The 143,337-nt window shown below is 32.8% G+C and overlaps 13 protein-coding genes and 1 non-coding gene across 37 annotated transcripts; 9 read left to right on the top strand and 5 right to left on the bottom strand.

The window, feature by feature from the left end:
- Positions 1-8,244: 8,244 nt before the first annotated feature.
- LOC103491143 (acetylajmalan esterase-like) lies at positions 8,245-9,913 on the top strand. The gene is made up of 5 exons (XM_051086318.1): positions 8,245-8,518; positions 8,618-8,833; positions 8,955-9,103; positions 9,206-9,479; positions 9,587-9,913. The coding sequence occupies exons 1-5, from the start codon at positions 8,263-8,265 to the stop codon at positions 9,802-9,804; spliced, it is 1,113 nt and encodes a 370-aa protein (XP_050942275.1). The 5' UTR covers positions 8,245-8,262; the 3' UTR covers positions 9,805-9,913.
- Positions 9,914-25,920: 16,007 nt separating this feature from the next.
- Positions 25,921-26,963, top strand: LOC103491045 (photosystem I reaction center subunit V, chloroplastic). The gene has a single exon (XM_008450841.3). The coding sequence runs from the start codon at positions 26,233-26,235 to the stop codon at positions 26,704-26,706; it is 474 nt and encodes a 157-aa protein (XP_008449063.1). The 5' UTR covers positions 25,921-26,232; the 3' UTR covers positions 26,707-26,963.
- A 4,641-nt stretch (positions 26,964-31,604) lies between these two features.
- Positions 31,605-38,613, top strand: LOC103491044 (uncharacterized WD repeat-containing protein C2A9.03). Its single transcript, XM_008450840.3, has 10 exons — positions 31,605-31,766; positions 32,513-32,677; positions 32,871-33,038; positions 33,140-33,226; positions 34,417-34,551; positions 34,641-34,751; positions 37,071-37,162; positions 37,249-37,354; positions 37,759-37,845; positions 37,924-38,613. Exons 2-10 carry the CDS (start codon positions 32,540-32,542, stop codon positions 38,335-38,337), a joined length of 1,338 nt encoding a protein of 445 aa, XP_008449062.1. The 5' UTR covers positions 31,605-31,766; positions 32,513-32,539; the 3' UTR covers positions 38,338-38,613.
- Positions 38,614-38,709: 96 nt separating this feature from the next.
- LOC127150117 (small nucleolar RNA snoR99) lies at positions 38,710-38,809 on the top strand. Its single transcript, XR_007822134.1, has one exon. It is a non-coding gene; the product is annotated as a small nucleolar RNA snoR99 (small nucleolar RNA).
- A 1,320-nt stretch (positions 38,810-40,129) lies between these two features.
- Positions 40,130-45,140, top strand: LOC103491040 (uncharacterized). Its single transcript, XM_008450838.3, has 8 exons — positions 40,130-40,292; positions 40,461-40,629; positions 43,759-43,862; positions 43,986-44,027; positions 44,110-44,197; positions 44,382-44,478; positions 44,668-44,771; positions 44,878-45,140. The coding sequence occupies exons 2-8, from the start codon at positions 40,499-40,501 to the stop codon at positions 44,999-45,001; spliced, it is 690 nt and encodes a 229-aa protein (XP_008449060.1). The 5' UTR covers positions 40,130-40,292; positions 40,461-40,498; the 3' UTR covers positions 45,002-45,140.
- Positions 44,947-49,280, bottom strand: LOC103491041 (ABC transporter G family member 26). The gene is made up of 9 exons (XM_008450839.3): positions 49,050-49,280; positions 47,760-48,058; positions 47,520-47,675; positions 47,248-47,431; positions 46,904-47,182; positions 46,542-46,823; positions 46,181-46,465; positions 45,966-46,073; positions 44,947-45,456 (listed from the first exon to the last, which is right to left on the bottom strand). Exons 1-9 carry the CDS (start codon positions 49,257-49,259, stop codon positions 45,187-45,189), a joined length of 2,073 nt encoding a protein of 690 aa, XP_008449061.2. The 5' UTR covers positions 49,260-49,280; the 3' UTR covers positions 44,947-45,186.
- A 7,104-nt stretch (positions 49,281-56,384) lies between these two features.
- Positions 56,385-57,077, bottom strand: LOC103491142 (nuclear transcription factor Y subunit B-9). The gene has a single exon (XM_008450969.2). The coding sequence runs from the start codon at positions 57,075-57,077 to the stop codon at positions 56,445-56,447; it is 633 nt and encodes a 210-aa protein (XP_008449191.1). The 3' UTR covers positions 56,385-56,444.
- A 7,155-nt stretch (positions 57,078-64,232) lies between these two features.
- LOC103491039 (nicotinamide/nicotinic acid mononucleotide adenylyltransferase) lies at positions 64,233-78,896 on the bottom strand. 18 transcript variants are annotated; one of them, XM_051086555.1, is made up of 16 exons: positions 78,577-78,890; positions 78,369-78,444; positions 73,214-73,257; positions 73,025-73,116; positions 72,634-72,686; positions 68,198-68,370; positions 67,957-68,091; positions 67,716-67,789; positions 67,064-67,149; positions 65,569-65,652; positions 65,320-65,404; positions 65,141-65,254; positions 64,928-65,007; positions 64,735-64,836; positions 64,590-64,648; positions 64,233-64,522 (listed from the first exon to the last, which is right to left on the bottom strand). In XM_051086555.1, the coding sequence occupies exons 7-16, from the start codon at positions 68,070-68,072 to the stop codon at positions 64,429-64,431; spliced, it is 894 nt and encodes a 297-aa protein (XP_050942512.1). In that variant the 5' UTR covers positions 68,073-68,091; positions 68,198-68,370; positions 72,634-72,686; positions 73,025-73,116; positions 73,214-73,257; positions 78,369-78,444; positions 78,577-78,890; the 3' UTR covers positions 64,233-64,428. The 18 variants fall into 18 exon arrangements, 17 of the variants coding, with proteins under 17 accessions (XP_050942512.1, XP_050942511.1, XP_050942514.1 ...); XM_051086554.1 differs by having other exon boundaries at positions 73,064-73,116; XM_051086557.1 differs by having other exon boundaries at positions 72,655-72,686; positions 73,064-73,116.
- Positions 78,897-83,715: 4,819 nt separating this feature from the next.
- LOC103491037 (probable L-type lectin-domain containing receptor kinase S.7) lies at positions 83,716-86,124 on the top strand. The gene has a single exon (XM_008450833.3). It carries the CDS (start codon positions 83,969-83,971, stop codon positions 85,982-85,984), a length of 2,016 nt encoding a protein of 671 aa, XP_008449055.2. The 5' UTR covers positions 83,716-83,968; the 3' UTR covers positions 85,985-86,124.
- LOC103491038 (poly(A)-specific ribonuclease PARN) lies at positions 86,100-89,951 on the bottom strand. 2 transcript variants are annotated; one of them, XM_008450834.3, is made up of 7 exons: positions 89,526-89,951; positions 89,251-89,381; positions 88,776-89,104; positions 88,208-88,321; positions 87,779-87,905; positions 87,426-87,693; positions 86,100-87,024 (listed from the first exon to the last, which is right to left on the bottom strand). In XM_008450834.3, exons 1-7 carry the CDS (start codon positions 89,894-89,896, stop codon positions 86,256-86,258), a joined length of 2,109 nt encoding a protein of 702 aa, XP_008449056.2. In that variant the 5' UTR covers positions 89,897-89,951; the 3' UTR covers positions 86,100-86,255. The 2 variants fall into 2 exon arrangements, with proteins under 2 accessions (XP_008449056.2, XP_050942509.1); XM_051086552.1 differs by lacking the exon at positions 89,526-89,951 and having other exon boundaries at positions 88,776-89,085; positions 89,251-89,383.
- Positions 89,952-100,299: 10,348 nt separating this feature from the next.
- Positions 100,300-116,682, top strand: LOC103491036 (E3 ubiquitin-protein ligase UPL1). Of its 6 annotated transcripts, none has more exons than XM_051086548.1 (17): positions 100,304-100,494; positions 100,667-100,770; positions 102,354-102,449; positions 102,536-102,742; positions 102,975-110,981; positions 111,067-111,384; positions 111,951-112,152; positions 112,228-112,508; positions 112,640-112,923; positions 113,157-114,276; positions 114,363-114,509; positions 114,601-114,681; positions 114,807-115,032; positions 115,136-115,275; positions 115,680-115,786; positions 115,946-116,104; positions 116,218-116,682. In XM_051086548.1, the coding sequence occupies exons 2-16, from the start codon at positions 100,738-100,740 to the stop codon at positions 116,046-116,048; spliced, it is 11,352 nt and encodes a 3,783-aa protein (XP_050942505.1). In that variant the 5' UTR covers positions 100,304-100,494; positions 100,667-100,737; the 3' UTR covers positions 116,049-116,104; positions 116,218-116,682. The 6 variants fall into 6 exon arrangements, with proteins under 6 accessions (XP_050942508.1, XP_050942505.1, XP_016900603.1 ...); XM_017045114.2 differs by having other exon boundaries at positions 115,946-116,125; XM_017045113.2 differs by having other exon boundaries at positions 111,951-112,155.
- Positions 116,683-121,183: 4,501 nt separating this feature from the next.
- LOC103491035 (protein NOI4-like) lies at positions 121,184-124,024 on the top strand. The gene is made up of 3 exons (XM_008450825.3): positions 121,184-121,370; positions 122,466-122,645; positions 123,677-124,024. Exons 1-3 carry the CDS (start codon positions 121,365-121,367, stop codon positions 123,719-123,721), a joined length of 231 nt encoding a protein of 76 aa, XP_008449047.1. The 5' UTR covers positions 121,184-121,364; the 3' UTR covers positions 123,722-124,024.
- A 3,042-nt stretch (positions 124,025-127,066) lies between these two features.
- LOC103491034 (WEB family protein At5g55860) lies at positions 127,067-130,809 on the top strand. The gene is made up of 3 exons (XM_008450824.3): positions 127,067-127,772; positions 128,409-128,628; positions 128,771-130,809. The coding sequence occupies exons 2-3, from the start codon at positions 128,446-128,448 to the stop codon at positions 130,550-130,552; spliced, it is 1,965 nt and encodes a 654-aa protein (XP_008449046.1). The 5' UTR covers positions 127,067-127,772; positions 128,409-128,445; the 3' UTR covers positions 130,553-130,809.
- A 478-nt stretch (positions 130,810-131,287) lies between these two features.
- LOC103491033 (phosphatidylinositol/phosphatidylcholine transfer protein SFH2) lies at positions 131,288-136,461 on the bottom strand. The gene is made up of 11 exons (XM_008450822.3): positions 135,714-136,461; positions 135,585-135,613; positions 134,659-134,742; positions 134,500-134,553; positions 134,058-134,135; positions 133,814-133,867; positions 133,411-133,470; positions 133,232-133,327; positions 132,884-132,985; positions 132,674-132,754; positions 131,288-131,806 (listed from the first exon to the last, which is right to left on the bottom strand). Exons 1-11 carry the CDS (start codon positions 135,766-135,768, stop codon positions 131,486-131,488), a joined length of 1,014 nt encoding a protein of 337 aa, XP_008449044.1. The 5' UTR covers positions 135,769-136,461; the 3' UTR covers positions 131,288-131,485.
- Positions 136,462-143,337: the final 6,876 nt, after the last annotated feature.

Genomic DNA, 143,337 nt, shown 5'->3' with positions numbered 1-143,337 from the left:
AAATGGATATTTTTTTTTAAAACGAAAAATAACATTTTACTTATGTCATTACTGTATAAAAAATCGATGTATAAATATTTTCTTCTTTTTTTGTAACGACCCAACTCTTTATACTAAGCTGAAGTCGTTACTAAAAGGAACAATGACAAGAGACACTTTTTGAAACGAGGGAAGAATAAATTTTCATTAAAAACGGAATATTAAAACACTGAAACATAAACGCGGAAGCAAAACTGAGTCCCCATATGGCATGTCACGGATCCTTCTCTGTCGCTCGCCAGCTTTCCTCTACCTTTACCTTCGCCTGAAATGTTAAACATAGAAAGAGTGAGTATAAACATATACTCAGTAAGGGACCTACTACTAGTCCCGCTAGGTGTCTGTTAACTTCCCATTAGAGTCCTGAAAATGGTACACAATCTCTGGCACGTTCCCGAACACGTGCAACATGCGCTCCCGTAGGAACGAAAATCTGGTCTTCGGTGTCCCGGGGGAGAGCACCTAGGACATGCTGGTCTGTAGTGAACCCGGGGGTAACACTAAGACGATCGGGATGCGAGGATCCCGTCGAATCACTCGAATCATATCTATATACATGCTAGACTGGCGTCCCGTCGGACCACACAGTCCTAAATAGGTGGTGATCCCGAAGGACACCCATGCAGGTACGACTCTAATAGACAAAGTTAACAGAACACCCTATCCATAGCATGTAGCATAACATAACATCATAACATGGCATGAATATTAATCTTAACGTCCTTAATCATGTGATTAATATATCATGCATTAACAATCATCAACATCAATCTACCAGTCATTAACATAACATCAGTCATCATCATCAATCATCAACATAATAATCTCAGTCATCATCATCAACATCAATACAATGACAGTCATTATCAGTAGCATCAAGTTATGCATTTTAGCTACCATCAATGCATAGTCATAATTACATGCGGTCTCTTGAATTCAGTTCGAAGGTCTAGTAGGAGAATCTCTTACCTGGAGATTTTAGCCAAACAAGGTACTCCCTAGTTGACAGTAAAAATTCTCCAATTAACTTGATCCTAATCATAAAAGGAAAACTTAGTATCTTAATTAATGAAATTAGCAATTGACTAACATCCAAAAATTCTCCCAAATTAATTAACTTTCTAAAAATTGGGGTTGAAACCAATTCAACCTTGATTGGGAGAAATCCAAGATTTAGATCTTAAAAAGTTTAGCTAATTGAACCTTTAAAGAAACCTCAAATAGATCCAAAATTAAATTAATAAAATATTAATTTAATTTTATTTGCTTACCAAGGTTACTCAAATGGAGGTCGAAAAATCCTCTTAATTCATAACTTTAAATCCTCAAGCTTCCAAAGAGACCAATCTTAACTTTAACTGAGGCGGCGACAGCAGAGGGTTATCTTAGAGAAGAAGATAAAGAACCTTTTTCTTTTTCCTTTAATTCCATCTTAAGCATTCCAATGCTATTTATAGACCCAAATAATAACAATAATAATAATTATTATTATTATTATTTCCTTTTCCTTTTCCTTTTAGGATATATATATATAATACCAAAAAAAAATATACATATATCTTTATTCCCATTATCTTTCCTAAATCAATGCCTTAATCTTAGGCATTTATAACCATTAGTAATAATAATAATACTTCTTTATTATTATTATTTTTCTCTCACCAAAATCTACAATAAATATATATTTATTTAAACCATTATTGTCTCTTATAAATATATATCTTTTTCGTCCAATCAAAATCAATCATTTCTCTCTTCATGAATTATTTTCTTTTCCAAATAAATATAATTATATTCCATAATATAATTAACTACACTTTTCCAAATTATTAATTAAATATATATATCCATATATATATACTCAATTAATTACAATTCCACCAAAACTAACTTTTCCCTCCAAAATCTCAAATTAACTTAAGTCCTCAATTAATTTAATCAATCAAATCTTTTCTAATAAATCACTTATAACTTCCAACATGAATTATCTTAACTCAACCATAACAACTTCACTCCATAAACGATATTTATCTTTCTACAGAATAATTAATTATCATCCACAATAATTAATTATTATTTACCTTTCTTCCAAAATAATTAATTATCTTCCACAATATTTAATTATTATTTATCTTCTCCAAAAATAATTAATTATCTTCCACAATAATTAATTATTATTTATCTTTCTCCAAAAGTAATTATTAATTATCTTCCACAATAATTAATTATTATTTATCTTTCTCCAAAATAATTATTAATTATCTTCCACAATAATTAATTATTATTTATCTTTCTCCAAAATAATTATCCTTTTACAAATAATTATATTTTCCCAAAATATAATTATTTTACTTTTTCTCCCTTACCAAATATCTTTTCTCCAAAATACAATTACCTTTTCCTTAAATAGTTATATTTTAACAAATATAAATATCTTTTCCTTTAACATAATAATTATATATATATAACTTTCAACATGAATTATCTTAACCCAACCATAGCAACTCCACTCCATAATCAAGATTTATCTTTCTACAGAATAATTAATTATTTCCCAAAATAATTAATTATTATTTATCTTTCTCCGAAATAATTAATTATCTTCTACAATAATTAATTATTATTTATCTTTCTCCAAAATAATTAATTATCTTCTACAATAATTAATTATTATTTATCTTTCTCCAAAATAATTAATTATCTTCCACAATAATTAATTACTTTGGAGAAGATAAATAATAATTAATTATCCTTTTACAAATAATTATATTTTCCCAAAATATAATTATTTTACTTTTTCTCCTTTAATAAATATCCTTTCTCCAAAATACAACTATCTTTTCCTTAAATAATTATATTTCAATAAATATAATTATCTTTTCCTTTAACATAATAATTATATATATATTTCCACGTATACATATAATTATCAAATCTCCAACAAACTTCCCACCCTACGATTTAATTAAATAACGTCCATAATTATTTAATTAAATTCAACTTCAACAACACTAAAAATCCACAACTTTACTTAATCCTCTTAACCTACCATTTAATAAAACTCAACAAACACCACGTGTCAAAACCTCTAATTAATTAAATATTCATCCAAGAAATATTTAATTAATTTTAATTCCCACATAAATCAAATAATTCTCATTAAATGGATTCAAAATAACGCCCAATAAATTAAATCTAGATAAACAAAATTAAGATAACTGACTCCAAAATTATCTAAATTTTTGGGGCGTTACATTTTTCTTCGTTATACGACTTTTTTCTCTTTGTTTCTTTTCTTCTTTGTTTTTTTTCTTTCTTTTTACAATTCTTTTCTTTGCATTTTTTTCATTTGTTCTTCCCTTTTTAACTTTTTGTCTTTTGTGTTTTTTTTTTTTTTTTTTTTTTTGCATTTCTACTCTTTTCTATTTATTATTTATTTAGTTAAGTATTAAGTATCAAGGGACAAATATATATAACATAAATAAAACATAGAGCACTGAGTATCAAGTAGATAGTATTTAGTATCTAGTATCTAGCTAGTATATAATGTAGAGCATATAATATAAAGCATGAAGAGCATGGAGCATATAGATAATCAAGTATCGTGCATCAAGTCACGTTCTCAGTTGCAAGAGCACATATGGTTTTCAGGGGCACATCAAGAAATTCACAGCAAGGCTAAAGCAAGCAGGAGACCACTTTTTATTCACTCTTAAAAATAAGTCATTTTTCGTTTGAGCCTTCAAATGAAAACCATTCGTATGAATAACTTTGAAACAAGAAAGCAATTTTTTACCGCCATAGAAAAGGATTAGGGATTTTCTAACTTTGTATCGATAATTCTTCTAGAAAATATTAATTTATATTCTTAATTTTGAGTGTTTGGTACACATATAAATGTCATTTGGATTGATTTTCTAAGTGTTTATGATCAACATTTTGTTTACATTTATAAATACTTGTTTAAACATTTAAAAAATCAATCTAAAAATGTCTTTAGACCATGAATTAATCGTTAAAACCTTACAATTTTATCAATTAATTCAATTCTTTGTAAGTTAATTAACCTTGACTTTTAATTAAGATTCCATTTAAAAAACATAAACGAATTATATAATTCTAATGACTCGATCATTTAAATAATTTAACATTCGTAGAAATATATATAATATACGTATATAAGAAGAATAAATGTATTTATCAATTTTCAAAGGTAACTTTTAATAGACATAGCCTAAATTATTCATTAATTATGACAATTAAGAAGTTAAATTTAAATACATAAAGATTCACATAAATTTTTCGTGGAAATTGAACTTCAAGTTAGTTAACAATAATAAAATCATTAGTTCAAAATCTTAATTGACACGTGTTTAACATTGGCATATTATAAATTGCGCAAAGAAATAATTTTCTTATTTATTAGAAGAAGTGTTGATGATAAGCACATGTTTAACCATTGATGTTGTTTGACGTCACGACGTACAACACAATACACGTAAACAGTGAACATGAATTTATCATTATCAACAACTTAAAGCTCATTTCAACGAATGATCATAAATGCATGTGTACGATTTGTATCGTTTATTATTTTTATTCTTACAATAATAGTACATGCATGTCAATTGTCGTTAACAAGTTAGGGAGAGAAAAATGCGGCTAACAGAAAGGGAAAAAAAAAAAAAAAGAGAGAGGGAGAGAGGCTGCTAACATTGTAGTGATGCAAAAGAGGCTGCTAACATTGTTTAGGTGAATTTTCATGGTGCCAAATATATCCCATCATTGTCATATGAACTAATACTTTTGTCCAATTTTCATGATTAATTGCATTATATCAAACTTAATAATACACCATTTGATTATATTAATGATGGTAGGACCAAAAAAAAGTGCTTCAAAGTTGACTAAAAATTACAATTTTCTATTCAACATGAATTAATACGTTAATTAATAGATCAATAACTATCATTCTTCTATTTTAATAAATCTATAAGTAGAATTACTTTGTTTTTAACGTAAAATGTTCGATTAGAAAATATTCAGATTCAATTTTCCAACGTATCAATTATCATTAAAATTATTTTTACTTTAACGTAAAATAAATTATTCAAACGACACATCCAAGAAAATATCATGATATATTTAAGGATATTTAATTTGGAATATATATATATATATATATATATATATATATAATTGAGTTACATTATTTAATAACTTAGGCTTAGTCACGTTATAAAGACATAAAATTTAAATTATTGGGGTAATACACTTTCATATAGATGGTTTGTTTCTTATGAAACCAAATATTTATATATATATATATATATATGATGTGCAGTTTATATTTAATAGAAAAAGTTAGTATAATTTGTTGAAGGTTAGATATATACTTTTCAAATTTGTTATGATGTATACCTAACAAAACAAATTTTGATATTAAATTATTTAAGAAGAACTTTAATGTTAAATTAATACAACTGACCATTGGATTACATCAATTAAAATAATTTGAAATTCAAGTGAGACTTTTGTAATATTAAATTATTAATTTTACAAAGTTCAAGTTAAGTGACTTGATTGAACTTCTATTGTGATTCTTCTATTAAATATACTATTTTGAACATAATTGTAACGTTTTCGGTAGAAACCTGTTTGTTTGTCTCAAAGGTTTATCAGAGTAAAAGTTGATTTTGCAAATGAAATTTTTTCAGATCATCTGACATAGAATTTCTCCAAACTAAACACGCTTTACTTTGGAGTTTCTATGATTGAGCTACCAAAAATGAATATACGTCTTGTTAATTGGTGTAGATAGTGACTTTCAATTCTTTTAAATCTTTTTTAATTTTACTTTTATGGTTTCAGGATCTCTTTCGTTTAGATATGATTTTGGTTCATTAATAACGTTGTAACAATTGTACACCTTTTTTTTTTCATCTCAAATAATTCTAGTTTGAACACTTATTTCAAAGAATATTCCTCTCTCTAAATCTCAAAGACAATAGAAGTAGTTTTAAATTAAATCACTCGGGTGAATAATTGTTTTAAATGAGAAATTTGCTGAAAATATTTTCGAATGTTACAAAATATCATTGTTTTTTTAGTGATAATAATAGATGTCTATCAATATCTGTTGTAGTCTATCATTGACAAATATAGCAAAATATCACTAATAAGAAAACGACGTTTTGCTATATATATATAAATAATTCAGCAATTCATTTTTCTATATTTAAAAATAACATCATTAATCGAATGCCAAAACTTATGGACATACTAATTTGTGTGCTTTTTGTTGACTAACTTATGGAAAAAAACTTAGGTGCTTTTTTAGGTTGGATCAAAAGACGAGGATTGTCTAAAAAATATTTTGTTATAACATGACAATTATTTATTTGTTTATTTCTATTTAGATCGGTAAAGAAAAGCAAAATATGAAACTACGTACATCCTAGATTGCATCTAATCATTGTTCGAAAAAGCGTAACTGGTTTTTGTAATCATTACTGAGAAACTTATTTGAATTTTTTATGTAATATATTTTAAGAAAAACAAGAAATGAAAGGCAACCACTCATAATACATAACAATATCAAAGTTTAAACATAACTCGATTGAATAAGACAAATATCATCCACAAAAGTCTTAAAATTGATTCATGTATTTTAACATTCATCAAAATCTTGGACACTAATATTGATAGTTTAATATCCACAGTGAGACAACAATAATGATAATATTACATTCCGTTGAAAATCCAACGAAAGTCCAAAGAATTGACTTTGTTTGATGAAAAGTATTTCGTATTTAAACGTAAATAAATTTCATAAAATCCATCATCAAAATGTTATATATGTTCGACCTACATTCCACATGTTATTAAACTAAAAAGAAAACATGTTAATTGCATGTGGTTCGAACTCCAATACTAGCGTGCACTGTGTATGATTATAAAGTGAAAATGCATTATTGATAAACTTTAAAATTTGTTAGAGTGAAACCTTTCGAGTCAAGTTAAAATTCCAAAGCTAATATGAGTATAAATTTTAGAAATAAACTATAACTTCTTAAATTATATTTCTAACCTAAGGATGGTTGCAATTTTTTTTCATTAAGAAAAAAAAAATACAGGAATCAAATGCATTTATTTTAAAAATTGAGTATAAAAAAATTATTATTTTAAAAAAATATATAGCAAATAACACAGTTTAGAAAATAAACTAAAATATAGCATAACGGTAAATACAGTATATGTTGACCAGTTCGACTCTAGTAATTCTTTTTAATGACTGCCATTGATTGAAACTATCATTGATAGTTGATATTAATGATCGTAACTGATAGTACATTTCTCAAATTGAAGCATTTATCAGCGATAACAACTTATAGTAGCTATCAATTACTCCGATAATTACTATCAACAATAACTTTTAATTTTTTTTTTTCAAAATATCAAGTCTGCTTTTTCAGTGACTGCCATTGATAAAAATTATCACTGATAGTTAATATTAATGGAAACAACTGATAACACATTTCTTAAATTGATAACTGCTATCGACGATAACTTTTTAATTTGAGAAAACCAGGAAGAAGCACTTGTAATAGTGATAAATGTGAAAAAAAAAAATTCTCTCTAAAAGTTGCTATCCATTGATAACAACTTATAACACCAATTAATGAAAACAACTGGTATATCATTAATATCAGTGATATCACTAAAAGAAATTATTATCATTGATTGTAATTATCAATTATAAAGTTTAATTTGAAAATTCACGAAAAAAACGTCCAAAATAATAGATATGCATGAGTTTTTTAATCTTTTACTAATTTTTGTACTACATTTTTTTTACTAGATATACAATTATTTTATCTTTGAACTATAAATCTTATTATTTTTGGCCTAAATGTAAAAAATACCATAAAAAGGTTAAAAATGTAATTTCCAACATATTGTTAAATAATATACTCTCACATAAATTTAAACATTTATCGGTTCCATAATTTATAAATTAAAAGAATACGTTTTAAATAATATTTGTTATCGGAGATTTCGGAAATTCCCACTCCTTGAAGGATTAGGAAATTAATTAAACCGAAAATACTACAAATCCGAAAAGGATAGGGAAGAAATAATAATTGAAGCTATAAATAAACCACTCATCATTCCCTCCCTTCATCACTTCTCTCTAACTTCAAACACAATAAGCATTCATCAATGGCGGTTTCTACCAAATCTTCTTTCTCTCTTTTTCTTCTTTTTCTCATTCTTGTTTTGGGATCGTCCAAAGCTCATCCACTTAAGTCTTGTATGTTCGACGCTATATACCAACTCGGCGACTCAATCTCCGACACCGGAAATCTCATTCGTGAAAACCCCAACACTCCCTTTTCTCATCTTCCCTATGGCCAATCTTTCTTCAACAATCCCACCGGTCGATGCTCCAACGGTCTACTTATGCTTGATTTCTTTGGTAAGCATGACCTTCCATGTATATTCTATACATGTTTTCAGCTACTGTTTTCATATGTCGCAAACTAATTATAATAACGATGACTCGATGTATTTGTAGCTTTAGATGCTGGACTTCCTTTGGTGAGTCCTTACTTGAATAAAGATGGTTCGATGGATCATGGAGTCAACTTCGCAGTGGCTGGTTCGACAGCTTTACCTTCTCAATATCTTTTTACAAATTACAAAATTTTATCTCCAGTTACCAACTCTTCTCTCGACCATCAACTTGATTGGATGTTCTCTCATTTCAACTCTATTTGTCACAATCAAAGAGGTGACTGATTAATTAACATACTAGCTACTTACATTTTACATATACTAAGATTAATTTGTGTTTCGATGATGTAATGTTTTGATGTTTTCATATATATATATATATATATATTTATGCGTAGATTGCAACGAGAAATTAAGGAGTGCTTTGTTCTTGGTGGGTGAGATTGGTGGCAATGACTATAACTATGCATTATTCCAAGGCAAAACTATTGAAGAGGCCAAAGACATGGTACCTGATGTTGTTCAAACCATTAAGAGTGCCGTTGAGGTATATGTTCATTTTGTCTAACAATATAACATAGATGATATATATCCCATATATGAATGCATGAGATGATCACTGTCTTTCTTTTGCTTGTAACCTTTGTAGAAAGTAATAAGTTACGGCGCTACTCGAGTTGTTGTTCCTGGAAACTTTCCAATTGGATGCTTCCCTATCTATCTTACTGGATTCCATACTAACGATTCATCCGCTTACGACGAGCTTCACTGTTTAAAGGATTTGAATGGTTTGGCAACTTATCATAACAATCAAATCAAGCAAACCATTGAAGTACTCAAGAAAGAGAATCCACATACCGTTATCGTATATGGTGATTATTACAATGCATTTCTATGGATTATTCGTCATGCTTTCGTTCTAGGTATGTAATTTTTTATCTCTAGCTACTATTCTCTTAATTACAACATTTCTCAATCTAATTTTAATTTTTCTACTTAATTATTTATGTAAATATATAAAAACGTACAGGATTTGATGAAGAATCATTGCAAAAATCATGCTGTGGGATTGGAGGAGAGTACAGGTTTAACCTGATGCAAATGTGTGGAGTAGAGGGAGTTGAAGTTTGCCCAAATCCTAATGAACATATCAGTTGGGATGGAGTCCATTTGACACAAAGCACTTACAAGTTCATGACACATTGGCTCATACATGACATTTTTCCTAAATTGCATTGCATTGTTTAGTCTTTTCCAACTATGTATATGGTGGTGTTTTTATTTTATGTTTTGTAATTGAGTTAGAAAATTACATAAACTTCTGAATTTTATTAATAAAGATTCACTTTTGCTTTCACCTTTTCGTATATTGCATTGTTTAATTTTTATTTTTGTGGTGATGGTGTGGTGCTTTAATGTTCTTTTTTTAATGTAGATTTATTTAGTTGAAAAGAGTTTAACTCAATTTATATATATATATATATATATACATGCTTTAGTACGATTTAAAAATTTTATGGTTTGTATAATTTTGGTTATAGAAAAAATTGACAATGAAGATGATTGTGAAATCAACAATTAAGAAATATGATTTTTGCTAAACCCTAAACTATAAACATTTAAAAAATCAACAAACCTATCTTACACTTTTTCTTCTTCTAAATGTTTTTTTTTAAGAAATAGAACCTGAATAATTAAAAGTAATAAAATCTTCATTCTTCTCTTCTTTATATCACTGTCGATATCATGGTTCAACTTTACATTAAGAAAAATCTTGATAAAAATAATTATTGCAATTTGGTAGCACTTTTAAGATTAATAATTTGTGTATATCAACATTTTTTTAAAAAAAAAAAATCTAGTGATAGACTTTATCATTGATAGGCTCATGATATAATTTATCACTAATGATGATGAATTTGATCTAAATTTTATTATATATGTCAATACGCTTGACTACTACTAAGAAAATGTACAAAATTATCTTGAATCAATTTGTCATCCTAAATTCTAACAAAAAAATTGTCAATCCAAAAAAATTATTGAAATAAAACCAATAATTTATTTCTTTTCATTGATAGATTTAGGGAGCCCAACCAAACTTGTGTAGACATTTTCTTAAAAAAACAAAAAAAAATGTGTACCATAAAAAAAAAAACTAAATTTTTGTAGACCATAGATATATTCGAATGATATAATTGTACTATCTAACAACGTATAAAAAGAAACGTTTACTTATTTTAGGGTTGGTAATAGGATTTTATCCTATGTCATTTCACATTAAAAATTAGACTAGCTTATAGAAAATGTCCTCGAATTGTATAGGTTGTGTTAAAAGTATCTTTTGAACTTTTAAAATTTTTGAAAATGCTCTTAAACTTTTAAAAATGGTTCAAAAAATCTATTCGCAGTGAGTTTGGGACGAAAACAGCTAAAATTTTATTCAAAAATATGTCTGAACTATTGAAAAATTTCATAAATATGCTTTCATCTCTTTTGTTTGCGCCCACACACCCACATTCCGTCTCACATGACTGCCATTCAACCGACAATGTCGCCGTAGTTGTCTCTGTCCAATCGTCAAAGACAGCCAATGGAGTCTTGAAAATTTTATCTACTCGTTGGTATTGTTGCATTGATTAAAGTTATCAACTGAAGTAACCGAGTTTTGTTGGATAGTGGCATTTGATATAAGTTTTATTGAGATCAGGAAACGAGATAATTTTCTGGAACATTGTTAATGCTGATTGTGTATCACACAGGGATGACTCTGATGGCTTCACTGTGCTTCAACTTTGATTTAGTTGAAAGCCATCCTATTTATGCTGTAGAATCTTCCAATTGTTTCTGTTCATTTGGGATGAAACCGCTCATTGTTTTGTTTGTTACCTGCCTAACATTCACATGTACTTGGAAGATGATTGCACTAAGAGATGATATTTTGTCCTTTATATCTTGTTCTGCAATCAATGTTAGTATTGGGTATTAATTGAGCCATCATTTTTTTTCGTACTTCTTACAAGTAGTGTAGATCAGTAGAGATTGCCAAGAGCTAGAGCCCTTTATTGGTGAGCACCTGGCTTCTTCGCTTTATCTTGAGTCAGATGGGGAATTCATGGTATGCTTATTTAATTTGTTCATCTTGTTTGAAACAGAAAACTTTGAAATAAATTCCCCATAAGACAAAATAAGGATTACATAGGGAAATGGAATTTTAGGAAATGAATTGATTTATTATTGTGTAATGCTCTTGCTGGATTTTTCAAAGTGTGTTTTCTTATTTTTCTGATCTGGCTGTATCAGTAGCAGCAGAATCGAAACGGGAGGAGGAGAAAGCAAAGGGAGTTGGTTCTGATATTTTCAACATCACCGTTATTGGTATCTACAAAATCATATATCGATATATGTTTTATAAATTTACGTAGGTCAATGAAAAGTATTTTACTAGAGGTAAAAAGAGAACTAACGATGACAGTACCTCATACCTAAAATTTGGAATGATTTTAAAATTTTTAAATATTAAAATTTAATTAGTTATGTAATTTTATTTTGATATATTCAAATATATTTAAAATGAAATAAAATAAAATATCTAATTCTAGATAATTAAGCATATTAAATATTTCAAAATTTAGATTTTATCTCCATTTATCTCAAATTTAAATTGGAGTTATAAATCTAGCTTTATATCAAGATTGAGGTGTTGTATTTATCTCAAAATTAAATTTGGTCGTTCTATTCAACATTAAAATTGGTCGTTCCAATTTTTTGTGCGTATAAACATAATCCTTATCTCAAATTAAAAAATGGTTTGAAATTTTATAAAAAAAAATCATTATCAAATTTAAGTTTTTATTCTTGAATGAAAGTAAGCCGAGAATAAAAACTTGAACTTTTCTCAAATTAAGGATTGACCATATTCCAACCTTTATTTCAAATTTAAATCAAACTCGGGTATTAAATTCATAGTTTGATTAATTTGATATGTCAAATTGAGCAAAAAAAAAAGTTATCTTTGAGATTAACGCACTCATACACGTGCATAAATGTCGAAAGGGGTATTGGTTGAATAAGAAATTTTGAATCAATTACAAATTGGCAGGTTATTTACTAAAATAATTGTATTTGGAATTAACTAAAACTTAATTAACATGGGTCCCAAATTAAATTTAAAGACAAATTGGACAATTTTAACAACGTGGATCAAATTAATTATTTTGGTTCAATTAAATATTATTTACTTGGTTAAAATTCAATTGAGCCTAAAAACAAATTTAATTTAACCCAAAATTAAATATGACTCAAATCCATGTGATTGAGGCCATTGATATGCTCCATGTACCAGACCCAAATTCATAAAACATCAAATCCAGGTGGGTTAGTAAATTTTTGACTCCAAAAGGCCTATGAGAGAATTTTTAGCTTTTTGGAAGAATTGTCTAATCTAACATGTGTCAAGCAACCTTAAATCACTTAAAACAATAGTAAAATTGATTTTGGGTTATATTGAGATACTGAGAATCTTACATCTAAAAAATCAAGAAGACTCACACACCTTATAAGGGTTATATTGAGATGGTGAGAATCTTACATCAGAAAAATCAGGAAGATTCACACAACTTATAAGATAGTTATACATAAAACGTTGGAAATAATTGTCTTTATTTTATGATTAATTATACTAAATAAGATGTTTTATAATAAATTAATTAAAAAAATTGATTTAAAAGAGAATTTTCTTTTAAAAAATCTCTAGTCGAATTCATTTTCGCACCCTTCAATATAAGTTTAGATAAAACATTGATTTTTTTTTTCCAAAACCTAAAAGGATTTTAAAATTCAAAACTATTTTCGGAAACGTATTTGGAAAAAGAAAAATAAACTTATAAATACCTTTGTTGCCATTATTGTTATTCCCTTTCATATCCTAATTCTCAACACTTGGAAGATTCATTTCTCTTATTCCATCATTAATGGCGCCTTCAATAACAATCAAATCTTCATTCCTCACTCTTTCTCTTCTTCTTTATGTTTTTGGTCCATCCAAAGCTCATAATTCATTACATATCGACAACTCTATTTACCAATTCGACGACAACGACTCAATCTCTTACATTGAACATCTCACTTACGAAGATCCAAATGGTGAAACTTCCTTCCACGATTCCCTTGATGAATACCCTGACGATCAATTCACGACCGATTACTTTGGTAAACATTATTTCTAACCGTTTATATAATAGTTTCACAATCTATGTAATGCATATTCGACTAAGAGAATATATATATACATGTTTGTAATATATTTTCAAGTATTTAATTTAAAAAAATTAATTTTAGAATGGTGATTTTGATTTGTAGATTTACTTGGGCTTCCCGTGACGAGTCCTTATATCGATGAAGATGCATTGATAAAGTATGGGATGAGTATTGTATTGGTTAGTTTTGCATTTGTATTATTATATAATGAAGGATTATTATTAGACGAAGGTGTTAGAATTATATGGGTAGTGGAGACTTTCTTTGATAAGGTCTTGAAAAGTTTTATGAGAATTGCTTGAGAAAATTACATTTTGTGTAATGAGAAAAAGTGAAAGCTTTTACCATTTTGAAAATAATTGTTCAAAATTTATTAAGGAATATATTATTATTATTATTATTATTATTATTATTATTATTATTATTATTATTATGGTTATTTTATTATTTAAATTCTATGGTTCAAAATCAAACTTTGACCCAATAAATTGTAGGGAATCAATCGATTATTTGACATTTTAGATAAATTTGACCTTTTTAAGTATCGGCGTATTTTTCAATTATGTTTTAGTCAATACACTCTTGACGTTATTTTAAAAAACATCAAATCGAATACAATTTGACATTTCATAAATGTCGAATAGGGTAAAATTGAAATAAGTAGGTATCGGTCTTTCCCATGTGGGAATCTCTGAAAGCAAGCTTCGAACCCAGCTTGCTTCTTCACTAGCAGCAGCTAGTGCTATCATCTCTGACTCCATCATTGACTGGGCTAAGATTGTCTTTTTCTTGGATTTCAAAGCCACAGCTCCTCTTGCTATATTAAAAATATAGCCACTTATAGCCTTTGAGTCATCTAAGAAGGAGTTCCAATCAGCATCGTTGTAACCTTCAAGTACATCGGAAAATTTGTTATAATGTAATCCTAGGTTTTGAGTTTTCTTAAGGTATCTCATTACTCTCTTTATTGCATTCTAGTGTTCTAAACTAGGTCTGTTGGTAAACCTACATAGTAATCCTATGGCGTAAGCTATGTTTGGTCTAATGCAATCAGCAGCATACCTCAAACTACCTATGGTACTAGCATACTCGAATTGGTTAACACTGTCACCAGTGTTCTTGAATAATTTCGCACTAGAGTCATAAGGTGTACAAGCTAGTTTACTATTGAAGTAGTTGTACTTCTTTAGAATCTTTTCTATGTAATGAGATTGATCTAAGGAAATTCCATTTTCAGTTCTTGTAATTTTGATGCCTAAGATTACATCAGCTTCACCCAGGTCTTTCATGTCAAAATTTGCACTTAACATAGATTTTACATCATTTATGACGTGCAAGTTTGATCCAAAGATTAACATGTCATCTACGTATAAGCATATGATAATACATAGCCTACCTTCAGTCTTATAGTAGATACATTTGTCACTTTCATTTACTTTAAATCCTTTTGACATGAGTAAATTTGTCAAACTTTTCATGTTATTGCTTGGGAGCTTGTTTTAGGCCATAGAGGGATTTATCTAGTTTACAGACTTTGGTTTCTTGGTCGTAAACTATGAAACCTTCAAGTTGTTCCATGTAAATCTCTTCTTCTAAATCACCATTTAGGAAAGCAGTTTTAACATCCATTTGATGGATTAAGAGATTGTTCAGGGCAACTATAGATATCAACACTCTAATAGAAGTGATTTTAGTGATTGGGAAAAAAGTATCAAAGAAGTCTATGTTTTCCCTATACCTAAATCCTTTTGCTACTAATCTAGCCTTATACTTTCTACTAATCCATCAGGTTTGAGTTTCTTCCTTAAAACCCATTTGCAGCCTATAGCTTTACATCCAGAGGTAAGTCAACTAGCTGTCAAGTTCTATTAGATTCAAGAGAGTCCATTTCATCATTGATAGCTTCTTGCCATAAATTGGCATCTACTGAGGATAATACTTCTGTTAGATCTTTTGGATCTTCTACGTTGTACATTTCGAAGTCTTCTCCCAAGTCTTTTACTGTTCTAACTCTCTTGCTTCTTCTAGGATCAGAATCTACTTCCTTGTCTAGGGTTTGGATCCTAATTGAAGGTAGATTACTGGAACTTGAGCCCCCACTAGTTTGACTATATAGGTCCCCACTATTTCTAGATTTAAATGGAAATCTATCCTTAAGAAAATCTATGTCATTCGATTCTATGATTACTTTGTTTTCTAAGTCATAGAATCTATAGGCTTTACTATTTTCAGTGTATCCTATGAAGACACGTTCATAGGCTCTACTTGCTAATTTTCTTTTTTTTTTTATCAGATATTCTAACATAAGCTAGACAACCTCAAGTTCTAATATAAGACAAATTTGTTGTTTTACGTTTAAAGACTTCATATGGTGAAGTTTTATTGTTTGATTTAGGAATCCTATTGAGGACATAATTAACAGTTTTAATTATTTCACCCCACCAAGATGGTGCTGCTCCTGACCCAAGTAAGATAGCAACTACTAACTCAGTTAGAGTTCTATTATTTCTTTCTGCTTTTCCATTCATTTCAGGAGAGTAAGGTACAGTAGTTTCAAGTATTATTCCTTTTGAGTTATAAAACTCATTGAAGGAAACTGAATCATATTCAGTTCCTCTATCACTACGAAATCTCTTAATTCTTTTGATAAACTGATTCTTTATTTCAGTAATAAAAACTTTGAATATGTCATAGGCATCACTTTATTTTTAAGTAGATAAATAAAAGTGTAGTTAAAACAATCGTCTATAAAAGTAACTACATACCTTTTACTATTCCTAGTTAAAGTGTCATCAAATTCACATAGGTCATTATATTTTCTAAAAAAAACTAAGGTCGTGGCAGACATGGCGGGATGCACCGGTGTCTAGCCACCAACCTTCAGACCCCCTAATCACATTAACTTCAGATATCATAGCTACTAATAATTCATCTTCTATCAGGTTCGCCTGCGTAGTGTCAAGGGCATAATTGTCCAAGGTATTATTTACCGATGGCCGTATGCCCGAATACCCCCAAATCACTTTATCTTTATGTCTTAAAAGTAGTTTAGGTTAATTCTTTCGTTTAGGTGTCGACGAGTCACAGTGTGACATTTCGGCTTTTTCATATGCAAGCCTGCCAAGGCCAAAATTCTCAATATGTACTATAGGGGTACATAAGTAGACCGACCCCCGCCCAAGCCTTGTTGCACTCTTTGCATGTTAAGCTATTTTCCTTGCAATTGACAGTCTTCAATGCTTTCTTTATGACGTTTTCAACTATTTACTTTCTCTCTCCCGTTTTATAAAAATATTTTCCCAAGAACGGGGAGAGAGGCTACGTCATACCGCGAGTTTGTCCGTGGATTCCGACTTTCGAACGACTGACTTGCTGATCGAGCTAAGCAAGTGCCGCACAATCGTGTTGAGAAGTTACGATTGTGACAAGTGGTATCAAAGCCAAATTGGCTAATTGACGATAAGATCGAAACATGTCGTCGTCGAATCCATCGGGCAAGGCCCAGAAAGACCGACTAGTAGAGCTAGAAGAGTAGATGCTCTACCTAGTCGAAGTTCCCGACTCCATCCGCTACTTGGAGTCTCGTCTCGATGAAATTTTTGAGAAAACTGATATGATCGATGCGGTAGCTGGCCGTGTCGAAGGATTACCGATACAAGAGTTGTTGGCAAGAGTCGACACTCTAGAAGCAAATGTTGGAAGAACTGTTAACTTTGAATATGGGGACAGTTCGTCGGACGTTGTCGCCCACATGGAAGGACGTGTCAACGAGCTAGATAGCTCCCAAAAGACACTCTTAGAGATGATAAACGGCATGTCAGAGGATTTTCGAGCTACCCTAGATGTCGTTAGGAGCGAAATCGCAGATGTGAACACAAGACTGAGTCTCACAATGCGAGCAATGGCAAACCAAGCTTCGCTTGAAGGAGCAGTTTCCGTTACTAAGGTGAAGGTTCCAGAACCCAAACCCTTCTATGGGGTGAGGGATGCAAAGGCCTTAGAGAACTTCACGTTTAATCTCGAACAGTACTTCAAAGCCACAAACACAGTCACTGAAGAAGCCAAAGTGACATTGGCGACGATGTATCTGTGCGAGGATGCCAAGTTGTGGTGGAGGTCCCGATACATGGACATACAGGAAGGGCGTTGCACAATAGATACTTGGGACGTCCTAAAGAAAGAACTTCGCTCGCAATTCTTCCCCAAGAACGTAGAAATTCTAGCTCGGCGAAAATTGCGTGACCTGAAACACACTGGCACCATTCGAGAGTACGTGAAACAGTTTGTCGGCTTGATGTTATACATTCGCGATATGTCAGAGAAAGACAAAGTTTTATGTTTTGTCGAAGGGTTGAAACCGTGGGCCAAGACCAAGTTATACGAACAAAGGGTCCAAGACCTCACGTCAGCATATGCAGCAACCGAACGGTTGTTTGATTTGATCGGTGACTCTCAAGATGTGAAACGTCACCAAAGTTCCTCACCTGGAAGGAATAGGAATAGTCGCCCAAGTTCTCCCAAAACTGCCGGGGGAGACGAACGTTCTGGTAAAAATCGCAAACCTTACGAGTCAACCACCGAAAATACATGGCGAAGGCCGAATGATCGAAGCCCAACCAAGCGTCCCCTCAGTTGTTTTATATGCCAGGGGCCACATCTGGCAAGGGAATGCCCGAATAAAGTCGACTTCCATGCGTTTCAGGCCTCACTAATTGCGGATTCAGACGATAAGTCAAATCGTATTGAGGATGAAGCGGGCCTGATAGATGGAGGCGAAAAGACTCGAATAGGGGCCATAAAGTACATGTCATCTGTCCAGAAAAATTCAGGGGAGAGACACGTACCAACAAAAGGGGGCTTACTGTATGTTGACACCTGGATCAACCAAAAGCAGACTAAGAGCACAATGGTTGATTCTGGTGCAACCCACAACTTCATAACCGAGGCAGAAGCTAGACGTCTAAGGCTCCGTTGGGAGAGGAATTCAGAAAGGATGAAGGTCGTGAGTTCCATTGCCCTACCTATCGTCGGATTGGTGAAGCAAACGACGATAAAGTTAGGAGGATGGAAAGGCCTTGTAGACTTTGTGGTTGTAAAGATGGACGACTTTGAGGTAGTACTAGGAATGGAGTTCCTCCTTGAACATCAAGTCATACCAATGCCCTCAGCCAAATGTCTAGCAATTACCAGATCTTTCCCCACGGTAGTACAAGCAGATATTCGTCAGCCTAATGGGTTCAAAATGATATCGGCCATGCAACTAAACGAGAGTCGCGCCCAAGAGGAACCACCATCTGTGGAGATTCTGCTTGGGGCGTTAGAAAAGCTGGGGAGACAGTCCCCAAGGACACTCTGTGCGTCCCAGAGAAGTGCCATGGTGTGATGCCAAGTAGTTGGCCCAAGTCCTCGTCGATGCGAAGGAGAACCGACCATGGGGTAGAGTTGCCATCAGAGGCAAAAGCGCATGCGAAGAATGCTTATCACATGGCACCGCCGGAGTTAGCCAGACTTCGGAAACCATCAAAGATGTTGTTGAATACAGGATTTAGTAGACCTGTACAAGCTTCGTATGGAGCCCACGTCCTTTTCCTGAAGAAGAAGGACAGAAGCCCACGACAGTGTACTGACCGTCGTATCTAGAGTAAGCTTACAGTTCGGTGCAAATATCCACTCCTCATGCTCACGAGGCAGGTGGACCGTCCACGTGGGGTGAAGTATCTCCCGAATTCAAACATCCGACCGAGGTACTGTCGAGTAAGAACAACGAAGGCAAGGGAACTTAAGAAAAATTGTGCCACTGGGCACGAAGCATACATGTTCCCCGTGGTGCCATTGAGTCTTGCCAATGTCAAGGGAGGAGAGTGTTGTTCTGTACAAAGCCAGATGAACGTGCTGGGTCATGTGGGGGAGTGCCACCAAAGTGGGTTGTTGAGAGAAGGAGACGCTCAGTGGAGTGAGAACCTCGAGTGTCAGACCGCCTTCAATGGTTCAAAGCAAGTCATGATCGAGGGGCCAAGTCTTGGGGTCGTCGATGCGACCAAGACTCCTGAAGTTGAAGCTGAACAACCCAGTTGTGTGCTCGGAGAATACCTGCATCATTGTGTTGATGGCAGACAAAAGAATTGGGTTCAACTACTGAAGGTACCCCAATTCGGTCATAGTGCTCAGACAGACTCGCTGATCAAGAGAAGTCCGTTTGAGATTAAAGGTAAGAGACATTTTATATTTCCGCCCCTCGCTGATGACCCTGATGTAGGGGACCGCCCTCAAGTCAACCGAGTTGGAGAAGAATGTGAACAGATGGCCAACATCGCTCGAGTGTGCCTAGAAGAAGCTTCAAGGTCGATGGAGGAGAGGGGAGATCAAAAGCGATGTCCTCTCGAGTTCGAGGGGATGACCAAGCTTCCAATTGACGGTGCAACAACACCGTATGATTATCTATCAACCTGGACCTGGAGGAAGACAGAGAAGTCGAGGAAGCCCTTGCTGACAGAGTAAGGACTGGTAGAAGGCCCACGAGGGAGATACATAAATTCCTGGTGAAGCGGAAGAAGCCCCTCGTGGAGGTAACCAGTGGAGAACCTGTCGAAGACCTTGAAGCGTGGACGCAGAAGACCGAAGAGCTCCAGCTTCGCCAATTGACGAGGACGTCAACCGTTTAAGTGGGAGAGAATGTCAAGGGCATAATTGTCCAAGGTATTATTTACCGATGGTCGTATGCCCGAATACCTCCAAATCACTTTATCTTTATGTCTTGAAAGTAGTTTAGGTGTCGCCGAGTCACAGTGTGACATTTCGGCTTTTTCATATGCAAGCCTGCCGAGGCCAAAATTCTCAATATGTACTATAGGAGGTACATGACTAGTCCGTCCCCCACCCAAGCCTTGTCGCACTCTTTGCATGTTAAGCTATTTTCCTTGCAATTGACAGTCTTCAATACTTTCTTTATGACGTTTTCAACTATTTACTTTCTCTCTCCCATTTTATAAAAACATTTTCTCAAGAACGGGGAGGGAGGCTACGTCATACCGCGAGTTTGTCTGCGGATTCCGACTTTCGAACGACTGACTTGCTGATCGAGCTAAGTAAGTGCCGCACAATCGTGTTGAGAAGTTTCGATTGTGACACGTAGCAAAACGACTCCTGTTTCTAAAATTTCTAGCTAAATGACCAGGCTTATTAGAATTATAACAAACAATTTATATCGTACTTCTGGACTGTATGTTGTTTTGTTTGTTGGATTCTCGTTTCATCTTGTTTTCTTTTGACTTCATGTCTGTTTTTAGAAATGCAGTGGGCTTCTTTCTGAGGATAGCATTCACCTCTTCTTTTTTATCATGCTTCCTTGCTTCCTCTTATATCCTTAGCCTCATAATTAGACTTTCCAGTGAGAACTCCTTGGTTTTGTGCCTTAGGATGTTCTTGAAATCTTTCCACAATAGAGGTAATTTATCAATAATAGCAGCAACTTGAAATTAATCATCGAGTGGCATACCTTCACTGATAATCTCGTGGGCTATTTTCTGGATTTCATGTGACAGTGCCTCCACGGATTTGTCATCAGTCATTTGATATCTCAGGTATCGGCTAACAGCGTACTTCTTCAACCCCGCTTCCTCAGTATCGTACTTCTTTTGTAGCTTATCCCACACTTCTTTTGCAGTAGTCATGGTACTATAATAATCATATAGTTCATTAGTAAGACCATTAATAATTAGGTTCTTACAGATGAATTCAGTTTTTGTCCAGGTGGCGAGGTTCTTTAGTTGTTCTTCTGTAGAATCTTTTTCTGAGACATTCGGTTTTTCAGTAGTACACGCAGTAGCCACCTTCTTCAACGTGAGGAAAAATAACATCTTTTATTTCCACCTTTTGAAATGTGCTCCTTCAAATCGAAATGGACGGTTGAGATCGAAAGACATCAAATCAGATTGGAATTGTCCGGCCATCACAACATAGAAGAACGTCTTAAAATTGTTGTTGTGCTTCGGTCTTTTATGCAAAAAATCAATCCAAGTCCGACAAATAATGATGAAAGAAACGAGGCAACAGCTGAATTGATTGTTAAAAGAAACAAAGACTGCAAAACAGAAACTGGATTAGTGAAAGGCTGAGTTGCAGAACACGCTTTCTTTAAGACGTTTCGCGGCTCTGCTTTAAATCGTGCAAACAGAATTATGTCTCATCGTCTCCAGGATAAAACAACCATTTTTCATCAATTAGTTTTGCACAAAAACCAATTGGAACCGAAACACTAAAAAACAGCTCGAAAAACTTTTAAGAGAATGAGAATTTGAGAGAAGACTGTTTATTGGGTCTAAAAATGAAAACTAAGAAATGTATATATAGTGGTGGAGGATCAGTAACGGTCAAAAGAATTTAATTGTGAAACGTCACAAATTTATTATAATAAAACTTTTAATGGTCAAAAAAATTAATTTTGTAACGTTTAACGGTCAATAAATTAATTTTGTAACGTTTAGCGATCAATAAATTTTTCATCCTATAAAATTTTTACGAGGATGACAAAAATAAACAAAGAAACTAAAGGAAGATCGACACAAATATAACATGGTTCATGAACAATGTGCTAGCTAGTTTATGAGTGAGCCTCTGTACTTGGTTGTTCATTGCGTTAGATAATAAATTAAGACATTCCAACAAAACAACCATACACATTTGACAACTATTCATAACGGATTTGTTAACAAAAATCTTTAATTGATTTGTTACAGATTTTGCCGTCTCTTAGTCTTTTGGTTTTCTTAAAAGTTTAATACTTTGATGTTAATTATTTCTTCTAAAAATAATACTAATCTAATTTTTATCTTTGAATAATTCCATTACATATATACCTGCTTAATTCACCAACAATTCTCACCACATTGAAAGCTCATTACAACATGAACAATGTAATAATAATATATTTACTATATATATGTGTGTATATGTATATGTATGTATATATGTATTTATATATAAAAGCTAACTTCTTTTTAATTATTCAATAAAAATGAGTTATCACCCATGAGTATAGATCGAGGTAAAATTAGACAAATAAAAATAAAAATAGTAATTTTAAATTAGACAAATAAAAACGTCTTTTTGTTTTTATTTGTGAACAAACGTTGTAATTTTCAGCTAAGCATAAGCTTCATTCTTTTGAACTGGACTCTGTTATACTTCATAATCTTAACCTCTCAACTAATATCTTGCTCGTACGTGTCCCATATATATTTTTCAAATTTTTTTTATGAAAGCTTGGTTTCTTATCGAAAACCTAATTTTGAAGTTGTACTAGTCGCATTTAGGCTTACGATATTGATCTAAAATAGTGTTCTATATACACTCTCAAAGCCTATAAGTGCATCTAAGATGTATTTTGAGTGAATTGTTTTGATTCTCTATTGCCATACATCTTGTGTTTTCGTGTGTTGAAATTGTGCGTTTGTTTGTGATTTTTTGTGTGTCGGGTTTGTGAAGAAACTTGGTGAACTATAAAGGATGGAAATGGAGTGTGTGTACTGTGTCTTCCGTTTTATTCGAAACAATTTTTTTTTTTTTTTTTGCTAAGAATGGCTTTCGGGAAGGAGAAAATAATTGAAAATAAAAAAAAAATGAGGAAGAGATAGAAGGGGAGGAGGCGGAGGAGGTAGAGAATGAGGAGGAAGAGGACCAGGAGGATGAGATGGATGAGGAAGGGGAAGAGGTAGATAAAACTGCTTTATAAGCCTTTTTTTATTGTTTTGGTGTTCGTGAATATGAAGAAGATGATGAAGAATAGAAAGAAGAAATTGATGAAAAGATGATGAAGAAAATGAAGAAGAAGATGAGGAGGACAATGAAGATGAAAAGACAAAAGAGAATACGCATGTCTGCAACTGCCTCCCTTCTATATACATGTCGCCCAATTGTTGTTGTAGATGCTTTAAGCAAGCTTGTATGAAAAATGCTACTATCAATATATGAAACTTCGTTACAATAATCCATATTCATGTATGTAATCATTTGATTTATAAACCTCCTTATATCGTTTTGGTCTTTTTATCGTTTTGGGTTCATGAAGATGAAGAAGAAGATGATGAAAAAGATGATGAAGATGACAAAGATGATGAAGATGACAAAGATGATAAATAAGAAGATGGTGAATAAGATGAAAAAGAAGATGAAGAAGAAGATTTACATCATGAAAAAGAAGATATGGTGATGAAGATGAAAAATATGAAAAAGAAGAAGATGAGAAATATGAAAAAGAAGATGATGAGAAATATGAAAAAGGAGATGATGAGAAATATGAAAAAGGAGATGAATAACATGAAGAAGTAGATGATGAAGAATATGAAGAAAAAGATGATGAAGAGGACGAGGAGGATGATGAAGACGAGGAAACATAAGAGAATAAGCATGTATGCAAATGCCTCAATTCTATATGCATGTTGCATATGAGACTTCATTGCAATTAAAGAGTTTTGAAAAATGAAATATAAAGTAGCAGTAAATACTCATTTAAAATTTAATAAAAATAGGAACACTAAATCCAACCGTCACGTTCCTAACATGCAAACAATTTTTAAGTGTGTGGGGTATTGCGATAGGTGAGTAGACTTCCGTATAATAGTCTTCATTTTTACTCTTCCAATATTCTCTGCATTTCAATTTTTCAATTTATTTGTTTTTTTTAAGCTTTGTATCTCAGAATAACTTCCTACGTTTAAAAGAGAAAGTAGATGAAGAACAAAAAAATGAGGATGAGGAGATAAAAAGAAGATAAAAGAGAAGGAGATGGAAAAAGAAGGAGAAGGAGAAAAGGAAGGATAAGAAAAAAAACGAAAAAAATGATGAGGTTGAATATAAGGGAGAGGATAAAAGAGAAGGAGATGAAGAAAAATAATAAGAAGAAAAAACCGAGAAAGGGGATGAGGTGAAAGAGGAGAGGGAGATCAAGAAGCAGATGGAGGAGAGAAGGAAGATGTGATAATGAAGAGGGGCGGGGATGTGGAGGAGGAGGATGAAGAAGATGAGAAGGAGGAAGAAGAAGAACATGAAGATGAGGAGGAGGAAGTTGAAGAAGAAAATGAAGATGAGTAGGAGATGACATAACAATTGCATAAGCACGTCAGCACCTACTATGAGACCATATGTCAATCGCCCAATTGTGGAAAAGTCTGTTACGATTTATCTCGTTTCATTCAATTGTCCATGTATGTAATCATTGTTAACATTTCTTTTTCTTCTTCCTCTAGCTTTGGAAAATGGGATCCTGGGAAATATAACTTGCCTATTGGGTTTGTGTGTTAAGAAAATGAGACAAACTTGGAATTGTTGAAGCTTCTAAACAAAACATGAGAAGAGTGCAATATTGTATTGTTGAATTCTAATCAATTAGGGAATAAGTACTAATTTTATTGTTTTATTGAGGAACTTAGTTGTTCAAAGTCCCAAATTTAGAACGTTTAAAGTATTCTAACCAAAAAAATAGTGGAATGAGTTTATTTATTTTAAACTTAGGTTGACGATATAATAATCTATTTGATATTCATAACAATCTACAATTTCGAGTTGCTCAACTAAATTTAACTTAACAAGATATTGAAATTTGTTACAATTGAAAAAGGTTAAAGATTTAATTTTTATAATCAGAAGGATTATTATGACCCAATTTTATAATTTGAATTTTGAGTGTTAATTACAATATAACAAAAGTTAAGTTAATTTTTATAAATATAAACAAACTGTCAAAATATTTACGGCTTGTGTAATAACATGAAAACTAAATTTAAGATTTAATAAAATAACATTGACTAAAACTAGACAATTTAAAATAGAACAACTAAAATAGAATGAAATTTAAAATGATATTTCAATTCTCTTAACTTTCGATCAAAAGTCATGAACAAATATTAAAAAAGTCAATGTTGATATCAATACTAAAATATCAATTTTACATACATATATCAATGGAATATCTACATATACTTTTACAAATAAAAAATTATAAAATTTATTTATATTAATAATTAAATTTATTCCGTCAAAATATTAACTCACTAAGACTTTCTTTCTATCTTAAGAGCGAAAGGACCAATCTATCATATCGTGTGGTTATAGTATTCAACTAAGTTATAGTTATAGGTTCTCGTACAAAATTACAATATATTACATATGTATATATAATATATATTACATTCATATTATTATCCATGAAAAGAAAAACAATAGAAAAAGAATTTGGACGGAAGAATCTCTAATCTAGAAGTAGCCAATCAAATTCATCCACCGCACCTCCCAAAATCTCCCTTCCTTCAATTCTCATCCTCACAATCTATATCTCTCTTCTCGACCAAATTATATGATCCTCTCGTATCCTCCCCTCAATTATCCACTCCAAATCTCCCACACAACAATTTCACACCTCCAATGGCCGCCGCCTCCTCCTCCGCCGTCTTCGTCGCCCCAACCTTCTCGGCTACCGCCACGAGGCAGCAGCCCAGCCCCACCACCATATCGTTCCAAGGCCTCCGTGCGCTCCCCAGCGTGAAATCGAGCCGGTCGATTGTTGCGACAAAGACCCGGAGATCGATGACGGTGAAGGCGGAACTGAATCCATCTCTAGTGATAAGCCTAAGCACAGGGCTGTCCTTGTTCTTAGGGAGGTTTGTGTTCTTCAATTTCCAAAGGGAGAATGTGAGCAAGCAAGTGCCAGAGCAAAATGGGTTAACCCATTTTGAGGCTGGTGATGTTAGGGCTAAAGAATATGTTAGCCTCTTGAAATCTAATGATCCTGTTGGGTTTAATATTGTCGATGTTCTTGCTTGGGGTTCAATTGGTCATATTGTTGCTTATTATATCTTGGCTACTTCTAGCAATGGATATGATCCTAAGTTCTTCTAGTTGTTGTTGTTATTACTGTGGCTTTGTATAGCTAAATCCATCATTTATTGCTTTTGAAAAACTTTGTTTTTGTATCTTTCTCTAATGGGGTTTTTGTGGAATGATATTGGGAAAATGGGAAGATGGGGTTGTGAGTTATGTTGTCTACTGATTATTATTGCAAATGTAACTTTTTTGTTTTGGATGATGAACTCACAATATGCCTGTAGAATTGTTACATGGATGTATTAATTAATTACATGAACTCTTTACAATAATTCGTATTATTTTTCGAACCTTAAATATAATTAGCATATTAAGTAACACATACTACTTAACATTACTTTGGCCAAAGTTTAGATGAAGTATCAAACAAAGTAAATTCATGGTTTTATAAAATGAACACAGCAATAGAATTCATCGTAAGCTTTAAGTTTCCCTATAAGGTTGCAGAAGAGAGAGAGAGAGAGAGAGAGAGAGAGAGAGGAGGTTTCTAGTAAAATCATCGAATTTGAAAATCTCAAACCGAGTCATTGGCAGCGTCATCGGAATTGCGAGACATATCAGAGAGGTTGGAGCCGATGGAGCCACCACGAGTCATGGCAGAGCTCCGGTAGAAAAGAACCAATGTGAGTGGTAGGAGAACACAAACAATTGGATTTTGACAAGCGAGATAAAGCTATTGGTGAGAGCAATAAATTTGGGGTTTTCTTTAGCTCTTCCATGTCGTATTCCGGCAATGCTCCCATTTTTGAACTCTCTGTTTTCCCTTCTGCTCATCCCTCCATTTATCTAAGAAGAATTTCAAATATAACGATTAGATTCAAATTATTATTATATACGACAACATCTTTTAATAAAAACAATTGTAAACTTTATAGTAAGATCGCATATATCAATACATCAGACTCTTACCATAGAAGTCTATCACTATATTTATAATTTTTTAAAATGTTGTTATACACTTAGTAATTATCCTTAAAATTGCTATTCATCATGATTACTCAACGAAAAAACACATTAATTTGTTTTTTTTTTTAGAATTGTAAATTTGTTTCGAAAGTTAGAATTTAATCTCTACCGTTTGATAATATTTTATAAATAGTCTCCACGCTAATACTATAAGAAAATATGTATTTCCCGACGCACAACATGGACGTCGGGATAAGTGACATCGGGAGAAAAAGCTTCTCCCAATGCCATTAGAAGCTCCGTCGGGAATGGTTGACAATCCTGATGCGACATAAGGCGACGTCGATATAAGATAATTTAATCAAAAAATTACAAACTTCTCATTATGCCGTTATGGCGTCAAGAGAAGTTTATAATTTTTTTAACATATTTAACTTCTCATGATGTCGTTCTACATGGTGTCAGGAGAAGTTTATAATTTTTTTAAATATATTTAACTTCTCCCCGACACCGTTATGCATGGCGTCGTGAGAAGTTTATATATTTTTAAATATATTTAACTTACACAGACGTTGTTATGCATGACGTCTGGAGAAGTTTATAAATTTTTTAATATATTTAACTTCTCCCAACGCCATGCGTAATAACGTCGGAAATGTCCAACACATTTCTGACGTGTTTAGACATGCGTCGGGCTTTCTCCTTTAAGTACCTTTTTTAAATTTGTAAACTAGATATGTGTTAGTTGAAAATGAGGGAAAGGGAGATTGAAAATAAGGGAGATGAATGAAGGGCTTGAAGGCCGAAAGAGGAAGAAGAAGGCCCACCGCAGCTCGCCGTCTACCGTCTGTTGCTTGTCGTTGCCAGCGTGAGCCGCCGTCTGTCCCTCACCGGTAAGTGTTTTTTTTTATAATTTTTTCTTTGTTTTGGTTTGAGTTTGAGAAGAAAAAAATACTAAATATGTATGTTTTGTGATTGTCAAAGCCTTCTCTTGTGTGTGTTTTTCCTTGTCGTCGTTGTCGGTCACTGCCCGTCCATCGTTGTCATAGTCCGCCCCTCGCCGGTAAGTCTTTATGTTTTAAATTTTTTTACTTTGGTTTGAGGTTGAGAAAAAATATTAAATATGTGTTAGTTTTTGTTATCATTGTTATCATTAGATCTGTACTAGGTTTCTTCTAACTTTGTTATTTTCCTTTCATTTTCTTCTAATTTTCCATTCGTTTTCCATTATGAGTTTCTTCTGGATTGCAGAACTTTTTTTTCTAAATAGAGGATTTCTCGACGCACAAAATGTAGCTTCAGGAGATTCTCTCCCAACTTATTTTTTCCAACTTCAATCTTGATGTCGTTTCATATATCTCCTGACGCTAAAGCGTCAGTAGATCCCTATTTTCATTCTCTTGTAGTGTAACAACATGTATAGAAATGATTTTATAATTTTTTTTCATTTTCAAGATCAATATAAAATTATTTTTTTTTAAATAATGATATGATGGGTTTATATAGATTGATTAGAGAAAGAAACGATTTTTATTTAGTTTCTTTTGTTAGAAAACGTTTATAATAAATTTTGAGGGGGTTCACCAAGCTATTTTGAGTGGCTATCAAACAATTTAATTTTTATAAAATGACTTATTTTCAAAATTAAAAAAAAAAGTTTAAATTGAACGCAACTAAAAACTTAAAATTTAAAAAATATATATAAGGTGTATTTTGAAATGATTTGAATAATTTCAAAATAACCCACCAACATAACTGCATTAATTTTGAAATTTTTACCAAATGATATAAACTATTTATGAGACTTTATTAAACTATAAAACTAAAGTCTAACTGCTTAAAACTATAAAAACTAAAATTTAACTTTCTATGATCTATGAGGATCAAATCTATAATTAATTTACTTTTAACTTTCAAAGAATAGAAAGGAACGAAAATTAACACATGTATTGAGAACTAAGATGTTCCAACTTCAAATCCCCTCCCCTCGACTTGTACTAAAAAAAAAAAAAAGAAAATTAAAGGGCGTGTGTCTTTAAACGAATCGATACAAACATACCGAATAAAAAAACAAATCCAAAGAACACTCTAAATGGTTAGTTAACCTATCTTTAAAAGAACATTTGAAAACATTTAAAACAACAAGATCAACCACAATAAAGTAGACGAAAAATCGTCAGTAATGTGATCAAAAGTTGATCTCTAGACAACAGTCGATATCTCCCTACAAAGTAAAACACAAATCAATTACATCAAACCTACGAAAACGAATATCTTGATTTTATGGAGGAACTGTAAATTAAACCTGCCTCTTTACCAGATGAGAGAGATGAATGAGATGGAGGAAAATGCAATGGAAAGCAATAAATTCTTAATTTTTGTTCATATTTTTGAAACCAACTTGGTGAAGAAGAAGAAGAAGAAAAAAAACAAGTTTTTGGTCTTGAATTAAGATGATTATCAACCTCTAATTATTTTGATTTTTCTTTCTAAAGATGCATGTTGTTGTAAGTTATGAATATGTGGTGAATTTTTAACTTACCATTTCTAATTACCATTAGTTAATTATATGCATCTTTCTTTGTAAAAGAGAGAGTCATAAAACTCTCAACAACATGTGCTTAAGGCCCTAAATAGATGAATGATTCAAAAATGTTAAGATTATAATAAATGTTGTCTCCTACACTTTGCTATTCGTTTAAACTACTACTTTCCTGCTTTCAAAAGTTGCAATGTTAATATTTTTAAATTTTCAAAAGCGTTATAAAGATATCTTTCAAAACAAACATTTTTTTAGAATTTTGGATAGAACAATGACAACGATTTAGAATGAAAATTTAATTTAGATCAACACGTCATTTTAGGTTATCATTACGTACATAGTTCTAAGCCTCGATTTTTTGTTTTATATTTAGAGAGATTTTTATTCGAAAAGTACTTAATTAATTTACAATGTTTATGATAATTTTTGTTGGTAATATAATTGTGTTGTAATTGATGCTCATTACAATTGACCCATCAATAAATTTTTATTTGTGATTATACCAATTTTAATCTCGACAGTTTGTCTAGTAATATTACATTTGCATGACTGATTGTGTATGAACCAATTGTTTCAAACATATTTACGTTGATATCATGCTTTTTTTAGGATACATTAACATGTTCTTGATGGATCGTGGGTGAGTTTTAACCCATGCTTTTGGAATTAGTTTTAAAACATCATTCATTTGTTTTGCAAAAAGTTGAGTTTGAAATTAAAATTTTATTTTGTCACATAGTGTGATAAATTAAAAAGTCGAATATTGTGAATATGATCTCTATTATATATATATTCATATATTTCAAAATTCACATTTGGTAGTTGTCATAAGTTAAATAAGTTAATTGTAGTTAATGAGAAAAACAAAATTTACATAGTTTACATAGCTTTGTAATTTTAAGTTGATTAAATTAAAAACAAAACACACTTTTTTCGAAAAAAAATATTATTCTAAAATGACTTAAGTTTGAAATAAAATCAACCAAATATTTATCCTTTTAACCTAATATCCAATTTTCGTTGATTTAAATCAATAATTAATTAATTAATTAGCTTTCCTTAGTAAAATTAAAATTTCGGTTCATAAATATTTTAAATTAATTAAAAATTCAGATTCTAGCGAAAAATTTCGAACAAAATTTTAATTTTCAATTCACTCACTAAATTTTGTTTCTTTTATCATCTAAAATTTTATTTTTTAAATTTATAATCTTACATTGACATTGATACAAATATTTAATATATACATCACAATCTGATTAAAAATGATTGAACTATAATTTAATTAAGCTACAATCAAAATTTGGTTAACCAACTTCAATAATTTCTATAAAAAGATTTAAAATTTTCATGAATATATTTATTCCGTTGAAAAAGGAAAAAGAAAATAAAGTTAATATTTACCATCCAAAATTGTGATAAAAATACTAAAATTGACGGCCGGTCCGCCGCCCTTAGAGCCGACATTGGGCAATTGGATTTAGAGTCTATGGACCCGATTTGTAAGATTGTCAGCCTCGCCCCACGACCATTTTTTTTTTCTTTTTCTTTTTCTCTTCGTTTCGTTCTTCTTTCCTTCTCAATTTCTCAAACAGATCGTCAATCAATTTGCAACGCCACTTCTGAGGTAAATCTCCTTCTATTCATTCCTCTTTGATTTTCTTAATTCAATCATCTCAATTCCTCCCCTTTTTCTTCATTTAATTCCATTCATCATGCTTATCCACCTAGGGTTTTCTCTTCTTTTTCATATTAAGGATACTTTGTTTTTGTGTGCTGAATCTGAACTACCTTTCTTTTATTTTATCCTCAATGCTCACGTATCGCATATCTTCTCACTGTCCTGGTCAAACCCCTTCTTTAGGTCCCATCATTTGGCTCAATTTTTAGTTAAAAACTGAATGACGCCTCATGAATGTTGCTTATTCAATCCGTTGTCCCCAAACTTGCGTTGAAATTCGCTCAAATGCATATGGGCAGGCAGAATTTTGGCATTTTAAACGAATTTTCTAGTTTGGGGTTGGGTTAGCACGACCAACCTAACCTCTAAGGTCCAATGAAGGGAATTCCTCGGCAGCGCATTATCCTTCTCTCACACGCCCTATTCGATCTCAACTTCCCAAGGCTTTGTGGACAAATTTTATGGGTTCTAATTTCTTTTCTTATGTCTTGGGATAGGATTTACATAGCCAAGTCCCGGACTAGTTTCCTTGTCAACCATGTATTAGCCACTGAGATACGGGTCATCATTCTAGGGGCTATCACTTGATGTTGATCTTGTTTTCCGCACCCCACAATGATCTACAAATCTCATAGATTATGTTTTGGTACCATTTTCAATTGATGTTGGAGTAATTTCTTGAACTTTTGTAGATACGTGTGTGAACTTTTGAACCTAATATGTCCCATTATCATGAGGATGATACTGATTACATGGCTGATGAGTACGAAATGGAAGACATTGACGACGATATGGATGATGAGTGTCATGATAGAGAAGAGGAAGGCTCAGATTCTGATGCTGATGAATTCAATTCGGTTTGTGATATATTGATTAACTATTGGATTTAGATTTACTCATACAGATCACTATATAATCTACAAACTTTTGCGTTTATGTGTTATATGTTTTGTATATGATATGTTGAAGTTACGTTGCCTTTTTTTATTGTACCGAGTTTTAATGTTGGGCTTTATTGAATGTTTGAATTCTGAATGACATTATATACAGAGTAGTAGGATAGTTGATACCACTGCAGCTCAAGCAAGAAGGGGAATAGACATTCAAGGGATTCCTTGGGAGAGACTTAGCATTACTAGAGAAAAGTACAGGAAGACTAGGCTTGAGCAGTACAAGAACTATGAAAATATCCCTAATTCAGGAGAAGGGTCAGAGAAGGTAACCGATCCCTCAAACCTATGCGCCCCCCTCTCACTCTTCAAGTTGTCATTGGTAATTCCAATGTTTTATTTATGGATTTTCCAATATGATGTCAATAGGATTGCAAGGTGACTGATAAAGCATGCTCATACTATGAGTTTTGCCGAAATTCAAGATCTGTGAAATCCACCATTCTTCATTTTCAGGTATGCTTAATCAAGTCTTCTATGAAATTGACCTGATTCTTGTTAGTCTTTGTTGGTGTAAATCTTGTGCTCTTTTCCATATTTCAAGCTTGTCCTTTCTTTGTGTCAATTGGAAGACCTTTTAGTAACATTTTTAATTGTTCTTCTGTTTGTACCATGAGATCATATCTATTTTTATTATTTTTCTTTAGTGTTCTTAGCCTCCCGTAGAAGTGACTACTTTTGTTTTTATCCATCACATTTGGTTGTTATATCTTCGTTCCATCTTGTCTGCTTTTAATTTTTTTCGGTTCTAATAAAAAATGTGATTAATGAGATTTTCCAGCTATATGAAGATAGAATTTGTCCGATTCTGAACATCATCTATTAGTTCCATTGACTCGATGCCAATTTTGACCACCTTGCGAGGAGAAGGTAAAGCTGTGAATACTAGAGCAGTGAAACAATAGCTACTAAAGCGTAAACAGCTCGTTTTTCCTTCCCTGTGAGTATAGCATGATGAGCCCAAGTTATGGCTGCTCCGGATGAAAGGAGAATAGGAGTATTAAGAAAAGGGACTTTTCCATTTCATTTAGGCTTCTATTTTTGGTGTTTCTCCATATTGTACTCTTTGGATTAATTCATTCATCAATGAAATATTTCTTCTACCAAAAAGAAGCCTCTCGTAGAAGTGGAATTCACTTCCCTTTTGTTTGTACTTTGCATAGTATCCATTGACACCGAGATCGATGTTCATCATTTATGTTTGGAATGTTTAATACATTTGATTACTTGGAAGCTCATATATATGAAATCGAGGTTTGATTGTAAAAAGTGATAGAATGTAGAAGGGCATTAAGAAAAAGCAAACCCTACAAAAGGAATCTTCAATGATGGAAATGACTCAAATTCTAAAGAATACAAGCAAGTTGATAATTAAAAAATCTGACTGACATACTATAGAAACTTGTCAAAAGGATCTCCCACGTCTCCTTTAAAGATTGCTCCACCTCTTTAGAAATTCTACTATTTCTAATAGCAAAACAACAAGCTACGAAACTAATTTATCATGAGCTCCTCTATCATTTTAGCTTGGAATAATTCATTGGCTATGCCATGGCTAATCTTCTACATTTGTATGTCATGCATTGTATTGTTTATTTGCATTTGATGCACGTGGCTGAATCAAACTTTTTATTGTTTGATAATAGTTGAGGAACTTAGTATGGGCCACATCAAAGCATGATGCATACCTTTTATCAAATTTTTCTGTAATTCATTGGTCATCGTTATCGTACACGAAGTCTGACGTACTCAATGTTGCGGGACATGTGGCACCTACAGAGGTTAGTGTATTGACTGCATGGTTAGCTTTCCATATTATTATTGTTCTCTCGTGTTTCTAAAGTTTAAACAATTGAGTGATGTAATACAGAAGCACCCTGGAAGCTTATTAGAGGGATTTACACAGACACAAGTCAGTACACTTGCAGTGAAAGATAAGCTACTTGTTGCTGGGGGATTTCAGGGAGAGCTTATTTGCAAGGTAAGTTGTTCGTTTATTTTTATTTTTGACAAGGACAGTTTATTTCATTGCTATCAGTATCAAAAGGTTCAAAAAGATGGGTGGGATATGGGCATCTTCCTAGCCTTGTGAAGGGGATTGATGAGTAACATCCCCCATCTACATTGATGAGAAAGGTTGGACATACAAAGTTGTCAAAAACCTGAAGAATCTTGTTGCTCCTTTCTATCCAAGTATATGATAAAATGGTTTTAGAAAAAATCTCCATAGCATTGTTTCTAAGTCGACCAAAAGCGTACACGATAAGTTTTAGCACCTTGTCTATTAAAATGAATGAAGGCATCACAGCACATTTACACAAAGCACATCATTGCAAGCCCTTTAGCATAGTGGAGGAAATGGAAGTCCTCTGGATGCTATCGATAATGTTGCCCTGCACTTGTCCCTAAGACAGGAGCTAAAGGAGCAAGAAGGCTTTTGAGGGGGAGAAATACACAAGAGGGAAAGAGAAAAAAGAAATAGAAAGAAAATTTCACATGGTTTTTCTTACTTGCTGAAAAGGAAAAAAAAAATTTTTTTGAAACACATTTGAAAGTTTGGTTTCATATAAAATTAATTAAATTAAAAAGATTAAAAGAAGAAGAAATCTTGTGACATTTGAAAACTGCATCTGACTGACTCATAGCTTACCCAAATTTCTGATCCATTTTGATCTTGGTTTTGTGTAGTTAGTTTTAGTCCTTTTGTTCTATGATAGGCATCCTATATCCAAAGGGTGAAACAAAAGTGCCAATAATGAAGAGGAGACCTCAAGCAAGCGGTCAAACTAAAATAGTGAGAAACAAAATCCTTGGAAGGGGGAGAACAATGGTTTATAGGAGAAAATTCGAAGAAGATTGGAAATAAAGGTGAAGGAAAAATAGATAGAGAGAGGGAAACCTTTGACTTACAATCCATTCTCCCAGCAATATTATTAATAATAAGCAACCAAGCCACCCCAATTGAAAACTTGACATATTGAGAAACTGGTTGGCAGATTGAGAGAAGGAATGATTACTAGAGGAGGTAGTTTCAGAAGGGCTACTGCACATGTTTGTAGCCCCACCACTAGACCCGCTTTGAGTCAAGCCCTCAACTTTTCCACGATGATCCTATACCACAATATTTTACTCTAAAGAGGAATGCCATGCCATAACCATTTTGAGCAAAGGGTTCAATACACAACTGGTCTTGAATTCCATTTAATCAAATGCAAATCCTTGGCTTCCTCTTGATTATTTCCTTCAATCAAAAGTCTCCCATGATTCAATCTGCATCTAATAGAAGAGAGGAGCTTAAAAAGGTACTTGATAGGGATCTTACATTACACTAGCTGAATAATCGGTGACATCCCATCCTTAATAAGTGATGCTTTTTTCTCCAGTATTCTGAACAATGGCCATGAGTATGCCCTGAGTGACAGCTTCATACCCAACAGACACTCATGTAACCGACTTAGATAAGATGCAACTGGTGCCAATCATTGAACCCTTTAATTTTGGAGCTTGAATATGAGTTTAAACACAACTAAAATGTTCTTCAAGTTCAGCCACTAAATAAACTTCAATTACTTCAGCTTTGCACCCCCTTCAAGAAGTCATATTGACAGATTGTTACCGCAAAGAAAGCTGAAACTGTCCTGTGAGGTTAGTTCTGTTCCGTAAGCTGGCTTTGGGATTCACATACATCATTTTTTTCCTTTTGGAGTGAAAGAGCTATATGTTCATCACTATCCATTTTGCAGACAGATTTTAGGAGTAACTTTTTCCTTTAGCTGGTCCACCACTCTATCTAATGGGATTAACAGCCTCCTTATATTCACTCTCAATGGACATCTGTTTTCAATTATTTGGATGCACTCTTTACAGGCTTTCTTATAGACCACTTAGAATGAATAGAACGACTGTCTCTTTAAGGATAGGGAATATCTTCTGAGAGTTTTTCTTTATATTTATTATACTCACTCCACCCTTTTGACCAATTGAGAAATCTTTTGCAACTGTTTTTCGTTTGGGCTCTTGCCCTTATTTTGTAAATTTTATACATCAAGGAATTTTGTTTCCCATAAAAAATGATAATTTTGCTAATGATCTCACAATTATTTTGAAAAAATACTAGAGTAAATCAAAACTGAACTGTTTTCTTAATCACGTTGATAGAGAGGAGGGCTTCCAACCTTCATATCTCTTCCTAATATTACTGTAAAGAAAGAACTCTCAGTTGATGAAAAGTTTTTCATTGAGTTTTGTGATTATAATTATTATTATGGCTAATTTTTGTTTTTACCATGCTTTATTGCAGCATCTAGACCGCCCAGGCGTTAGCTTTTGTTTCAGAACAACTTATGATGATAATGCTATAACTAATGCTGTTGAGATATATACTAGCGCTAGGTATAGTTTCATGCTCTATTGGATAAGCTGGTATCCGTACATCTTTCCTTCTACAATCATTATTGAACATATTCCATAATTTTCAGTGGTGCAGTTCATTTCACTGCTTCTAATAATGATTCTGGAGTCCGAGATTTTGATATGGAGAAATTTCAGCTTTCTAAGCACTTCTGTTTTCCTTGGCCAGTTAATGTAAGTCCTCTGAATTCTACTTCTCCGTTTTATAAACAACTATACGGAACACCCTTTTGTTCTCCCGTTTTCAATTAGTTGATCAATGTTTACCTATCTTGACTTTCTCACGTGATATTTTATTCTCAATTGTTTCAATAAAAAAGTTTAGTGAGTAGAAAGATAATGTGTTGCAACTTTTGGTTGTCAATGCTTGCATGACCCATCTTGATCGACAGTTACATTATTCATGTACATTAAGTGTGTGCCTATATTTAAATTTTACGTAGGAAGCATGTTCAAGGTCATGTTCCAGACCTTGGGGTGTTGAAATGTTCATTTTAACTTGTATATTATCACACACTTGAGGCTCATATCCTGATCTTAATGGGTCATATTGGTGCTTTGTTGTATAAATATTTCAGCATGCTGCTTTGAATCCAGATGGTAAACTTCTTGTGATTGTTGGTGACAATCCTGAAGGCTTATTGGTGGACTCACAAACTGGAAAGGTACTCAGTAATATCGTCTACAGGATCGTTGTTTTGGTAAATCATCTTCTGACTTATTAAAGTACATGCTCCTTGCAGACAGTTGCATCTCTATGTGGACACTTGGATTTTTCATTTGCATCAGCATGGCATTCCGATGGCATTACTTTTGCCACTGGGAACCAGGACAAAACTTGTAGGATTTGGGATGTAAGAAATTTATCAAAGTCAGTTGCTGCTCTGAAAGGCAACCTCGGAGCCATTCGGTCTATCCGCTATTCCTCTGATGGTCGGTACATGGCAATGGCAGAACCTGCAGACTTTGTGCACGTGTTTGACGTTAAAAGTGGGTATGAGAAAGAGCAAGAAATTGACTTTTTCGGAGAAGTCTCCGGTGTATCATTTAGTCCGGACACAGAATCGCTTTTCATTGGAGTATGGGATCGAACATATGGTAGCCTTCTCGAGTACCACAGACGCAGAAATTACAGTTACCTAGATTCGTTGTACTAAGCAAGTATAAAAAAGAAACAAACTTGGGAATAAGATGGGTGGTGAAAATGAACATTGTTTTAATTATTAACATAGTAACATGTAGTGGATATGTTGTTGTAATTTGTAAGTGTATATTTAGTGTGTTGTGGAAACAATAGTCTTATGTATTATTATATGATTTGATGACACTTTGGTTTTGAAGAGACAGTTTGAGTAAATGCTGAAGGGAGTGTAAAGAAAGGCTTTGTGGGAGATGATGATGAATATATGGCCAGGGTGTCACCTCTTTGCAAATCACTTTGTTCACAATTTCTCTTCTTCATCTTCTTTTGGTACAATGACCGCATGAACCTCGGTTCGAACCAAATGACAAGTCAATTATTGTCGAGAGTGCTTCAAGGATGAACGAAGTCTCCCACATTGGTGTCCATCCTTTTCACTGTCAGCTTTGTCTTTCATGTCTTGCTGATCACTGTTGGATGGAAGATCTTGTTGAGCTAAATCTACCTTGGTGTGGACTAACTTTTTGTTTCTTTGTCAATGGTACAAACAAAAAAAAGTTTCATTTCTTGGAGATTACTGTTCAATCGGTGATTTTAGTGTTGATTCAAGAAAAGTTTGGGACTAACCATCATTATAGGGGTAGATGTAAATTCGTACTTAAACCAAAGTTTTTGGCCATTTATGTTTTTGTGGTTTTGAATGTCATTTTCTTTGTAACGCAAAATTGATAGGTTTCAAAGAAAATGACATTCAAAACTTGGAAAAATTCTACAATTCCTAGTTTATGCTTGTAGAAACTTTGATATTATTGAAATCGTGAGTTATGGGGATTTAAATACCCCATTTCTGCCAAAACTTGAATAGATGATAGGTCTAATTTGATAAAAATAATGTGAAAATTAATGGGACGACTTCAAAGGTAGCTTTTCCTTTAAATAATAAATTACAAAAATATTTGGCACTTTTTTTTTTAATAAAAAAATACCTCTATTGTTTGTAGTTGCAAAATTTCTTTCTGGAACAAAAATAAGAATCCAAACACCAATACATTGTTTTAGGTTACTATTTCATCGTAAGTCCCAAAGCCAATGCATTGTTTTAGGTCACTGTCTCGTCCAAATTCTCATTTAACTCTACGGTAGATTTTTATTTCAAGGGTTCTAAATATTCACAAAAAGTTCGAAGTAATATTATAATAAAAATGTAACTTCTGAAAAACTTAGAATAGTTTTTAAGCTAATAACAAAATTTAGAGGCATTTTTTAATAACACTTTTGATTTTTAAGTTTTTGAGATTAGTTTTAATTTAGTTTATAGGTTTCAAAGTGCTAATTTTTTTTTTTTTATGATTTGAGTTAATTTAACATTTTGAAACATAATGATTAAATTGAATCCAAAATTTTAATACTGAGTATATAACATTTTAAAACCAAGAAGCCAAATAAAAACAAAAAAAAATTTACATTTTCAAGAAAATAGGAAACCTTTTAGCCCTTATTTGTTTTTTTCTTTTCAATACCAAACGAATATGAGGATTGGAGGATTGAAACACATACGTGGTGATTAGTAGTACACTCAGATACTAATTGAGTTAAGTTGTTGTTGGTCAAGTTAGTTAAGCTCTTGTTACTTTCTAATTTGGAACAAGTGTATTTCAATATCTATTATAGATAAAATCTGAAAAAACTTAGTTCAATTGATATCATGTGCGGACGTTCTTTTACCGTTTTCAATAAATTTTCTTTAATTTTGTATTTTTTTAATAAAAGAACCATCGCAATTTTTCTAAATAGACCGCCGGTTCGCCGCCGAGGAACCGCCATCGGGCGTTTGGAATTTTTTAGAATCAGTGACCCGTTTTGTAAGATAGTCTTAAGACAATCTTCCTCACCCACCGACGATTTTTCTCTTCCTTCGGCCTTCCAAATTCGCACACAGATCATCAATCAGTTTGAAATTAAACTTCTGAGGTACATCTCTTACCATTCCTCTTCAATTTTCTGTAATTCAAGCATCAAGATTCGTTTTTTCTTCATTCAATTCGATTCCAATCAAGTTTATCGAGCTAGGGTTTTCTCTACTTCCTTTCTTATCTTACGAATATGTTGAATCTCAAGTTCTTTCTTCCATTTTCTTAGTATTTGAAGGGTCGAGGCGACGAGGAAACAATTTAGAGATGACTACTGCAGCTCGACCCACATGGGCACCCGCTAAAGGTGGAAACGAGCAAGGTGGTACTCGAATTTTCGGCCCATCGCAGAAATATTCGTCCAGAGACATCGCTTCTCATACGACCTTGAAACCCAGGTGCGTGTATTTAAGAGATGTTGTTACTTCTATTGAGAAGATGGGGGGCAGTGGGGGTATTTATTATAGCTTGATGATCATGTTTGTTCATTGACTTCCCCTTTGGTTGTGTTCTTTGACCGAGTTCTTATTTCTTAGTTGTTTATAATCGTCTGTGCGTTGTGACTTCTGAGGGATAATAATCGCACGTCCATACAGGAATTCATTGTGGTGGTGGTAGGGGGTTGTCTTTGATGTGCGTTGGGTTTTCTAGTGGGTGTAGAGTTCTTAACTGGGATTCTAAAAACTGAATTGGATTACGGGTAGGCCGGAATCTTCATTGTAATAGCTGAGTTGGTTTTTAATGTGGATGCGTGATCTGTTGGACTGAATCTTCATTCAGCTCTCCTTGTTCTTAGCTTAGGTGAACTTGGTTTTGATAATCTGGTATAGAAGGCTCAACTTCTTGCATTATGTAAATGGTCCATACCCACTAATTCTCGAGAAACTTTGCTCACTCTCAGAAAAACAAAGTTCTTATTACGTTAACCCTTCCACTTCATGCTTGAACTGATGTAGCCTAAGTAAACTCAAGGAGAAATCCTCCAAGAACTAAGTTGATTTCTCCTTGAAGAACCAAGATTGTGGATCTTTTATTAGAATGAATAACGTGTTTCATACAAGAGGAGAAGACTCCTATTTATAGAGTTCTATTACATTTGGGGGTAAAAAGGGAATTAACCTAGAATATTACCTAATTACCCAATTAACCCTTAGCCTTCTTACCTCATGAACTCAAAACTTTGGACAATGTCTTGAACGTACCAAGTCCTTAGCTCCATAACTTCGATTACTGTGTGTGTTTAGCATGTGTGGAACTTAGAACGACTTTAATTAATTGGGCTTTCACTGCAGCTCATCCTCGTTTTTTTTTTATTCACAAGAATAATGATCATTTAATATCTAATTAATTTGCCTAGTCATACACCTTGTGGGTTAAGAAGATTAACTCATGAAAAGTCATGGGCTGCATTTTCTTTCTGTATTGATCTGGCTCTAAAAGAATCGAACTGTTCCTACCACTTTTTTTTGGATAAAAAATAGACTTATTGATGAAAGAAATATCCAAATGGGATGCAAAAAGGACAAATAGGGAGTAGGAATACAAAAGATGTTTCCATTTTGCAACTAATAAATTTAAGTTGTGATCTTTTAGAGGGTGTAGCTTTTAACACCAACAAAGAGAAATATTTCATTCACCACACACCTTGTGGTGGAAGCTAGGGATTTTAACTCATTAAAAGTCATTGGCTATGCCTTCTTGCTGTATTGATCTGGCTCCAAAAGAATTGGACTGTTCCTACAACTTTTTGAATGAAATATCCGAATGGAATACAAAAAGGGCCTTTCATTGGGAGTAGTAATACAAAAGATGTTTCCAATTTGCGACTAAGAAATTTAAGTTGTGATCTTTTGGAGGGTGTAGCTGGTTACACCAATAAAGAGAAAAATAGATTTGTCAGTGATTTTATTAGTTCTCTGTGAAATTGTCTCTTTTTGACTTCTGGAGCTGTGTTGATTTGTAAAAGTGGATGTTCAATATTTGAGGAGGTGCTCTTGAATCCTCCTTTCCATGAAAAAGGAAGAGTTCTTCAACGATATTTCTTTTTTGCCATTTGTGCAACATTTGGCTTAATTGGATCTTTAGAATTTTTTATGGGGTAAGGAGGTTGCCGGAGGAGCTTTGGGAGTTGAGGTTTAATTTCTCTTTGTGGGAGTGTTTGTAGGACTTTTTGTAATTATTAGCTTGGCCTTATTCTTTTCGATTGTACCTCTTTTTGTAATTGGGCATGGGGTTGTTTGTTTTTTGAACTTGGTTTTTGTATGTCCTTGTCCTTTTATCATTCTTAATGGAAGCTTGGTTTTTTTTACAAAAGAACAATATTTCAATGAGAGTTGGCTAAGGAAAAAAAAGGCGAAGTTGTCCAATAGCCACGTTTTGGATTCTCCACCTACTAATACTTCATAGTGAAACAATTTTTTCTATGTAAAAATGAAACCTGGAATGTCATCTAGAAATTGGAACCAATTACCCTATTCTATATCCAACGAGTTGGTGAAGCACTCAAAGTGAATGATTTTTTGCATCAATATGCTTAAAAATCATTTTGATGTATTTTGCTCTGAAAATTTATTACTTTTGTTAAACTTGTGTCTACTTAGTATACTTAACTAGTGTTGGATGCATGTAAGTCTAACTATAGAATCCAAATATATTGAAATATAAACAAAATAGAATTACAAAATACAGTAAGTGTTTAAGGTACTTGAACTCTCCCTTTCTTGACATCTCTCTCAAGCCCTAAATTACTCACCAAAATATAGCTTCCCTTCCTCATTCCCCTTCTATCCATTTGTAACAGAACTTCATAGAAAAAACTCTAGCAAATTACTAACATACCCTTACTACCTATTAATATCCCTGTTTTTTAACCTAATATTGTTTTTATCAAAATATTGGACCTACTTTCTCTTTGTAGTAGTGTCTAACACATCTATTGTGCTAACTAATGTTTGATGTGTCCACCAACCAACACATGGACACATGCCGCCACATGACGCTACCCAAACTAACGTGTTGCTTCCCTTCCTCATTCCCCTTCTATCTATTTATAACCAAATTTCACAGTATCCCTATTTCTTATCCTAATATCATTTCTATCGAAGTGCTGGACTTAACTTTGTAAATATGGTGTCTTAACGCATTTATTGCACTAACTAGTATTTGATGTGTGTCCATGGCCAACATGTCACGCTATCCAAACTAAAGTGCCCCTGGTTTCTTAATTTATAATTGGGGGCTCATAATTTTTATTTAAGAATTCAGTAAACCGTCCAGAAACATCATGAATGACTAAGTCTCTATATACGAGAAGAGAGTGCCATCAACAAGTTCCTACAATTGTAGTTACTGAGTACTTTAACCTAGAATTACACGTGGGCTATATCAGCCCTGTTCTTCTTTCAAAACAAGCATCCACTACCCTATTTGTTGTTGGCAAGTGGCTATTTTTCTTTCTTTTATGTTTCCTTCGATATATTCTTCCAAGATTCAGATCTCTAAACACTTGTCATTAATGGTGTATGTAGAAAGGAAGGACAAGATACCCATGACGAATTGCAGAGGAGGAATCTCAGGGATGAGTTAGAAGATCGTGAAAGGAGGCATTTTTCATCAAAAAGCAAGTCATATGGTAAAGACAACCATTATTTGTTGGTTTTCATGTCAGTTATGGTTTTGTCAATTGCCTTCTCCATGCTGTGTTTGATGATGTTTTTGCAATGAGGATATCATGTTTCACTTGCATAATTTGCAGATGATAGAGATCATAGAAAAGGAAGCCAACTTCTGTTAGAAGGTGAACATATCATCTCCTTTATGCTTACATTCACTGACACATCCATAAATTGTTTGTAACCAGTTATTATTTATTCTTTTAGGTGGAAAGAGAGATATTGAAGATCGTATTATACCACGAAGTTTAGACGCTGATGATTCTGATGTGGATGTCAAAAGTGATGATGAGAGGTTTATTATCTGACTTTCTGTTTTATGAATTTTAATCATACTAGTTTTCTATCCTTTTCTCTTTATACTTATTAGAGAAAGTCTTAGTTTCTCTGGCTTTTTACAATTCAAATCCTTGGTTGAAGACCTGTTAATCTAGTTTGTTTTTGGGTTTAGTATTGAAGTACATAATGTTTTATGGTAGTGATGATGACGACGATGATGATGAGGATGATACTGAAGCTCTTTTGGCTGAGCTGGAACAAATAAAGAAGGAAAGAGCAGAGGAAAAGCTTCGGAAGGTGAGTCTTTAATCTATCCAGATAGCTATGATCTGAAATTGTGCTTGCATTACCCTTTTTATTCTCCAAGATTATACGCCATGAGTTGAGTGATTAGTGACTAGGATCTCTTGAATGATGAGTCCTGTGAATCTTTCTGATTTTGAATTTTGCTTCATCAGTTGCTTAAATATGTGTTATGATGTATAGGAAAGACAAGAGCGGGAGGAAGAGCTTAAAGTCAAGGAAGCAGAATTACTCCGAGGAAATCCACTGCTTAATGAGCAGCCCTCCTCTTTTAGCGTCAAAAGAAGGTTAGTGGGCCTGATTTTTTCCCATTTTCTATAACTAGTTTGTTTCGTGTATATAACATGTGAACTTCTATCTGATGATTCAATTTCCTTTGAACTTTTGGGTCAGATGGGATGATGATGTTGTGTTCAAGAATCAGGCTCGTGGCGAATCAAAGACACCTAAGCGCTTCATAAATGATACAATTAGGAATGACTTCCACCGAAAATTCTTGCAGAAGTACATGAAGTAACATGGTCATCAAAGATGAACACATATGTATGATAATGCATTGAACAGACTAAATATCACTTGAATGTTTTAGTTTGTCTTCTGAATTGGATGAAGTACAAGGGATTGGACGAATGAATATTAAAACGGTTTCATAAGAACCTGTCTTATCTCATATTTTACATGGTTGTAACGATGTTTTTGTGTTCAAATATTAGATTGGCTGATTCTTTTGTGCAAGCAGAAGTAGGCACATATTCTGTAGGCAAGGACCATGGCTAGGAGAATCCAGATCTCTTGTAAGCCACCATTGAGGTCGACTGTGTCAAAGGAAGTAGAAGACTGCAGAGTTCTGCAGCCTTGTTTGGTTTGACATTCATATAACTGATCTCCTGAGTATTGCACTTTTAGAAGTAGTCTGAACCCATAATACATGAATGATAGATATTTCATCCACCGCATGAACTTGGGTATATGCTGCCATATGAAGAAGAAAACAGAAAAGATTCATATAAATCATTCAGTGGCGGCCTTTTCTTCTTTTCCCCTTTCTTTAAACTATAATTAGGTTTTTAAATTTCTAACGTGTCAGATGTATTCAAATGGTCATGGGATCGATTGAATCGTTATTTTGTTGCTATGTTTTAAATAAGTTTTTTAACAGTGAACTGCAACACAAAAAAAAAAAAAACTTCAAGAAGTTGTCATTATACAATTATGTTTTCAGTTGTAAAAGTTAGCCATAAAATTGAACTATCAACTGGACAATAGTAGTAAAAATTGAACTCTTAAATAATACAGTTATTGTAGTTTCTATATTTGTACAAAACAGCTATGAGAGCTCAATTTTAAAATTTTGAATAGAGTAGCTTTTGCAATTTATCTTTGTTTTTTATATATAATATTTATTAATTTTATGGTTTCTAAGATTTAGAAAAGAAAATTAAAAAAAAAATGTAGGTATAAGAGTAGATGGAACTAATTACCTGAACATAGTAGCCTCCTGTTAAAAGAAACAACATAAGTATCAAAGAGGCAACCATCCCAGCTCTTTTAATACTCAAAACAGCAGCTCCAAACAATTCTCCTGCCCCCTAATCACACAAAATTTCAAAATTTAAACAAATCTGATCTCCTTTTTCTTCAGAAATCATCATTCATAAAAACAAAGGCAGTCTTTGATTAGTTTCAATCCAAACACCTGGCTTGTCACTGCTACCAATAATATTGCAAACAATGTTAGCAAGAAACACGGAACTGTTCTCTTGAAATCAACCATGAAGTATAGAATCAGCATGAACAACGTTGGATAGAGCACATGTGCAACCATGTCACACAACGTGCTGCTCACATAGTACACGCTTAGTCGGTACATATCTGCCTTTTGTTCTTTAACCAAATAGAGCTTTTCAAATGGGAACACGTATACTGCTCCAAAGAGTGATGATGATGTCCAAAATATGCAAATGTAGAACAATAAACCAATCTGCAAACAACAGTTGTTTGCTTAAACTTTTGGATTCAATGGTAGTTAACTGATGTAGAAAAACTGAAACAGATACCTGGTCTCTTAGTTGAGGTTCGGTGTCAATCTTGGATTTCCACCAAAGAAGCCCTAACAATAATGCAACCCCAACTGCTTGAAGTAGCCTTAGCTTATCAAAATAATCCTTACTCCTTTCTTTGAATGTTCTCTTTGAAACAATTTTAAATTGCTCCCACCAGCTTATTGTCCAATCTTTCTCAACTTTTACAGCTAGTTGTAGATGTTCTGGTGCCTTTTCAGCTTGATTCTTTGTTCTTTCTTGAACCTCCAATTGAGTTTTGTACTTGAGTTGGAGATACTGTAATCACACATTGAGAAAAATGGATCAGAAAAACAAAGGCTTTGAAAGTAATATGATAGTAGCTAAGAGATTCCCACCTTGATGATTGATTTGTCTGTGTCCAGAGAGCCTCGGGATGTCGGTAGATCTTCGGGAAGACTTATGTCACTGACTTGTCCTGTTGCTAGATCAAGCAAGAACTCTGCAGGGTTCATGGGAATTTGTGGGGTAAATCTCAAAGATGAGAAGTATTCCATTGATTCTTTAGTTTTCCCATAGTATATAGGATAGCCATCTGCTATCAGCAAAAGTTTGTCAAACATGTGAAACATTCTGCTTGATGGCTGGTGTATGGTTGTGATTATTGTCCGTCCTGCCTGCGAACGATCGAGTTTAATCTCAAGATAAAAACATGTTGTACTTCGACAATTCCTAATTGTACCTTGGCTAGTCCTTTGAGAACAAGAAGAAGCCTATTCGCCGAGTTCGAGTCAAGACCTGAAGTTGGTTCGTCTAGTAATAGAAGTGAAGGATCAATAAGAACTTCATAGCCTATACTTGTTCTTTTTCTTTCTCCTCCTGATATTCCTTTACCAAAACCACCACCGATCCTCGTGTTCCGACATCTATAGTTCAAAGAGAGAGATTGTCATTTAATATAGGCAAAATTGAAGCTAAGATCATCACTTTCTACCTGAACACACACACACGCACCTTTCAAGTCCTAGCTCCTTCACTATCACATCAACTCTCTCATGCTTTTGCTGTCGATTCATATTGCTTGGTAGCCGAAGAAACGCGGAGACAAGTAAGGTCTCTTCAACCGTCAATTGCGGGAACAAAACGTCATCTTGAGTCACAAAACCAATTCTGTTTACCATTACAAAAGAGTGGTTAAGAGGTTGAATAGTTGAGGAAGACATTTGTTTGGTTTTGAAAATCAGAGAAAGTGACCTTCTTTTAAGAGCAGGAGTATATGAAATGTCATTGTAAGTAATATTTCCTTTGACATTTTCAAGTACTCTTCCTCCTATCACTTTCAATAGTGTTGTTTTGCCACTGCCTGAAGCACCCATTAAAGCAAGTATTTCCCCTGGCCCAACCCTTCCTGTTATGCCCTTTAATATCTTCTTGTAGCTTTCTTGTTGGTCCATGTTGACTTGTGAGCTAATTACCTTTGATATAACTGCCTTCAATGGGCTGTTCTTGGTAGATCCTTGCTTATTCCTCACCTTGTATTCAATATCCTCAAACTACAAGTGAAAATGGATGATTCTTTCAATGAATGGTTTATTGTTACTACAAGGAATTTTTGATTCATTCGCACCAACGACATGCGATTTTATTCGATGTCCTCAATCTCTATACGATTTTATACATCCTCACCTTGTATTCAGTATCCTCAAACTACAATCGCATGTCGTTGGTGCGAATGATCGTTGGTAAAACATTTAAGAAATGTTACTAAATGAAATGAGATAATGTACAGCTGTTCAATGACAAAAAATCATGAATTTTAGTGTTATATCAACAAATAAAGGTGAGGAGAAAAAGTTGAACAATAGGCATTGACATAGAGATTTACATGATTCACCAACAGTGTGCTAGCTACGTCCACGAGTAGAGGTGGTGCGAAGGTTATTATTAAAGAGAATAATTCAGATTATAAATTATAGACGTTTCTAAGGTTAAAAATTTTATATATTGCATGCATTTCTCTAAGTCTTCGGGTTAGAATCATAAATAATTTAGATCACAACAAGACTCCTATACTTTGTTGCTAAAAACCTCAAATAACATATTCAAAATATTCCAACACTCATAAGAAAAACAAAAAATTCTGAACTTTCATACCTATTTCGTTCCATCTTCTTTTCATTTATAGACTACAATTATTTTAAGGACGTTGTCAATATTTTTCTTTTAAAAAAAATTGAACTAAGCAGTTACTTTTGTAATAATTTGTTTTCTTACCTAAATTGATTTAACATATATTTTGTTCGTTTAGCTCATTCGTATCAACAAGGTGGGTTTGACTCAATGATAATCATGACTCTCCACTTTCGTAGAGAATGAAAATTCCTCATTTCTATCATTGTTATAATTGAACACGAGAAAAAAAAAAGACTCATTGATATCTAAAGTTCTACAAAGACAAACATTTGAAGTTTGTTTAAACATAAAAAACGAAGATTATATACTATATTCACTCGACTGTTAATTTAATTGCGACAAAACATTTACCTTGAGAAAGATTGGAAGTGGGGAAGCTCTAATATTGGTATCACATGTCTGAATTTGAATGTTAAGATCAGAGTGGTTATTTCTGATAGAAGAAGAAGGTTGAGAAATGAAATCAATAATGTTATGACCTAAGGCATTGGTGCCTGTATTTGGCATTGTTGAAGCAGATAATGAAATGTCTTCAACTTCATCCTCTCTCCTAATTTCCATATTGTAATTTAAGAGGATCAGAGAATGATTTTAAGTTTGGGTTTTGGAATATAAATGTGATCTCAAATTATAAGTTGGAAACAAAATGATTAAAGGGGGGTGGGGGGAGAGATATTACAACTATATCAAACCCAAAACTCTCCTAACAGATGATCAAATTGTGACAGGATGTTGCTTGGTGAACCACAGGCTTTCCATGCTTATTAGTCCTTGAGATTATGTTTTAATTTCACACTTAAATTGCTACCTCTCTATGAGGCTCTTTTTCAAAGCCTACATGTCATGGATATGACTCAATAATTAAAAAAGAAAATTTGAAGATGATGTTACAAAATGATGAACAATTGAATGTGCTATTTAGTCTTTTTAATATTGTGCTATTTCAATTCTTCTTATAATTTCTTATTTTGAGCTTTCATATACTTTCTAAGTAATATAGGAATAGTGGCCTATTGCATATATACTTTGAATAAATCCTTAATTAATTTTTTTCTTATGATTTAAATTAAAAATAGAACACTTAACTACATTATATATAGATTAACTAGATATTTCTAGATAATCACCTATATTATTCTATATGATTTAAATGGGTAAACATTTTACTTTTCTTCAACATTGAATGAAACGTCCATTTATAGAATACAATCTCTCTAAAGATCAACATAATTGACATTGTATATATTCAAATTTTATATATCTTTATGTATTCATCCTAAGTATAGAGAAAGATTGTGTTTTATAAAAGATAAAGAAAATGAAATACCAAATTCTAACAAATATCCTTACAGCCCTTTCTGGTATGAGAATTTAGCGTTGCAAAGCAAAGAAACCACCAATGGTAGATTTGGTGTTGGACAAAGAAGATAAGTAAATGTAATCCATCCTTTTCAATTGAAATTTTATATTTTTATGAAATTATACACACATACATACACATATATGTATAGAATGGAGGAAAAGAGAAAATCAAAAGAAATCATACATGATCACAAAACATAGAAGAATGAGTTATTTGAATTCTGTATGTATTTTTAATTAAATAAACTAAAAACAAACTCTAACTACATTTCTAATAACTAATTATTTATATATCTAGATTGTTGAACTGTCTGATTCACTTTTAGGTGAAAGATAGACACACATTTTGCATATCAACCACTTGTTTTTTTTTTTTTTTTTGTTTAGTATTACATTTTATATGATCTATATTGACATAATAGTGTCTTTTAATATAAGTATATATAAGACTGTAATATTTGATTATTATCATGAAATAACATCAATGAAACATCAATATTTTATATACAAACTAACAATTTGTATATGTAAACATTTTAGTTTCTTCAATCCCATTTTCTTAGTCCTTCTCGTGACTGGCAACACACAATAAGATCTTGGAGCTTAACCATCAATTACTTTCTATTAGAATCACTTTTGTATCCATTCAAATATTATATATCAATAGGTATTTATTTTAAAGATTATATATATATATATATATATAAAGAAAATAAGAGAGAAACAAAGAGATTTGTTCTATAAAAGAAAAAAAAAAATCCATACCCACATTCTCAAGTCTCTCTTCAATTCATACTTTGATGTCTATACATAGAAAATTTTCTCATTGTTCAACAAATTTTCTTGGCCCTTGTCATCAACACACAAAGTATAAGAATTGCAAAAGAAGAAAAGGAGTTATTGTAATCCAATTTGTCAATTGAGAATTTTAATCTATATTATGTTTATGAAATCAAAATCCAAACTACTAAAATGGAACGAAATAGAAAGAGCAGCTAATTGGCACATTGAGAGGCATTAAGCTCTGCATATGTGTTTTTCATAAAATAGCTCATAAGAAGAGATTATCTCTTTGGTCGGGTTGATACAATAATCATACACATCAGTCTTAGTACACAATCTCAACTACACTATTGATCTTCTCTTTTCAAGCATACACAAAATATATCTAACTATGTCAAAAGGTCTTTAATAATTAACCACATGATCATGAATTCCAACACCTTTCATGATTGATGATTCCATCTCTCCTACGAACAAATTTTGTTCTTTAGTTTTTACTTCACCCATGCCATATATACTTTTGAATAAATCCAATACTATGAGAAACTGGTTTAGACTTCAATTAATATTAAATACCCACCTTTGGAGGCATCTCAATCTCTTCAATCTCAACTTCAATAGAAATATTTTCTAACTTAATTCTAACAATTATAATTTCCCTTAGAGACCTTTTTGGTCAATAAAAAAAAAATTAAACTATGAGAAATTAGAGTTACAAAGCAAAGAAAGCACCAATGGTAGATGTTGGACAAAGAAGATAGGAGAAGATTGGTTTTAAAGAATGAAGAAGGAAAAGAGAAAATCAAAAGAAATCATATATGTATATATGATCGCAGAATAGAAGAAGGAATGAGTTATGTGAATTTTTGTATATATTTTTAATTAAAATAAACTAAAAACAAAATCTTAGTTACACATGTCAAATCTCTGATCTAAAGTGACAGACACCACTTATTTTTGCATATCAACCACTTGTCCCTATTTTTAGTATTGCATTCTATATGATCTACATGTGTATTCATTTTACTTTTCTCCAATCCCTTTTTCTTAATCTTTCTCATGACAACACACAAAATAAGATCTTTTGAGCTTAAAAGTGAATCAAATCAACACAACAATTAATCACTTTTAATTACAATGAAAAGTTTGTTTATTATATATCAATAGGTATTTGCTTAATTATTTGAAAAACATAAACATAAACACAATTTCTTCCCAACTTAATTTTCAAAATACAACCACTTTATCTCCTAATTAATTTCTTTATAAAAAATTTAAAGGAAAAAGAAAAGGTGAATCCAACTTAAAATTTGATATTTTATACCTTAGAAAAATCATCCTAAATTATAAAGAACAAGAAAAAAAAAAACCCATGTGGGAGAAGAAAATAGAGAATAAAAGAGCAAAAGAGCAAAAAAAAAAAAAAAAAAAAAAAAAAAAAAAAAAAAAAAAAAAGAAGAAGAAGAAGAATGTGATAGAAAAATCTTAGACCATTTGAATTTTTAGATTTTCAATTGAATAAATTAAAAGTAAACCACTTAATTACACATGTCTACATAGTAGAGTCAATTACATACGTAAACATTATGCTTTGTTTTATAAAAGAAAAGAAAATTAACATTATATTATATTATACCCACCTTTCAAGCTATCTCTTCTCCTCAATCTCAACTACGATGTCCATAAATAGAAATTAATTCAACAAATTTCCATAGAACCCTTTTTGTCAACCAAAACAAAAAAAAAAAGACTGATTTAGATCGTTCCAAAGCAAAGATTAAACCACCAATTGTAAATATTCAACAAAGAAGATAGGAATTGTAATCCTAAGTTTGTCGATTTGAAATTATCTATCCAACAAAGAAGATAAGAGAATATTGTTTGTTTTTATAAAGAATGGAGGAGTAAAAGAGAAACTCAAAGGAAATCACATGTATTGATCATAAAAGAGAATGAAGAATAATGAGAGAATATATATATGTTGATTATTATTTGAATTTTGTATTTTTAATTAAATAAACTAAAAATAAACACTTAATTACACATGTCTTATTCACTTTTTTAAGAGACAGACTGACTCATTCCTTTTTGCATATCAGCCATTTGTCCCTTTTTCTAGTATAGGTATTTCATATGATCTAACATGTGTGAACATTTTACTTTTCTCAAATCCCCACTTATGATAACACAAACAATATGATCTTGGTTGGAGCTTAAAAATGAAGAACACAACAGTCACTTTTAATCCTATAGGTAAACTTTGTTTCCATGTTCAAATCTTATACATAATCTATTTATCCTAAACACTATTTGTTTTGTTTTCTATAAAATAGAAAATAAGAGAGAAATGGGGAGAAAGAAAGAGATTTGTTTTATAAAAGAAAAAAAAAAAAATCAATACCCACCTTTTAATTAAGTCTCTCTTGATCAATGCCTACCTTGATGTCTATACATAGAATTTCTTCATCATTATTCAACAAATTTCCTTGGCCCTTTTCGTCAACATAAACTATAAGAAATTACAAAAGAAGATAGTATTTGTAATCCAATTTGTGAATTGAAATTTAAAAAAATTTAAAAAAAAGTGACTTTAAAAAAAAAATTAGAGCTTAAAAATTTTAAAAAAAGAAAAAAAAAACACTCACCAGCCACTTTCCTTTTCTCTAGTATATACATTTTATATGATCTAAGTATAAACATTTTACTTTTCTCCCATTCCAATTTCTTATCCCTCCTCATGACAACACAAAGGATAAGATCTTAGAGCTTAAAAGTGAAGAACACAACAATCACTTTTAATTAGATAGGTAAACTTTGTTTTCATGTTCAAATCTTATATATATATATATATATATATATATATATATATATATATATATATATATATATATATATATATATATACATACATACATACATAATGTATCTATACTAGAGGCTATTGGTTTTCTATAAAATAGAAAATAAGAGAGAAATGGGAAGAAAGAAAGAGATTTGTTTTATAAAAGAAAAAGAAAATCAATACCCACCTTTTAACTCTCTCTTGATCAATTCCTACCTTGATGTCTACACATAGAATTTCTTCTTCATTATTCAACAAATTTCCTTGGTCCTTTTCATCAACACAAACTATAAGAGGATAAAGAGAAGATTGGTTTTAAAGAATGAAGGAGGAAAAGAGAAATCATATACATGATCACACAAGATATCTAAAGATTGAGTTATTTGAATTTTGTATATATGTTTAACTAAATAAACTAAAAAACAAATCCTTACTTACACATGTCAAACAACTAATTATATATTAGATTGTGTAGTTATATGTGGCTGATTCACTCTTAAGTGACAGACACCTTTTGCATATTAACCACTTGTCCCTTTTCAAGGTATTGCATTCTATATCATCTACATGTGTATTCATTTTCCATTTTTTTAGCCTTTCTCATGAAAACACACAATAAGATCTTTGGAGCTTAGAAGTGAAAAAGATAACATAACAATTAATCACTTTTACTTCACACACACAAGATTTTTTTTATAGAAGAAAAAAAGAATCCATACCCACCTTTTCAAGTCTCTCTTCGATTCATACTTTGATGTCTACACATAGAAAATTTTCTCATTGTTCAACAAACTTCCTTGGCCCTTTTCATCATCAATACACAAACTATAAGAATTAAAAATAGAAGAAGGGAGTTATTGTAATCCAATTTGTCAATTGAAATTTAATCTATATATGTTTATGAAATCAATATCCTAACTACTAAAATGGAACGAAATAGGACTAGTTTGTTTAAACTTTATTTTACTTAATTAATTAATTGAAGACATAAACATAAACACAATTTCTTAACAACTTAATTTTCAAATCACAACGAATTTATCTCTTAATTAATTTCTTTATACAAAAATTTAAAAGAAAAAGATTTGTTTTATATAAAAGAAAAAAGAAAATTAAAATTATACCCACCTTTCAAGCTCTCTTCTCTTCAATCTCAACTACAATGTCCACATATATAGAAATTAATTCAACAAATTTTCGATAGAGGACGACCCTTTTTGTCAACCGAAAAAAAAACAGACTATAACTTAGATCGTTACAAAGCAAACAAACCACCAATTGTAGATATTCAACAAAGAAGATAGGGTCGATCCTAAGTTTGTCGATTTGAAATTATATATATATATATATTTGAAATTACATATCCTAGATAAGAGAAGATTGGTTTTAAGATAAGAGAAGATTGGTTTTAAAGAATGGAAGGAGTAAAAGAGAAACTCAAAGGAAATCACATGTATGATCATAAAAGAGAATGAAGAATAATGAGAGAATATATATATGTTGATTATTATTTGAATTTTGAATTTTGAATTTTGAATTTTGTATTTTCAATTAAATAAACTAAAAATAAACACTTAATTACACATGTATTCACTTTACTGATTCACCTTTTTTTTTTTTTTTGCATATAAGCCATTTGTCCTTTTTTCTAGTATAGGCATTTCATATGATCTAACATGTGTGAACATTTTACTTTTCTATAATTCCACTTATGATGGAGCTTAAAAGTGAAACACACCAGTTTCCATGTTCAAATCTTATATATAATGTATCTATCCTAAACACTATTTGTTTTCCATAAAATAGAAAATAAGAGAGAAATGGGGAGAAAGAAAGTGATTTGTTTTATAAAAGAAAAAAAATAAATAAATACCCACTTTTTAAGTCTCTCTTGATCAATGCCTACCTTGATGTCTACACATAGAATTTCGTCAACATAAACTATAAGAAATACAAAAGAAGATGGTATTTGTAATCCAATTTGTCAATTGAAATTTAATTTATATTCATCTTTATGGAAATCATCCTAAATAAGAGGAGATTAGTTTTATAGAAAAGAGAAATATCCCAACTACTATCAACAACTTTCTCTATTAATACATAGAAATTTTTTCCAAAATCATCAACACTCTTCCACTCCAAATTTTTTTTCCCCTCTCAAATTTTCTCTTTTGATTTACTTTCTATTCCAAACGTCCAAAATGACAGCAATAATCCAAAACTTTAGCTTACACAAACGACGATCAAAAGAAAGAGAATGGTAATTCAATTTGACTGAAACATTTTATATCTGTATGCAATCATTAATTTCTAAATGAAGGCAATCATTAATTTCTAAATGAAGAAAATACTGGTTTTATACAAAAAGAGAGAAATTACAACAATAAAAGTAGCTTTTTCTCTAAATTAGTTTGTCTTTTTTTTTTTATCATACACATATGTTTTATATATTCTTAATCGTTTATCTGAGTTCATTATGAGATGATTATTTCTTGGTTAGGTTGATATTAGAGATAAAGTATATAACAATGGAGGTAAAAGAAAGTTAAGACATTGCATTTTCCTAAATAAAATTTACATGTTCTCACCATGCAAGAGAGTTTTTGGAAATTACAAAAATTTAAAAAGTGAGTGAAAGAAGTTAGCAAAGACTACCTTGCAGCCACACAAACCATCATCAAACCTTTTGATCATCATATTTATTCATTATATGTAGCCTTTCATTTCAAATTAGTACGACCCTCTACTTCAAACTCATATCAAAGCTGGCTGCCGTTCCCTGCGCTCGGCCCACCGCCTCCGCCTCCACCATAGTATCCACCCATTGCATCGAACATCCCCGCTGGGACGTGCCCTATCTGAAACGCCTGCCCGTATGGCGATATCATCCCCACTTGTGGCCCATAATCCACATTGCGCCTCAAGATTGGTTCAGTGCGAATTCGGTCACTCTCTGACTCCCGATAGCGGTTAAGGAAAACAGTTAGCGGTTCTATGTAGTCGTCGAAACCTAACTTCCCCATAGCCCAAAGGACATCCTCCGCTGTCACGGTCTTGCGTTGCTCCCGCTGGCATCGTTCGTTCGCCTCGCCAGTGATGAAGCTAATGTACTCCGACACACATTCTTGGATGGTCTCTTTGGCGTCGTCGGATATCTTTGCATGGGAGGGTAAAATCCGCCTCATGATTCGTATCACATTAGCAATGGGCATGTATTGGTCTTGTTCTCGCACAACGCATTGTTGGTTTTGCTCATTATTGTTTGCAGTGGCGGCGACCGAGAGGGGGCTGGTAGCTGAGGAGTTGCCAGTGGCGGTTCCTCCGTTCGAGAGATGGTGATTGCTGTTCGGAGTGTTGTTGATGGAGGTTGCCTTGTTTGGGGTCACCATCATGTTCAGTGCTAAATAATAAGACAAATACTTCAAATTCAGATTCATCAACAGAATATAATTAAATAAAACTAAGGTTAAATTTAGGGTTTATGATTTAGGGCAATTTTTTTAAAAAAAAAAAAAATCATCCCCAACTCCAATAATTATTTTTATGTTATACAATGTTTAAGAGATTAAATCAAGAATAAAAAAATGATAACTGCCAAAATAGGATATAAATAGGTATGTAGAAATTTCAATTTATTAACATTAACATGAATTAAAAAAAAATGTTTTTCTTTTTTTTTTCTATTTATTATTTTGTAATACATCATTAACTTTAAGTAATTAAAATAAGAAGGAAAAATATTAGGATCTCTAGCAAAATGTTACACTTTTACCCCTAATTTTTTTAGTTTAATTTCTCTGTGGTCATTAGATTTCAAAATATTAGATTTCTCAATAATTTACACTTTTAATATGGATTCTTTCTCACTTCGTTGGTTTGAATTTTTAATTAATTTCAACAATGATAAAAGAATCATAAAAACTAATTTACTTTGTTCTAAATTTATTAATAGATATTAACACAAATAATTGAGATTGAGTAATAATTAAGTGAAAAATAAAGGTAACCTAAAAGGATGAAATTGAAAGGAGAAAAAAAACTAAAAATTTAAGATAAAAATGCAGCATTTTAAAATTGAATAGGTAAATAATAATAAAAATAAAAATTGAAGAGAAGAAGAAAATAACAAATTGACATAAAAAAAAAATATATTGGGAAAAATGAATTATCTAGAAAAAAGAGAAGGGAAGAAGCGAAAAAGCGACAGCGAATAGGAAAGAGGAGTGACACGCACACGCAGCGAGGAAAGCGAGTGAAGAAAGTTGGTAGTTAGTTTCGGTTTCGGCAAAAATTTTATTTTTAATTTATTCCTTTTACTGTTGGATTGGCCACGTCGTCCACACTGCCAACTCACTCATTTCTACTAATAATAATAATAATAATTAAAATTTCTTACTCCTAAGTGTAATTTAGGGTTTTGAATACAAATGATGTTTTAATTTGGAAATCTAACTATATATTAATTAACCTTTCCTTACTCTCAAAAACAAAAGCAGTACTCATCATCGAATTAACAAGCCAAAATAAATCTGTATAGAAGGAAGATCTACAACAATTTTGTATAGCTCGACACAAACAAATTATTTCTCTAATACAATGAAAAATGATATCCATCGATTGGGACAGTCTCATGTTAATAAATAATCTTTCTTCATGCAACGACACACACTGTGTGTGGGCTCCACACCACCATACACTCATAAGGAGAAAAACACAAAGTAACCCTTCATCTTCCTCTCTCTCTCTCTCTCTCTCTCTCTCTTTCTTCCACAAAATTAAACCACCAACCCCATTCTCCTCTCTCTAGCTCTCTCCCTCTAGAATCAACCAAAAAAGTAAAACCCTTTAAAACTAAAACTATGGGCATGACCTAATGAGAGAGAGAAGAAGAGGAAGAGGAAGAAGAGGAAGAAGAAACAGAAAATGATCCCATTTTCATTTAAACTTTTTCTTCTGTTTTCTCTAAACCAAAAACTCAAACTTTTACATATACATGCACCACATCAAACACACCTAAAAACCCTTTAAAATTCTCAAGATTTACACACTAATGAAATGATCCAAATGAAGAGATCTATATATGTTTTGATACATGCAAACAAAAAATAAATAAATAAAACAAAAAAAGGCATATAATTAATTTCTATATATAAAGAATAATATTTGCATGCAAATAAGAAAAAGAGGAGAAGGCTAAAATGGGGATATTAATGAGAAAAAAAAAATACCAGAAGTTGGTTTGGGATGTTGTCTTTTATAACTATGGAAGCCATCTCCTCCTCCTCCTCCTTGTGCAGTTCCTCCACATTCCATAATTGCCCCTTCTTCTTCTTCTTCTTCTTCTTCTTCTTCTTCTTTGTTAATGTTCTTTTCTTTAAAAAAGATTTCCTCTCTCTCTCTCTCTCTCTCTCTCTCTCTCTCTCTCTCTCTCTCTAAAAGAATGAAAGAAATTAGCAACGGAGAGATTTATAGAGGAAAAAGAAAGAGAAGCTAAGTGTGTTTTTTTGAATATTTATTGCCGGTTGAAATTACCTGTTGTAGGCGGTGTCCGGTCAAATCCCTGGCGTTTTACTTTTACAACAGATGAGAAGGGCATTGGTAATCACGACACCAATTCAATTGGTCTCTCTCTTTTTTATTTCTTTCCTTACATTTTTATTATTACTAATGTTATAATATTATTTTTTAGTTCCTTTTTTTAACATTGTGAGTTTGTACCATTTTAGTTTATATATTTAAGAGCCATTCGTACTTGATATAAGTTTGTACTATTCAAGTATATAAAAGTTATAAGATTGATTTTTCCAAATAATTAATTATTCTACTAATTAACTTTTGCAATCAAATTTGAAATTTTAGTTATTATTACTGCATTTTCAATACATTTTAAATTTAGTGTGTTTTGACAGAAAAAAAAAAAATAACCCTTCTAACTCAATTACTCAAATATAATATTCTCTCCCAAACGCATTCAACCTTAGCTAAATCATATTTGGCCTATGGTACTGTTTAATTCCTATGTCTGCCGGTAAGAAAAGAATAATAATACATCTTAAATTTAGTAGAAAAGATATTCAAATTTGTTATAAAATAATAATTTTCATGTTAATATATATTTTTCATGAAAATTCTAATCAACAATCTTTTTCTAAAAACTTTTTTAAATAATTAACAGTAAAATAATTAAACAATAGGAACTAACGAAAGCGAACATAATTTAATTGACATATGAGATCTCGTTTGTATTTGAAAAAATACAAGCTAGATCGGAACAAAGTTGATGGACGAAAATGTTAGTTTAAGGAAATTGTTGTCAGTTAGTTTTTATATTATTGTGTGTTTTAATTTGCATTTGGAAGCTTTATTTTTTGGTGTTTGCATGCACAATGGCAGAGCCTCGATTCGCTGTTCCTCTTCTATGCTTACTATTTTACTACCAACCAATCACATTATTCCTTTTCTTTTCTATTATTGTTTATTTTCTTCTTTTCGTTTTTTTCTAAAAAATCTATTTTGATGTTTATTACATATACAATCGTTGGCTTGAGGAGGTTTAATTATTTTATTTGAGGGAATGTTCAACTTTGTATCTTCTTCAATTTTGATTTTTAAACTTTTAGAAACGTACGTTTTAGAGTTAAAGAGAACATCTTTTGTCATTGTCATTATGATTCTAGTAACTTTCTAATGGAATGATGAAGTTACTTCTATTTGTAGATTATCATTCTTAAAAATCTTTAAGATTTTAACTTTTAATTAGAGATCGATCCATATGGTAAATTGATTGTTTATAATTGGATAATTCAAAATGCCACTTTACCTACTTTACCTTCTAAGATTTTGATCGTCGCTATTTTGAAGAATTGTCATTCTACTAATATAAGTCGTTGTAGTTGATTTTTTATTATTATTATTATTATTATTATTTTTCCTTGATATGGATATGTTAACAACAATATGGCCGTTATTTTATTTTATTTTATTATACTTAATGTTCTTCCGATCTACTTCAAGATTCTATTATGAAAAAAAAATAGTAAAGGGTGGAAAAGCCGAGGAGGGAATGAGAGAGATTTGAGTTTTTGAGAACAAAGAAAAACAAACTTAATTTTTAGGTTTATTTGATAATTATATTTCTATGCCGAAATATAATGAATTAGCAAGATTTCTTAGTTATTTATCAATTTAAGTAATACGTCGAATTTAAATCCTAATCATCTTATAATTATTTGGCGTTAAAATTTTGTTTACTAAATAGATGACACATGGATTACAAATAATAACAAAGAAGTAGTTCACTAATGTTAAAACAAAACAATGTGTTTCCAAAAACCATACATACATATAATTAGTGCTTTTCGAACTAATTAATTAATTAACTGCTTTTTCAAACAGAAAAAGTCATCTCGAAAAATTACTTCATTACCAAAGTAAAGCCAATTTGGTTTTGAATGTTATTCATTGACCATAAATTTTTTAAAAAAGAAAAACCCATGAATATATATAATAATATTGATACCAAATGAATAATGTTTAATATTTTGAGATTAATTAATGAAGTGGGCAGAATAGAATATGTTATAGTAACAAATTGAAGTTTAATTCCTTTCTCTTTTTGTTGAAATGTCATAAATGGAAAGAGAGTGAAGAATTTATTAACAAAGATTTGAAAGACTTTATATATAACACATAATTATGGTTTTAGCCAACCTCCCTAATTTAGCTCTTTTTCACAACTTCCATTCCATGCATGCTTTGATCTTCCCCTTAATTTCTTTTTTATTTTTCATCTTTCTTTATTAAATATAATAATACTACTCTATATATTATTTTAAATCAATAAGAACATAAAATAATTTTCTCTATTTGTATCACCATTTTAATTTTAAAATTATATATATATATATATATATATATATATATATATATATATATATATATTTTAATTAGGGAAGTAGAATTAATAAGTTTAATTTTGAATAAATCCATGAACTTAATTATAAATATTTATAATTATACATTAATTACACTCTTTAAAATTTAACTACACCTATTTGATGTAAATATGTAAAATACAAACTCATATACAATACAACTCTAAGTTTAATGTTTAAACTTGTAATTTAATAGGTGGTGGATTTTAAAAAATATCTAATAATAGATTTTATATATGTTTTAAATTTTGTATTTAACGAGAGTGATAAAATTTACCTAAGTATATTTTAATATGTTTTTAAAAGTTTCAAACTTTGTATCGATTTTAATGTATTGGAATATATATTTTAGGTTAAGACGTCGGTACAATTGATTTTACAAATATATAGCAATTAGATTCAAAGTATTAACCAATATATAACAATATTTATATATATATATATATATATAAACAATAACAAAATCAGTCAACGTCGTCTATTAATTATAGAAATCTATTATCAATAGACCATATTCCAAATACTGATATATCACTGATAGACCATAAAAGTCTATCAACAATACAAGTTTATCATTGATAGACTGGATTATATTTAGAATTTTTTAAAAATATTACTATATATTTGTATTATCATCTCTAAAATTATTACCATTATATATGATTACCCTAAGTCGACTAACATACATAAGCCCAAGGCTAAATATTTAGGGCATGTTTGGGGCTAGGAGTGGGCTATAAAATACTAATAGCTCACTCCTTGTTTGAAGAATACTAATGCCCCACTCCTTGTTTAAGGCAAGGTTTAGTTTTATTTGAGGATTGACATTGGGATTAAGATTTAAAATAACCCACATGGGTATTTGTTTCAAGAGTTGGGAAGTTCGTCTACCAACTTTCAAACACCACCTCAGGTGGTCGTGCCGACCAATCTCCAATCACCACCTAAAATTTTGTAATAAAAAATAAATATTTTTAGGATTTAAGCTAATTTTAAGTGATAATTGACGGCCAATCTCTAACCACTAACTCCCGTGACTCTACCGACAATGAATTTTTGAAAATTATTTTAAGAAGTACTTTTGAAAATTCATTTTTCTAATTCATTCCAAATACACTTTCTTATGCTTTTTTTCTGTTGTTCATTTAATATAATATTTTTAAAATAAATTTTCCTATGTTTTTTTTTTCCTTGTAATTAATTAAATTTCTTAAATAAACGACCTAAACAATAAGATTTAATTAAATCACATATCATATCTATATAATATGTTATAATATCAAAATGTAGAAGATATACAATCCAACTAGAAACAAACTAGCTTGTATAACTTGGTAGAAGGTATCATTCGAATTATGTTTTCAAAAAATGGTATTTCATGTACCTAATATATGTAAACCAAAAATTAATAGTGAAAAAAATAAACATGATATAATATATACTATAATAACATAGATTATAATACTCTATGCTCCAAACACTATAATAACTTCTTTGCATCCGAAATATATAGTTAGAGATCGTACACGTCCCGATTACTTTTAGTTTAGTTAATGAATGATTGAAGTCAAAGCTTTTAGTTTTTTCACCTTGAAAATAGGGTTACAAATTAATGAAAGGACTGTTAATACGTTTGTTCATTACGTTGTAATTTGTAGCACTATAAAATACAACTTTCAAGAGCCTCCAATATTTTCAAACTTAATTTCATAAATATATAACTCACTCTCCTCTTTCAACTTTCAAAATTACAAATTTTAGCTATTGAGTTTTCTTTTTACTATTTAAAAGTCTATAATTTATTCAACATAATATCAAAAGTTTATGGACAATAAGATATAAATATAAAACCCCAAAAATTCAAGTAGTAAACGTGTAATTTAATCTGTTTTAAATGAGAAAAGTTGAGAAAAGTTGTAATTTGAAGCTCTCATCTCATGATTGAAAAGTCGTGTCAATAATTACGATTGTTGAGCCAAAATCAATTTGACAATCATACCAAAACTAGGAAATATTGGCACAAGGCATATAAATCGATCCATGTATAACTTAAACACATGTAAAATTTTAATTTTATATCTAATAGACTAAATTTGAATTTATTAAAATTCAAGAATTAAATTGTTAAAAATTTGAATATAAAGATTAAATTATAACTTTTATGAAACTTCAAATATCGACGGTAATTGAGTTTTTTGAATTACATTATGTTACGAATCTATCTAATGTTTGAATTACATTATATTTCCAACTCATCCAAAATTCGAAAACTAAAGATAAAGGTAGATACGTTACCAAAATTTAAAACTAAAATGAAAAGTGAACTTGAAAATCCAAAAGGAACAAATTAAGTAATTGTAAAAGTTTGCCAAAATAAAATCCAAACCAAACAAATAAATGAATCAACTTTGTTGGTTCTTTAATCTTGAAACAAATGTAAATGTACATGTACAAAATAATGTTAAAAATCAATAGATATAACATTTTAGTTTTTGAATTTTAAACTTTAATATGTAAATTATCACATATTGAATTCATAAATTAAATTGTTATCGATGAAAGTTCAAGGATTGGATGTGAACTTTAACCACCAAAAAATAGTATAAGAATCAATAATTAAAAAAAAAACTTAGTTTATTTATTCTGTGATAATGCAATACAACAATATTACAAACTATAAGTTCGTGTACTTTTAAAAGAAATAGGAATAACTTTGGATTTATTGGGGGTTACAATTGACTTATTAAGATACTCTTTTTCATTTCTAAAATGAGGTGATTGTCAAAAAAGAAGAAAAAAAAACATAGCATCAAGGATTCAGATACAAATGTTGCTCTCTTATATACTCAATAACTTCATCTGCAGTAAGATATTTGATTGACAGTCCTCTTGAGATGCAATCCCTGTAAATCAATATAATATATGTTTATAGGAATTAATACCAAAAAATTTCATTCTATTTCTGCTTACCTTACTCTGGTGGAACTTATTTGGTTGGGTACAATTTCATCTACAATTTTGATATTGTTCTGCAAGGAATTTTTTTCCCAGTATTAGAAGAGAGCTTGCAAAAGAAGTCACAAGTGGTCACTGTCTAATGACACAAATTGCTTACTCTGTTCTCATTTAGAATTCCATCATCCGATATGATTTTCTCAACATCTTGTCCTTCTCTGCGAATGCAAACAAGACCGAAATCTCGACATAAGATTTTAACCTATGAAGGGAAATGAGAGCAAGTATCATTGGCTTGAATCAAATTATAGTGATTGATGTCACTACATAAAAAAATAAACAAATATCCATACTTGATCCCGTATCCAGACTCCAGGTGTTGCAAAAGATTGAAGCAAATCAGAACCACAAACAAGCATCACCTTCAGGGATTCTTGCAAAAGCAGAGAAAGACAAGATTATTCTAGTAACCTATGGAAACATATAATGCAACTGTAATAGGTAGGTTTTGTGCGTAGAATGCTATTTTTACTATACAAGGATGAAAAGCAAAAGACGAAACCAACCCCCCATCCCCTTTTTTCCGAACGCATTCGACCTTTTCTTATCCATACTTGAGGCACATCTTATTTTGTGAGCCTTGTCTTGCCTTGAGGTGCCAGACTTGTGCCAGCACGCGCCTGGGAGGACTTTAAAACACTGTATGAGATGGTCTAATGATGTTTTCATCTCCTAAAATCCATACCTTTGGATAGCAATCCACGGTCGCACAGCGAAGTCTTGACTCGAGACAGAACAGTTAACGTGCGTTGATAGGAGTTTTGACTGGCCTAAATCAGAAGTCAAATTCCAAAATTATTCAAGCATAAAACTGATCAAGTAATGAAGTTTCAACAGAAAAACCACATTATGAATGTAACAAATATCTCATAACATTTTGTTAAACCCCCTTGGAGTAATGATACACTAAGGGGGATGAGAAAAAAAAAAATACCTCCCATGGATCGACCATGACGTATTCTGAACTTTGGCATGCTAGATTGCAAAGCTTAATTCGATGTTCAGAAGAAATGAGGCCCTAAATAATAATCAGAATCTCTGCTCCGTTAGGCCATGCACAGAAATTAACAGAAATAGTAACTATGGGACAACTATCATATATAAACTATTACTTCGTATGTGATCAAAACCACTCGGCCAAATAAAAAATTTTGCTAGTTCCAGAGATGAAAGAATCATAGATAGTCCTTATTTCTAAAGGAGTGGAATTCTTTCATCTCTTTCTAACATCCTTCTCTACTATCTATCTCATTCCTAGACGGATGAAAAAGAAGAAATTACTTCTTGCAGGAATGCACCTCAATGGGCGCTGGCTTTTGAAGCCAAGTGTCCTAAAGAGTGCACTTTGAGAAACAAATTCAATATGTTGTTTTCTGTTTTTTTGTTTTGTAGAAGTGTCTTTGTGATCTCCTGTGGTGTTGGATGTTTTTTTTGAAACCAAATACTATTGCTAATACTTGTTGCATAGACGCCATTAAGGGGTTAGTAGCAGAAAAGTACATTAGTCATTGACTCGTTGCAATGGCTTTGGAAGTTCATCTCCAAATGTGATTGCAAAATCAAGTCTTCTAGAACTTCTTGTTAGAGAATAACACTTCAAACTCTTGATCCTGATCAAGAGATCATCCTCAAGGAAGTTGGGGAAGCACAAGTACCAAGAAAGTTACAGACGATGGTATTTTTCTTCTCTTCTTATCCTAGAAAACTCGATGAATCCATCATCATTTGGATGTATCTATTTATTATTACTTTTTGTAGAAAAACTAAGAGCATTATATTCACTGTATGATTTCTGCACCACCAAGAAGAATCAATTTGATGTATATTTAGATCCTCGTGAGCAAAGATAAGATTGTCATTATGGATAGGCAAAGTGATCAACCTGAAAGGCAACAAATCCAAGTCCTTTTGAAGTCATAGGCTCAACCTTCTATGACCACCTATATTGATTTTCTACAAGTTTTTCAATGTCAAAAGAGGATGGGTGATTGTGTGGTGAAAATGGTCAAGATAAACATAAACCATTTTTTAAACAAAAAACAAAAGAGAAAGAAGTATAGTTTGGAGTCCGTGTCAAACTTAATTTGTCTTTTGTATGATATTTTCATTGAAAAGAAACCGAAGAAATAATGGTTAGTGTGGGAAAGTATAACTAGAAACTATTTACATATAATTGATTTCCTTGCCCAAACATTTCTAAACTGCCTCCCTCATTTATTTATGCAAATCAACTAACGTTTTCATGACCTCAATCAATATTGAGCTTAGGTTAATTTCTTACTCCTCACTCTTGTAAAACTTCTTATAGGAAATAAATTATTTCCTTCAATTTAAAAGAAGAATTAAAAAATAATAAAAATAAACGCGTGTGAATTTTATGTATTGTTTAACCAACAAAAGGTTTTTCAATTTTCAATAAATTTGCATACCTTTTTCTTATATGCATCATTAACTGGAGACATATAACCTCCAATAACACAAAGGCCCTCTAATTTCAGTGCATCCTTTGCCAGCTCTATGCACAAAATGAAAATCTAAGTTTGCACAAGGTTCACAAATTCAATCACAAGTGAAACTCATAATTTGAAACAAATAAGTAGCCAACAAAAAAGAAGAATACAGTACTTCCACATAACTTTGTTGTTACTAAAATCTCTAGGCTACTACTTCAAAAGAAAATGGTACGAACAAAATAATTGATACAAAATTACATGTCAACTGTATTAATTTGAAATCATAAGCAAACAAAAAAAGAATTTTTAATAGAAAAAAAAGAATCTCATCACATCTAAAAATTCTCAGCAAAAAGAAGAAAGAAATCTCATCTCATACTTTCTAAATAAAAGAAGATTTCTACACTATCTACGGAGGACCCAACTAAATGATAAATACTGTGCAAAATATTTCAAAGGAGAAGGTGCTCTTAAATTCTTATTTTAGTGGCAAAAGAAAGTTGAAACAGGCTCAGTTGTCTAATTGAGATATATCTGATATTCTCACGTTGAAATTCATTGCATCAGAATTTATTAACTTTCTCCAAATTCTCATCCAAAAATATGAAGGAAATTATTGGCAACTCACCAAACATGCGTAAATGCATATAAGTGGGAGGATTGAAGCTTCCAGTAGCTACAAGAACCACAAGCATTTTAGGCCTACAGTTAAAACAGATTCCCAAAAAGAGTTAAACAAGTGAATTCACCTAAAAATTAGAACAAAGTAAATATATGAAACTTGTACACAAGTGGCCATTTGAAAATCCTCCCATTTAGCTAACAAAAATAAAAGAAAAATGTCAAAGAAAACGTAATGAAAAACTAACTTGACTGAAGGGCAAGAGGAGTCATGGCCAACCAGATCCAACGCTAACTTATCGACCGGCAAAGGGATCTCCATGGAACTTATTGCTTCTGATATTTGACCATATGAAGCCGCCATGGGAAATTTTCAGATGAAGCTAAAGGGAATGAGAAAATACAATCACTATGAAACTAAAACGTTTTATATGCTAGGTAATTTTCAGACAAAGACGAAAAGTAAAAAGTACTAGTGGATATGCTTGCCAATTTGAGTGAATCAATTCCCCAAAAACTGACTTTGCAGTAAATGCCCTCAGCAACTAGATCTGTTCGGTTAATTTCCTCAGCATTCAATTTGGAGCTTCAACAGATTTGAAAATTCTATTGTTCTCGAGCATGAGCTGATATCGGCTAATTTCTTAGGAAATTCATGCCACCTACATAGAGAGAAAAAATTAATCACAATTACTACTCCATGACTAATAATTATGGGTGAAAGAAACCTAACCTAGGTTCTTTTAATAAATTTTGAGGCTCGGCATAGTATTACTTCAAGAAAAACATGTAAAGACATTGCAGCACTAGTGAACTACGGTTCCTTTATCTTTTTATTTTTCTATATGTAAGGTCATCTGGAGGTTTTAGGAATTATCCAAACTTATAAATTGAATCGTTCTCGAAGGTCTTTTGTTTCTATTTGAACAGAAAAGGCTCAACTTCATCCCAAGGGTTCTCAAATAAATTAGGCGCAAGAATGGCTTATAATATTAATAATTTTTTGAGACAACCATATTTAAGAATTATGCTGACGCTCATCCTTCAAAATTTGAGGCCTAAATTGATCCAAAGATTAGTCTATTTTTACTTTACATTAATACAAGATCAATAATTTCTGGGTTCAATGCGTGAGGTAATCAACTTGAAGAAACAGTAGAACAAATTAACCTCGGAAACTAAAATACTAAATGATAACAATATCAGATGAAAAGCAAAGCAAAGCTTCACACGAGGTGAACTTTTACCAACGGACAGAAACAATAAAAAAAAAAAAAAAACTGTTGATTGTATTGAACAAGGTAAAATCCAAAAGAATCGTTGGTTTTAAGAACTAGGTTGAAGGCTATCCGTTCAATACAACAAGCCAACAATAACAAACAGCAACCAATGAACTGAACTTAACAACAAGAACCCCACCAAAAATAAACAAAACCAAGTGACTTCAACATCAGGAAACTCAATTCAAAGGCAGCCAACAATTTCCCATAACAAGAACAGAAAATACATTATTGTGTCAATTAAATAAATCAATTTAGAGTCATTTGTTAGTAAGATTAACTGAAATACAAGCAAACAAAACCCAGAAGATGCTTGGTTCAGTAAAGAAATCAGATGCTAGGATATTCCACCGGAATAAAGACGACGGCGAGGGTGGGGAAGAAGTTGAGGATTACGGAGTCTACACAACGGCGAAGGTGAGAATTAGAAATGTGAGACTAGAGAAACAGAGGAAGAGAGGGGAAAACGACAAAAACAACTTTACATTTCAAAACTAGTGCATTGATAAAACTTACATTTTTGTTTTTCTTCGCAAATCTTGGGCAAAATCAACCCGAGATATAATGCTTTGTTTTTAAAATTCAAAATAACAGAACATGTTCAAATTATCAAAATACTCTTGTTTTGCTGATGTTCGATATTCACTTTTACCAAACAAGCTTCTCATTTCGGTCGAGTTTGAACGTTTTTCTTGCTCTCAAAATTGACTGGTTTTTGTGCGGCAAACCTTACAAAGTGTGTCCCCAATTGTATTCCAAGCTTAAATTAATTAACTTTGAACTGTTTGATAGTTTAGGGCTTTGTTTTAAGTTAAGGGTTTAAGGTTATTAGTGAAATCCGAGGTTGTTGGAGCTGTTTTTGTATCTAGTTTTAAGTTAATGCAGGTGGTTTCACTTGACGATAGAAATTTCATAATCTGGACTCGTGTAGATGATGAATCTTGATCAAGATCGATGAAATTGCCCCAAGATTTGTTGAATGAGTCTTGAGATTTGCTGCGTTACATTTGCATTTTGTGAGGTTCTCAATGCCAATTTCAGCCGAGATTAACCTGAGATACGTTACAGAATGCATGTAAAAACTTAATCTCGTGGCATCCTAGTGCAATTTGGCCCAAGTTCCATTGTCGATTCATGTTATTCTCGACCGAGATTGCCCTAAGTTCTAGGGCAGATTACTGATTTTATCTTGTTATGTAAGTTTTTTGTTTGGCAGATGCCTCTTGTCACCAAAAATCCACGGTGCAAACCTTTTTCTAGCAAACTTAACCTTTTTCAAGCAAACTTGACCTTTTGTTCAGGAAAACCATGTTTGGACATTTATAAAACATTAAGTTGTGATTTTCAATGGACCCTCATGTCATTACATCTTGCTCGGAGAGGTTGAGGATAATCAGGAGGACGTTATAAATTACTAAGCGAGAAGGTCTCCTTCGGTCGAAAAGATTTTGACAATATCACGGGGTTGAGGTATAGGCCACAATGTGTAGTTGAATTTGAATAGGATAAAGCCCTTAGACTGCGACAGTTATATTTGGGCAATAAGATGAATATGAGCGTTGCCAAGTTGGATAAAGATTATTAGAATATTCAGTTCGAGAGCTACAAGGATGCGGTGAAGATATCCCTATTTTATTTCATCGAGCTACCGATGATGGGGAGGAAGAGGAGGCAGCACATGGACTGAACGATGTTAGGCCTTATAGACAATTTGAAGGACTCTGTCAGCTACGTTTGGGATGAGTTGATATGGGTTAAGACCCTGTGTAGCTTGAAAGGAGCACTGAATGGAAAAGTTGTCTTGCATAAGAAGAAACCTACTAATAACAAGTCCCTGGATTCATAGAGCTTATACGGGTTTTCCTTCGCCTTTCAAGTTAGTAAATTCTATACTTATTTTTTTTCAATAGTTATATGCTTATATTAATGTTATCATTGTATTTGTAGGTTTGGGTATACGAGATAGTGTCGTCCAAGAGTGGGTGGGTTGCCATTAGAGCTTTGCACGATGCGATACCACACATCATGCAATGGAGTTGCACGTACTCACCTTGTCACACCCCGTTCTAGGTTTTCCTCTCTAACCTAGATCGTGGCATGAAAATACTTTTGAAAACGACTCTTTCCAACTTAAACTTCTATGGAACACATTATGAAATCCTATAAAAATTTCGACAACATCTCCCCTAAAATATGGGTTAGCCAAACCTGAAAAGGAAGATAATTTCACTTTTATATGTATATATAAGCAAACTTCAGATTCCACATCACAACAAGTATGTCTCACCACACACTCATCTAGACGATTCCAGAGTTTCAAGAAGAGTTTAAATTCAAACTAGATATTACATACAAAATGATTACAATCTAATGAGGGATCTCTTAAAACACGAGTCCTTAGCGTCACTCTCGCTACATCTAACCACCCCATGATGCAATACAAAAGTTAACTATATACATACAAAATGAAAATGTACAAACGGTGATAGGTGGTTCAACCAATGCTTGGTTCTTGACCACTACCTGGGGGAAAAAACATTGAAAACATGAACTAAAAACTCAATGAGTGGCAAGCTTTTAGAGGTAAAAAGCTCGTAAAACATGCTCTCAAACTGTTTAAATATGACATCAACAATGAAATAATAATTAAACGTTAAAATCACATATTACCATAAACCGTAAGTATTTGCCAACAAACTTATACCATACGAGGGTCTATCATAGCAGAGCGCCTAAATAAACGGCCAAGAATAGCTCACACACGATCAAGGAACCATGCGACCAAACTAAGCTCACGCACATTTAGTATTTGCCACAATAGCAACCTCCATCCAACCAACCATGGTAGAATACTAAATACACGGCCGAGAATAGCTCACACATGATCCATATCCATAAAGAAACACGCGGCCAAACTGAACTCACACATACTTAGCACCTACCACAGTAGCAACCTCCATCCAATCCAACCATGATAGAATACTAAATACACGGCCGAGATAGCCCACACGTGATCCATATCCAAAAGAAAACACGCGGCCAAACAAACCTCACGCATACTTAGCACCTACCACGGTAGCAACTTCCATATCCATGCTCCTATGGGCACATAGAACCACCCATCATGAGTTAAGCTAGGCCCGAAGCCAATCACAATACTCCATCCACATCCTTACCTAGGCTCAGGTTCTCGGATCTCCGATCACGGCCTCTTTCAGCCCCAAAATCCCCCAACAACCATAGGTGGCACTATGGAAACACATTCACGTAGCCTTTCGGGAAATCACCAACATTATTTCATAAACATCACATATTTCATGTTTGAAAGCCAAACATGGTCAGAAACACAATTTCATAAAGTGGTTTTTAGTACTCAACCATCAATGTATGCTTTTAGAACAACATTTCATTCAAACCATCCAAGTTTAATAACAGATCAATGAGTATTTTAAAAAAAAAATCCAGTTGTCATCTAAAACATGACTAATAAGTTTTGTTTCAACCACATTTCCGAAATATAAGAGTTCATGGAAAACCAAAAATCATATTTGAAAACATTTCTAACACATGGATCACAAAACACTCATAGTATTCTATAATAACACATAGATTTATAATGAAAATACTTGGAAATAAACCACTCACAATCAATGACTCAAAACTCACGGGATTATACGCTTTCCCCACTTCAATTTAACCTGAAACAAAGATTAAGATCTCTCAGTTATCTTCACATAGCAAGACGTCACAACTATGTTCAAAACACTTCGTTATTAGCAGTTAAGCTATTTACATCCAAGGACTCCATTTCTCACTTTGATAAACCCCCTATCATCTAGCAATACAGCAGAAGAGGAAAGAAAACCAATAAATAGATAAGTCTGTTAATAAAATCTGTTATAGAAGTTTGTTATAAAAGTTAGTTAGGCGAAAAGCTTAAATAGCACCTTAGTCTAAAGGAATAGGCAGTGAAGTTTTATGAAGAAGAGTTCCTTTGTTCATTCTTGAGAGATAGAATAACAAAGAGAGAGATTACTTTCTGTATTAGAGTTTCACTATCAATAAACAATCTTACTTGATTGATTACAAGAACGGGTCCCATCATATTGGTATCAGAGATTGTTCATCCTGGGCAAGCAACGAAAAATGGCTAAAAAAGTCGAAGAGAGGTTCAAGGCTGTTAAAGAAGAAATTATGAATATCATAACAGAATTGCAACGATTACCACAACTCGAAGCAAAGATCACGAAACACATGGAGAAGGTCGATCTGCAAAATGAAAAGAATCAACAACAGCAGCAACTAATCCTGAAATACATTGAAGGCATGATGAAGGAGCATTCATCGACTCGAGAATCGGAGGGATCAACTAGCAAAATGAAAGCTAAAATGGAAGAACTAATCGATGAACCGAATTTTAGCAAAAAAGAGAATGAAGAGAAAGGTAATGATCGAAATAAATTCAAAAAAGTAGAAATGTCGGTATTCAACGGCGAACCCGAATGCGTGGCTTTTTCGCACAGATAGATATTTTCAAATTCACAAGTTGACAAACTTCGAGAAGAAGATTGTTGCCATGATCAGTTTTAAAGGACTAGCTCTATAGCACAAGAAGAGCGGGAGAAGTTTACGAGTTGGTTGAATTTAAAAGAACAATTACCCATGCGATTTCGATCTGTAAGAGAATGATCCTTATGCGGCCAATTCCTGATAATTCGACAAGAATCGACAGTAGAGGAGTACCGAAACCATTTCGATAAACTAATGGAACCATTATCGGATCTACAAGATCGAGTAATCGAAGAAACCTTCATGAATAGTTTACTACCATGGATCAAGGCTGAAGTTGAATTCTGTCAACCGGTCGATCAGGCTCAAATGATGCGGTTGGCTCAACTCGTAGAAAACCGGGAGATTATCCGAAGTGAGGCTAACCTCGAAGGCTATAATGGAGGTAAGTACCCTGCATCCTCCTCATCTATTGCTAAATCAAATATCGTTACAAACTCAAATGATAGCAAGAGCAATAACATATTCCCAATGAGAACGATCACACTACGAGGAACTTCGACTAAAGAAGAAAAGAAAGAAGGGCCATCAAAGAGGTTGACTCAAGCTAGAAAAGAAAAAAGCCTCTATTTTCAATGTAATGTGAAATACTCTCATGATCATAAGTGTAAGGCCAGGGAGCAGAGAGAAATCAAAATGGATGTAGGAAGAGCCGATAATGAAGAGTTGGAGATTATGGAAAACATGAATTACGAAGAAAAGGAGTTGAAAATGGTGAGAGTAGCAGAAGAAGATGAGGCCATAGTAGAACTATCCATCAACTAGGTTGTTAGTCTATCCAGGTACCATGAAGTTAAGGGGGAGAATTAAGGAGAAAGAAGTAGTGATATTAATAGATTATGGTGCTACCCACAATTTTATTTCAGAGAAGTTGGTCAACGAATTGCAATTAGCAACCAAGGGTACTTCACACTATGGAGTAATCCTAGGATCTGGTACAGCAATTAAAGGCAAAGGAGTGCGAAGCCGTAGAATTGATATTGAACGAGTGGAAGATAGTAGCCAAATTTTTACCATTGGAGTTAGGGGGAGTAGATGTGGTCTTAGGGATGCAATGGCTATACTCATTAGGCATCACCGAATTGGACTAGCGAAATCTAACTATGACCTTCCTACACCAAGGGAAGAAGGTAATCATTAAAGGGGATCCTAGTCTAACTAAGGCTAGAGTAAGCTTGAAAAATCTAATAAAAACTTGGGAAGACTCCGATCAAAGCTTTTTGGTGAAGTGTCGATCTATGGAGGGAGAAACAACATCCTCAGAAGACAATGAGAATGAGATTGAAGAAGTGCTGACTACATAAGAATCAAAATCAGTAGTGCTAAAGAAATTCAAGGATGTCTTCACATGGCCTCAAGAATTACCTCCACAAAGAAGTACAGAGCACCACATCCATCTAAAACAAGGTACCAACCCAGTAAATGTTAGACCATGCCACTATGCATTTCAACAAAAAGCTGAAATGGAGAAACTTGTTAATGAAATGCTGAAGTTAGAGGTCATCCGCCCCACAATAGTCCTTATTCCAGTCTGGTTCTGTTGGTGAGAAAAAAGGATGGAAGTTGGCGCTTCTTTGTTAATCACCGAGCACTAAATAATGTGACCATACCAGACAAGTTCCCAATACCCGCGATTGAAGAACTATTTGACGAACTGAATGGAGCTACCTAGTTCTCCAAGATCGACTTGAAGGCAGGATACCACCAGATTCGAATGTGCAAGGATGATATTAAAAAAACAACATTCCAAACCCATGAAGGCCACTATGAATTCATGGTCGTGTCGTTTAGGTTGACCAATGCACCCTTAATGTTTCAATCCTTGATAAATTCCATCTTCAAACCATACCTAAGAAAGTTTGTGCTTGTGTTCTTTGATGACATCCTAATCTACAATAAGGATCTAGAAGCACGTCTACAACACTTGGGATTGGCCTTGGAAGTACTAAGAAAGAACGAGCTATATGCAAACTAGAAGAAGTGTAGCTTTGCGAAAACGAGGGTAGATTACTTGGGACACATCATCTCAGGTAAAGGAGTGGAGGTCGACCCTGAGAAGATTAGAGCAATCAAGGAGTAGCCAGTACCAACAAATGTCAGAGAAGTTTGAGGCTTCTTGGGCTTAACGTGCTATTATAGAAAGTTTGTTCAACACTTTGGGTCAATAGAAGCTCCATTAACACAACTATTGAAGGTCGGGGTGTTTAAATGGAGTGAAGAAGCCCACGAACCATTCCAAAAGCTGCAGAATGCCATGATGACACTACTAGTGTTGGCCCTACCAGACTTCAATGCTACATTTGAAATAGAGACAGATGCCTTAGGCTACAGGATAAGAGCAGTACTAACCCAGTCTAAATGCCCTATTGCCTACTTCAGTCGTATGTTGGTAGTGAGAGATAGAGTCAAACCCGTATACGAAAGAGAACTCATGGTTGTTGTTTTAGCTGTCCAAAGGTGGAGGTCCTACTTGCTCGGTAGAAAATTTGTGGTAACGACAGATCAAAGATCATTAAAGTTCTTATTAGAACAAAGGGTGATCCAACCTCAATACCAGAAGTGGATAGCAAAGCTCTTAGGCTACTCATTCAAGGTGGTATACAAACCCGGACTGGAGAATAAGGCAGCAGACGCCTTGTCAAGAATGCCTCCTATAGTGCATCTTTGCAATTTAACAACCCCAACGTAATCGATTTGCTTATAGTCAAAGGAAGAAGTAGAGAAGGATAAACGTTTGCAGAAAATAATGACATAACTAAGAATGGAAGGAGAAAACAGAGAGAGCAAAATCTCCATTCAGCAAGAGATGTTGAGATACAAGAATAGACTAGTCATCTCTAAGACATCAGCATTGATCCCTACAATACTGCACATCTATCATGACTCGGTATTTAGGGGGCACTCAAGGTTCCTAAGAACCTATAAAAGGCTGGCTGGAGAACTATACTGAGAAGGGAAGAAACAGGATGTGAAGAAGTACATTGAGCAGTGCCTAGTTTGCCAAAAGAATAAATCTTTAGCTCTCTCTCCTACAGGCCTATTATTGCCATTAGAAATCCCAAACAGTGTATGGAGCGAAATATCTATGGATTTCATTGAAGGTCTACCTAAATTTAATGGATTTAAAGTCATCTTTGTAGTAGTGGATCGATTCAGCAAGTATAGGCACTTCTTGACATTGAAACACCCTTATACTGCAAAGACCGTGGCTAACTTATTCATTAAAGAAATCGTAAGGTTTCATGGATATCCCAAATCTATAGTCTCAAATAGGGATAAGGTCTTTCTAAGTAATTTTTGGAAAGAGCTCTTCAAGATGGCAAGACAAAATTAAATCGAAGCACAACATACCATCCACAATCCAAGGGGCAAATTGAAGTAGTTAATAGAGGAACTGAGACATACCTACGTTGCTTTTGTGGAGAAAGACCAAAAGAGTGGGCTAGATGGCTACATTGGGCAGAATACAGGTGTAACACTATATTCCAGAAATCCTTAGGAATAACACCGTTCCAAGCAGTGTGTAGTCGATTGCCACCCCCCAGATATATTATGGAGATCAAGACGCCCCAAACTCTACAGAGCAGCAAAAAGAGAGAGATATAGCCCTAGGGGCATTGAAAGAGCACCTGAGAATCGCTCAAGAGAAGATGAATAGAAGTGCATATCAAAAGAGAAGAGAAGTAGAATACATGGTGGGAGATATGGTCTTTTTTAAGATAAGACCCTATAGGCAAGTCTCACTGCAAAGAAGAAGAAGAAATGAAAAGTTGTCTCCTAAATTTTTTGGGCCCTATAAAATCTTAGAGAGAATTGGTCCAGTGGCTTATAAGTTGGAACTACCGGAGAAAACATCCATTCACCCTGTATTCCATGTTTCACATGGGAAGACTATGATGAGATCCAACAATGATTTCCCGAGTTTCACCTTGAGAACAAGGTGAATTTGAAGAAGGGGTGTAACGATAGACCCCTATCATCCAGCAATACAGCAAAAGAGGAAAGAAAACCAACAAATAGATAAATTTGTTAATAAAATCTATTAGAAAAGTTAGTTAGGCAAAAAGCTTAAATAGCACCTTAGTCTAAAGGAATAGGCAGTGAAGTTTTATGAAGAAGAGTTCCTTCATTCTTGAGAGAGAGAATAACAAAGAGAGAGAGATTACTTTCTGTATTAGAGTTTCACTATCCATTAACAATCTTACTTGATTGATTACAAGAACGGGTCCCATCACACTTCCCTTATTAACTTGTATCAATCCCTACATACTTTAATTTAAGCGAAAATTACACTTTTGAACCCTTAACTTAAAACTTAAATTCAAGACCATAAGCACCCAAATTAAGTCAATCTTAGTGGGTCTTTAAATTCCATAAGCTCTTATCTCAACTATCAAATATTTTTGGGATTTAGATCCATTATATTAACATGAATCAACAACCTTAAGCACTTTCTAAGATCATCTAAACCACTTCATATTTTGAACTTTATAAAAGTGACTCTCAAACGAACTCTAAAGTTAATGGAACGCCCCTTTTTTACCTCTAACATTCAACTTTAGGACCCGAATATTACGGGTAGTTTAATTTTAATGCTTAGACTTAATGGCCATTTAAGAACTCGAAGAAAACTCACTTAAATTACTCCAACACTTACCAAACACTTAGCAAAGTACCCTAAAGTTCGATGGAAAACCCTCTATCCACCTTCAACTATCGAATCCTAACCTCCAAAAACCGTCGGTTGTTTAATAATAGGACCGAAACTCAATGGGCACTCAAAACCCACTCAATAAATCTTAGAATCTTACCCAAATTGTGTGAAAAGATCCAATTCCAAGCTTCCTAAAGGCTGAACAGCGGCTAAAATCTCCGAGAACTCCAAATCTAACAATAAAATGTAATGGGTATTGCAAAATCAAAGCGGAAACTAAATGGGTATTCAAAAATCTTCGACAAATTCATTTAAAATACACTAAAATAAGCAAATCCTTATCCAAAACTCGAAGATCCAACTACCAGTGGGAATGAGAGTCGTGAACGGTATGATGATGAAAAGGTGCAACTCAAGTGTAGCGCACGCTTGCGGACTGCAACGGCGCGACGAAGCCCGCGTTCAACAACTGGCTGGAGCAGCGGTGAAGACGGGTCGGGCAACGTAAACGTTTGCGGGATGGATCGCCGGAGGAGGGTCGTCGGCGTCGGTGAGTTGCGTGGCTGCTGGCGTGCTTCGCCGAGGAAGGTAGGAGCTTACCAGCGCGCGAGAGAGATGGAGGGGGGAGGGGCTGCGCGCGTTCGTTAGAGAGGAGGAGAAATATTTTCTTTTTCTTTTTTGTCTCTTTTTTTAAAAAAAACTCACTAAAAGGAAAGAAGAAGACAATAACGATGATAATAGTGGGAAAAGAGCATAATCCTCCCAACTTACACTAAATTCTTATTTTGGCCATTTTCTTAGTTTTTTCATCTTTTAACATTTAATTTCCAATTCTTCTTCCAAACTAAATTTGTTGCAATTTCCTTATTACTACAATTCAATCTTAAAAAATTGACAATTAGATTTAAACTTGTTTTTCAAACTTAGAAAATATTAAATAAATAAAAGGAGAATGGAATGAAAGCTTACGAGTTACTACCTCCTTTTTAAGAATTTCATCCCCAAAATTCGGTAAGATGATGATGTGAAAAGTTATGAGTATTAAGTTTTCATTGCCTATTCAGTCTCCCTCGTTGCTTCTTCAATAGTATTGTTCCTCTAAAGAACTTTAACTAACAGTATGACCTTGTTCCTAAGCACTTGCTATTTCTTGTCAAGAATTTGTATTGGTTTCTTTTCGTAAGACAAATTATCTTTCAAATGAACCGGTTGTGTCTTAAGAATATGAGAGGAATCGGGAACGTACTTATGCAACATTGACACATGAAACACATCATGAATCCTGGAAAGTTCCATAGGCAAGACCAAACGATACGTTGTAGGCCCAATACGTTCTAGTATCTCATAAGGTCCAATAAATCTTAGACTCAACTTCCCTGGCAGATTGTAGCACATCTTTCCAAGGAGATAGCTTTAGAAAAACCTTGTCACCAACCTCAAATTCCAAGTCTCCCTGACGCTTATCTCCATAACTATTTTGACGATCTTGGGTTGTTTTCTACCTTTCTATAATAATTTTCACATTCTCTAAAGTGCTTTGTACTAATTCTGGCCCCACTAACTTGCTTTCCCCAACTTCATTCTAACACACAGGAGTTCTGCAACGTCTACCATACAAAACCTTGAATGGTGTCATTCCAATACTTCAATGGAAACTATCATTATATGTGAATTCTATTAATGGCAAGTGAGCATCCCAATTATCCTTGAACTATAACACACAAGCCCAAAGCATATTCTCCAAAGTCTGGATGGTTCATTTTGACTAACCATTTGTCTGATGATGAAATGTGGTACTGAAATATAACTTGGTATCCAAGGTTTGTTGTAAACTCCACCAAAACTTTAAGGTAACCTTGTAATACAATGGACATTGGAGCTCCATACGCACTTACAATTTTATCAACGTACAAATTGGTCAACTTATCCAAGGTGAAAGTGATCTTGACTGGCAGAAATCTTGTTGTCTTCGTAAGTCTGTCAACTATCACCCAAATGTCATCATACCCACTCGATGTATGGGGAAGTCCAAATAAAAAGTCCATGGTAACATGCTTCCATTTCCATTCCGGCACTGGAAGAGGATTTAGGAGTCCTACCAGTCTCTAACGTTCAAGTTTAACTGACAGATTAAACACTCAGTCACGTATTCTGCAATTTCACACTTCATATCTGGGCACCAATAGTGCTTCCTCAAAGTTTTATAAATTTTCGTACTACCAGGATGCATTGCATATGCAGAACTATGCAATTCCTCTAAAATTTGATCTTTTATGGCTTAGTCTATAGGTACGCACAACCTATCATACTTCACGAAGGCACCATCACCTTTTAAGCTATAATTCGTTCTTTGGTTCAGTCTTACCTCTTTTGCTAACTTCCTTAGCATTGTATCTTCTTGCTGGGCTTGAATAATATGGTTTATCAAAGTAGGTTGCGCTTGGAAGTGTGCAATTAAACTTCCTAACTTACCTACTGACACAATAGCTTCACTCATCTTCAATTCTCCCAATAGCTAAGAACCAACCGAATTTAGAGTGAGACTTCATGCTTAATTAAGGCATCTGCTACCACATTAGCCTTACTAGGATGATAATCAATGGTGCAATCATAACCCTTGATTAATTTTAACCATATTCTCTATCTTAGATTTAATTCCTTCTTATTAAATATGTACTTCAAACCTTAAGATCAGTGAATATATGATATTTCTCACCAAAAAGGTAATGCCGCAAAGATCTTTAATGTAAGGACCACTGCTGCTAGTTATAGTTCATAGGTAGGGTAATTATGTTCATGCTTCTTTAATTGCCTGGAAGCATAAGCCACAACTTTTCTTTTTTGCATCAAGACACAACCCAAACCTTGATGAGAAGCATCACAGTAGATCTTAAATTATATACCAGGAGTCAAAAGTGTTAATATTGGAGTTGTTACAAGTCTTTTCTTCAACTTCTGAAAACTCCGTTCACAAGCATCTGTCGATTCAAACTTTACATTCTTAAATTTGTGAGGAGTAACACATCGTTTAGGCATAATTGAAAACGTAGCCATAAAAAGTTTAAGTCACAGTAGTTTCCAAATGATATCATAAAATAACATGTATAAGTACAAAGAAATCGTGAAAAAGAACAAATAACGTGGACAATGCAGCCTCTCGAGCTCTCCACGCTCTCACATAAGTAAGTTCTACGTTGTATTCCTTCCGAAAATCTTGAATTATTTCCTTCAGCCTATAGCCACGACTAACATATTGGCACTTCGACTGAATTAATTCGGCTGTTATCCAACTTTTGGCTTCTTGTGATCTTGGTTTCGTAAAATCTCTTGACATGTGTGAGTACTAACATACTTTAAACCTTTAAATATATAAGAATCTTTCATTTTAATGGCTCTTAGTTTCCATAAACAAACAAAATTAAAAACTCTGGACAAATCTCCGACACACGAAATTATATTATATCTCAGGATCGATTCTGATCGAGATTATTCGAGAAATACAAATTTATAAGTTTTTTAAAAGTGTGCTACTTTTAAAATATAAAACTTAAACTATATCATTTTTTTTTTGTCATTTTCTGAAAGTGGGCAAAACATACTCACTTGAAACAAGAAAAAAATATTCACCATTTGCTAAAAATGAATTCCTAATGGGCCTAGTGAAATTCAAAACGAGAACAAGATAAACAACTTTTGGTATTAATTCCTACGAACATATATTATATTCATTCTGTTTTATTTCAAATTTTAATACTAGCAATATTTATATTTTTTAAAACTCTTCTCTTTTACTATTAAATCTTTAATATTATATATATATATACATAAAATAAGAGATTATATTTCCGACCTCTAAGATCGAAGATCATACTAATACTACTACACTAAAATCCTTGTAACATTTTTAATAAATTATAAACTATCGATAAATAAACAATAACTAATATAAATAAATAGAATTAATTTGTTTAGATCACCAGTAATGGACTATGGTTTACCATAAATTAAAGATGAGTTAAAAAACTTCAAAATTTGCAGATTTATTGAAGAAAACAATTAGACATGGGAAAGTGGAGAAATTGGAGGTTGGACCCATTTCCCATGATTGTTGATTTACAACGGCTATATGACCGTACACAATTAGATTTGCATTTTGGTCCCTATTAGTGGGTGACATGAGGGACGACTTTGTAATTTTCTAAAAGTTCCAATTGGCGCATAAAGAAAGATAAAAGCACTCATACGTCATATTCTCTATAAACATTTTCCACTCACAATCTTTTGTTATTATTGTGTTTTCCATTCTCCTATTTTGCAACCAAAATTTCATGCCTTCAAACATTATCCTTCTATTTTCAAATTTTGTTGAATTTCAAATAATTTATTTAATTAAAAAAAAAGCCTTAAAATTGGTTCAATTTTAATTCTATATATATTTTTAATAGTATGATTAATTTTATTAAATATAAACTTTTATATTATAAATTTTGGAATCCAATGTATTTTCTTTTTCTTGAAATTTTATTATTATTATTATTTAACCTACTTAAACAAATTATTAAGAATAATAAAAAAATAAAACTATTTAAAAAAAAAACCTAAGTGGTCAAAAAGAGTTAATTGCTATATTTTGTAAATAATTTCAATATTTTACTATTTTTAAAAATATCTCTAAAATATTTATATATAATTTTGAAGAATTAAATTTAAAATTTATTTAAAATACCTTAACTAAATTAGTATTTAAAATCATGTTGATTAAATTGAACAAATTCTAAAATACGAAACACTAAGTTAAAAATATAAGTATGTTTATTTGGCACATTTTCCACTTCTTCTTTTTTTCTTCATTTTAGCTGTTTGGCATATTGTGTCACATTAGTCAACTTTGTTGAGTAGACATCATTATTCACTCAATCTATTGTTTTATTGGTAAAGATTGGATTGCCCAAAATCATGGTGATAACTAAGTAAAAAGTTTGTTAAAGTTTGGAATCTATATAGAATGTAATCATCAAATTTAAAGACTAAATCTATTTGGACAAATTGATCAAAATTTAGTAGATAAAAGACATTAATTTAATTTATAAAATTAGAGGATTTTTGTTTCATTTTATTTTAAAGCAATAACTCATCTAAAAATATTAATTAATTGAATTGTAATTAAAACCATTAATTAGATTGAAATTGTGTTAACAAAAGGTTGAAGGATCATTGAATTGCATTGTATTTAAATGTGAGATTCACTTGGAAAGTTCAACTTTTATATCATTTTGAGCATAAATTAACATCATTAACAAAACTTACATATTGTGTTCAAATATATTAAATTTTATTTTTGGATGAACCTTATTCAATGGTGGATTACCTAAAAGTTTAGAACATATTTTAGTATTTACGAAATTGAAAATAGTTATAATCAAAAGTGTTTTTTTTTTGTTTCTTTATTTTTATTTCCTTATTCATCAAATCAGAATAATTATTTAATTACTGACACAAAAATTTATTATAATAAAGACTTTAATATAATTATTATCATTATTATCACATTGGTCATACTTTGACCGAAGCGACGTCGTTTGCGTGTTCTCTTCTTCCATCGTTACCGTTGCCATACTCTGTTCTTTTTGCATTATTTTCAAAGCTCCATTTCTAACCGTTTAAACTCCATTTTCTTTCAATCAAGAACATTGAAATTCTTCAATTCAATCCTTTCAGTTCTTGAAAACCCATTTCCAGTTCCTTAATTCCTTTCCAATGACTCAAAAAATTATCCTTCTTTTCACCCTTTTTCTCCTTATCTTCACTACCTCAAGAACAGAGTGTATCGGCTTCGATTTTACTTCTTTCAATATCAGAAACCTGACTCTCCTTGGCGACTCTCATCTCCGAGATGGCGTCATTGGCCTCACTAAAGAGCTCGGAGTTCCTTCTTCAAGCGCCGGCACCGTAATTTACAACAAACCCATCGGATTTTACGACGCCGATGCTAACTTTACTGCTTCTTTCTCTACAAGATTCTCTTTCTCCATCACCAACATCAACCCCACTTCCTCCGGCGACGGTCTTTCCTTTTTCCTCTCCCCCGATAATCAGACTCTCGGCAGTCCAGGCGGGTATTTGGGTCTCGTCAATTCTTCCCAATTGACCAAGAACAAGTTTCTCGCGGTTGAATTTGATACACGGCTTGATTCTGTCTTCAAGGATCCGAATGCCCATCATGTTGGCTTCGACATTGAGAGCCTGATTTCGATCAAGACTGCTAATCCTGCTAGTGAAGGTATTAATCTCAAGAGTGGGAAGTCGATTACGGCTTGGATTGAGTACAAGAACGAGGAATGTAGGTTGAGGGTTTTCTTGAGTAATTCTAGTTCGAAACCTTCTAAGGCGCTTCTTGACGTCGGTGTCGATCTTTCGAGCTATCTTAAGGAGGCTATGTTTGTTGGGTTTTCGGGGTCGACCGAAGGGAGTACTGAGCTTCATTTGATTGAGAATTGGAGTTTTAATACTTCTGGGTTTGTTCCTGCTAGGCCTAGATTTAACCCTCATAATGTTTCTGATAGCTCTGTGATTGTTTCTCCTAATATTTCTTTATCTGATTCTGGCAACGGTCGTCACAGTAGGCTCGGATTAGGTCTCGGGATCGCCGGACCGGCTTTCTTTTGTGCTGTGATTGCTGTTTTTGGTTTCTTTTCACTTAGGAAATGGAGGAGGATTAGGACTCAGAAAAGCATCAAGGCAGAACTTTTGACAGGTCCTAGAGAGTTTAGTTACAAAGAACTAAAGACAGCCACAAAAGGATTTCATTCAAGTAGGATCATTGGCAATGGGGCTTTTGGGACTGTCTATAAAGCTTTTTGCATCTCATCCGGAAACATTTCTGCGGTTAAAAGATCAAAGCATTCCCACGAGGGGAAGACCGAGTTCCTAGCCGAGTTGTCGATCATAGCCCGGTTGAGGCACAAGAATTTGGTTCAGCTCCAAGGTTGGTGTGTTGAGAAAGGTGAACTGCTTCTTGTTTACGACTTTATGCCGAACGGGAGCCTCGATAAGCTGCTTTACCAGGAATCTAGTGAAGCCAGCTTGTTAAACTGGTCTCACAGGTACAATATTGCTGTTGGATTGGCGTCTGTGCTGACATATCTACATCAGGAGTGTGAACAGCAAGTCATCCACAGAGATATAAAGACGGGTAACGTACTACTCGATGGGAACTTCAATGCGAGATTGGGCGACTTTGGATTGGCAAAGCTCATGGATCATGACAAGAGCCCGGTTTCAACTCTAACGGCAGGAACAATGGGATATCTTGCACCTGAATATCTTCAATATGGGAAAGCAACCGAGAAGACCGACGTTTTCAGCTACGGTGTGGTTATCCTTGAAGTAGCATGTGGGAGGAGGCCGATTGAAAGAGAACCAGGTACTCAAAAAATGGTCAACCTGGTAGATTGGGTTTGGGGATTGCATTCTCAAGGCAAGATCATTGAAGCAGCTGATAACAGGTTGAATGGGGAGTTCAAGGAAGAAGAAATGAAGAAGCTGTTACTCGTTGGATTGAGCTGTGCAAACCCGGATAGCTCGACAAGACCTTCAATGAGGAAGGTCCTACAGATTCTCAACAACGAGGCAGAGCCAGCGTTGGTGCCTAAAATGAAGCCTAGTCTTACATTTTCTTGTGGCTTTTCACTGACCGTGGATGACATTATAATAGAGGAAGAAGGTGGAGGAGAGTGGGAAACTTCAAGGCCAACCATTGTCCAAATAGACTGAAAAGTAATAATTTTTGTGTATTTTTTCTTGCACCTGATTGTTAAATTCTTTTATTGGTTTATCACACAAGTGTTGCCAACATGTACTTTTCAAGTATCTAGAAACTGAGGGGGAGTTCAATACAATCTATTTGAACTCTATATTGGTGGTTTCTGCTTAACTATCCCACTATTACAAATTAGGCTTTCATTTTCCATAAATATGCATTGTACAATCTCAATTTGCAAAAAGAAAAAAGAAAACCGATACATTTTTGGTGTTCCGAGCGACTTTACATTGAAGAAGATCGTAAACTCTGGTAGTTAGTGCTGCTTAGATCATTTGCTTCCCCCTCCGTTCCCTGTATTTCAGTAGTCTCATCCAACATGTCAACAGCTTGGTCAATTTTGCTCCTTTTTGCCTCAGATTTTATCAACATCGTCTTTCGGTTAATCCCAACTGCCTCTGCCTGATCAGAAAACAAGAGTTTCGACATGGGAGAGCTGCAAATTTTCTTGTATGCTTCATAGCCTGCAGCATGAGTAGCCCTAGCATCGAAAAGTTCAGTGAGAGGATGCAAAACTGATATTGGATCATCACGCTTCTCCAACTTCTCCTTTAAGTTGAGAAATTCGGAAACCATTTCTGGCTTTGTAAACTGCACAAACACAGCACTTTCATCTAAATGGTTGACACTAGAGACATTGGCCTGGCCGAAGACTTTAGAGATGCATGCTTTGATCTTTCTTGCAGTAAGGTTGGTAGAAAATCCCCAGATTAGAACAATGTTCTCAAACGATACTCGCACTCGATGCTTTCTAGTCTTGAAAGACTCGGTCACTTGGTTACCAGTGCTTAGATCAATAATATCTCCACTGGCCCAATTCAAATACAGACGATTGATGTGCTTTTGCAATATCTCATTGTCAACCAAATTTTTGGAAGTTGAACAATCTATAAAATCAATTCCCATAAGATTACATGCTTGAGCAAATACACATCCTGTCATAAAAGCATCGTACCCAGCTTCATGTTTATCTCCGGAGTTCCATTTGGAGGATCTGCATAGAGATTGCAAGAGAAACACAAATGCAATGAGATTTCAGTTTCAGTTTCTAAATAATCCCAGAGTATCACAAAATGGACCTGTGTTATCCGAAGATAGAATATTATATTTTTGGAAACGATTTTAAAATTATTAAAATAACTTTTTTCACACACACTCAAAATTAACTTGATATTTAATTTCTCTTTTAAATGCAAGTTCTATTTCATCAAAAGTGGTTTTGAATCATTCAAAACATGTTTCATAATGGTGAATTTAACCTTTTTAGAATCATTCTTAAACATGCACGATCCGAAATTCATGATCCATGTTGACAAATTAGGATTTCACCCATGAGTTTCGGCAGCATTCAATATAGAAAATACTAGTCATCCACATGTGCCAGGAAAAACCTACCTTAGATCATCTACTTGAACCTCCACTTGCACACAATCGTTCAAGGCATTAACCCTCAGAGAGCTGAAGGCAATATGCGGGCATAATGAGCCAAAGGCGGAGGATAGAGATGTGTTGGACTTATTCATCCGTCGTCGAAGAATATAATTGTCATTTAAGAGAATTTTGGTATCCATGACGTATGGAAAGTGTTTTCCAAAAGAAGAGACAAATTCTTCTGCGGTTGAAGGAAGAGAGCCAATAAATTTTCTGTGTATGTGAAGCATATCTGGTCCAAAAACAGATGTGTTAGCTGACAATGAAATTGTTCATTAGCTATTGCCTATGACAACTAAGGATGAATGTCACCTTACCAAGGAAACAATTATGACCAACAATTAGCTTCTTTTCCGATGAAAGGAGATCAATAACATGACGAAACCCTATTGCAGATTGTATCTTCGTTTCAGCTGCTTTATTCTGGTCACGGTTTACCTCTTGCTGCAATAATTGTGACGATTCATGACATTAGGGTAACAAACAAGGTTATAGACCTCACATATTGTTTTCCACTACTGACAGAATATGTAACATATGGATTTCCACGATTATCTTTCAGAAAGCATACCCAATTTGAGCACTTAGTTTTATGCACTAAAACGTCTAAGAAGCATGGATTTAAATGTAAACTAAAAAGTTAGGAAGTAAAGTAAACAAGTCGAGGTAGTTGTTTTCATTTCAACTCTCTCACTTGTTAGTTTCAAGTCCAAACTCTGTGATGGCATAGAAGGGAAGTGTCTAACCATGAGCAGCTCTTTATCGTCTCTAGAATCCACGTACACGACAAACTGTTGTAGATCTGCATTACCATCATTCACGACAACAAAACAAAGATCCTCAAAATGCTTCTTAATTACCTGCGTATGTTCACCTCCACATGATCATCACTCAAAGAAATAACATCAACTTATCTCAAAGAAAGGGCATCCAATGATTAATATTCTGACAGTTAAATTAACTAGCATGCTGCCAAACATAGATACAATTGCTGACTAAGTAGCAAAATATCGGAATAGAATTATTTTTTTTGTCAGAGACAGAGCTTCTTCAAATAGCAATCAAAAGAAACAAGTACAAAGCAATATGACCATCTTTGAGAATAATAAAATCACACATCTCTCTACTCTAGTTTCTATAAAACTTCAATCTCCATTTTAATTAACCACACAAACTTATGCATTAAAGCTTAAAATTTATGTAAAATATGTAAAGCTTATTTATCGTGACATGAAATATATATTGGAAGAACAACTTTATCAACATCTGAAAGTTTCAACCTCCCTTGGTTGAGGGAAAAACAATGTATCTTACCAGCTGAATCAATTTTATCTGATGAGAGGTAAAATCACTCAAAGTAAGAGCAGGTCGCGTCTTGAAGAAAATGGTTTGAAATTGTCGTTTGTGATCATTTGACCCTTCTTGGCCTTGAAACTCCATGTTTCTTTCAGATAGTAATCTGTCCCGCCATTCGTGTAATCTGTTTTTCATTCTTTCTCTGAATAAAACATCAGCAATGCCGACCCTCTTCTTATCCCTAACATTGGTCACATTAGAAGATGCATCTAACATTTCATCCCCATATGCAAAATTCAAACGTTTACGTGCTGCATCTTCATGTGCTCTGGACAAATAAGATATTCCTGTGATTAATTGGAATTCAAGTTCTCAAAATCCGAGAGGAATGAAAGAGTCGAGCAATTAAACGACTAAAAGTTTGCGATTATGCTTGGAAATCAGACTGAACAATCGCATAAAATGACGTGAAAACACATGAAAACAAAATTACCTTCATATATACAAGCGTTGAAATCAAATTGGTATTTAGCTAAGAATTCCAGGGAGGTTGTCCGGCAGAGGAACTCGGAAGAAGGGCCATCGACTTCAATTTCATGGCGTGGGAAAATAAAAAAGTTATGCCTGCAACTCAAACAGCGAGACAATGTCAAGTTCCTAGAAGAAACCATTTCCCCATCACTGTAAGCTGATACAGGAGGGTCGTTTACACGAAATTCTACAGTAATTAAACGAAAACAAAATGAAACAATGAAGAAAAGCAATTACGGGTGAGCGACGAATGACTTTTTGGCGGAGTCCCAACGGAACGGGCAGACGCCGAATTGAACAACGGCGAACTTCTCAGCAGAGTCCTTGACGTTGAGGTAACGAACATCAAAGCGATCGAACTCCAACAAGTCGCGCCAAGGGGCGCTGGTGATGCCGGTCATTTCGAGGTCGACGGCGACGAAGTCCGCAGCTCGGACATGGCTTCGAAGTTCCGATAACGCAGCTTCGAAGTTCGACTTGGTCACATTCTTGAGGGGAAAACTGGAGTTCGAGGCGGTGGCCGGAGCAGTAACGGCGGCGGAGGAGTAGTTTGTAGTTCTGATGAAGCAAAAAAGCCGCCGCGCCCAAAGAGGATGAGATGGATGCATCGCTGAGTCTACCGGGAGATTTGCATCACTGAGGTTGAAGGGTAAAGAGACGACGATGAAATAAGGCCAAAGCCGACTTGTCGTCTCAGCCTCCTGGCTACTCTTGTAAAACGACGTGTCGAACTTCCTTTTTTTTTTTCTCTTGTGAGTTTCTTTTTTTCTTTTTTCTAAATTATTTATTAAAAAAACCTCACTACTCATTAGTTTGTATCAAAAATACTCCCAAACATTTAAATATATTTAAACTTTTGAAAATAGTTAAAAAAAAATACTCTTACATTTTAAAATTATTTTTAAAAAATATTCCAAAACTATTGAAAATTTTTATAAATATCCTCAAGTTGAAAAAAAAAAAAAGTAAAAAATAGACTTTGATTGTTCACTCATCAAATTTGCCAAATTATCGTGGTGTGTTAATAGTCAAATATATTTTTATTTGACAGTTGATTGTATGTTAATTACAATGATAACTATTGAGATTGTTTGTGTTGATGATTTGTGTTAATAATCAAATAAATATAAAACTATGGTTTTAACCTAAACTTTTGGATGATGAGAAAATTGGTCTAGAATTTGGATCGATTTGAGTATTTTTAACTTTTTATTTTTAAAGCTCAAGGGTACTTATAAAGAAAAAAGTTCAATAATTCATGGGTGTTTTTAAAACAAAACTTTAACGGTTTTTATCCCAAACAATCGTTAAAGGACATTTTTTAACCATTTTTTAAGTTCAATGACATTTTTGAAACTTTGAAAAGTTTAAGAGTATTTTTTACACAAACTACAAAGTTCAGAGACATTTTTTATAATTTAACTTTTTTTTTTGTACCATTGACTTTTCACCTATGTCTTTATGATTAATGATCCCTTACAAAAGACAAAAGTACGAAATCTAACATTTTGCTTATATTTATAACATATTGCGTTAGAGATTATCATGTTTATCAACAAACAAATCTTGTATTTTTTTTTCCATTTCTCTCATAATTGTTTTAGATTTTTGGATGAGAAAATGGGGATTACTGATAATCAAGAGTTTAGGCTCGTATAAACTCATGTTCATTGGCAAAGGCAAGATAAAGTTAAGAGCTCATTAGTATTTTTTTTTTCTTTCTTTCTATTTCATGTGAATGAAAATTTTGTGTTATTAGCTATTTCTAATAGTTTTTTTTCAATGTAAATGAAGTACTTTTTTGTTCGGAATTCAGATGTGTGAAAGCCAAAAAGAGAAACACAACTTAAGCTTAACCCATACTATAACACATATTTATTTACTCGAGTGTAGTTTTCTTTTAATTTATTGATTTTCACACGACTTGTGCTAATCCAAATTGACCACTCAAGTTAACATATTTACTCGAAGACTAAATTGTTTTACGTAAAATACAAATTTCATAAAATCACCCACACATAAGACATTGTTGTATAATCCTAGACATAGGGCATTGATAGACTAAAAACTTTACAATTGAAAAAAAATGAAAACTTTCAAAATGAAACGTTTTCAATCTAAGTGGAAGTGCACAATGTCAAATAAGTGATAATAGAAAAGTATTTCAAATGTGTAATCATTTCTTAAGGAAATAGACGATAACAAATTTTCACGAGATGGACAAAGATGTTTCTAAAAAAAACAATCTTATATGAATAAATTGGATTTAATCCCTATTTGAACCTTAATGAAGTATTTTTAGGAGTTTAAGCCCTTAAACATATATGTATATGGTTAATGTAAATTTAAATTAACACAAATATAGTTCTTAGGTTTGATTTTGCTAATATTTAGAGTAAAAAAAATAAAGTGTTTTGTGCTATAATGGAAAACAAATTCAACGAACAAACTTTACATTATGGAATCCAACAGAAATTACTAAGAAAATTATAGCAAATAGCACAATTTAAAATATATATATATATATGTATGTAGTACTGTATTTGCAAAAATAGTAAATGTTGACTAGCCAACTAGTACAAAATTTTAAAATATCAAGTAGATGGTTATCATTGATTATATAACTTATAGTTACTATCAATCATAACAACTGATAATACATATCTCAAATTTAAAGCTATCAATGATGTCGACTAGTGGTTATAACAAGCTGTATGTATCAATGCTGACAACTAATAGTGATGATTGCTATCATTGATAGCTTCCAATTTAGAGAATTTGTGAACAAACCTTAAAAATGGTAACTGAACGTGACATTTTTTTTTTATCAATTTTTGTGCTATACATGCAATTGTTTTATTATTTTTGGCTTAAATGACATTTATGTAACTTATCCAAATTACTACATAAATATAGTAAGTTTTTTTTCCCTCTCTCGTGAATTCCATGTATAATTTGCATTACAAAAGTTGAATCATGATCAAATTGGTGAGTTTGAAAACTTAACAACATAAATGTATCCTAAATCAAACTTGAAGGACAATAACTATGCCTTATTTTCATTCTTATAATATAAAGACTAAATTGTAAAAGTTTAATAGGATTAAAAGTTACATTATTTTAATCTACTCTTTTTATATATAAAAACAAAGTAAATAGAAAATTGTATAGACTTGCATGTGGTGGTCATCTTCAAGGCTAGATTCTCTCAAATTCATTAAATATTTAGTAAGAAAAAAGTTCATTAGTTTTCTTTTTTCCCCTTTTCAAAATTTGTATTGGAGCTCCAAAGTATGACTTAAATACTAAGAAAAGAATAATTGTTGCCTTTATTTTCACTTCTTTCCCTTTTCCCTTTCTTTTTCCTAACTTTCTTGTGAGTTAGAGTGTCAAAAAAAAAAGAAAAAAAGAAAAAAAAAAGGTTTTCCTTGTGTATAAGAAACTTTTGTTGGACATGACGGATCTTGGTTAGAATTTGGAAGACAATAACTTATCGAGCATTCAACACCCTTTCACTCGTAAATAATTTTAAGAACTAAAACCTATCATACCTTGTCAGAACGAACATATACGTAAGTAACTTGTACTTGTATCATAGATACCTTATACTTTTAAGAATAAACTCATGATTGATATATGAATGGACTATAAGAGGAGAATCTTTGTTTTTCTCTTTTCATGTACCTATTTACAATTTCATTTGATTTTTTTTTTTTTTTTGTCATTCGATTTGTGTTGACAGTATACAACTCTTTGAGTTGGGGGTGTCGATGTCCACAAAGAGAAGTCTGTACAATCACGGTGATCCCTGACAATATTTAGTCTAATCAATATATATGAGTGAAAATATTTTTTTTTATAAAAAAAGATAAATGAATTGGATAGTTGTTGTTTATTATGCTAACAGTATAAGTCTGCTCAATATTTAAAAATTGAAAAGTTTTGAAGTAAAATTATATCATTAGGTGTTATAGTTGCAGTACGTCATTGAATCTCGATACTTTCATTTATGTATGAGCGTGGTTCAAATTATAAATGTAAAATATTATGATCTAACGACAAAAATATGTACCTAAAACATTTAAATTGGCATTTATTATTCTAAACTATGTATGGAAGGAAAGCAGGTTGATTGCTAGACAATATTCACTTTTTTATTCCTTTTACTCAAAACTTAGAAGTGAGAGTTCTTTGTTTTATTAGAGAACCCAAAGATTTTGTGTTAGAAAGAATAAAAATTAAAGTGTTTTTGTTATTGGTAAGGAAAATATTGAATCGTGTCCTAATGGAAACAAAATTTTTGAAATTTTATTTTGGTTGAGAAAATAAATATAATGCAGTGTTATATATTTAAGTTTGAATTTAGAAGATTCTAACTATATGTCTTTTTTTTTTTTTTTCATTTTTTAAAAGAATTGAACAAATAATTATAATCATTTAAATTCTAAACTTTCCTATAGGTAACCATTTACATTTTTACTGAATCTTTTAAAAAAAATATAACAAAAAGACGAAATATTTATTTACCCAGATTATGATTAATTGGCATACAAATGTTTAATATATTTGGTCGTTTATCGACGATAATTTATATTTGGATAGCTAAATTTAAACGATTTTATAAAATATTTTTTTTATCACGATCTTTTAGATTTGATTTTTAAATTTGGGTAGCCAAATCTCAATCATTTTTTTCAAATCTAAACAATTTTTTTAAGATTATTTTTGTTACACGATCGTTTTAGCTATTTTTAGTAGATGATCATTTAGGTTTTGCTATTTTTGGTACACAATCGTCTATCATAACAATTTTTTTTAACCATTTTTTATACGCAACAATTTTTTTAACGATCTTACGATCTTAAATAACCAAATAACAATTTGAAAAAAATAGATATTTTATATTTGTTATACGATCTTGAACCAAATAACAGTAGAGAAAAAAACGATGGAAAGAAAAAAAATTGCAAAAGAAATAAGGGGGCAAACGAAAATATTTAAAAAAAAATTGCAGAAGAAGAAGAGAAAAAGAATATGGAAATAACAAAACTCGACGAGAGGAAGAGAAGAAAGACGATAAAAAGAAATAACAATTCTGAAATGTTTAAAAAATTGGTCAGTTTCATATTTTATGGATTTTTTCATTTTATTATACGAATCGTAAATATTTTGCCGATTTATTATATTTATGAAAATTAACCTTTTTTCACGATATTTCTTTTATTTTAATTATTCATATCTAGTTTTTATCATTATATTACTTTTTAATTTCAGGTTAGATGTTTAGTTTACTTGAAAGTATATTCATTTCAAATTTAAATTTTATCATAAAATAATAGGTTAATTTTCATAAATATAATAAAATACTAAAATATTTACGTTTTTCATAACAAAATCTAAAAAGTGATGAGTCGGTTATTTTTCAAAACATTTTAAGTTTACCCTTCATTTCCATCCTCTTTCTTCTCTTATTCTTTTACTATTTTTATTTTTCTTTCCATGGTTTTTTTTTCTGCAATTTTTCTTTTTATATTTTCATTATTATTTTCTTTAAAGTGTTACTTGGTTAAGATCGTGTAATAAATCATCATCTTTGTTTTCAATCAATCTTGGAAAAAGACGTTGGTATACCGGTACGTTGTTTAGATTTGGCTTAGATTTTGGTAACCAAATTTAAACGATCATGTAGTCAAATCTAAATGATCGAAACCAAATTTAACTGATACAAGATCGTGTAACAAATATATTACACGTGTGAGTATTTTTCATCGTAGGCCTATGACTTTTTTCGTCTTCGAAATTATGAATTAGAAAAATCTAAAGTTGTACTTTTCTTGAACATGTCTCATACCAAAATTTTGTGATTTTTAATGCTGCCGTTTCATGACATGGGCCAATTCCCCCTTTGTACTTTTCAATACGACAAACTACACAAACCACTCTCTCGTATGATATTGCTTTACGTTTATCAAATCGTATGAAAGATTGATATAATCGTAATCAAATTTTATTGATGAATCAACGGTAACGAACTTGAATCACAAACTTAATTAAATTGTGTCTCATCCTGTATACTTAAAAGTTATGAATTTTGTAAATTCACTATTGTTGATATTGTTATCTCAATCTTTGAAGGTCAAACAGAATCTATATCAATAACAGTAATAGGATGTTGAAATTGAAAAAATTTTAGTTGTAGTGGTAACAATAGTGATAGCAGTAATGGTAACTATATCAATAGCGGTAACGATAGGACATAATTCTCGGGTATAATCAAATTTAGCACTCTCAACTCATCAATCAATTGTGTTACTTCATAACAAATTTAAATGTGGATCCCATATTTCAGTATGATTGTACAACTCAAGTAAATAACCTCAAAGGTAATCAAATGGGTTCCATTTTTCTATTTACATGATCTACTATGTTTTCGTTGGGGTAATGTGACTTTAGTTACAATTGTACTTTCAAACTTTTAATACTAAGAATTGAGTCCTCAATATTATACAAATGTTAAGATTTTTCCTTTTTTTGAGTTATACAAATGTTAAAATTAATTCCTCAAACTTACGACAATTCTAGGAATGGGATCTCAGAATGATAAAAATTACACTCTTAAAATTATACGGTTTTACGATTTCTACGATTAAGTAACTACGAGAGCCTAATTTTAAAATTTGGCTTGAATTTTAGAAATTGAGAACTTAGACCCCATATGCTAACTTTTTCTTTTTCCAAAGTTTTCGAAAATTATTTGCATATTTTTTTTAAGTACAATAGTTGAATTATTAGTCCAATTCCAAAAATAAAAACAAGTTTTAAAAAGCTAATATTCTTAGTTTTCAAAATTTGGCTTGATTTTTTAAATAATTGGTAAAAAGTAGATAACAATGAAAGAAATTTAGAGGTGGAAGTAATATCTATGGACTTAATTTTCAAAAACAAAATGTTTACCAAATGAGACCTTAATTTTTGCAATTGAGAGTTTGATAGTATAATCATAGTTACAAATACGCGTTTGTCCTCTACAACAAATTATGTTCTAGTAGGTATTTTAAAAAATCAATTGATACCATGTCTATTTATGGACCTTAATTTTCCTTCTTCACACTCAAACACAACCTATGATTAAAAACAATGCTATGTTTGGTTTTAATCAACAATCATCAAAAGTCACTTACTAGATCTTCAAGACATTTGATCTCAATGCTCTTGATTGTTATATTAGAATGAACTTCTCCTGTCAAGGTCGGCATCCACTAGCAAAACTCACTCTTATGGCCATTTCCACCTTCTTTGTTTCGACTAACAGTTGAGTGTTTTTTTCAACCAGAATCTAGTGTTTAGTACAGTTGATTATTTTTCATACAAAATATAGATTTAATTAAAGTTCTACGGTTATTGTCAATTTGAGCATAACTCAAATGGTTAATACATCAAATATATATTCAATTTGAAAGTTAGAGGTTGAAATTTTGTCTCCTCATTTTATAGAGGTAGTAAGACATCGATAGATATTGCTTTGGCTTCTTTACCTCATTGAATTAACAAGAAAACCAATAGTAGTGTGCCTCGTCAAAAAGGTTCAAGGAGATGATGATTTTGGTTTCAAGTCGTATCAATTAAAAATACTTTAAGTCCGAGTATGTTAACTGTTATTAAATTCTCTCTTATGTCCTTTAGTTTATAGTTTGAAAGTGAGATTAAAAACTTTGGAATAGTGCATTTGTAATTGAGATTGAGGAACAATTATTTCATATGATGTTAATAATTTTTTGTGTAGTGGTTTTTTCTTCTTCTCATGGATTGTGTTTTCTTATTATTGTATTTGTGAGTTTTGTAGTTAAATTTTGTGTTTTCTAATTTTGTTATATTTTTAAAAGATTTTCTATTGTATGTATGTCTATTTTTTTTAGGTGGAAGTGTGAGGTTCTTCTCAAAATGTTATTAAAGTTTTAGATTGTAGTTTGTTGAATGTTTTAGTATGCTGTATGGTTGCAATATTGTCTACATGTTCATGTTAGAAAATAATTTTTGAAATATTCTATGATGTGGATATTGTTGGATTGTTCGCTATTCTTTTACTTGTCAGGAGTGAAGTAAATTTGTTAAACCTTTTTTGTCCAATAAAGTTTGATGTGGACAAATTTAATAAAAGGTTAAATTTTTGTTAGTGAACAATTTAAGTCTAGGATGTGTTAATACAGTACGAGTTACACAAAATTTGTTCAGCAATGATGGTGGGTCAGATGGAGTCAAGAGGAAATTCCAGCAAATATTTAAAGAAAGAAAGTGTTAATATAGTAGATAAAGTGTTTGGAATGTGAACACCCTAAATGAATGAAAAATATAACATATTCATCCAAATAACTTTGGATTAGCGTTGACGTTGTATTTCTTGTAAAGGGAGATGATGACTTCTTCGAAAAGAAAATGAAATTCATCAGTGTGGTACATTTGGTTTACCATAAAATATGAATGTGCAAGTATTGACTCAGCGGTTATGCCAAGTGTATAGTGGAAGTTATTTCGATGATTGAATAACTTATGAGTGAGCCAATAAGGTTAAAATTGCTCTATAGACTTCAACAATATTTATCAACTTGTGACAAAAAAATAAATTTGTGAAGTGATAGTCCAAATGGTCTATTCTTTATATTGGAGTGAGTTATAATTCTATAAGTTGAGTGATATGATTTCAAGTGAAAACAATGGATGCAGTAGAAGTTGTGGATATTTTAAATATCCTGTCAAGGTAAAAATTTATTTGGTTTTTTGACAAAATATTAGAAGATCGGTCGTCCCATTTTAAATAGATTCAATTCTCAAGGAAGTAATGGACTTCATACCCTATAAAGAGATCTTATGACTTTTGTTTCAAGTCGTTATAGTTACGAACCCTTCTTAACTTTTAAGTATGCTAATTATAATTGTTATGCTTTTTATTGAGAGTGAATTGAATTAAAGGGTGTGATGGTATAAAAGCTTATTTTTTTATTTTTTTGTTTTTGTGAAATAATGATAGTATAAATTTTTTGGAAGTGCTTTATAATTTAAATTGTAGATAAAATTATTCTAAGTTGATTCCGGCAATTTCTCACTTTTTTATAGTTATTTATTTAAGATATTATTATGTTTTCTACGGAAATTTTCCGTAGTATTAGATAATATAATATTAAATTATTTTTGTACTTTTTTCATCGTAGTTCACTCTCTGGATATAAATGTTTGGTTTTTAATTTGATTTTAATTATTTGACTGCCTTTAATTTTCAAACTTTAATTTGAATTAAAATTAAAAAATTGATAATATATATTAAAAACATTTTAAAAAATAGTAAAATACTGACACTATTTACCATATATAACAACAATCATTAAAGTCTCAGTACCCATGTTTTTTTTTTTTTAATATTATTATCTTTTTGATTTAGATAGATTTAAGCTCAAGCTCTAATTTAAATTAAAATATAAAATTAAAATTATTTTTGATTCGGATCACTACTTTAATTTAAGTCAAAATATGATATCTTTTTCAAACTTTCATTTGAACTATATATATATATATATATATATCAAAATAAGGAATACTATTGAGTGACATTATAACAATACAATTACATAAATAGGAAAGTAAAAATAAAAATAAAAAAAAATAAAATAAAATAAAGCACATGAAAACATACCCCTAAGAACGTAAAAGCATCATCAAATAACCATTTTGTTTTTTGAAAACTAAACCTATAGATACGGTTCTCATTCTCAACTTTGTTTATTTGTTATCTATAATCTACATATGCTTTTAGAAAACCAAGACAAAATTTGAAAAAAAAAAAAAAAAAAGTAACTCTAAAAAAGTTGTTTTTTTTTTAAAAAAAATTGGCTAAGAATTCAACAATTCTATTTTTAAAAAAATATGCAAATAGTTGTAAGACATGGGAGAAAATATATTTGATTTTGAAAAACAAAAAACGAAATAATTTTTAAACGAAGTTTATTTTTTTTTTCTATTGTATTTAATTTTTACTTCGAAGGACTAGAGTTGCAGTTATGTTTTTCTCCACATGAACCGTATTACGAATTTAAAAGAAAAAAAACTACAAAAACGGTAAATTATATCAAATCACCATTTTTTTTTCTGCCACTTCAAAAGAAACATACAAAAAAAAAAGGTATAATTCTACAATCTAATGGTAATAATTTTATAATCTTAGATAAATAAGGGATCAAATTTAAAGTTCATAACAATCATCGTAACAATTATAGTTTTTTTTTTTAACCAAGAAAATCAAACCATTAATGAATTGACGCCATTAAATTAGTACTTGTTTTAGGTTTTCACCAATTTCAGTTGGCCTTGATAAGGTTAAAAAAATACCTATGGTACATAAATTTTCACGAAAACAACAATTAATCCCTAAAGTTCGGTTAATAACAATTTAGTTTAGGTACTTTCAATTTTGTAACAATCTACCGTATAAAATAAACATTAGCCCGTAAGAATTTTATATTTTCAAGTTTACTAATCAAAATTAGACTTTAAATTTAAACCTCTAATTAGTTTAACAATTTATTTATCCAATAAAAATCATCAAATATTAACACTTACAATAAGTTATATCCCTTCAAATACTAACATTTATAATAATTTATACGATAGAGATATGCACTAAATCACTATAAAATTAAAAATACAAGGACTGAATCGTATAATTCTACAAATAGATGGACTAAATCGTTATAATCTAAAAATTTAGGGACCCTGGTGAATTTTGACATTTTAGTAAATTTGTAAATAATATTTGAAGAACCTTTTTCAAGATGAAAAATTTCCAATAAATAATTGTATATATGAAAAGCCCCACTATAATAAACCCATATTTTTTCTTAAAAAAATAAACCATATTTGAAGGAAATTAAAAAACCAAAAAACAAACATAAAATAAAATAAAATAAAAAATCAAATTTATTGTATAAAACTCTCAAAATTCTTCTCTACCTCTTAGTTGTTTACCCATATATATATCTCAACACTCTCAACTTCCTTCTGAGTTGGAATTTCTTCTTCTTCTTCTTCTTCTTCTTCTTCTTCTTCTTCTTCTTCTCCTCCTCTTCTCTCTTTTTTATCTCCTTTTCTTCCGATCTCCCTTCATCTTGATCCTCGCCGTCGAACCTCCAAATTCTTCACTCTCCCGGTTCAAATTTCTGTATATACATCTTCCTCTCTTTGAAATTCATTGTTTTTACGATCTGATCATTGCCTAATTAGATTCAAACTCCTCGTTTTTACTTCAGTATTTCATTCTATTCACTTCGATTATCTCAATTTTTCCCTTTCAAATCCCTAATTTTCATTTCTTCTTCTTCTTCTTTGATCAGTTCCCCGTCACTAGGAAAGTGATCGGTCATCTTAGCCGTTTCTCAATTTCTGCAATGCTTTCAGTACCAATATGAAGATGAAGAGAAGGAGGGCGCTTGAAGTGGTATATAGAAATTTCGATTCCTTGCCGCTTAGGGTTTTGTTTTTTTCCTTCTTTTATTTACCTTTTCCCCCCTTCTTTTTCATGAATATAAGGGCTTATCGGTCTAGGGTTTTCGTTATATTTATATGTTTTTAAATTTTTCTTTATTTTGTTTGTTTTAATTGTTTCGTGGTTGATTATAATTCTTTTTGTTTGTTTATTGGTTTTGTGCTTCTTTAAGTTGGTTATAGGACTTTGGCATGGTAGGAATGCCAGGGATTAGGATCGAGTTTGTTTAGTGTGTTTTGGGTGATTATGATCATTCTGATGGTTAATGTTTTAATTGCTTTTACTCCACGCGAATTGATGTTTTCCTGATTATGTTTTTCAGTTTTTTCTTATGCACTTCCACTGAATTATGCATGTGTTCCTATATTTTTGGGAACCTCCGTTGCCATTTTTTGTTAGCTACCGAAGTCCTAATTTTGGATGGATTTAGGATATTGCATATGTCTGTTGGACTGTCTGTTGGAATTGTTTGTAGTGTCACCCTGCATTTGAGTTTACTTTTCGTCATGATATCCTAGTGGATATCTCTCCCGTTTTTAACACCTGTATGCACTCGTGCTACTTTAAATGACTTCTTGAGTCAATGAGTCCAGAGAATAATGGAAAAAGATAAAGAATGATGATGAAAAAATAATGATGAAGGTTTCTATAACATAAGGAAGAAAAAGCTTATTTTTGAATGTCTATCTCATGTTGGTCTTTGTGTTGACATGCTGAATATACTGGGCTGATTCCTAGTGGATTTATTTTCATGTAATCGCATCTCCTTTTTTGTTGTTGGTTTATTTTTGAGGCTCAAGAAGAGAAGGGAAAGGAAATAAAGGACAAATACTTCTAGATATTATGAATGGCTATGGTATATTGACATGCAACTGCTGAAATTTTATTAGTGTTTCTATAGGGGATTAGATGGTTATTACGGTCTAATAACTGTTTGGCAATGATCATTGGAGTTATTGGCTCTATTGAGAATTGATGTCTGTGCCTTCAAAGTTACAGATCCAAGCACCTGCTGGATTTGTTTTTCAATTCATGTAGTACTCTCATTTTCGAAAAATTGATTGAAGAAATCATGAAATTTCTAGTTAAAAATTTTTAGCATGGGATTTATTGTGAAATCATATTAACCCAATCCTTGTAAGTTTTGTTGTCGGTACTGATCTGAAGAGCCCTGTGAGAGTTCTTATATTACAGCTTTAGGTGTCAATTGTCTATTATGGACATACGCTAGTTATTTTAATGAAATTGTATGTCTAATTCTTTCTACTGATTTGTAACCCTTAGCTTAGTAATAATTTAAACACTGTTAATGCAATCAGCTTATGCTGTTATTAGTTGCTTACTAATGTAAGTTTAGTTGTTTGGGTGCGTACCATGCATTTTGATTCTAATCTTCCTTTACGTATTGCTTTCTTGTGCTGATTTATTTTAAACGTTTTATTTTTATTATGTACTGTTTGATTGTTTTGGATCAGTTTTTTTGTTTGTTAACTTTCTGAAGAACTGTTTGATAATTTATTCTTTTTGTCTGTTAGCCTCCAAAAATTAGATCGTTCATCAATAATGTCACATCTGTTCCGCTTGAGGATATTGAAGAACCTCTGAAAGGTTTCGTTTGGGAATTTGATAAGGTAGCTCTGAAACTGGATCATCATTTTGCTTTATGTTATCAGACAGAACATTTATGACTTATTTTATTTTATTTTTTAATATGCAGGGGGATTTCCATCATTGGGTTGACCTCTTCAATCATTTTGATTCATTTTTTGAGAAGCATATAAAGACGAGGAAGGATTTGCAGGTTGAGGATAATTTTTTGGGCTCCGATCCTCCATTTCCAAGAGAAGCTGTTCTTCAGATTCTGCGTGTCATAAGAATAATATTAGGGAATTGCACTAATAAACACTTTTATAGCTCGTATGAGGTTTGTTTTTATTTTCAGTAGTAGTTTTTCATATTTTACTCTCCTAAGTACTCATTGCCTTTTGATGACAGTTGCTTATTATTTTAAGTTTGTAATTTCATAGTTCAGGCATGAAGGCACATCATATTCATCTGTTCAGAATGTCATTAATACTTTCCAGTTAGCTTCACTATAGCACTCTCTTCCATTAGCATTTCACAAGTTAATGCTTTTCGTTAATGTTTCATTGCAGCAGCATCTGTCATGTCTTCTAGCTTCAACTGATGCTGATATAGTTGAGGCCTGCCTGCAGACTTTGTCTGCTTTTTTGAAGAAATCTATTGGGAAGTACTCCATTAGGGATGCTTCTTTGAACTCGAAGTTATTTGCTCTTGCACAAGGATGGGGAGGAAAGGAAGAAGGCCTTGGACTGATTGCATGTGCATTGCAGAATGGTTGCAGCCAGGTTACTCATGAGTTGGGTTGCACTCTGCACTTTGAGTTTTATGCTTTAAATGAATCTGGAAGTGACAGCGCAGAACAGTCAGCCAAAGGTCTGCAAATCATTCATTTACCTAATGTCAGCTCCTGCCTAGAAACTGATTTAGAACTTCTAAGTAAGTTAATTGCCGAGTTCAATGTGCCAACTAGTTTGAGATTTTCTCTTCTGACAAGGTTGCGATTTGCAAGAGCATTTCATTCTCTATCTGCTCGACAGCAGTATACCTGCATTCGCCTGTATGCCTTCATTGTTCTTGTTCAAGCAAGTGGTGATGCTGATGATCTAGTTAGTTTCTTTAACTCTGAGCCAGAGTTTGTAAATGAGTTAGTTGGCTTATTAAGCTATGAAGATGAAGTTCCTGTAAAAATACGGATCCATTGTCTATTATCATTGGTTGCACTTTGTCAAGACCGGTCGCGCCAACCAACTGTGTTGTCTGCAGTGACTTCTGGTGGGCACCGTGGCATCTTGTCAAGCCTCATGCAGAAGGTTGTTGATTCTGTGATTACTGATACTACAAACTGGTCGTTGCTTTTTGCTGAAACCTTGTTATCGCTCGTTACTGTTTTGGTCTCATCATCATCAGGGTGCTCAGCCATGCGTGAAGCTGGATTTATTCCTACTCTTCTACCGCTCCTTAAAGATACTAATCCACAACATTTGCATCTAGTCAGTACTGCTGTGCATATTTTGGAAGTTTTTATGGACTATAGCAATCCAGCTGCTGCATTATTTAGAGACTTGGGGGGATTGGATGATACTATTTCTCGCCTGAAGGTTGAGGTATCACATGTTGAGAATGGTTCAAAGCAACAAGGGGATGATGTTGAATATGGTGGGAGGAATTGGCAAGTTGGGATTGCTGCTGCTTCAGATTTGAATGACTTGCAGCCTTTCTACTCGGAAGCTTTGCTATCATATCATCGGCGATTGCTGATGAAAGCTTTACTTCGTGCTATATCCCTTGGAACTTATGCCCCTGGAAATACTGCCCGCTTCTATGGTTCTGAAGAGAATTTGTTGCCTCATTGTTTGTGCATAGTATTTAGAAGAGCCAAAGATTTTGGTGGAGGGGTTTTTTCACTTGCGGCTACTGTTATGAGTGATTTAATCCATAAAGATCCAACTTGTTTTCCTATCTTAGATGCTGCTGGTCTTCCTGCTGCCTTTCTTGATGCTATAATGGATGGTGTTGTCTGCTCTGCAGAAGCGATAACATGCATTCCTCAGTGTCTGGATGCTTTATGTCTAAACAATAATGGCCTTCAAGCTGTTAAAGACCACAATGCTTTGAGGTGCTTTGTGAAAATATTTACTTCAAGAACTTATTTACGTGCCCTTACTAGTGATGCTTCAGGATCGTTATCTAGTGGGCTTGATGAACTAATGCGTCATGCATCTTCTCTCCGTGGGCCTGGAGTGGATATGTTGATAGAAATCTTGAGTTCCATAGTAAAAATTGGATCCCCGGTTGATGCTTCTTGTACATCAACTGACCCATCAAGCTCTTCTACTGCAGTTCCCATGGAGACTGATGTTGAAGAAAGGAAATCTGTCCTATCAGATGATAAGGGAACTGCCAAGATGGGAAACCTGGAGCAAAGTGGTGCTGAGGTATCTCTTGATCAATCTGTGACAAATCCAGAGTCGTTTCTCCCAGATTGTGTGAGCAATGCTGCTCGTCTTCTTGAAACAGTTCTCCAAAATGCTGATACATGTCGCATATTTGTTGAGAAGAAGGGCATTGAAGCTGTTTTGCAGTTATTTACATTGCCTTTGATGCCCCCATCCGTGTCAGTTGGTCAGAGCATCTCTGTAGCCTTCAAAAACTTCTCACCTCAGCATTCTGCTTCTCTTGCTCGTGCAGTATGTACATTTTTGAGAGAGCAACTGAAATCAACAAATGAGTTCTTGGTTTCTGTTGAAGGATCTCAGCTTGCTCTTGTTGAATCTTCGAAGCAAACTAGGGGCTTAAAACATCTTTCCTGTCTTGAAAGTATACTGTGCTTGTGCAACTTTTTGTTGAAGGGGACTACAACTTTGGTTTCTGAGCTGGGAATTGCAGATGCTGATATATTGAAAGATATTGGAAGCACTTATAGGGAAATAATTTGGCAAATTTCTTTGGATAATCATTCAAAGACCGATGATAAAAAGAGTGCTGATCAAGATCCAGAAAGTTCAGATGCAACTCCTTCAAATACCGGTGGAAGAGAGAGTGATGATGATACAAACATGCCAGTGGTGAGATACATGAATCCAGTTTCTCTTAGGAATGGTTCTCAGTCTTTGTGGGGCGGGGAGCGTGAGTTTCTCTCTGTTGTTCGCTCTAGTGAAAGTCTCCATCGCCGTAGTCGACATGGGTTGACACGTTTACGAGGTGGAAGAAGTGGACGACAACTAGAGCCTTTTAATATTGATTCTGAAGCATCTGGAATTTTGGAGGCATCCTCTACTCCAGAGTTGAAAAAGAAAAGTCCTGAGGTTCTTGTCTCTGAAATTTTGAACAAGCTTGGTTCAACAATGCGTGCTTTCTTTACGGCTCTTGTCAAGGGCTTTACATCATCCAATCGTCGTAGAGTTGACTCTGGGTCATTAAGCTCTGCTTCAAAAGCAATTGGAACTGCTCTGTCCAAAATATTTCTTGATGCTCTTAGTTTCTCTGGGCATTCTGGTTCATCGGGGCTTGATATTTCCTTGCCAGTGAAGTGTCGATATCTTGGAAAGGTAGTGGATGATATGGCAGCGCTTACATTTGATGGCAGAAAGCGAACTTGTTATTCGGCTATGGTTAATAACTTCTATGTAAATGGTACATTCAAGGAGCTGATTACAACATTTGAGGCTACAAGTCAATTGTTATGGTCACTTCCTTTTTCTGTTCAAAATTCGGCAGTTGATCATGAGAGGACAAATGAAGAAAGCAACTTGTCTCATAGTCCATGGCTATTTGATACAATACAGAGTTACTGCCGTGTACTTGAGTATTTTGTTAGTTCTGCGTTACTTTTATCTCCAAATTCTGCCTCCCAAGTGCAACAGCTCATTCAACCGGTGGCTGTTGGTCTGTCCATTGGATTATTTCTCGTGCCAAGGGACCCTGAAGTTTTTGTGCGAATGCTGCAGGCCCAAGTTCTAGATGTGTTACTTCCTATCTGGAATCATCCCAATTTTCCAAACTGTAATCCGTCGTTCATTGCTTCCATTGTTTCTCTTGTTACACACATATATTCTGGTGTTGGAGATTTTAAACGCAATCGCTCTGGAATTGCTGGCACCACTAACCCACGGTTCATTCCCCCACCACCTGATGAAGCTACTATTGCTACTATTGTTGAGATGGGTTTTACAAGGGCAAGAGCAGAGGAGGCATTGAGAAGGGTGGAAACAAATAGCGTTGAGATGGCAATGGAGTGGCTATTTAGTCATGCCGATGATCCTGTGCAGGAGGATGATGAACTTGCACGTGCACTTGCACTTTCATTGGGAAATTCATCAGAATCATCTAAAGTAGATAATGGCGACAAGCCTATGGATGTATTGATGGATGTGGGACATGCAAAAGCACCTCCTGTTGATGATATTCTGGCTGCATCAGTGAGATTATTTCAGAGTAGTGACACAATGGCATTCACATTAACAGATTTGCTTGTGACTCTTTGCAACCGGAGCAAGGGTGAAGATCGCTCCAGAGTGATGTCTTATCTTATTCAGCAGTTAAAGCTTTGCCCCTTAGATTTTACAAAAGATAATGGAGCTTTAAGTATGTTGTCACATATTATTGCATTGCTTCTTTTTGAAGATGTAAATGCTCGTAAAATTGCTGCACAAGAGGGTATTGTGTCTACTGTTATAAATATCCTGACAAATTTCAAGTCTAGAAATGCTGCTGCACCCGAGGTTTTATTACCAAAATGTGTTAGTGCTTTATTGCTGATCTTGGACAGCATGTTACAGCGCAGACCCAAAATTAGTTCTGAAAATACTGATGGTTCTCCAGTGGGGTCTTCACCCGACTTGTCCGGTGGGGGCCAAACACCCATGTCTGCACCTATGTCCATTGGAGATGATAAATCTGACAAAAATGATAAAATTGCTTTAAATGCTGCTGATAAACAATCTGGGTCAGCATTTGAGCATGTACTGGGAAAGCCTACAGGTTATTTAACTGCTGAGGAGTGTAATGAGGTGATGTTACTTGCTTGTGACTTGATAAAACAACGTGTTCCAGGAGTGATCATGCAGGCTGTCCTACAATTATGTGCACGTTTGACAAAAATTCATGCTCTTGCTTTGCATTTTCTTGAAAATGGAGGTCTGGTCGAACTCTTTAATCTTCCAAGAAGTTGTTTCTTTCCTGGTTATGACACTCTGGCTTCTGCTATTGTTCGGCATCTTCTTGAAGACCCCCAGACGCTTCAAACAGCAATGGAATTGGAAATACGGCAAACTTTGGGCGGAAGCCGACATGCTGGACGCACATCTGCCCGCAATTTCTTGACTTCAATGGCAGCTGTTATTTCCAGAGATCCCATGGTTTTCATGAAAGCCTCAGCTGCAGTTTGTCAGTTGGAGACATCAGGTGGCCGGACCTTTGTTGTGTTATCAAAGGAAAAGGAGAAAGAAAAGGAGAAAGAAAAGGAGAAGGAGAGATTAAAAGTATCTGGAACGGAAGTTGGTTTATCTTCCACTGAAAGTGTGAAGATATCTGAAAATAAGATTTTTGAAGGATCGGCGAAATGCTCGAAAAATCACAAAAAGATTCCTGCAAATCTCACTCAAGTGATCGACCAACTTATTGAAATTGTTCTCAAGTACCCATTGACGCAAAACCAGGTGGATTCTGTTAGTAATGTCTGTTCTATGGAGGTTGATGAACCTAATACCAAGGTCAAGGGAAAATCAAAAGTGGTGGATAAAAAAAATTCAGAGGATGAATCTGAAAAATCTACTGGACTGGCTAAAGTAACTTTTGTTCTCAAATTATTGAGCGACATCCTTCTGATGTATGTACATGCTGTAGGAGTCATTCTTAGACGTGACTCTGAAATGTGTCAACTTCGAGGCTGTAATCATTTGGATGGTGCTGGGCAAGGTGGGATTGTTTACCACATTTTGCAACGGTTACTTCCTCTCTCAATTGATAAATCTGCAGGACCTGATGAATGGAGAGACAAGTTATCTGAAAAGGCTTCTTATTTTCTGGTGGTTCTTTGTGGTCGGTCTAGTGAAGGACGCAGACGAGTAATCAATGAGCTTGTGAAAGCTTTGTCTCTGTTTTCCAACTCTGAGGGCAACTCAAATAAGAACCCTGTCTTGCCTGATAAAAAGATTTTTGCTTTTTCTAATTTGGCATATTCTATATTGTCCAAAAATTCGTCTTCCAGTAACTTGCCAGGTTCAGGCTGCTCACCTGACATTGCTAAAAGCATGATAGATGGAGGAATGGTTCAATGTCTGACAAATATTTTACAAGTGGTTGATCTGGACCATCCTGATGCTCCTAAAATTGTTAACCTTATATTGAAGGCCCTGGAGAGTCTGACAAGGGCTGCCAATGCTAGTGAGCAAATAATGAAGTCTGATGGAATGGTGAAAAAAAAATCTTCAGGGTTAAGCGAAAGGCTTGATGATCAGGTAAATACAGTCTCAACTGATGAGACTGTTAGGGAAAATCAGAATGCTGACAGTCAACAGTTAGTCAGAGAGGCAGTGGACAATAATCAGCAAGAGTTTGCTGCTACTCAAAATGATGGCAATATTAACACTCAATCAAATCGGTCCCTTGAGCAGGAAATGAGATTAGAAGTGGAAGGGACAATGGCTGCAAATGAACACATGGAGCTAGGAATGGAGTTTATGCGTGAGGAGATGGAAGAAGCTGGTGTCTTGCACAATTCTGACCAAATTGAAATGAACTTTCATGTAGAGAACAGGGCAGATGAGGAGATGGGTGATGAAGATGATGATGTGGGGGATGATGCTGAAGATGATGATGATGACGATGACGACGGAGAGGACGAGGACGAGGATATAGCTGAAGATGGTGGAGGAATGATGTCCCTTCCAGATACTGATGTGGAAGATCATGATGATACTAGACTGGCAGATGACTACAATGATGAGATGGTAGATGAAGAAGATGATGATTTTCATGAGAATAGAGTCAATGAGGTCAGGTGGAGAGAGGCTCTTGATGGACTGGATCATCTACAGGTACTTGGGCAGCCTGGAGGTGCTAGTGGGCTCGTTGATGTTGCCGCTGAACCTTTTGAAGGTGTAAATGTTGATGACCTTTTTGGTCTTCGAAGACCTTTAGGCTTTGAGCGCCGCCGTCAGACTGGTAGGTCCTCCTTTGAACGATCTGTTGTTGAAGTAAATGGTTTTCAACATCCCCTTCTTCTAAGGCCATCCCAGTCAGGAGATATGGTCTCAATGTGGTCATCTACTGGGAATGCATCTCGTGACTTGGATTCTTTATCAGCTGGGAGCTATGATGCATCCAACTTTTATGTGTTTGATGCTCCTGTTTTTCCATATGACCATATGGCAAATAATTTATTTGGCGACAGATTTGGGGGTGCAGCTCCACCACCTTTGGCCGACTATCCTATTGGTATAGACTCATTGCCGTTAGCAGGAAGAAGAGGGGCAGGTGATGGCCGTTGGACTGATGATGGTCAACCACAAGGAGGTATTCAGGCTAGTGCAGTTGCTCAGGCTGTTGAGGAACTGTTTGTGTCTCATATGCATGGTATTGCGCCTGCTGAAAGACTACAACAGAGTTCTGGAATGCATGATAAACAATTGGATACCCTTGCATCCAATAATAATCTAGTAGTAGCAGAATCTGGTAACGCTAGCAATCAACAAAACGAAGACCAGAATCCGGATAACTCTGTTGAAGCCTTACACCATGAAACTAATATAACTGTTGAGAGTGCTATTTCCCATCAAGTTAATTCAGAATCTATAATTGAAGAAGCTGGGGAAAACGTGCAAGAGCATGAACCTATGTCTATTCAACCTCATGCACCGGATATTACATTGAATGAGCATGATAGGATGGACATGGGAGAACAAAATGGTGCTTCTGGTGAGCAGATTGAGACATTACCTCAGTTTAACAACCTGGATTGTGATGGAACTTCCGAAGTGCCTGCAGATCTTCATGAAATGCCATCTCAGGGCGTAGACTGTCCTGGATCTTCTGAAATGGATGCTGAGGCTGGGAATCATGTAATATCAGACTTTGGATTAGAGACGTCCAATCTTGGTGATTGCCAGGTCTCTTCTGCTGGTGTTAGTGTTGATGTTGACATGAATGATAATGATGCTGAAGAAATTCTTACTGAGCAGCCTATTCTGACAACAACTGAGGATAGTAGAGGAGGGTCAACATCAGAGCAGAATGCGCTGGTTGCTCCGGATGTTAACCAGGCAGATCAAAGTGGTATGAGTAGTGAAGCCTCTGGTGCCAATGCTATAGATCCTACATTCTTGGAGGCACTACCTGAGGACTTGCGTGCCGAAGTTCTTGCTTCACAGCAAGCTCAGCCCATTCAACCTCCTACATATGCTCCACCCTCAGCAGATGATATTGATCCCGAATTTTTAGCTGCACTTCCTCCTGATATACAAGCAGAAGTCTTGGCACAGCAGAGAGCACAGAGGGTTGCTCAGCAGGCAGAGGGACAACCAGTTGACATGGATAATGCTTCGATCATTGCTACATTTCCTGCTGATTTGCGGGAAGAAGTTTGGATCTTGGACTTTATCTCAGTTTTCATTTCTCAAGATGTTTTTGTTTCTGAGTTTGACCATTTTCCTTCTTGTGTTCCAGGTTCTGTTAACTTCGTCAGAGGCAGTTTTGTCAGCACTCCCTTCTTCATTGCTAGCTGAAGCCCAAATGCTTAGAGATCGAGCAATGAGTCACTATCAGGCTCGTAGTCTCTTTGGTAGCAGCCATAGACTGGGCAATCGGAGGAATGGTCTGGGATTTGATAGGCAGACAGTGATGGACAGGGGTGTTGGAGTTACAATTGGTCGTAGAGCAGCTTCCGCCATTGCAGATAGCCTGAAGATGAAAGAAATTGAAGGCGAACCACTTCTTGATGGGAAGTCGTTAAAAGCTTTAATACGACTGCTAAGATTAGCTCAGGTAATGTATTATCATATGGATGATGAATTGAGTGTTTTATATGTTGGAGGATTTGTGAACTAAATGCACATTCTATAGTTATGAACAGATTTTTGCAGTTAAGTGTGTATTCTTAACCCAGCCCATGCTGATATATGCAGTTCTGCACATAAATTTATTATTTTTGCGTATATTTGATTCTGATCCTAGGGTTTAAGTGTTTCATGCTTTCTTTTTTAATGAACTGGGGAAAATACAAAACTAAGGCCAAATTGTCTAGGAATTATATATGTAGTTTTGATTCCTGTCACATGATTGATTAATTAGATATTTCTCTTACCATTTGGTTCTTTTTATATGGTAACTTAATTGGATTTCCATTTTTTTTCATAAGAAATTGTTGGCTTCGTTCTGTTTCATTTCCTATTGGAAAATTCCTTTCAATTCATGAAAGGAGATCTTTGCCTTTTAGTGAAGCAGCCACGTTTAAAATTGTACCTTTAACTGCATTGAAAATTGAAAATAAAGTGGTCTGCTGCATACATTCTCCACCTAATGTGGCATTTTACTCTTCTTATGTTGTCCAGCCGCTTGGAAAAGGACTATTGCAGAGACTTTTGTTTAACCTTTGTGCACATAGTGTTACAAGGGCAAGTCTGGTTTATCTATTACTAGATATGATCAAATCTGAGGCTGAAGGTTCTGTGGGTGGAGTTGCAACGATCAATTCTCAAAGGCTTTATGGTTGTCAGTCAAATGTTGTTTATGGTCGATCACAGTTATTGGATGGTAGTACGTTTTTCACTTAATTTTTGTCTCCTTTTGTCATTTCTATATTTATAATTTTTATGTATGTCTTTACAGGTCTTCCTCCTTTGATGTTGCGTCGTATACTTGAGATTTTAACTTATTTGGCAACAAATCATTCTGCTGTTGCCAATATGTTATTCTACTTTGATTTGGAGACTGTTCCTGAGGATTTGAGTTCTTCATGCATGGAAACTAAGAAGGGCAAGGAGAAAGTTGTGGAAGGACTTCCAACAAGTAAATTAAAAACCTGTCAAGCTGTAAATATACCTTTGGTTCAATTCTTGAAGCTTTTGAATCGACCGCTTTTCTTGCGTAGTGTTGTGCATCTTGAACAGGTATGGAAGATTCACAAGAGAGAAGCATTGTAAAAATGATGCACACTTCTCAGATTTTGGATGTTTTTCTTATGTTTAACATTTATGTGTTTCCCCTTCCCATTTTCTAATTAAGAATCCATATGCTGCAGGTCGTGAGCCTCCTTCAAGTAGTTGTTTATACTGCATCATCAAAACTGGAGCATCAGTCCCGTTCTGAACAGGTAACAGGAAATTCCCCTATGTTACCTGTTGATGAAGCTAGTGGTGCAGTTTCAAAGGATCCTTCTTTGCCGGAAGGAGACTCAAAGCAAGATAATAGTGATGCTGCTGGATCAACTTCAGGTGGAAAAGGGAGTAATGACATACACAATATCTTTTTGCAACTGCCGCATTCTGTTTTGTGCAATTTATGTGCACTGCTTGGCCGCGAGGGGTATTCATCTTTCAGTCTAATGTCTTTTGAGTTATCTACTCTATCCTATTGGCTTATGATGATAATTAAGTTATGGGTTCTTTTTTGCTTTTGTATCGACTTTGGAGGAATTATTTTTGAGAACGGTGTTATTGTAGGTTTTTTTTTTGTTTTTTTTTTCTTTTTTGGTTTGTTTTGTCTTTTGGTTTTTTTCCTCTTGAAGAAACTAAATTCGTCTACTAACTGGTATTTAGGCTTTCTGATAAAGTATACACACTTGCTGGTGAGGTACTGAAGAAGTTGTCCTCGGTTGCAGCACCCCACCGAAAATTCTTCATGTCGGAGCTCTCAGAACTAGCTAATGGGTTGAGCAGCTCTGCTATCAGCGAGCTTGTTACCTTGAGGAATACGAACATGTTGGGTTTAAGTGCCAGTTCAATGGCTGGGGCAGCGATCGTTCGTGTCCTGCAAGCTCTTAGTTCACTTACTTCCCCTTGTGTGAGGGAGACCAAAAGTTCAGAGTGTGATAGTGAATTAGAGGAGCAAGCCATCATGTGGAGGTTGAATGTGGCGCTAGAGCCATTGTGGCAAGCATTAAGTGACTGTATAAGTGTTACTGAGACACAACTGTCTCAGAGCTCCACTTCAACTACTCCAGTGAATGTTGGGGAGCAACTTCAGGGCACTATCTCTTCCTCTCCTCTACCTCCTGGTGGTCAGAGACTCCTTCCATTTATTGAGGCTTTCTTTGTTTTGTCTGAAAAGCTTCAAGCAAATCTGTCCATTTTGCAACAAGACCATGCCAATGTTACCGCAAGAGAGGTCAAAGAGTTTGCTGGAACTTCAGACACATTAAGCACAAAGGGTGCTGATTTTCAGAAAAAGTCTGATGGTGCTGTAACGTTTACAAGGTTTGCTGAGAGGCATCGCCGTCTTTTGAATGCTTTTATCAGACAAAACCCAGGCTTAATGGAGAAGTCACTTTCGATATTGTTGAAGGCTCCTAGGCTGATTGATTTCGATAATAAGAGAGCTTATTTCCGTTCAAGAATTAGGCAACAGAATGAGCAACATATTTCTGGTCCTTTGCGGATCAGTGTTCGTCGGGCCTATGTTTTGGAGGATTCATACAATCAATTGCGTATGCGGCCAACTCAAGACTTGAGAGGGCGATTGAATGTGCAGTTTCAAGGTGAAGAGGGTATTGATGCTGGTGGGCTGACAAGAGAATGGTATCAGTTACTCTCTAGGGTCATATTTGACAAGGGAGCCTTGCTATTCACAACAGTTGGAAACAATGCAACTTTCCAGCCAAATCCAAATTCTGTCTACCAAACAGAACATCTTTCATACTTCAAGTTTGTTGGTCGTGTGGTAATTGACTGAACTGGGATTCTGATATTTGCTAGGGACTCTTTTACTGTTTCAATTTGACTAACAATAGATTCAATTTTATGCAGGTTGCAAAGGCCCTGTTTGATGGGCAACTTTTGGATGTTTATTTCACAAGATCTTTTTACAAGCACATTCTTGGGGTTAAGGTGACTTACCATGATATAGAAGCTGTCGACCCTGATTACTATAAAAACTTGAAGTGGATGCTGGAGGTTAGTGGTTTTCTGTGTATATTAGCTATTACCGTTAACTTGGGTTTATATTTCAACATTTCATTTTCTAACTGTTGGACCTCTCTGTCAGAACGATGTGAGTGACATTCCTGATCTCACATTTAGCATGGATGCAGATGAGGAGAAGCACATTCTTTATGAGAAAAATGAGGTCATAATCCAAAATTTGGCATCTGTCAATCTTGTTTTTGTGTGTGTGTGGTAAAAACTTACTTTGGTATGAACTCTGGTACTATTTTTATAGTATTTTAATATTCTTTCCATTGAACTCTGTAGGTCACTGATTATGAGCTTAAGCCTGGAGGACGAAATATAAGAGTTACTGAAGAGACAAAACATGAATATGTAGACCTTGTTGCAGATCATATTTTAACCAATGCTATCCGTCCTCAAATTAACTCATTTCTAGATGGTTTCAATGAGTTGGTGCCACGAGAACTTATTTCTATTTTTAACGACAAGGAGCTTGAGTTACTCATCAGTGGACTTCCTGAAATTGATTGTGAGTTTTCTCACACAAAATAATCGAGGCATCTGGTGTTTTAGGTTTATTTTATTTTATATGAGGTTTTAATGTAATTTTAATTTTTGTATTGTCTTTCCAGTGGATGATTTGAAGGCGAACACAGAGTACACCGGCTACACAGCTGCATCAAGTGTTGTACAGTGGTTTTGGGAGGTGGTTAAATCCTTTGGTAAGGAAGACATGGCAAGATTGCTGCAGTTTGTGACTGGAACATCAAAGGTAATGATGCATTAGTGTGTTTGCATCTATTTTTTCTTGACTATAAAATGCCATGAGCAATTTTTATTGTTTTCTTCATGTTCTTTGCCCCCGTCTGATTCTTGGACATCTGTCATGAACAGTTAGCTTTCTTTTGAATATAACGAGGGTATTAAGGAGGGTCAACCTGGTTGAGATGTTTGGGTGCACCTATTGATCCATATATACTGATCTTCTATCTTTTCATCATATTAACGAAAAGCTCGTTTCCGTTTAAAAAAAAAAATTAACAACTTGGTTTTTGCATTGCAAGTAATGGACATAACAAATTGATTAAGGAAATGTTGAGTAATCCTATAGTAGGATAGGAACACGAGCAACCGCCGTTTTTTCTTTAAGTCACCATTTATTTCTGGTTCTTTCAGGTTCCATTGGAGGGCTTTAAAGCTTTGCAAGGTATCTCTGGACCCCAAAGGTTTCAGATTCACAAGGCATATGGAGCTCCTGATAGGCTGCCATCAGCCCATACATGGTGGGATAGAAAATGCCATTCCATCTTACTTCTTATTTATGCTTTGTTGTTATGAGCAGAAGTCTACAATCAACTGTAGTTTTTTCCAATGATTCAACCTCCTGAAAATATTCATTTCTCCTGCCTTAACTAACAAGATTTCACATCTTCTTTCTTCAGCTTTAATCAACTAGATCTCCCCGAGTACTCATCGAAGGAGCAGCTTCAAGAACGCTTGCTTCTTGCCATTCATGAAGCCAGTGAAGGATTTGGCTTTGGCTAAGCCTCCTTCCAATTTGCGTTTCGAGAAAAATGCACATCTGAAATTGCCATGTACATGTTAGTTCAGAATCCACTCAGGTTTTCCTTATCTGATTGATTGTTTTCTTTTTGGTAATATAGCTGGTTTGTTGTAATTTTATACTGACGTTTGTTATTCTAAACTCAACCAGATGAAGGCAAATGCTGCGGATCAAAATATGACATTGGAGGCAGGGGCGTTGAGAAAACTTTGCAAGGAGCCGGTCCTGGAAAATAAATGAAGCTTGCTTGATCTTTAACGGAGCAGCCAATTACCGTGATTTTTATTGAGGTACCAATGTGCTTCTCCTCCAAAGTGTGTGACCAATTGGTTTGAGAAAGTGATTCTTTTGGTTGGAATCCTCACCATTCAAATGAGTTTCGATTGGGGTAGAATAATACACAGGGTTGATAACAGAAATGAGCCAAATTCCTTATCTTGTCTATAATGAGTTTTTTTTTCTTTCTTTCTTTCTTCTTTCCTTTGCTAGTTCAGTTTAATCACTCCTTTTGCAGCCAACAAACTGCACTTGAGGGAGTAGAAGCCTTTTTATGTTTTTGTAATTAATCTTCAGGTTGGTTGGTAATAAAACACTGAATGTATATCTTTTTCTGAATGGATTTGTCATGTTCTAGTTTTTATTATTCAATTTTTAGAAGCAAAGAGCTTCAATGCTGCTGTTTCTTCATTTGATTTTTCTTGGGATGATATTACTATGTACTATTGGAGGAGAGCCTGAGGTAAGCTAGATCGTTCATCCAATCCAATTATTTTGAAGGATTTGAGAAATGTTATTAGCCACTCGGTACTACTTTGCTTATGTGTGAGAGATATTGCATGTAAAATCTCAAGTAGTGTCAGAAGATGAAATGTTTGGGAGTGTCTTTGGGGTGCTCAAGTAAACATTCTCCACTATATTACTGCTATATAAAAGAAGTTTTAAAAGTACTTCAAAGTGCACCAAATCAAATTTAAGTATATACATAACCACTAAATCGATTGGTTCATTTTGATTTTTAAATTTTTGTTGCACTCTTAGTTTTAACTCTAAGATTACTCACAAATGGTTTGTATTGTATTGAAAGATATGCAATCAAAATCAAGGTGTTTGATAAATTATTTTTGAATTTTATGCCTTCCCAAGTGTAGAAAAGAAGAATCTTCCCCTAAAAGCACTTCGCATAAAATTATATGCCAAACTAAAAAACAATATGTTAAAATTCATGATTAGTTATAGGCTTCTTATGATTTATATATCAAACATTAGAATATACGACTTAATTCACTCTTTCATCATTAAAAGAAAAGAAAAAAAAAAAAAAACAAATGTAAATCATTATAGTTTTGTATTACAGGTCAGATTTGGTGGATAACAGAAACAAAAGAGGCAGAATCTATCACAAACACAAATAAAATGAAGTAATGATAATAATAATAATAAATAAAAGAAAACAATGAAGCAGCTTGTGCTTGTTCCAAGGTGGAAGATGATCAAATAGGCAACAAAACTAATCATATTGTCAGTTTTTGTCTCCTATAAACTACTTTACCATATTACAAGGGCTATTGTTATTGCCATTGTAGACAGAATCTAGCACTCTTAATATGCCACTACCCATTCCCATTCTTCATATTCCACTATATATAAATCTTATTCTTCCCCTTCTTGTTTTACGTAATTAATGTTATGTTACGGTACACGTTTTAGTCCTCGAATTCTTAAATCTACGTTAAAGGATCATTAAACTTAAAATGTTTAATGTGTAATCGAATTTTTTATCTTGATTGACCATGTTATGAATGGGTTTGAACCGACAAAATAGAACAAAAATCAAGAAACAGGGAAAAATAAGTTTAAGTTTAAGTGGACGTGGATTTGAATAAGTTGAGGACAACCTAATTTTTATGGTAATCATATTAAATCCAAACTTAATCAACATTAGAAAAAATTCATATCCTAATCCTTGTATGATTATGATTAACTCCGAGCCAAATCTCTTATAGATCCATCGCTATAGATTCATAAGAGTTAATTTGAACAATTTTTTTTGTTTATAAATTACAAATTTATCGTTGTTGTTACACGAAAGTCATGCTTATCTTTTCTTTCCAAATTTTGGCATCAACATATCTATGTGATACAACATTGAGATATGTACATAGTACAACGATATACTTTAAATTGTATCCAGTAAATTCATATACATCTTTGGGTAGAAATTTTACTTGCTGGACCCAAAATTCAAAGTTGAAAGGGGTTTTATGTACTTCTAAACTCTTAAAATCTAAAGACAGTCTAGGAACTCAAAATGTAATTTAATTTGATGTTTTCTTTACATGTTCCACAACATGATTTGAGTGGTTGATTGTTTTTTCTTTTCTTGATCATTGGTGGGGGAGGTTAAGAGATAATGTTTTTATTGATTCTATAACTTTGTATTGATATTTGTAATAATTCGATTTCTTATTGATTTGAGTGACAATTTACATAAAAAGATATGCCCCTTGCTTAAATCATAAGTTATATTATACATTAGTAAAGTATTTACATGTTTTCTCTGCAGAAATAATCTGCAGAAATAACAATCATGTTTTTGTCCTTTAATTACAATAATAATTGACGTGTATTCTTTTCCAGAACCTAGTTCAAATTTTTATATCTTTTTATAATATATTTTTTAATTAAGATACGTACTAGTTAATGTTGTGCAATAATCAAACTAAATAAGAGTACAGTTCTACTGTACATAATTTTCAATCTTCAAACTTTAAGAAAAATGAATAGAAAGATAACGTAATTTTCTTCATCAATAAATGCATTAAAACACAAAGAACAAATTACAAAAGAAAAAAGAGAAGAAAAAAAAGTAAAATTAATAGTGTTATTGATAAGATTGAGAATTGACTCTTTGAAAGATACCCAATGTGTCTTAATAATGTTTTCTTTAATCAAAATCACTTTTATTATTAAATACTTTAATAAAATACTTCATTATTTTGTTCCTAATGTTTCAAGGTGCTTTTTTTTATTTGATTGAAATGATTTTGAATATTAAAAATAAAGCAAGAACTCAAAAGAAATAAAGTATATGTATGGAAAAGTAAATAGGGAATGGAAAATGTGTTTCACAAGAACTAAAAGAGATTAAAAGGTAAAGTTAGAAAAAAGAGAAAACAAAAAAAAAAAAAAAAAAAAAGAACTTTCCAAGAAAGTGTGTAAATTCAATCTATGTAGTCAAAATGCCTAAACATTTTGAGATAAAAACACATTTATGTTTGATTATATAAGTCTTAATCATCATCAGCTTCCTCTTTAAAAATCTTTCATTTTTATTTTTAAAGAAACCCAAATTGGTTGAACCTATGCATCATTTTTCTCAATTAGTTTCTAATTTTTTGGATGAAAATTGACTTCAATCATTTTTGTTCTTCCTGTCTTTTTCTTTTTCATATCACTCATATTTTGACCCACCTAACTCTTTCCTAAATTTTCAATTAAATTGTGAATGTAGTCTTCTAATTATACAAAAAAATTAAAACAAGTTTTCCCGATAAAAATTTATAAATAGTCTTTGATCAAATCGTCGTGAGAAATTAAATTCTAATTATAAATTATATGAACTAAATTTTAACTTATAATTTACGATTTAACTATTTTCCTTTCTTGTTTATAAACATAATCATTTACCAAGCTTTCTCATTGACCTTTCTTTTCTTTAATTTTTATAGTGTTTGGCTTTTTTACAATTGTTGATGTTAAAATTTGGTAGAGGAAAATGTACTTATTGTTCACGTAACATCAACGGTGAATTTATAATCTAGCTAGTAAAGATGTGTACATTGATATTGTTCTTGTCACATAGATTTCGATTCTTAAGTTAGAAAGTGTATGTGTATAACTAGTTGAGAGTTTGAGTATTAGAATGAATCTACTTCTCTCTAGTGCTATTGTGATGTATTTATAGATGTTGTTGACCTAGAACCTTTCACTTAGGGTTTTATTGAGCTGCACTGGGCTTATCTTTTAATTTATTAGATTGACGTGTGTGAGGGATGTGCCTCGTTTGGCATTTTGCTAGAGTCGACTAAGGTCGAGTACCTCCCTTTTGCCATATTCTAAGCCTAAGACGATCCATTTGGTTAGGGCATGCGCATAAGGCACAATCCATTAGGCGTTTTGGTAAGGCTCAACCTCAACCTTGGTTAAGGTCGAACGTGTTGATTTGGGCCAAGCCCAAGCCTAACGTTCTTTTTTCTAGGCCCATTTGTGTCTTAAGTTGACACTTTTAGTTTGTGATCATAGGTTGACTATTTCATAACTTGGGTCATCTTGATACAAAATTAGGGTATGTATCCCTAAATTTGATCACTTCCTTGTGACTTTTAGCCTCGTTTTATGACATTCCGACCTTGTTGCATTGATATAGTTACATAGGAATTGATCTTTTCGAGATCGTTCTTTAAGCCTTGGACATTCTTGGAATATTTAATCAAACCCTTTGCAAAACTTAGAAGTTGAATGGATTACTCATGAAAGTTTAGGAGTTTAATTAAAACAATTATCAATCTCACCACTTTACAAAAATTCAAAATTTAAATGGATACAATTATTAGTCCATAGTTTTAGTTGATACAAACTCTAAAGTTTATTACGAATTGATATTTTTCGTCAATATCTTAAAGTTTGTATTATCAATCTCAACATTAGAGGTTCGATTCTCTCATCTCACACATTATATAAAATAATAATAATAAATAAATAAAAATTAGGTTAAAATACTATTTTGATTTATATACTTCAAATTAGTTGTTCAACATCGGTGAATGTAATTTTAATAAATACTAACCTTAATCTCCACTCCTAATTTGTTGTTGACGTTTTAGAAAAAAAAATGCTACAAATTTCAAAAATATACCACATATTACGATTCTTTAGACGAAAAATATTTTAGATAGAGTTCTATCGATGTCAGTTAATAATAGAATTTAAAAATTTATGACATTTTATAAATGATTTCGAGCAATTTTTGCTACGATAATTTCTATATTATTTTTCATTTAATTATTATTATTATTATTGATATTGATATTGAGAAGACACAATAAAAAGGCGCTGTCCGTTGTGTATTAAACACGACTTGGCCCAAACAAAAATCTCATCTTGTTCTTCTTCTTCTTGTCTCTCTCCCTCTCTCGCTCTTCTCCTTCTTCTGGTGTGGCCATCCTCTTTCTTCCCTTCTTCGATTCTTCGTTTACTGGCAAAACCAACTTCTCCCTCCTCCCAACTCTCTCGTATTCATGTCGGTATGTCATTCCTCTTTCTTCAATCCAATTTCGCTATTCCCCCCCTCTCGATTTATCGCGATCCCTTTTTTTTTTTTTCTTGATTCGATTTGCTTCCTGTCGTGATTTTTTTTCCTCAATTGGGTTTTTTTCCTTCTATTTATTGATTGTTGATTTTCCCATTTCATGATATCTCTTTTCTTTGTTTCCGTTAGATTCACTGCCCTGATTGTTTCCCCCCTTTTTGGAGATTTGCTGATGCTTGTCATTTCTGGATTTTCTTTTCTTTTTCTTTTTTTAAATTTTTGTGCTTGGGTTTTTTTTTTCCTTAATTTTTGTGAATCCCACGTCTTTGATTCATTTGAAATGTTTCCTCTTCACTCTGATCTTATCATCTGGTGGGACTCACCACTTTTGTTTGTTTGAATTGAGTTTTCATCATATGATTCATGGGGGTAATTAACTCATTTATTTATTTTTATGGAACTGGAACTTGATCGACCTAGTATTGTACTTTTGACGGAGTTCTGATAGATAAAGGATAATTTAAATTTAAATCAGTTGTAAACTTATATTGCTAGTTTTTCTCATCTTTTTATATTTCACTTATTTCCTCTAATTTCTGATGTCTGCTATTAATCATGGACTATCTTGTTTTTGGGTCATTAATGGAAGAAAGAGGAGTTAGTCCTTCAGTTTTGTACTTTGAAACCCATGATCTATATATTTTAGGAGACCAAAGGTTCAAAAATTGAATCCTTATTTTCATTATTTAGTGTATTGATTGTCACGACTATGACTTGTAGCAATGAAGATAGTTTCGTTGGGTTGAATTATAAATTTAGTTTATGTATATTTGCTCTGTTCACTGCTTTGAGTTTCTAAAATTTTCTATTTGGTATTAAACTTTGGACTATGCTTTTGTCTAATCCTTGCCATGACGTTAGTAATAGATACTGAATGGTATGCTATCTAAGCATTCCTGTAATAGTGTTAATTGTTAATGGTTGGAACTTTGTAGGACACAATCAAAGTTTAGACATAATTATTTTAATGTTTAGAATCAGATATGCCTTGAACTCCAATTATGGGGACTGAATGTATGTATTCTAACAGGAGAAGGGTCAGCCATTACCGAAGTTTGGTGAATGGGATGTTAATAATCCTGCTTCCGCAGAGGGCTTCACCGTGATATTTAATAAGGCAAGAGATGAGAAGAAAACCGGTGGCCAACCTGAATCACCCGGAAAGGCACCTCAGGCCAAAAATGTAGCAGATCCTGGCAAACCTCAGGCTGTAAGATGCTATGGACATAATTTTTTTCCTTGCCTTGTTTATCATGCTTGATATATAATTCCTCTCATTCATTGTGATATTGACTGCTTGTCTATTCCTATTCCAAATATCCATCAGGATAGGAGGGGTTGGTTATAAATAGAGAGAATTTTAAGAGAATGGATGTTAAAAAAAAGGTGGGTTGGTTATAAATAGAGAGAATGGATAGAGATGAATGTAAGCGATAGTTTAATTTGTTTAGGATGAGTTGGAATACTCTTGTGGGATGTTAAAGTGTTGATACAACATCAAATTTACCTTCACCAATCAACTTAAGCTTTTGTGTTAAGCACCCTTTTAAGCTTTTAAGTCTTTTGTATCTTCTCTCTCATTGACATTATTTTCTGTAATCACCTTTGGGTGCTTTGGGCTCCAGTCTTTATTTCATTCTATCAAGGAAATGTTTTTATCCAAAAAAAGAAAAAAAAAACTAAGCTTTTGGGTTAATCAATGATTTAACATAGTATCATTCATACCTCTACAATGTTAGTTCCTCCCCAATTTATATTGACGTCTACTTTTAGGGTCTTGTTGAGTTTTCTTCTACAAGTATATAACTCCACAAGTGAGGAGAGTGTTAAAATGTTAATGCAATATTAAATTTACCTTCTTCCATCAATTTAAGCTTTTGGGTTGATTAGTGATTTTAACCAGACATGGTCTCTGAAAAGTACCTTGAATAGCTATGGAGCCATTTTATTTCTCTACCTTTTATATTTCAACCATTTTATTTCTCTACCTTTTATATTTCAATATCATTTCAGTTCTTTGGTTTCTATCAAAATACAAATGTTCCTTCTAACAGTTATCTAATAACCAACTGCTCCAATTAATTAGGCTTCAGTACTTGTCTGTTCTTGAAAACACATCAATTAAGTATCAAAATGCATTCATTTGTCATTGAAATGCAATAGATGCTTTTGGACTTTGGCATTCCTTTATAAGCTGTTACTTCTTTCCCTCATGTGGATTTTTTTCCTGCTGTTTTCCAGAAGAAATGGTTCTGCTGCATTCAGAGCCCGCCTACACAATCTTGATGGTATTACCTTTCTGTAGATAACCACCGTATTGTGCTAAGATCGTCATTACTGGTTTTCGATAGAATATGAGATTTTTAAAGCTGCGATCAGCTTGCTATACTATTTGCTTCATAGTCTGAGTCATGGAGGAAAAAAGTAGAAGAATTTTACGTTTTTTATTTGTGGTGCTGATGTGGTTAATTAGCTGAGCTATGCTATATCCCATTTGTCTCTGCTCCCTTTTTGTCCCTTTTTTGTTGTCTTTTTAAATGCATTTTGTTCCTTATATCTGATATTGAATCTATATTATTGTTTGTGAAATGTTTTCTTCTCCTTTTTACTTTCATTTTCCTCTGCAGATGATTTTTTGCTACTCCAAAATAACCCTTTATAGAACTCATAGACACTGTCGTACGACTATATAGAACAGTTGTTGTTCAAGTAAGGCCGTCCAAAACAACCCTTTTTAGAAATCCATGCCTCAGTTTGAATCTTTGGGTTGCCAATAATACTACTTTTTCTAAAGCATGGAGTATAGTATTTATGTTAAAATCTAGAGGAGGGTGTGAATCGATACACATGGGGGTGTAATTTTAAATGATACAATTCTTAAATTTTAGGCCCAAAGTTGTTTTGTTGGTACCTTTGTCCTGTTGTTCTGTCTAACAATGTGTCTGTAGTTGTCCCCAACAAAGGGCTCAAGTTTTCTGAAATTATCATTTGGAACTAAGGAGAGATTATGAAAATTCTATCATGTCTTAGAATTACTTTATTTTTCCATTGCATATTTATATTTGTTAATTTAATTTAGTTATTTAGGGGAAAATTATATTTTTAGTCCTCTAAGGTCTGAGGTTTTAAGAATGATTGTGTCTGCTTCGAAAGAATTGTGGTTGGCCAGGTTAAAAGATGGGATATTTTGTTCAATATTGGTTTTTTGGGAATGTGATAGAAAAAAAGAACCATATAGATCAGTAAAATGAAATATCGACTATGATATGTATGAGAATACAACCTTTCATGGTTATGAGGTAGAATCAAAAGTGAAGATAGAGAGTTAATGTTCAAAGTACGAAAAACTCAAGATCTAATACTTCCATTAGAGTTTATTCTTGAGTCTAAATAACAAGTATATATAATAATAAGGTTTGAACCTCTAATTTGTTGGTGAACGATGAACTATAAAATAAATGAAAACAGAGTATAACAACGAAGAAGAATATGATAGGAAAAGTATAAGGTAAGAATTGCATTAAATAAACATTCTAAAAGTTTGGTTACTCAATTGCCTTTCTATACTTAAAATGATGGACAAGTTTGTAACTTTAGTGTTAATTAATGAGGTTGATAAATAAAGAGAAAATAGACACTCTAGTTAGTGTATTTTATATTGTGTACAAATATTCAAAATTTAATTTCAACCCAAACTTCTTAATCTAAAATTCATTCTTATGTATATTGTCTGATATAATTTACTTCAATGTTTTAGAATTTCAATTTCATCAACGATGTATATTTCTAATCGAAATTTATCCATACAAGCTTGTTAAAATTTGATAACAAGGTGTTACTGTGTTACTTCAAACATAGTAAAATTGTTGCAAAATTTTACATTCTGTCAGTGACATATCATAAAACGTCCATCTAGGTTTATCACGATATACACCAATAAAAAGTAAAATTTTACTATATTTATAAATAATTTTCACTAGTTTTGTCGTTTAAAACATTCCTTATGTATGGCAAAAAATTCATTTCTACTACCAAGTTTTAACTTATTTTACTATAACACTGTTTAGTTTATAAACTTTAAAAACTAAGGCTAGCATTGAGAATTTTGACAGACTAAATATGAAATTAATATGTATCTATATATATAAACTATTTTATATAGTTAGCCTATGAAATAAAATATTAGAGATCAGATATATATATAACATCTGAAAGGTATAAAATTTTTGTTTATAGAAACCAATATTATAAGCTACACTACAACTATAAAGTTAGGGAGGAAATGATAGAAACAAGAAATAAATCATAATGGCAAATTTGGAAAGCAAACACTTTTTCTCTTTAATTTAGAAACTATAGTCTTTTTTTTGAAAAAAATGGAAAATATAGATTGCTAAATACATTAAAGTCGGCATGGGAAGTTTCAAAGATTAAGAATGGAATTAAGAAAACTTGAAAGAGACTATTTGATTTTTGAAAATATAGATTATTGAAATATTTATATATCAAAATTACAAATATTGATGGTATTTTAAACTTGAATTCATACAAACAAATATGTTATATGAGTTTAAACTCTATAAATCAAAGAATAGTCGTCGTACTGTCATTCTTAGAACATTACGTAGTTTTAAGATACTTACAAGTGAAAATCGTATAAAACAAACGCTAAACACAATAATTCGAGTATTTCCAGATATCTTAATATAGTATTCCTTTAAAATAAATATGATCATCTAAAGGATGTTAGACAACGTAAGTTCAGAAATCAATAATTTCAGGCATATAAAGATTCTAATTATCTAAATTTTAAAAAATAAAACAGATCACCAACTTGAAGAAGTTAGTGTATAACCCACTCCAGCGTTTAAGTCTCTAATTATAGTAGATAGCGTTTCTAACGATTATAATCTACAACTGGTTAAGTATTACTGTTTTAATTTCCTCTTTGCATTAATATTTACTCTTTCGTTTTCTTTATTACAATATTTAATAATCACTAACAATAATAACCTACTTCCATTCCAAACACCTCCTAGAATATTATAAACTATTTGAATATCTAGTCTAAGAAATATTAAAGCTTATGATGTAAGGATAAATGCTTGATCTAAATTATATATATATATAAATCTTTCTTTATACAAGACAAGATTGTAAATTACACAAACTAGAAAGTGAGAGAGGAAAGTAAGGAAAGAAGTAATAAAAACAAAGGGCAAAATTGGAATATAAAGACTTTCCACTTAGTAGCTTTATTTATTTAATATTTAGTTAGAAAGCTACATGTTATTATATAAAGAAAACATTGTAAAGAATGCCAACCCATATTTAGACCAAGCAAGGGTAAGAGAATATGATAGCTCCATGTAATAAAGAAACAAGAGGTTTGTCCCATCTCCATGTTGGTGTGACAAAATAAACAAACTCTAATTTACAAAAGAAGTGGCTCCACTCCATCATCAACAAATAAAAACAAACACTTTTTTTATTTTTTTTTATTTCTTTCTATATACAATAATCTTTCAAATAAAGAAAAAGGGGAATTATTATTCAATACAATATGATTGAGATAAAACCAAAATTTCACAAGTTTCTTGCATCTACCTATAAAGTGAAGTGAAAGGGTCCAAGTTTTCAAACAATCCATGGGGAGATATGATCATGTGAAAGCAAGTCTACCCCATGATCTATGATCCTTTCTTCTGTAAATCATGTAATGGGTGAAATGGATCAATGATGTGGGTCATGATTGTCCATTATTAGGTGTAAAAGATGAAAACTTTTTGGAAAAATTACAGCGATGATCACGCGCCAGCATGGAAGACATTGTAGAGGATATTGCCTCTTCTTCATTTCTTCCTTTCTTCTCCCCCACCTTCATGCGTGTCTGACTATTCTCTGATACAAAATTTGTCTGAGTTTGAAATACCCATTTTCAATCGAAGCTCCTTCGAGCAAGAAAAGAAACCCTCTTCTTTAGCTTTTTTTTTTTTTTTTTTTTCCTTCTCAAACCGATACTGGGTTTCGCGTTTTGTATCGTTTTGGGAATACCCTTCTTGTTTTCCTGTGATACGAGTTTTTTTTGGCTTTGAAGTACCTAAGAAATCCTTTGTTTTCTTGACCCAGATTTTTTTTTTGGGTCGATCTTTTGTGGGTTTGTGTTAGAAGGGTTTGTGGGTTTGATGGAGCTTCTTTATGAACATGGTGGACGATTTGATTCTGTGATGATTAGCTGACTCTTCTTTTGGCCCTTTGGTGTGGTGTTTTGATTGCTTCTAGGGTTTGACGTTTTCTTGGCTTTGGAGTTTTGTGGTTCTGGCTGAGTTATTTTGAGGTTTGTTTCTGGTTTCTTCCTTTTGATTTCTCTTCTGTTCTTATGGGATTCTTTGTGTTTACATGATTTTTCATCTAGCTTCTCTCATATTCTTGTGTGTAGATGGGAAGTTTTTAGTCATTTGGTGCTTGAAATAGCTTTCATGGAAGTTTTTTTGTAGTTTAAAAAGGTTCGGCCGATACGGGGTTTGTTTGACTAAAAAATTAACTATGATTGGTGGGTGCTTTTCTGATATTGATAGGGAGCTTCTCTTGATTGTTACTCTTGGTCCTGATATTCTCATGAAAAATTGTAAAAATTGTTGTGGATCATTTACTCGAGTTTAGTGCAAGCTATGTAGCTCTGTTATTGTCCTGGAAAATTTGGATTTTAGTTTCATGATCTTCTGGATTTCTGTTAATGTTGAGAGCCTGATAAGTTTTTCCACCTTCATCGAAATGAATAATGGTCTTTTGAACATGTCCAACCACCTTTCTAGCTCTTAGAGATGATTTAGTTTATGAAGACGGAAAATAACATTTATGTTTTGAGCACGTCGGAGGATTCAAGTGGATTGGTTGTTTCATGTCTCTGTACCTTTAAGATGATCGCATATAGTTTGTTCACCCTGAACTTGGTGTTGATTTGTTCTAACAGGTGGAACTTGAATAATACTTGGAAACTGAAAAGTAAAATGGGTGTGAAGGGCCATCAAATTGCAACTCATCACTCACCTAATGCCAAAGTAGAAGTAGGAGAGATTGACACTAGTGCACCTTTCCAGTCTGTTAAAGACGCCGTCAACTTGTTTGGTGAAGGTGCTTTTTCGGGAGAACGACTAATTGTGAGGAAGGCGAAGCAACCTCATTCTGCAGAGGTGCTTATTTTTGTGCATTTCAAGAATTTGTTCATCTAGCATCTCTTTGTTTGAGGTTTTGTTTTCTTTCTTAAGGGTAGAGTAAAAGAGCTTGTATTGTATTGGTAATTTTTTTTTTTTTTTGGGTTCTTGTTGTCCTCAGAAAGTGTTTGCAAAAGAGACTCAACTCCACTTAGCTGAAAAGGAACTGAGCAAATTAAAGGATCAGCTAAAGAACGCTGAAATTACCAAATCTGAAGCGCTTGTTGAGCTTGAAAGTACTAAAAGAGCTGTTGATGACCTAACCAAGAAGCTGCAATTGCTGAGGGAATCAAAAGAATCAGCCATCAAGGATTCGGAAGTTGCCAAGGCTCGAGCAAAGCAGTTTGAGGAGGCAAATGGAAGTAATCATTCAGGAAATGATTATGGTTGGAAACAAGACTTAGAAACTACACGAGACCAGTACATGGTAGTGATCGGAGAATTAGATGCTGCAAAGCAAGAATTGAGGAAAATTCGTCAAGATTCTGATGCATCTTTGGAAGCAAAAGTAGTTGCATTGAAACAGGTGGCGGAGGCTGAGGAATCAGTCAAAACACACAAGCTGAAAGCAAATGAACTTTCTAAGGAAATTTTGGCTGCACGGGAATCCATTGAAAAGCTCAAGCTTGCATCCCTGCAAGCACATAAAGAGCAAGAAAAAATATTTGTTGAGAAAGACATCCAGAGGCAGTCTTATAAAGCAGCTCTTGAGGAGTCCGCAAAAAAACTGTTTTCTTTGCAGAAGGAAATTGACCCTGATCTCACCAGGAATCTCGAATTGCAGTTGAGCGAGACGATGAATGAAATTGGGAAACTGCAGAAACAAATGGAAGATAAAAAAGCGTTGGATTTAGATTCAGTGAAGAATGTCACCTCAGAGCTTGATGATGCAAAAGAGTCCCTACAAAAAGCAGCTGAAGAAGAAAGATCTCTCCGTAACCTGGTTGAAGCTCTTAAGTTGGAACTGGAAAATGTGAGGAAAGAGCATTCTGAGCTCAAGGAAAAAGAAGCTGAAGCAGAATCTACTGCTGGGAATTTGCATGTCAAGCTCCGGAAGACCAAATCTGAACTCGAAGCATACCTTGCAGAAGAATCTAAAGCAAGAAGTGCTTGTGAAGAGATGCTCTCAACTCTTGACCAACTGTCGTCAGAAACTGAAAATGCTAGACGGGGAGCAGAAGAGATGACAAATAAAGCAGAGGATTTGAGGAAGGAAGCAGAAGGCACCAGAATAGCATTGGAAGATGCTGAGAAGCAGCTGAGAGTTGCACTAGATGAAGCTGAAGAAGCAAAAGCTGCTGAAGCTAGGGCCCTTGATCAGATTAAAGTACTATCTGAGAGAACCAATGCTGCACGAGCTTCGACATCTGAGTCGGGGGCTAACATCACTATCTCAAGGGAAGAGTTTGAGTCCTTAAGCCGTAAAGTTGAGGAGTCTGACACATTAGCAGAAATGAAAGTAGCTGCTGCATTAGCTCAAGTTGAAGCTGTGAAGGCTGGTGAAAATGAAATTCTAAAAAAGCTAGAAGCATCCCAGAAGGAAATTGAGGATATGAAGACTGCAACTGAGGAAGCTTCAAAGAAAGCCAAAATGGCAGAAGCAGCTAAGAAAGCCGTGGAAGGAGAACTAAGAAGATGGCGTGAGCGAGAGCAGAAAAAAGCGGTCGAAGCAGCATCAAGAATTTTGGCTGAAACAGAGGTGTCTTTGGAATCATCTCCAAGCCACAATAGGATTCAAAAGCAGAGCACAACTGTGAAAAGAGTTGAGTCCAAAAAATTGGAGAAAGATAAAACCTTCTCAAAGAAGGTACTTTTACCAAACCTTAGCGGCTTATTTGTTAGGAAAAAGAACCAGGTTGATGGTGGATCGCCCTCCTACTTGCCTGGTGAGAAATCTGTGTGACATTTTCTTTTGCATGACTTTCATTTTACTCTTAGTAGTCAGGTGGGGGAGCATATAATCATTGTGTGTACATTTGTTGCCTGTAAATTTGTGCTCAGGTAACCAAAAATGACCTTATAAGCAACATGGATGAGTGATTTTGTATATGGGCTGGTTTGTTAGATTATTGATCAAAGCATATATTGTATTGAGATTTTCTATCTGCTATCGGAAATTTGTTTGCTAATCAAAGTATGATTAGATCTTTGAGCTGAAAAGGGACGGATGATTTGTTATGACTAATCATATCAATCTATTGTCTTCAACTCCCAATGCATAATCTGAAAAAAAAAAGTGCTAGTTTGGCCAGCCAAAAGATCTTGCCAAAAGCCCCAGATCTAGTAATAGTGTTGTACATAGATTAGTCAGAGTTGTCGTCTGTAATAGTGATTTCGTGTATTATTTTGTTGAAAGTCTCTTCTTTTGAAGAGAGCGCGGTGGGGTTGGGGCTCCTTTAACCCAGCTGTTTTGCCTCTTGTTGGACGTGTTCCTGGTTCACTTGGTTGATAAAGGGAAAAAAAAAGCCCAAAGATCACTTTTCAGCTAGAATTCTCTTGGTTTGTTGTATATGTAAGTTTTATTAGATGTTGTACTCAGTTGCTGTTGATAAATTTCAATTTCAATAAAAAATGTCTCCTCGAAAAACAATGAAATGTTTTTGGAAATTCTTGATGACCATGGCTGCAAACATCAAAATAAGAGGATTGAATCATTTCATTTTATGGCATCTCGAACAAGACCTGCCTTAAGCATAGGTTAGGGACGTGCACCAATGCAGCAGAGTGTAAATAAACTTTCTATTACATGAAATTGGAAGCAGGAGCTTATCCTATATGTAATAATAGCTCAATGGGCTTGTAGTTTCCAAGAGACATGATTGGTATTCTACGTTCATCATTCTCCATTGACTTGAAGGGCATTCATGGAATAATTGAGTGCATTGTGATTTTCCAACTTATGGAACTCTGTTTCTATTGTTTTTGCGATTTCGACATCTCTGGGATCTGGTTCAGGGAAATCCACGTGAAATGATCCCTGTTTTATTGGTACAATCGGCTCCCTAACAGCACCTTGTTGCTGAACGTAATTGTAAAGTTGTTGATGGAATGCAGTATCAAAGGAGAAACAGTTTTCTGTATTTCCATTCTCGACACGCCGAGATGATCCTGATCGTTCTTTTCGACAAAAATGTGGTAGTGCTGCATAATCCATTATCTGCAAAAGAGTTTCAAACATTAAAAATAAGACCATTGATGGTAAAAATGAAATTAGTGCACTAAATAATAGCACATTGTTGTTTCAAATTCTACCGTGGGGGAGATGAAGCTATCAAGAGTTGTAAAGCATGAGAGCAAGTAACTAACAGGCGGCGGGTCAAGTCAGTCACCACTAGAATTAAAACTTTAAAGTGGTGCAATGAAGTTTGAAAAATTGACAAAGCCAATTCAACAGGCTGGTTATAATTAGTGTCAGTTGATTTAGTGCTTAGTTACTTTTTATCAGTTTTGGTTGGACAGTTGGTTTGGTTTCTAGGAGAATCAACATTTGGTTGACAGTTTCTTATAACTTTATAAAAACAAAGGTATTGGTTCTAAGAAAACTGAGCCGTATTATCCAGCTTTAACCCTTCAACTATATGCAGTTTCGAAATTAAAAGAGGCAAGGATGAACCTATTCAACTTGGAACGGACACACACATCTATATCAGCGGGCTAAGTTCGACATTCACTGTATAACCACCAAGAAAGCAGCCATCCACAGTTGATGATTCAGTTCCATCATAAGGAATCACAGTATAGTAGCATTGGCATATATTATGGAGTAAGAAATACAATGATAATCCATTTTAGATTGAGATTTTCAAGATTCTCTATGGATAGAAAGATATGGTGATGGTGTAGTACCAAACGTCAGTTTCAGCTTAATTGAACTGACTTTCAATGAGAGATGGTTTTTGATGTCCTTTCAACTAATATGGGCGACTCTTTTATTTTCTAAAAGGAAGGGGAGAGAGAGAGCAAATGTCATGTCCAAATGGTAATCATACTGGGGGAAAAGTAACAACAGAGAAAGCAAGCTTGCCTTTAGTAATTCATCTCGCCCACAGTTCTGTAGCACTTGGATTTTCTTCCTTGTCCTTTCTTGTAAAAGAGGTTTTACAACCTGTCAGCAAGGTCAACAAATCATATTCACATTCCCTTCAGACGGCTTACTGCCCCAGACTTTTTTTTTTCTTTCCGATATAGAAAGTATATTGACAATACTTCTATATGAATTAATATAAGCGCACACCTTCCAGCAAGCAGAAAATACATATGGAACGTTCACAATGTAATAAGTATCGGTCTTCTCGGGATAATTTAAGTCATCAATGGTAGATATGACAGTCAGAAGCTGCATTAAGCGGGAAAAAAACAAAATTAGCATTACTAGCACCAAATGTTTTTATATATGGAAGCACTAACTGCATATGCTGACGAAGAAAAAAGATCAAAGAGTAAACAAGCAATTGTAAAATAGAAAATTCATTCTATCAAATGATGTTTCACTAATTTAGGGTTTGTCAAACTTGTGGTTTGATTCCAAAAAAAGGGGTGAAGATTAAGGAAATGTTGTTAGGACGAATAAAGAACTAGGTACCTTTATTTGATTTAATGCTGAAAGCTTTAATCCCGTCATATCCAAAACCTTGAGGCAGGTGCTTATATGTCGCCCATGCTTCTTTGACGCAGCAGGCTATAGCAAACAGAACATGTTATATTGAATAACATTTATAACTTATAAGTCAGCGAAATGATTAAACAGTCTTGCATACTCACCAACACAACACGATCCCTATATTCATTCATTTGGATGTGTGACTGCACATAATAATGAACCTAAAACGAAAGAACCCTTGTAAATATCCTTTGAAATTTTAAAGGAATTAATTTGTTTTCGTAGTATTGTCCTTCTAGCAGCTGTGATGTGACAGAAAATAACCTTATCCATGATATCACAACAAATGTAGTGAATATGCAGATTGCACAATTTAATGAATTCTGTCCCAGATCTAGTTAATGTGCACACAATTGCAAAGAGTTTCATAGGTGCAATTCGATGCATTTGATCTGTGCATATTGTTTGACCATGTTCTTCAAAGTTCAAAACTAGAATTTCAATTTTCTAAGCTTTAAGAAAAGGCCAGATACAGATGGTACACAGAGGAAAGTAAACCCTTACAGATGCCTTGTCAAAGGTGCTTTGACCAACACCAACAGCAATGACAGGAAGACCCTGGAAAAGAAAAAATGTACAGTGGAAAAGAGGAGCAAATTAACGAGGGAAGAACAGGGTAGCAGCCTACCCGAGGGAAGAAAAACTTATTCACATTTTGGTAGCAAAATAGAATTCATTTTGCTAGTTGGATAACTGGAAATGTATTAAAGATCAAATATTGAAAGATAAGATGATTTTATTTATGTACCTCTTTCGAGTATCCAGACAATCCTACCAACTGAGAGTCTCTCACTGCTCTGTATAACTCAGGAGGAATGATCGGTTTCTGTGATAATAGGAGATACATTAAATGTTGTAAAAGTATGTAAAGCCAAACATAACCTGAATCATCTTCAAGATATTTGACCTCCTTCCTAGTTTATTTTTGTTTCTATTTGTAGTGATAATTGCCAGAAACATGATGACCTTTTGGTTCTTTATACATAGTTTCTCTGGTATTTATCATTGCCATTTAAAGTGGTAGAGGCATATCTCGTAATGGTTGTCACTACATTTATATTTTTCAATTTTCATCTACTAATGAAAAACAAAATTGTATTACAATACACATCAGCTAGGGGGATTAAAGGAATAATGATAAAAGATGACACATCTATTTCATAACAATAGAAGGAGGAAAAAGAACTCACTGCCAATATGTTGTCAATCTCATTTTGTATCCTCCAATGTAGACAATCTATTAACTGAAGATTATGAAGAGAAAAAACCAAAGGTGAGTGAAAAAGATATAAAATGCTAAGAGAATTTAACCAAAATTTAAAACAACTAAGTTAACTGACTTATCTAACCATTTTATGGGCTTTAGCTAAATTCCAGTCTCTGGCCTTCAGAAACCGTTCCAAAGTTTCAGCTGGATGACCTTGATGCATATTCTGGAGACGGTAAGATAATCAATTCAGTTAGTCATGCATTTTAAGTACAATTTTTATTCAAGAACAGCAACAGAATGCAAACAATTTCCAATGTGAGGATATTTATAATTACCCCAGCTACATTTTGGAATCAAATCTTATAACTGAACAAGTTTCTTTCTCATTGTCATTAGTAATTTTGCTCAACTTCTGTACCAAAAAGTAGCTTGCATTACTATTTTCATATCCAGAAATCTCTTACCCTTCATTTTTTGTTACCAATTCAAACTTCAAATCTAACTTGAGTGCCTACAAGTTCCATTCAGCCTAAAAAGCCTGGAGAAATTAACTTGTAAACCTTTCTAAATTACTTCATCCAGAAATCAAGAAATCTTCATTCCTCCAGGCAATTAAGTTAACAAGAATTTGATCTTCAAATCTACTCATAAGACTTGATCCCATATCAATCAAATCATGAATTTGATTCAGAATGATGGGGAAAAAAATCAATCCGTTTCTCTGGACTACACAATTTATTCTAGCTTCAACTGCAAGGCAGCTCCATTTCATACCAAGAATGAATACCATTCGTGATAATAAAATATTACGAAATCACAGTCTCCAACAGCCAAAAGAATAGATTCAAAATAGTGTGATTACAGAAACAGATCTAAGGCACAGAGAAATTTACGATTCAACCATTGAAGCTGCGATTGAGCAATTAACCACCTAAAAACTAGTATCCATTCATAAAGCGTTGAGATCGAAAAAAACCCCACCAATGTCGCAATACATTCTGTTTTATTCACATCATCAAATCAAAAAACAGATCCAGCAGTAAAGATCAAAATCAAAGAACAAACCTCAAATGAGTTCTTCAGTGATCCATCGACTGTTGGGCGTTGCAAGAAATTAGAGAAGGAAAAAATATTAGGTAACAAATATACATAACAAAACAAAACAAGATGAAACTCCAAGGAAATGGGTATCACCTTCCTCCATTAGCAGCTGAAACTGCTTCATAGCTTCTCGATTAGCAATACCCATTTCCTCCTTCAGCTTCCTTTAGCAGAAACTTGGGCGGAAAGTGAGAAAGAATCTCAAAATCAAATAATGAGAAGAAAAGGGAAAGTGGGTTTGTTTCAAATTCAAATATGATGGTCGGTACAAGTGATAATTAGTGATGAGATTCAGAGTTAGTTCAACAAAATCTGAAAGATGGAGTGATGATCAGAGTGAGAGCAACAACATTGTTTGATTTGAAGAAGAAGAAGAAGAAGAAGAGAGTGAGATTGAGAGGGAGATTTCAATTGGGTTTTTTGTTTTAAGCTTAAAAAATTGGAATTTCAATTTTGAAGAACAAAAGCGTTTGTTCTACAAAATCAAAAAATTAAACACCAAAATCCTCTCTCTATCAATGCTGATGGCAGAAAACGGAAGCTGCTGACAAAATCAATAAATAAATCAGAAATAATTTAAACAAAGGGCAAATTGCATAAAAGTTAAAATAATAGTAGTGTCAATGAAACCCTTCCTTCAAACTTATGTAATTGTACTAGTTTCTCCTTAGATATAAGTTTAGTTATATAAGATTGAGGGTCCAAACTTATATAACTATATACCATTGTTATACAAGTTTATAACATTTATACTATTGTTATAACGGTTATATAAATATAGTTTTGATTACATTGACACGTACAAGTTCCTACAATAATTCTCCCTAGGTCTTTTTAGATATAAAATTTCTTATCTTAAAGAGGAGGTAAATGCTCTATTTCTAGAATTTTTTTTTTTTTTATGGGTTTTGTGATCTTCGGCTTAATTGGTATATAGATGGGTTAACCGGAAAGATAAATTAAATGTCAAAAATAATTTTTTAATGTTAATATGACCAGCCACGAAATTGTCAGAAATACCCCTACTCTAATAAAACATCCATCCTTCTCCAAAGTACATCATACTTTTTCCAAACAAATTAAATCAATTCACATCTTAATTTTTCCCTTACCAAAATGCTTAACCACCTACTAAAACACACAACTCCCCTCTTAAATCCCTAATTTCCCCCCTAAATTTCTTAATTTCCGTCCTCTTCATCCTCTCTTGAAGGTCATCACGTACCCTTCCCCACCCTAGAAACCTACATCACTGAATGCGAACGTCCTGCAAACACAGAACCCGTTTGGTAACGTTCTTGTTCCCTGTTTCTTGTTTCTGTTTTCATTTTTTAAGAAACAGAGGTGTTTGATTACGTTCCTTGTTTCTCGTTTTAAAAGAAATAGAAACGTTTCTCATTTTATAAGGAATTATTGGAAACAAAAAAAAAGTAGTTTCTTCTTCCGTTTCTCAATTGCTTCTATTTTTCTTTTTCTCAGTTTATTCCTATTTGTTTTGTTTTCCTTTTTCTCAATTATTTTTATTTGTTTTCTTTCATTTTTCTCAATTATTTTTATTGGTTTCCTTTTCATTTTTTTCAATTTTTTTTATTTCTTTTCTTTTCCTTTTTCTCAATTATTTTTATTGGTTTCCTTTTCATTTTTTTCAATTCTTTTATTTCTTTTCTTTTCTTTTTCTCAATTATTTTTATTGGTTTCATTTTCTTGTTCCTCAATTAATTTTAGTGGTTTCCTTTTCTTTTTTCTCAATTATTTTTATTGGTTCATTTTCCTTTTTTCAATTGGTTTTCTTTTCATTTTTCTCAATTATTTTTATTTGTTTTATTTTACTTTTTCTTAATTATTTTATTGGTTTCCTTTTTCTTTTATCTCCATCGTCTTCCCCAAATAATCATCTTCTTCCTCTTTCACTCATCGTTTTTCTCTGCACATCGTCTTCCTCTTCACCTCTCATCGTCTTCCTCGACAACCCGAACTCTTCCTCTTCGTCGGATCCATAGTTTTTGCTTGATTGTTCCTCTTCGTCGGATACATAGTTTTCATCTTCCTCTTTATACAAATCTGAGTTTTCGTTGTGGGTTTTCCTCTAAAGCATCATAGGTAATAGAGTTAAAGGTTAAATTTTGTTTTGTTTCTTTCAATTCTGAATATTGAAGACATAATAACTTACTTTAAAAATTAATATTAAATTCTATATGTCACGAAATAACGATCAGGTTGTTGAAATTGATGGATTAAGAAAAGAAATTAAGAAAAGAAATGGCCTGAGTAAGAGATGATATTGCCAATCGAATTTGACAACATTTGAAGAATAAATATAATTTTATGTTTATGTTATTATTTTTATTCGTGCATTGATACTTCTTCGTATTAAATGAATAAACTTTTGATAATTTTATTTTTTATGTTTGATGGATAGACCTATATTTTTTGTTTAATGTTTAATTGAAGTAGATGTGAAAAATAAAAAATAAATCTAGAAGAAAATCAGTAAATAAGAAACAGTTATCAAACACATTTTTTGTTTCTATTTTTTTTTCAAGAAACAAGAAATAGAAACAGTTATCGAGCGCATTACTGTTTCTTGTTCTAAAAAAAGAAGAAACAAGAAACAGGGAACAAGAAACAAGAAACAAGAAACAAGAAACAGAGAATAGGAACGTTACCAAACGGGCCTACAGTGGCTCGCCTCCTACTGCTTTTTCCATTGTTGCTCGCCTACTATAGTTTCGTCGCTACTACATAGTGGCTCCGTCACTCGTTTGACCGTAGTTCAGAGTTGAGTATAGCAAAACAAAAGATGTTCGAAGTTGAGTATAGAAAAACAAAAAATGTTCGGATATATAGATATATGATATTTAAATTCATAATATATCCTATAATATTTCAATCTTCAAATTCCAATTTCTAAGAACATCTTTCATTATTAAATTAACATCAATCTTCCAAATTTAATTTAATTGTTTCTTTTTTTCTTTATATATATATATATATATTAAATATCTTAATCTTCAATTTTCAATTTTCCTTATTAAATTCACCTTTCCTATTTTAGTTTGATTATTTCTCAATCAAAGTTATACATAACTTTTGTCCTAATCCCCAATTTTTTTTTTTTAAAAAGATATATATTAACAAAATATGTTATTAAAAAAATTATTAAACAAATATTTACAATCTACTGATGTTAATAAAATATTAAAAAAAATCAAAATCAAAATGAAATGAACGATTGTGATTTGATATTTCTCTTAATTATTTACAAAAGTGTGTTTGGCTAATACGAATTGATTTCTTATTGATTATTCTTTCTCTATATTTTAATTAGTTGTGACACTGAAATTAACCAAACTTAAATTCACATTTTCTTATTAACAAATATTTTTATTCTTTTTTTTTATTTCTTTATTTATATATATATATATAGGGTCTTCTCAAAGATATAAAAAAGCAAAACAATTCCAAAAATGGATAAAATGTAGAGAGGTTTAACGTATAAAATACAAAAAATGTCTCGTCAACAATGTAACGCGGTTTGGTATACGATGGCTTAAATTCTAAACGATTTTTTTTCCAAAATTTGGTATAAATGATTTTTTTGAATATTCTTGTTTTGATTACCCTAATTTAAATTGACTAACCAATTTTTTCAACATTCTTATACACCATCAGATTTGGTTAGTAAAAAATAAAAGAAAAAGATGATACAATGGATGCAATGAATGAAAAAAAATAAGGAAAAGAAGAAATACATGTACGCACAAGAGAAAGAAATAGATTTGGTTACCCAAATCTAAAAACAAAACAATCGGAGCTAAAAAAGAGGAGTCGGAAGAAACACGATTAGTATAGAGGAAGACGAATCACAGGGTGGAGAAAAAAATAGAAAAAAAAAACATAATAAAGACACGACACGTGACATCATTAGAATTGTCCAATTTGTCTTTAAATTTAATTGGGACACATGCCAATTGATGTGGTAATTTGTGATTGGTTCTAAAATTTGTGACAACTTAAATTCACATTTTTTTTATTAACAAATATTTTTTTTATTCTTTTTGTTTATTTCTTTATATATATATATATATATACCAAAAATACCCATCAACGTGCGTAATATATTTGGTAACGTAATTTGGTATAGGATCGTTTAAATTTGACTAAATTGTTACACGATTCTTTAATTAATTGGGTTACATGGTCGTTTAGATTTAGCTCACGATCGTTTAGATTTGGTATACGATCGTTTAGATTTGGTATACGATCGCTTAGATTTGGTATACGATGGTTTATATTTGGCTACAGGATGGTTTAGATTTGAGGTTACAAATCTAAATTATTTTTTTTTTTCAAAATTTGGTATACGATCAAATTTGGTTAGCGTTTAGATTTAGCTTTTAGATTTGGGGTTCCAAATCTAAACGATTTTTTTTCAAAATTTGGTATATACAATCGTTTAGATTTGGATTTGAGTAGCCAAAACTAAACGTTTTTTTTTTCAAAATTTGGTATAAACGGTTATCCTAATTAAAATGTCTAACCAATTTTTTCAAGATTCTTATACACCATCAGATTTTGTTACCTAATCTAAAGGTAAAAAAGAAAGGAAGAAAGATGATAGAATGCATGCAGTGAGTAAAAAAAAGGAAAAAAAACAAAGAGGAAGAAAAACATGCACGCACGAAAGAAATAGATTTGGTTACCCAAATTTAAAAACAAAAAACAATGGAAGAAATCGCACCTAAAAAACAAGAGTACAGGAGAGGACGAATTCAGGGGAGGAGAAAAAGATGGAAGGACAAACTTGGAATCTTTAAAAAATAACTAACTTTTTGGACTTTATTACACCTTTGTTATATTTAGAGAAATTTCTCATATATATATATATATATTTAAATTTTTCTTATTAAATTCATTTTTCAAATTTCAATCTTCCAATTTAATAAGAAAAATTAAATTAATAGTAAATATGAAGATTGAAAATTGGAATTGGAATTTGAAGATTGGAAATTGGAATTTTTCTTCCAAAGGTTATGAACATAGAATTTGAATTGTGATGTTAATTTAATAATGAAAGATATTTTTGTAAATTGGAATTTGAAGATTGGAATTATATATATATATATATATATATATATATATATATATATAATAAAAAAGAAAAAAGTATGGAATCCACGCGACCAACACATCGAAGTCCGTGGATCGAAGACTTCACTACACTATTTTTATCAATATTTTTTCTTATACCCTATTTTTTATATTACTTTTAAAAATATTTTTAAAATAACCTTATTAAGAAAAGTTCTTGAATGTGAATCTAAAATAATAAAAAGCAAATGAGATAAAATGTAAAAGATATATTAAAAATTAAAATAAACAAATAAAAGATTTAATAAACCTAGATATTTTCAAACTTTAATTAAATAAATCCGGTCATTAAAAAAAAATCTAAGATGGAATAATAATAGATATTTTAAAAAATTAATTATATCAAAATAGATTTGATATCAAACCTAATATTTAAAATTAAAAAATAGAGAAAATTTTGTTTTAACTAAGCTAAAAATTAAAATCAATAATTCGATTGCTTCATTTATGAATCACATACTATATTTCAAACTACACCAAATAAAATACACCATACATGCATTATTGTATGTGAAATAAAGTAAGATGTAATCTAAAAATTTATTTATTATGACTTTAAAAAAATTAAAAATGAATAAGATAAAATTACATATTTTTTGAAGATTAACTAAAAAAGATAAAAAAAACAAGAGTTTAATTTGAAATTAAAATTATAAGAAACAAAAGAGATTAATTGATCCTACTAACAAACAAATCTATTAAAAATTTATTAAAGTAAATATATTAAATATTATATTTATTAAAAATAGATATTTTTGAAATCTAATTAAAAAAATATATTAAGGATTTCTTAAAGAGATATTTTCAAAATCTAACTAAATGAATATTGAAAAGTTTCGATCCATTTACCATAAAAAATAGTTTTTATATTTTGTTAGCAAAAACATTAACATAAACAACTTTTAAAAATATATTGCTAAAAGATAATACATAGAGAATAATTAACATACATACACATCATGTCAAACAAGTAAGATATAGTTTAAAAATTAGTTTAATATAACTTCAGATTAATAAAGACGAGTAAAATTATAAAGAGAAATATTTCCAAAAGTCTAGCTTTAAAAATACAAATATGATATCTATTTAATTCATCTAGCTAATGATACAAATTGATCAAATAAAACGTACCACTAAGGAAAACATATTAACATTTATTAAAGATAAGATCATACAACTTATAAATATATTAAACATTTATTAAAAATACATATTTTCGAAACTAAAAAATATATTAAGGATTTTTTAAATATATATTCTCCAAATCTAATTAGATAAAAATATAAAGATTTATTAAAAAGAGATATTTTCGGAATCTAACTAAATCAAAACAATATAATATCATTAAAAATATGTTGGAAAGATTCGTTGAAATCCAACCCTTAAGGTTATGTTATAATTATATAACAAACCGAAAAAAGTACACTATGTTTCATAAATACGGCTACCTTATCTAGTTATAAGTCTCGATATACGTTTAAAATGTACTGTATTCGGAATGATGATGTGCCACAAACCAAGAGCAAATGGAAATATTAAAAATGTCAAATATGTGTGTGTTACACCTTTGACAAAAATCTTATTCTTCTCAATTTTTGCTAGATTTTCAACTGCAACGTTCGTTTTCGCTATTCTTATATATTTGTCTTTATGAGGACGATCCCAACTACATTGAACTTGACTTTCTTTAGCATTTGGATTAAATTAAGCCCATGTTTTGGATTTTAGCACAAATCTTAACATTTAGTTTGACAAAAATAGTTAAATTAATCCAGTGGTCAAAATGAAAAACACATGATAATCATTATCGAGATCTTTTAATTTATATCTTTGATAGACAATATTTAATTGGTTCCAAATTTGATTATTTGACGTGACTACTCCTAATTGGTCCAAATTTTCTCATTCAACACACTTGCACACATTTAAAAGATCAATTTTTACAATAAGAAATTTGAGAGTATAATAGGGGTGAATTTTTCATTTTGTTCTTGACAAAAAAAGTGTTTTTTGGTTGATTTATTACTATGATTCTTACACTTTAAAGTTTGTTCAATTTTAATCCCAATACTTTTAAGTTTTAATTGTTCACTTTTATTTAAGGTCAATCTAGAGATTAAGTTGATAGAATATGTGTGAAAAATGAGAGAAAAAGAATAGAAAAAGATGGTCACATAGAGTTTGGCAATGGTCATTTCTTTTCTTTTTTAGAATATGTGCGAGAAAATCAGTCATCTAATTTCAACGTCTATTTCACAAGCTTAATGATAGGAGTGATATTCTTAATTTGAGCAACGTTAGTTAATTAACTTCCGCATCTCGTGTTCATCATGTCATTAATTATTCTATTAGGTTAACTAAAATCAAATAAAGAACATCAGACGAACCGAATAGACACCAACAAACCTATTATTAAAATACTCCTTAATCTGAAGTTAGTTTTTTTTATAATCTTTTTAGTAACATTTAAAACAATATATTGTACTCAATTGTATATGCTTAAATTTTCATCAACATTTTGTCATTTTCACTGTATCGTAGAAAAACTATGAAACGTGAAAATAAG

Source organism: Cucumis melo, chromosome 6 (assembly GCF_025177605.1).
Source record: "Cucumis melo cultivar AY chromosome 6, USDA_Cmelo_AY_1.0, whole genome shotgun sequence".
Classification (NCBI taxonomy): domain Eukaryota; kingdom Viridiplantae; phylum Streptophyta; class Magnoliopsida; order Cucurbitales; family Cucurbitaceae; genus Cucumis; species Cucumis melo.
This window is presented reverse-complemented; position numbering and strand designations above follow the sequence as displayed.

Excerpts from the sequence above, each read along its gene's own strand:
- LOC103491142 (XM_008450969.2), bottom strand. The coding sequence starts at position 57,077 with ATGATGGTGACCCCAAACAAGGCAACCTCCATCAACAACACTCCGAAC.
- LOC103491044 (XM_008450840.3), top strand. The coding sequence starts at position 32,540 with ATGTCCCATTATCATGAGGATGATACTGATTACATGGCTGATGAGTAC. Across the intron at positions 32,678-32,870 it reads ATGCTGATGAATTCAATTCG|AGTAGTAGGATAGTTGATAC; the intron begins GTTTGTGATATA and ends CATTATATACAG. Across the intron at positions 33,039-33,139 it reads CAGGAGAAGGGTCAGAGAAG|GATTGCAAGGTGACTGATAA; the intron begins GTAACCGATCCC and ends TGATGTCAATAG.
- LOC103491038 (XM_008450834.3), bottom strand. The coding sequence starts at position 89,896 with ATGCATCCATCTCATCCTCTTTGGGCGCGGCGGCTTTTTTGCTTCATC. Across the intron at positions 88,322-88,775 it reads AGATAAAATTGATTCAGCTG|GTAATTAAGAAGCATTTTGA; the intron begins GTAAGATACATT and ends GAACATACGCAG. Across the intron at positions 87,025-87,425 it reads GTTCAAGTAGATGATCTAAG|ATCCTCCAAATGGAACTCCG; the intron begins GTAGGTTTTTCC and ends ATCTCTATGCAG.
- LOC103491036 (XM_017045113.2), top strand. The coding sequence starts at position 100,738 with ATGAAGATGAAGAGAAGGAGGGCGCTTGAAGTG. Across the intron at positions 100,771-102,353 it reads GAAGGAGGGCGCTTGAAGTG|CCTCCAAAAATTAGATCGTT; the intron begins GTATATAGAAAT and ends TTTGTCTGTTAG. Across the intron at positions 112,509-112,639 it reads GTGTTGTGCATCTTGAACAG|GTCGTGAGCCTCCTTCAAGT; the intron begins GTATGGAAGATT and ends CATATGCTGCAG.
- LOC103491033 (XM_008450822.3), bottom strand. The coding sequence starts at position 135,768 with ATGGGTATTGCTAATCGAGAAGCTATGAAGCAGTTTCAGCTGCTAATG. Across the intron at positions 133,868-134,057 it reads TGTCTGGATACTCGAAAGAG|GGTCTTCCTGTCATTGCTGT; the intron begins GTACATAAATAA and ends TTTCTTTTCCAG. Across the intron at positions 131,807-132,673 it reads GGCGAGATGAATTACTAAAG|ATAATGGATTATGCAGCACT; the intron begins GCAAGCTTGCTT and ends ACTCTTTTGCAG.
- LOC103491034 (XM_008450824.3), top strand. The coding sequence starts at position 128,446 with ATGGGTGTGAAGGGCCATCAAATTGCAACTCATCACTCACCTAATGCC. Across the intron at positions 128,629-128,770 it reads AGCAACCTCATTCTGCAGAG|AAAGTGTTTGCAAAAGAGAC; the intron begins GTGCTTATTTTT and ends TGTTGTCCTCAG.
- LOC103491037 (XM_008450833.3), top strand. The coding sequence starts at position 83,969 with ATGACTCAAAAAATTATCCTTCTTTTCACCCTTTTTCTCCTTATCTTC.
- LOC103491143 (XM_051086318.1), top strand. The coding sequence starts at position 8,263 with ATGGCGGTTTCTACCAAATCTTCTTTCTCTCTTTTTCTTCTTTTTCTC. Across the intron at positions 8,519-8,617 it reads ACTTATGCTTGATTTCTTTG|CTTTAGATGCTGGACTTCCT; the intron begins GTAAGCATGACC and ends ATGTATTTGTAG. Across the intron at positions 9,480-9,586 it reads TCGTCATGCTTTCGTTCTAG|GATTTGATGAAGAATCATTG; the intron begins GTATGTAATTTT and ends AAAAACGTACAG.
- LOC103491040 (XM_008450838.3), top strand. The coding sequence starts at position 40,499 with ATGACTACTGCAGCTCGACCCACATGGGCACCCGCTAAAGGTGGAAAC. Across the intron at positions 44,028-44,109 it reads AAGCCAACTTCTGTTAGAAG|GTGGAAAGAGAGATATTGAA; the intron begins GTGAACATATCA and ends TTATTCTTTTAG. Across the intron at positions 44,198-44,381 it reads GTCAAAAGTGATGATGAGAG|TGATGATGACGACGATGATG; the intron begins GTTTATTATCTG and ends GTTTTATGGTAG.
- LOC103491039 (XM_051086560.1), bottom strand. The coding sequence starts at position 68,072 with ATGGCGGCTTCATATGGTCAAATATCAGAAGCAATAAGTTCCATGGAG. Across the intron at positions 67,150-67,715 it reads TATGCATTTACGCATGTTTG|AGCTGGCAAAGGATGCACTG; the intron begins GTGAGTTGCCAA and ends TTTTGTGCATAG. Across the intron at positions 65,255-65,319 it reads CCGTGGATTGCTATCCAAAG|GCGCGTGCTGGCACAAGTCT; the intron begins GTATGGATTTTA and ends AAGTCCTCCCAG.
- LOC103491045 (XM_008450841.3), top strand. The coding sequence starts at position 26,233 with ATGGCCGCCGCCTCCTCCTCCGCCGTCTTCGTCGCCCCAACCTTCTCG.
- LOC103491035 (XM_008450825.3), top strand. Across the intron at positions 122,646-123,676 it reads ATCCTGGCAAACCTCAGGCT|AAGAAATGGTTCTGCTGCAT; the intron begins GTAAGATGCTAT and ends GCTGTTTTCCAG.
- LOC103491041 (XM_008450839.3), bottom strand. The coding sequence starts at position 49,259 with ATGGAAATTAGGAGAGAGGATGAAGTTGAAGACATTTCATTATCTGCT. Across the intron at positions 47,676-47,759 it reads ACTCCTGCTCTTAAAAGAAG|AATTGGTTTTGTGACTCAAG; the intron begins GTCACTTTCTCT and ends AATGGTAAACAG. Across the intron at positions 46,074-46,180 it reads TGGTAGCAGTGACAAGCCAG|GGGGCAGGAGAATTGTTTGG; the intron begins GTGTTTGGATTG and ends TTGTGTGATTAG.